The following is a 121,896-nucleotide window of genomic DNA, read 5'->3' on the forward strand; positions in this document are numbered from 1 at the left end:
AATATATCTTCAAATTCTTTAAAACCAGGGAAAAAAATCCTCTACTATTGAAATAAAAAGACTTTCAAATCTTATTTGTTCAGCTTCGTACAACTATGAATGAATGAAAATAGGTTGTAGAGTCACTTTACACATTAAGAGGGTCTCGTATTACTTTCAGCAGAACTAGAGGCTACAAAGTTAAAATCCTTAAATTGATAAAAGTGCATCATCAGATGACTCAGCTTTTGGGTCAAGCTGAGTTTTTCAGAAACAAAGTGCTCTGTAATTGATCTTCTATGCTTTAGACTACGTTCTATGTATTTGTGCATTATGCTGCACTAACCATGTACACAGTAGCATTCCACTCAAAGTAACAGTCATAAGAAGGACTCATTTCTCATTAGAGTGCACTTAGAATGAGAACAATGCTATTTCAATGTTTTAGATGAGAACTCTTTGTGGAGAAAAATCTTATACAAAGAGTAATAGGGAAGAGAAAGAAGCAGTTTCTGTGACTGAAACTTGGGTAAGGGTCATAAGCTTGCTCCCTGATACCCTCCTCCCAAGGGGTCTTCTTGGAACCACCAATGCTCCATGGAACAGAGTCTAAAGCACATTGACAGAAAATATTTTTCTCTGTGTTGAATCAAATTTGCATATGACAATGCAAGAGATAAATATCTGAAAGAACAGTGCTGATAATGCTTCCCATCTTACACAAAACCAAAAAGGAAGACAGCCCATGATCCCATCACTCATTTTGCCAGAGGTCCCTGGTGATGACTGTTTTTCCAGGAACTCAAGAAGGCAAATAAGCACGTTGCTGTTATACTGAGTGATATACCCCTGTCATGTATGGCTGGCTTCAGCTTGTCCGCACGCATCAGTGGAGGTCCCCCTTGTGCCCTTTCTATCTTGATATCACTACTTAATGCATAACTTGAAAAATAGACACTATTGCATCCTGTCCATTTAGGACAGACTGTCAGGTCCCTAGAGCTTGGAAGAATTTACTGATCTCTGATGTCAAACCTTAAGATAACCTTAGCACATAGAAATTCAGAGTCTTCCGTTTTCAGGCTATAAATTGCCTGAATACGAAACTGAATGATGATTGCTTAACTTATTAATGGGAAACCTCGAAAGACAATGGTTGCCCTCTCGATGTGGGCTATTTCTGTCACATAAGTTTTGCCAAGAATGCTTTTCAACCCTCACCTAACTATAGTAGGTGACATGGCAAGCCTAAATCATTCTCAAGACCCAAATTGAACATAACTTCTTCTGTGAAGCCTTCCTTAGCACACATCTCACAGAGGTGAGTTTGGTCTGCATTCATTAGTGCAATTATCTTGTGTCTATTTATGTGTCTATCAGACCGTAAATTCCTTGAGGCAGGATTCATGCTTTATTTATTTATGCCTCGAAGTTTACTTAAAGGACTAGCACATAATGGAATGTCAGAAATGTTTATTAGGTGGTTGATACTGACTATTGATATCAGTGAGGTGTTTCACAGAATTGTTCTGTGGGCGGGCATACTATGAAATCTGATGATCCAAGTGGTACCGGAGCCTACAGCCAGGTGGAAATATCATATTCCACCTTTGGAAGAAATATGATCACTGTGAAGCTAAGAGTATATATATTATCACATATCTTAATTTTGTTTTTGATATTTTATTCAATCATGACCTATTAAATATCTACTAGATTTGAGGCAATGTAGCAGATGTTTTAATTTTTTTTCAAAGAAACACATTTTTAAGAATTAAACTGATTTATCTCTAACAAATTTTAACTATCTTTTAACAGTTCACTGTAGTGAGAAACAGCAGTAAGGAAGTACTATACATATTGGCAAATGTAGATTCTGGAATCGGAGGCCTATACTTGCAACCCAGCATCCTCACTAACTAGCCCTGTAACCATTTTTGTGCCTCCATTTTCTCACATGTAAAACAGGGATTAATAATAGTACTTATCATGTTCAGTTATTATGAGGTGATAAAAATACTTGCAATATATTATAAGAACTCAATATATGCTATGAAGTTATTGTAGAATGTTTCTATCAACTGCCCTCTCTACAGACCTTTGCAAAGAAAAAATATTCCTTATTTGATCAATGTTTACTAACCACCTTCCTCGTACCAGACATGTTCATGACTAGTAACATAGTCATGAACAAGACAGTGCATGCCTTCAGGATGCTTACATTCTAATGAAGACACTAGGTAAGAAGGTAAACAAGTGTTCTCTGTAGTAATATTGGGAGTAGTAATAATGTGCAAGGAGATAGAGTGAAGAGGTATATGGCTCCTTTACAGTGGCCAGTGAAACTTCTCTGAGATATTTTTTAAGTCAAACCTGATTCTGGAGGAGCCTTATGAGGATCTAGGGGGAAAGTGTTAAAGAAGGTAGAGTGGGTACAAAAATATAAAGTTAGAACTTTCTTGAGATCAAACAATAGCAAAAAGGCCAGTGTGCTCAGAGCAGGGTGAGCTTGAGGAAGAGGGACAGGTGATGAGAGCCTAGAGCTAGGTAGGGTTCTATTCACACGAGGCTTTGGTGGCCTTTGGGAAATTCTGGCTTTAGTTCTGGCTGCAATGCGAGGACAGTGGAAGAGTTTGCACTGTGGAAGCATGTGACTGTTTCTGTGAAGTAGAGATATTGGGTCAAGTGTGAGAGGAGTGACTTTGATTAGGTGGAACTTGTGTAGATAGTTAGGAGGAAGCAACTTTCAGGGTATATTTTATGATAGAGTTAATATGACTTATTGCAGAATGTATATGACCCTGCAAGGAAAATAAGAACCAAAGATGACTATTAGTGTCTTTGGCCTGCACTATCATTTAAAAATGGGAAGACCAAAAGAGGAGCCAATTTGCAAAAGAAGATCCACGGTTCTGTTTGGGTCATGTCGATATCCTAATCTGGAGTTAAGGGGGTGATGTTTAAAGTGAAATTATGTATTTCAGATTGGCTAGGATCATTTAGACTGTAGATATATAAGAGGTTGCAAGATTGTACCCTGGGCACATCAAAATTCAGAAGCTGGAAAAGGAGAAGAAATTTCAGACAATGCTGTGAAGTCCAGTCAGTAAGATAAAAAGGAAATCATGAGTGTGGTGTCCTCAAGGACATACGAAGAACAACTTGAAGGACATCAACCACATCCAGTGATGCTGAGAGGCTAACTAATCTGAGATCTGGGAAATATGGAGATCACTATTGGCAAGAGCATTATGACCAAATGATGAGAACAAGAGCATAATTTCATGGGTCAAAAAAGATACAGGAGGTGAGGAAATGGAAGTGGTATATAGACATGTTTTATTAGAAACTTTACTATGCAGGAAGCAAACATGATTGTGAATGGAATGGCTAAAGAAGAAGGTTCAAAAAAATCTGTTTTCAATTGAAGGTGTAACAGTATGCTGTTCCCTCTCTAAAAGAAAACTTTTGGATTGAGCAACGGGTAAAAATTATATCTCCTTCATAAACAGATCTCCCACTAAATCGGTGGTGGGTATTCTAAAGGGTATTTATTCCAAGAAATTAGATGCTTGACCTGCATTTAAATTTTGTACACTTAGGATCCCATAAAGAAAATGCAAAAACACCTTCCTTTTCTTGAGGTAGCAATTATGTTGCCTGATGTTGTAGAATCAAGTAAAATAATTTCTCTAAATTTATTTTTTAAATGGAAACATTTTATTTCTATATTTTAGAACAGAAATACCAAATAATGAAAAGTTGGCCATTTATGATAAGCACAGTCTATGATTCTTGTTCATAGAAAAAAAAAATTGTGAGCTATTCAGAGATGTCCCAGAAATCAGATACCTTAATTCATAAAAGGTAGAAAATATTGCTTTAGAAATATTGAAAATTAAATCTTGACTAGCTTCATGTCAAAATTGTCTTTTCATAACAGTGCAATGAACTGTTTCATTTAATACCAACTAAATGTGTTTTTAATGATGTTATAATAAACCTAAAATCTTGAGAGTGATGCTGTCAAAGTATAATTGTTTCAAACTTGGAAAATAAGTCATTTATCCCCAGTGCAATGTTTATTTGCAAATAAATGACTTGTTTTCACCTTGGCATTTTCTGATAGCAGGAGGAGACATATCCTTGGAAAAAGTTCTATTATCTTTATTCCTTATTTTAATCACAAGCATCTGGATGAGGCTTAGTTCTCCCTCGATAAAGAAGAAAATGGAGCCATTTCAAGAACCAATAAAGGGGAAACTGTGTGTGACAAGCATGAGTCCCCCTCAGAATCATCTGGTTCTGGATACCAGGGGAGCCAAGGGAAGCACCTGCCACATTTGTAACATTACTTTGAAAATCTTCCGGGACCTCTAGAGAATACTCTTCCCCGAGGGAAATTTGGTGTGAAATTTTGCCTCATTGTTGTCAAGTAGATCAGTCCTGGAAATAAAAAAGCCTCTATGATGAGGACATTAGAGAACAAAATGAGAATGGAGCTCCTGGTTACTCATTTCCAGCAATGGCTCTTTGAAAATAGAGTAAAATTTATACTCGAGTCACATGTGAGAAGATGGCCTTGGGGACGGCTAGTAGGAGCACCTGCACTTCAGGTTGATGTTCGAGACTGACGGCACCACCTGCATTGTTCCCATACAGTCAGGGTGGTCCTGACGTGCCACTAACACTTAATACGCTTTCTATATTCTAGGAAATAGAATTTCCTTTACTGTCCACATCCTCACCTCCCCCCCAACATTTACCACTCGATCTTACAAACCTTATCCCCACATTGAGTTCCTTACCTCATTGTCTTTCAGAGAAGTTGATGGTATACCAAAACCATTTCACTTTTTAAAAATTGACTTAAATCATTGTCATGGGCTTGCTGAGATGCAGGGGCCACATTTTATAACACGTTGTTGTTCTTCCCTCGCTCCACACCATGGCCTGGCAATGTTGTTTGAATCTGATTCATCTCTGGGCCCTCCTTAGGCCACCATGGCTCCAGTTTATATTTTCAAGCCAGGCAGATGGTGGCCTAAGGAGGACCCAGAGATGAGTCAGACTCAAACAATGAGCCAAGATCTGAAACAGTCCAAGAAGTGCCCATCGGTAGATGAGTGGATAAAATGCTGTGGCACATTTACACAGTATAATACTACATGGCTGTTTAAAAGAATGAACTCTTACCTTTTGCGACAGTATAGATGGACTGGAGGTTATAATGCTAAGGGAATTAAGCCAGTCAGAGAAAGACAAGTACCATATGATCTAACTTACATGCAGAATCTAATGAACAAAATAAACTCACAATGAAACCCAGTCACGGATACATGGTACAGACAAACAGATGTCAGAGGAGAAGTGGTGTTGGGGGGTGGGGGCAGGAGGAAATAAGATGAAGAGAACAGTCAAAAATCATATATGCATACCCCATGGACACAGATAACAATGTGGTCATGGCAATGGGGGACATCTGTAATAATGTCAACAATAAAAATAAATTTAAAAAGAAAATATAAACTGGACCAACTCAACTTTTCTCTTGATATAGAATTTAAAAGCCAATCCAATTGACTGAAATGTTTAGTGGAGAGGGATGCTATAAGGCAGAGTGAGAGGCCTGATTAAACCGTAATAAATTAAATCATTGGCCATAGGCAGAGTGTATGAGTGAATATAAGAAGCTATTAGTCAGGGAAGAGAGAGATAACATGCCCCCCAAAAGCAGGGACCCATGGGTGTCCATACCATCCTGAGAGAGAAGTGCCTCAGGTCTAGGAATTCAAAATTCCTGTGAGGTCAACTCTTCCATAGTTCTTGTTCTTGGATTTCCATACAATTACACTTCTTACTAAAATAAACTCCTTGTATTTCATATGTTGTGTGGGTTTCTATACTTGAAGAAAAAAATATCTAACTAAAGTGAGTTACCAATACAGATGGCTGAGTCAAGTTGGATGATTGTTGCTTAGCTTTTAATGAATTGAGAAAGAGAAACTATCTTCTTCCCAAGGTTCTCTGGAGTCTGGCCTTACAACAAAGAGATGCATATTCAGTCACATAGCTTGACAACATAGAGCAATTCTGTGACATAAATCCCAGAACACTGGACTGAGATGGGGCCAAGAAATCTAGGACTCGAGGCTACAAATCTTTAACTTTTGTGGTAGATTGTTTTCTTTAATCTAAAAAAAAAAACCTTTATATAAAACATATCCAAGCATAGATGCTTTTGTTTAGCAACTTAGTCCCCTTTTATACTCTTCCCCTTAATCATGAAACCTTAAAAGTCCCCAGAACTCAATTTAAAGGCAATTGATCTCTCAGTTTATATGTGGACTATGAAGTATTTGAGCACTACTATCAATCCTATGTAATAAAGAGATAATATGCAAATTGACCGTCACATGTATGGGAACATAACCATGAGGCTTTACCTCTGAGATCATTTGTAATCTCTGGCTCTACCAAACTAATATTCAACATTCCTATAAGAAAGTATTTTATATTTGTTCTCTGTGTAATCTTGTAAAAATTTTCAACATCATCAGTTTCAAATTCCCTAGTATTTTAACATTCATTTGAGACAAATATTTCATATCGCAGTATTTTTAACAGAGCACATTGAACGCCTTTGCCAAAGCAGATTGGATTTGGACATCAGCCCAACTGAACTTTAAAGAGACGTTGAAAGTGTTTCAAGAAGTTCTAAGGTGAAAACTTGAAGCTGAATAATGATGAGGTCTCTGTTTGTGTAACTTAACTGTGTCTTTCAGACTGAAAAAGAGACATGGTTTGTATTTAGAATTGAGTGGTTTAAGTATAATAGTGTCTCTTAAATTTGACTTACTTAAATTTCAAAAGGTTGGCTTCTACCACATATTTCAAATCACATTTACTGCAAAATCTATATACTGTATTCTGAAACCAAGCAGCTGTGGATTAGAAATTATAGCATTAGAGCCTGTGACAGAGGTGTTAGTGCCTTCAGGATCCACTCTGCCCATCTTGCCTGGTCACAAAACTGTGATTTTATTCTGAGCAGCAATGTGTTCATTATATTCCCCAATTCCCTTGGATCTAGACATGGCTAAATTTGGCCAGAAAGGCTATACGCAGAAGAGTTGTGTGATACTTCCAGGAAGACTGTTTTAAAGGGAGCAACTTGGGAGTCACCTATCACCTATATTGCTCTCCTCACTTTCGTCACTCTGATGCTTCAAGCATAGATTGTGATGGCTAGAGATATAGGACCATCTTGGATGACAAGGTGACCTCGAGGATGGCAATAACATAGTAAGATGTGGTGGCCATACCAGCTCTTGAGACGCCTGCTCTCAGAACTTCTGTCCACTGCTGTTATTTTGTTGCTGGTGTTTCCAGTAATATAAATTAAGCCAAATTCTGACTCAATAGCCTAACTTCCAAGCTATTCTCCCAGAGCTAGGCCATAAGGGGTCAGAGGAGAAAGTAAATGTGATGATTACTTTGAAAAATTAAAGATGCATCTGTTCATCTCCCACTTGCACTTGTAGGTCTCATTTTTTAAGCGCAAAAGTTAAGAACTGTGCCATGTTTGAAGAAGCAAAATGATCGTTCTATAAAAATATGACGATTACCTTAGAAATGTGAAATTATATTAAACTTTACCCTAGACATCTCTTTCATATTTAACTTCTGTTGAATATATAAGGTCTAGTTAATTTTAAAATAAGGGTGAAGTACATATTCCCCCCTGGGAAATCTTTCTGAGTATTTGTATCTAGAAAATGGTGTATTTGTTTTCTGTATAACTAAGTATATTTATGGCTTCCTTCTTTCAGAAATAAGAGCAAATAGAGAGACCTTTCAGAACTATGTTCCTGTATAGTTACTGTATATTATCTGTACTTGAAAAAAACCACACAAGATAACTCCATCAATCATTTTCACTGTAAATGTAACTGTCACTTCACAGAGAACTTTAAGAATATCCACCCCTTTTCCTTAACTATGAAAGACATTTGCATTAAAAAAGGAACATCTTTATTTCCTTAGAGTTCATCTATGCATGCTGGTTATTTCCCAGCTAAAGTCATAATCTTGTTTGCAACATCATAATCATTTACCCAGCAAACAATCAGGATGTCACTAACAAAGAATTATGACTTTAGGTGGGGGATAAAATACAGGCAGAGATGAACTCTGAGGAAATAAAGATTGCTTTTATGAAAATGTGGCTAGCAATAAATAACCAGAGATGAAAATTATGCTGAAACAGAATATCCCATAAAAACAGATTTGGGGAGGTATAAATAGTATGTTTTTAAAATTTCTCCTCTCTGAAAAATACCATGCACAGAGTGTTTATAAAGCACCAGTAGAATTTTAACACTTAAAAACTCTGAATTTTTAAAACAGAAGAAATCTATAAACATAGTGAACAATGTTTCAGAAATATTTTTAATGAGATGAATTTAGATATTTAGCTGTAAACATAAGTGCCAGCTTTATATATCATTCAATCTAATCACCCTGCTCATTGAAAGCATTGTTTTCGATATTCAGTGATTTTTGTGAATCATTTATGTCAACTTGATTCTGAATTCACTAACTGACCCATCCATTAATTTGCCTCTTGATTCAACAACTCTACCCTAAATTCATAAAAAGTGATGATAAACATGGCAGAGCATGTTTCAGTGCCTAAAGTGTTTCACATCATTACTGAGTTGATTCTCACCACATTCTTCTGAGCTAAGCAATGTCAGTATCTTTTTCTCCAATGCATGAGGAAGAAACACTTTCAAATAAGTGATCTGCCAGTTAGTAAACAGTGTTAGCTGATCACCTCTTTTTCTTCCTCTACATACATCACACTGCCTTCCCCTGGGAAAAGTTAGGGACTGAGATGACTTATCAGTTAGATCCTCATCATTCATTCATTCATTTATCATTGATCACCACCCAGTCTAAATTAGGATTATGCTAAGAGGCTAAGTGTATAATAGTGAACAAAAGAGACATAACAATGAAATATGTAGTCTAATTGGGAGACATACATTCAATAAATAGACAAATTAGTAATTATAGGTACCATGAAGGGAAAATTAGGACGCAATTAAAAAATAACAGAAAAGTACAAAAGAATTTAGATAGAAAGTAGAGAAAGTCTCTAGATTTTGAAAGTTTAGAGAAATATACAGCATGTGGCCAGAAACGAGATGAGATAAACATAGCTCAAGATCTTTCCAACAATTGAATCATAGGGACAAAGAGAAGTGTGTTTGTTTTCTTGTTGTTATTGTTTTTTTATGAATCAAGGTGTTAGTCAAAGTATCAGAATCATTTTGTAACATTCATTTGTTCAAAAACACTTTTCTGTCTGCCACACAGATAAGGCAGAACATTAAGTGGTATTAAGGGTAGTGTACCCTTAGCCTGTGTTAGGTGACACACCAGATGTGAAGGACTAGATGTGAAGGACTTCAACAAATATTGAACAGATTAAAATTATATATATATAATTATATATATATATATATATATATATATATATATATATATATATATATCCCTAATATGCAAATAGACCAAACGGCAGGACAACCAAACAACTGAACAACTGGTCGCTATGATGCGCGATGACTACCAGGAGGTGTGCACGGAACATGGCGTGCATTGGCCACAGCGGGATGGTGGAGCAGGTGAGTGGGGGCACCAGACCAAAGTGGGGTGTTAGTCACTGTCATTGGGGCGAGCCTCTGGTGGTTAGTGAAAATTATTTGCTCCTATGCACCGTGGTCCAGCCCGGTGCTCGCACCTGCTGCCAGCGCCCACATCTGCTGCCAGCACCAGCCCCACTTGCACTTGTTGCCGCACTGAAGCCGCTGCTCGCACCCGGTGCTGTCAGTGGGTGGGAGTGGTGGCTGCCCACCCTGGTCGCCCCTGAGGGCCTCTCCACCTCCCCCTGCTTCTGAGGTACTGTCAGTAGGTGGGAGTGGTGGCTGCCATCCCCACTCGCACCTGCTGCTGGCACCAGCCCCAATCGTTCCACACCATCAGTGGGTGCAAGCAGGGCTAGCATGTGGGAGTGGTGGCAGTGGGAGCAGGGCTGCCTGCAGACACAGGACCAGGGGACATGGCAGGAGGGGCTGGGCAGGAGCACGGAGTATGGGCTGAGACCTGCCTCTGTGCCCACTGCAGCCTCACAACCTACAGTTCCTTTCAAGGTGCACGAATTTGTGCACAGGGCCCCCTAGTCAAATATAATTTAATGTCAATTTGTTTCCACCATGTGTATGTCCAGAACTGTAAAATTATAAAATTTAATAAGCCTATTATGCCACCAGGCAAATCTGAGCATAAACTACTAAATGCCAACATGCATGTAATATCATGTGGTTGTTTGTCTAATAGTTGTGACAGGCACACCCTACTAACTCTAGTAGCAGGAATATGGCTATGATGTACCTGGAATATCTGTAACTCAATTCCACAGTCAGAACTGGATGTATGCCTTATACAGCAATTTTAAACTTGAGCTTCAAAATTAGAGAACACATCACAGCCGCTTCAGGCACAGGCTCTAATCTTATTTAGTTTTTATTTCCTCATTAGACTAATGGCAAAGGAATTAAGGAACTTTCCTAAATGTGTGGTTATGGGAAGCAAATAAAGACAGAAGGGCATCTGATCTGCTCTACAATGAGGACCTCATGTTTCATTTCAATGCCATATTGCAAAATAAATGACAAAGTCAATGGTCCACTCTTCATCTCAAATTCTGGCCAGAAATGCACTGATGACAACTAATTATCAGCTTAATTTCTTATTTTAAAATTCTTCTGTTGTAAAAGGCAATGTCATCTTATAAAATGTCTTTCTGAGCTAGTTCATGAATGACTCAAGCTATAAGTGAAAACACAGAAAGAATACTGGTGGTCTTCTTCCCTAGTGAGAATAGAAAAACATCTTCCACTTTGTCTGAGAAAAACATGAGTTTTATAAATTGCATCCAGAGGAACAATCTTCTTCATCAGAACTATAAGGATGATGTTGTCTCAGAGCACAGGAGTGTAGGGAGAGTCAAGAAACATTAAACCTGAGCAAGCATGCTAAAAAGAAAAATAATGTATTTGAACAGGCAATCCCCATTTTAGCTACAGATAATTCAGAAAGCTAGCAGCCTCGGGACAAGATGCCAGGAGGTTTCTGAGACAAATGATGAAGATTCAAGGATGACTCACTGTTGTCTCTACAGGATTATGACAGAGGAAGTGCCCAGTAGACAGTAAAAATACTGGAGAGTCACACTCTTATTTTTAAGATATTTCTTTTGTGAAATTTTTTATTCTGATAGTATGATTAACTTTGCTGACTTCTTATTGTTCATTTATGTTAATCACTTTTAATAAAGGGCATTTTTAGATTTAAAGACATACCAATGGCTATAGGTTTCTTCATCATTTTCTATCCTTTCAGTAAATGATATGTGTGAATGTCAGTACAATTTATCGATGCTGTGGAAAGAGGATCAAAGATGAATTTACACTCAACAACCATCTGTCTTGTGTAAGGGTTTACTATCCAGAATCACAGAGAAGACAAAATGATGGCACAACCAACCTGCAGGGATATTTTTCTGATAAATCCACGGACTCCTTAAAGGGAAGTCATTCTAAAAAGTCTGTAAAAGTCTCTCTCCACATATTCTTCTGCTCTTGAGAACCTGAATTCTCAGTTCCTATAAAACGTTGAACACCCACCAAGCCAAGTAACTGCTATTTTCACTGGCTATCATAGCAGTCTTTCCAAGTAATTAGGGTTCTCCAGAGAAAAAGAATCAATTGTGGAGTCTGGCAAATCCAAAATCTACGTGGCAGCCTGGTAGTCTGGAGACTCAAGAAGAGTTGATGCTGCAACCTGAGTCTGGAGGAAGTCTGAAGGCAAAATTCCCTCTTCCTTGAAGGACCTCAGTCTTTCTTCTCTTAAGGCTTTTAAACTGATTGCATGAGACTGGACAGTCATCTGCTTTATTCAAAAATCTGCTGTTTTAATTGGTAATCTAAAAATACCTTTGCAGAAACAGCTAGAATAATATTTGACCAAATATCTGGGTACCACTGCCTAGCCAAGTTGACACATAAAATTAACCATCACACTGTCCCTGGCCCTCCTAAAATAACATGCTTTGGGAGCCTTTTGTGTGTGTGTGTTTTACTAGAACAGAGAACAAAGTATTTCTACCTTATTTAGGGTCCCTTTTTTTGGTTTTCTAGCAGCAACTTTTGAAGCTATCATAACTTATATAAATGCCAAAACACTAACATAAAGAAACAAAAAATACCTATAATTATCAAAATAAAAAAAGGATTCCAGACACACTTGATGATACTGCCAAGTATTACTTGGCCCTCAAATGTGTACTTTTACTGATGACATAACTACTTAAAATATAATTTGACAATTAAATATTACTTTAAATGTAATTATGTTGTAGTGTATGGTAGGTTCTATAAACACAGATTTAACTGTTATCTATAATAATAAAATTATAATATGCTAATTAGCCCAGACATCCTTCTAGATGACCTTCCGGATGAAGCCTGGGCTTCAAGAGAAGCCTGGTCCCGGGTGCCAGAGGGAAGCTGGTGCCAGCAGCTGGGGGAAGAAAGGACTACTCTGCATGAATTTCATGCATGGTGTCTCTAGTTTATTATATTATATATTTTACTGATTTCAGAAAGAAAGGGAGAGGGAGAGATAGAAACATCAATGATGAGAGAGAATCATTGATCAGCTGCCTCCTACATGCCCCTCACTGGGGATCAAGCCCAAAACCCAAGCATGTGCCCTGACCGGGAATCGACCACAACCTCCTGGTTCATAGGTCACGGTCAATCACTGAGTCACACCTGCAGGTAACTATTCTCTAAACTCATAGGATCTGCGATATAGATTATTGTTTGATACACAATATATTAGTTGGAAGACAAAGTTCTTAAACTTTTAATTTTACTAACTTTTATTAGTCTGAAAAACTTGAAAAACCAGAAACATTAATGAAAATCTCCAGCACTAGAGAAGTAATTTCTTGGTTACTTTTATTAGTTGTTAACTTTTTTCCAATTACTTTGGGTACAAAAAGTAAAAAGTGAAGAACAAATGACCTTTAGGTGCTCTTCGGCCATGGTAGTATGATGACATGTTGCTTGTCAAGAAAGTCCTTTTTTTCCTCGTCCTTGCTGTTTTCAGAAAGTGTCAGGAAAGACTGAATCTCAGTATCTTTTTCAGAAAAGCTGGAAATACATTAAAAGATCAATACACAATATACAGAACTAGGTTTGAACTCTTCATTTATCTTCTGATCAATACTACATACGTAGAAGTCACTGGAGGCAGGCAGATGGGAGGGGGCCGCCTCAGACTGGGGCCATAATTTTCAACATGCCCAATATACCAAGCCTCCTTTTAATGAGAAATTCTCATCACTTTCCCTCTCCCAAGAAATAAAGTCACAGTGGTACCAAGGAGAGAAGGTTTTACAGTCTCTGACTGTGTCTTTCACCGATGATTCAGAAGGCACTTTGGAAACTTGCTGAGCCTCAGGGTCAACATTAAGGACATTCATCATTACATTGGCTGTTTAATAGAATCCCAATGAATGTAGACTGCCAGATAAATCAACTCTTTTGTGTACAGTAAATTAGGACTACATGGATAGCCAGTCAAGATATGCCAAAACCAGAATGAATGACAATAATTATTGAGTTATTTTATTTTTTGTGTTTTATTGTGGAGAGGCAGCTCTGTTGGAGGCTCCAGCGTGTAAGATTCCAGAGTTGGAGAAAAGGTAGAGTGGGGAACAGTGGGGGGCCTGCACCACTCAGATGTTTTGGTTTAAATGATCTCAATTGTCAGTCCATGTATGGCACTAAATATAAAATACTTGCCTAACATTCCATGATGGATATAACTGTTCTTTGGATTTTTTTTTTTTTATGTCCAGCACTGGCTAAATAGCAGAGCCTACACTCTCGTCTGTGAACCAGTGCAGATCTAACTGTGAATAAAAATGTTCACTGGTGCCGAAACCGGTTTCGCTCAGTGGATAGAGCATCGGCCTGCGGACTGAAAGGTCCTAGGTTCGATTCCGGTCAAGGGCATGTACCTGGGTTGCGGGCACATGCCCAGTAGGAGATGTGCAGGAGGCGGCTGATCGATGTTTCTCTCTCATCGATGTTTCTAACTATCTCTCTCCCTTCCTCTCTGTAAAAAATCAATAAAATATATTTTTAAAAAAATGTTCACTGGTAATGGCATTTTCATGACATTCTTAGTTTTAAAGCACAGTTTTTTATTCTGTTAATGTGTTCCCCTTACGTTTTTGTACTAATTGTTCTTTATTTTATGAAACGGTGGTGACAGTAAGTGGTAGGTTTCTTTTATCTTTAATTACTTTGGTGGGGGGTTGGGGGAATGGCAACTTTAGATTTAGCCCTTTTAAAAATAAACTTTTAGTGTTAGAAATGCAAAAAGCCAAGAACCACAGCTAAATTATCTCCTTCTTCAAAAAACAAACAAACAAACAAAAACTCGTGCTTTCCTTTTACTGCAATATCAGACTTCAAACCAATCAAAGAAATTTACAATACAAGGGGCTTTTATTTACATTTATCACAGACATATGAGAAACCCTCCTCTTTTTACAAGGAGTTCCAGTATGTCAACAGTAGAGTGACATGGTAAACTACATTTCTTAAGCATTTATTAGTATATTAGTATGTTCCTTATAAACTGGTCACCATTCCTAAAAGCTCTTACCTTATGTGAGGAAGGAGTAAAATGGTAACAAACTGAATTATGCTATCATCAACAGCATGGAGTTGATTTCAAGAAAGAAACCTCTCAATATTGCATTCTGAAAACTTTATTCACATTGAGTAAGATTCTACTAATGCAAAGTATTAAAATTTATTTAAAATTAAAAGTATTAGGTTAATTAATGAAAGTAAGGCAACTGCTTTTCAATTTAAAAAGAAATGTCGGGTGGTTATTGAATTCCATTTTTTACATTTTTCTGACATGTTTTACAGCAGAGAATTATATACTTTCGTATTATAAGTAATTGTTATACTTTATAATAAAGCAATGCCTTCATAAGCCTTTTACTAAATCCCTACAATAGGTCAGCAAAGGACACAAAGATTTTACACGAATAGCCATATAAAGTACACACATGGGGACAATCTTTCTTCATATAGCGAAGAGAATTAGTTGGGGCTTGTCCAAATTGTTACTATGCATTATGTTTACATATAACCTACCTCAGTTCCTTAATTCCACAAGGGTCCCTGGAATGTGAGGTCTTAAAGAAATGTAGGGTAGCCTGACTGAAGCTCAGCGAATCATTGTTGAAGGCTGGTGACTCTTCTGAGGTTAGGCTGTAACTTTTTTCCGAAGGATCTGAAATATTTTATTTCATGAATTGTCAACACATAAATTCAAGAAACAAATGCACAGCATATGGCTCTGACATTGTATCCAGAGTAAACTATAACTAGTATAAAGAGGATCATAGATGTTGTATCATCTCTAAAGTTTCTAATGTTTGTAGGATGGTCACAGAATGAGGTAAATTTGTTTTGAGATTCCAGATTAGGGCATGGGTATCAAGTCACTTTTACCATATTGATTTTTTGTTTAGCAAATCCCCAATCTTACTTTTTAGCTTAATTGGGATATATTTGACATGAAACATTTTTTTAAGTTTAAGGTGTACAATGTGTTGATTTGAAACATATATTGTGAAATGATAACCACCATAGTGTCAGCTAAAACCTCAATCACATCACATAAGTGCCATTTATTTTTTTGTGGTGAGAACATTTAATATCTACTCTCTTAGCAACTTTGAAATATGTAATACAGTAATATTAATTACAATCCCCACCTGTATGTCAGAAACTCAGAACTCCTCACTTTGTACTTTTTGATCAACATCTCCCAGTTTTTCCCACCCCAAAGCCCCTGGCAACCACCATTCTAATCTGTTTCTATGAGTTTGGCTGTTTTAGACCCCCATGTAAGTGATATTATATAGCATTTGTCTTTCTCTGTCTGACTTATTTCAAACAGCCATATTAATTTTACAATATACATTATACCTAAGAAAAGTGTCCAATGCCCTGAGAATTCATAAAATACAAAGAAAACCAAGTGATCCTCTTAAAGCTAGAATATTGTCAACTCCTCAACTTATCTGAATGTTAAACACTTTATTATCCTTTTTTGTCTTCTAAGAAATAAAAGCTTTACCTCCATACAGTGGGAGGCAAATGTTAGTCTTGGCAAAGTTGCCCTTTTGTGTTTGTTTTTGCTTCCTGGCTTTGTTTGGGTAGAAAATAACCATTTGTATGTGAAAGGGGAGAAGTCTTAAATCTTCTCCTTTTCTGTAAAGCTAGCCTATGGTTCAGCCTAGGTAAGAAAAAATAGTGCAAGTTATGTCAGCAAAAATATAAGCAAACATATCCTATCTAATAAAAGAGAAACATGGTAATTAGCCATACCTCTGCTACCCTTCCCATTGGCTAATCAGGGTGATATGCAAATTAACTGCCAGCCAAGATGGCGGCCGGCAGCCAGGCAGCTTGAAGCTAACATGAGGCTTGCTTGCTTCAGTGACAGAGGAAGCCAATGTTCCCCGCCTCCCACTGCCGTCCTCTGAGCTTGCAGTTTGAAACATAGTTACAAATATAGAAGCTAAACAAAACCCCAGAAACCTGCTTTCAGCTAGCCGGGCTTCAGACAGCAGGACCACAACATTGTTTCAATTATAGAACAAATGCAGATCCCTGCTTTCAGCCAGCCAGGATCTCAGAGCTGGAGTGAGCAGGACTGCAACAGTGTTACAATTTTAGAACCCAAACAAACCAGATACCTGCTTTCAGCAGCCGAGGCCTCAGAGCTGGAGCCAAGCCTCAGAGCTAAAGCTGGCCCAGAATAAAAAAAAGAAAAAAAGGAGCAGCTGGGAGCTTCAGTCACCCGCCAGCCTGAAAACAGCCCTCAGCCCCTCACCCAGACTTGCCAGGCACCCCAGTGGGGACCCCCACCCTGAAGGGGGTGTGACCAGCTGCAAACAGCCATTATCCCCTCACCCAGGCTGGCCAGGCACCTAAGCGGGAACCCCACCCTGATCCAGGACACCCTTCAGGGCAAACCAGCCGGCCCCCATCTGTGCACCAGGCCTCTATCCAATATAGTAAAAGGGTAATATGCCTCCCAGCACCGGGATCAGCAGAGCCGCAAGGCCTCCTGGCACCGGGATCAGCGTGACAGGGGGCAGTGCCCAAACCCCCTGATTGCCCTGCAGCTCTGTGTGTGAGAGGGGGCGGGGCCCCAACCCCCTGATCAGCCCTGCTCTGTGCCTGATAGGGGGGAGCTCCCCAACCCCCTGATCACCCTGCGGCTCTGTGTGTGACAGGGTGCAGTCCCCCAACCCCCTGATTGGCCCTGCTCTGTGCGTGACAGGGGGTGGCGCCACAACCTCCCCATTGACCCTGCCTTGAGTGTGACAGGGGGCAGTGCCCCAACCCCCCAATCGGCCCTACCCTGAGTGTGACTGAGGGTGGCATTGCAACCTCCTGATCCTCCCTGCTCTGTGCATGACAGGGGGTGGCGCCCCAACTCCCCAATTGGCCTTGCTCTGAGCCTGACCAGGGGCTGCACCTAGGGATTGGGCCTGCTCTCTGCCACCCAGGAGCAGGCCTAAGCCAGCAGGTCGTTATCTCCCGAGGGGTCCCAGACTGCGAGAGGGCACAGTCCAGGCTGAGGGACCCCCCTTCACCCCTGAGTGCACAAATTTTTGTGCACTGGGCCTCTAGTTTATACTAATAAAAGGATAATATTCTAATTAGACCAGATAGACCGGACGTCTTCTGGATGTTCTTCCAGACAAAGCCATGGTGGCAGGGGCGAAGGCAGAGGCAGTTAGGGGTGATCAGACCTGCAGGGGAGAGTGCTTAGGGGCATCAGGCAGGCAGGCAAAGGTAGTTAGGGGTGATCAAGCCAGCAGGCAGAGGGTAAAGGGTGATCAGGCAGGCAGGCAGGCAGAGGTAGTTAGGGGTGATCTGGCAGACAGGCAGAGGTGGTTAGGGGCAATCAGGCAGGCAGGCAGGTGAGCCATTAGGAGCCAGTGGTCCCGGATTGTGAGTGGGATGTCTGAGAGGGGTCTCGGATTGGAGAATGTGCAGACCAGGCTGAGCCCCCCCCCCCCCCGCCCACAATGCATGAATTTTGTGCATTGGGACTCTAGTCTTTATATAAACTACTAAGAAGTCAAGTATAAAAAAAATGATTACTATATTATAAAGGTCATAATGCCTTCTCTCTGTCGTTGATACAATTCTAAGAGTCATCTAACTTGTATATAAGATTATGCTGACTTTTAAAATTGTTAAATTCCTGGGTGCTCCTCTTCCCTTTATTCTGATGACAGTGCCAAGTAAACACCCTCCTGATCAGAATGACCAGACACCAAACTGAAAGGAGTTTTAGGGATAAAATAGGGCGGTTTAGGGAGATTTAGAAATAAAGAGGATCTATGGGAGAGGAAGGCATAGGTGAGGGCTTGGAGCTGCCAAAAGGCATACATTCACAGAGAGAGAAAAAAGGTGCCACGGGATAAGGGGAGAGGAAGACATCCATTCACAGAAGATAAGGAAAAGCCACAGGGTATGGGGAGAAAAAAGAAACAAACTTTCACAGAGGATAGAGAAATGCCAACAAGTGGGAAAAAGAGGAGAACAGATTTTCACAGAGAGATAGAGAATTCTACCACTGAGTGGGGAGAGAAAGGGAGGTGGGTACCATGTAGGGTTTGGGCTCTGAAGCTGATATTCTGCAAAAGAGTGACCAATGAGAAGGGAATATCAAGAGACAAAGAACTGCAGCCTTTATAAACCTTAGAAAAAAGGAGCTTAATGGGTCACCCCCTTGGAACCTCCTCCCTATTGGGAGTCTGTACTTGCTTCCAATAAAATTCCACCCTTTTCATCTACCACCTTTTGTCCATGGTTTCATTCTTTGAATCCATCTGGACAAGGACCTGGGAAAGAAATCACCCTTGCATCCTGCTCCAGAAAAACAACCGGAATCAAAACGACAATGTATCATATACTTACTTGACTGAAGAGATTTTTTTGGGTTTTTTTGGTCATTAGTATTAATTTGAAGTTACTTAGATTATTTCTTCTAAGGTAAGATAGACCTCAATGCATGTATAACTGGAAGTGCCCTAAAAATTATTTAGCCCACTGACTTTCATATTATGATACATGGAGAAATTCAGTAGGCTTAAGGATGAAGCTACTGCTAAAGCAATCAGGAGGGCTTTTCTTGGTCTTATTTACATTTGAATAATTTGAATTAATTAAGATTAATTTGGAGGAAAAACAAAAGATTTCTCAGATAAAATTTTTGTCTCATCCCCACTTGCTGGAAATTAGGAAATTAAGGGCCCATGGAGGATTGGCAATTCGTTGAAATTCTCACAGACACAGAGTCGAAGAATTAGAACTAGACCTGAGCTCCTTTAGCTCACCTATGTCATAAAATACAGTGGGGCCTTGACTTAAGAGTTTAATTCGTTCAGAGACCAAGATCATTAAGGAGCTCATTAAGGAGCTCGTTAACTCAAATTACTCTATCAACTCAATGCAAAAAATCGGCCGAGAGACAGCTGGTATCTCAAAAAATTCGTTAGTCGGGACACTTGTAAGTCAAGGCCCCACTGTACTTTATGTCCCAGAATCTAATTCTCTAGCTTTAGGCCACTATCTTCTCTCCCAATTTTCCACTAAGTAAAAGAATATGGGTATGCCAGGCGCCTTTACATGACCCAATGATAGGCAATATTACTTGTGGGAAAATAGTCAATTCAGGATTTGGAATTGGTAGGGTTAGGGTACTAAAACTCAATAATGATGCTTAGAATTGAAGAATACCACCAGGAAGGTATTCAACCTCGGTTATGTATTTGAGTTTTAATTAAATGAACACAGAACTAATTTAAATTGTGCAAATAAAACGGGCCTGGTTTTTTGTATAAGTATTAATTCTCAGAATTCTATTTCAAAACATCTTGTCAAGGTAACAGGTGCAAAGGTGACATCACTTGACTTTTCACGACAGAAAAAATATAAAACTGCTTATAAAGTCCTGTTGCAGGTTAGTTTGTGCTAAACCTAAAAGGTCAATTGTACAAAAACCCAAGTCTCCTGACCTTTTAATAGAGAGCGAGGAAAACTGCATTGATATTTATATTGAAAATTTTACTTTATAACTGTCAGGTCAGCTGATTGTTGAAAAATGGATTTTTTATCCCTAGAGTAAGAGTATATTCTCTGATCATTGAAATATCTCTGAAATACAATAATACGGAAAAGGGAGCAGGGACTGGTAGGGTGGAGGTGGAAGAGGGGAGATAAATGGTGATGGAGAAAAAATAAATTTAATTAAAAAAAAAAGAATTAGACAAAAATATTGGTTAAATGTAAACTTCTAGGGTGCATTTCTAAAACTCATGTAATTTAAAACATATTCATATAACTTTATTCCACACAAAAATAATCAAATATGAGTATAGAAATAAAGGAAAGAATAAAGGAAGGACCAAAGAAACATTAAAAGTTTAAAAACATTAAAAAGTTAAAAACTTCAAAGAATGGAAACACAGTAGATGGTTATTTACATAAGGAACCAAAAACAATAAGCATTTCTAAAGAACTGTGCAGCATAGCTACGAATGACCAGTGTTTAGGAGGATGTGACAACCAGGACACACGCTCTGCACCGGTGAGCCCCTCCCCAGCTCTCCAGCCTCCTGCTCTCCTGTCCCTCCATTTCCCTTCTGCTCTGCCACTGGATCTCGCCTGCTTATCCCCCCAAACCTTCTTCCCTTTATCTTCATTCTGCCCCTCTAGTGGTCACAATATTGATTTGAAATAAGGATTTCGAATTATTTGAGTGGCATTCTGATATGGTGGTAAGACAAAGGCATATAGGACAGACCTACCTGGGTTTGTGCCTGGGCGCTTATGTACAAAGGGGAGACCATGGCAGTTACCATGCCCAGAGCCAGTACGCACAAAAGGGAAATAAAAAATAGCACCTGTCCAATTCCAGAGTAGCTATGAAGAGCAAATGAAACAATCTATACTAATAAAAAGGTAATATGCTAATTAGACTAGACATCTTCTGGATGTCCTTCCTGACAAAGCCAGCCTGGGCGAAGCTGCCCTCCCGCAGTCCTGGGTGCCAGCGCCTGCAGCTGTGGCCTGGGAGAAGAGAAGCCGAAGCAGGCCGCCCGCCCAATGTCCTGGGCGCCAGCACCTGTGGCTGCGGCCCGGGCGAAGCTGCCCTCCCCTGGTCCCAGGCGCCTGCGGCTGGCCAGAGGGAGGGAAGCCCAGATGACTGCAGCCAGCCAGGGGAGGGAAGTCTGGGTCCCGGGTGGGAGGCTGAGGCAGAGGTGGTTAGGAGTGATCAGGCCAGCAGGGGAGCAGTTAGGGGTGATGAGTCTGGCAGCAGAGCAGTTAGGGGTGATCAGGCAGGCAGGCAGAGGTGGTTAGGGGCGATCAGGCAGGCAGGCAGAGGTGGTTAGGGGCGATCAGGCAGGCAGGCAAAGGGGTTAGGGGTGACCAGGCAGGCAGGCAGGCGAGAGGTTAGGAGCTAGCAGTCCCAGATTGCGAGAGGCATGTCTGACTGCCATTTTAGGCTCCTGTGGGATGGGTCTAAACCCGCAGTTGCACATCCCCCTATGGGTCCCAGGTTGGAGAAGGTGGAGGATGGGTTGAGGGACTCCCTTTCCCGGGTGCACGAATTTCGTGCACTGGGCCTCTAGTATTATATATAAAAACAAATAATATTATTACTCATTGAAAGGGTTCATATTCCTTAGAACATTTTTAATATGTTGACTTTCACTTATATGGAGCATTCTATTTATTCTCTGAAATTCGAAGTGGCTCCAAAGCAAAAAGATTTCCATTCTAGCCCATCATTACCTGGCTGTCTTATCTAGTGAATTTGCTAACTGTAAACCCCAAGTAGGCCTTCTACAATTTAATATCATGTTTGATGGTCAACCAATGAACAGAGGCTCCAATTACATAGGAAACCACTGACTCACTATTTTACATCACAGACAGCTGGCCACATCTGATAATATCAGGTAGATGTTTATTCTTTCTTGTTTAAAAGAAGGTGATTTCCTCTCTTTAATTGTTTGGTTCAGTTAACTATCTATAAACTCACACAAATGATTGCATGGGAATTAAAGGACCAACAAGGATGTTAAACCACAAGTCAGAATGAGTTTGAAGCAAACAAATCATTTTTAATTATTGAAAAGCACGTGCCTTAAAGTACTTCATTACTGCTACTTTCTCATAATGCATCTTTTCTGATACTTTCCAAATTTCTTTAGGCCATAACATCTGAAACCTGTCAAGGTGCCTTAATAAGTAGGTTATACTGATATGTTGAGCTTATTAAGGAAATTACTGTAGTATTATTTACAAAAATATGTGTGGAGATAATAAGGCATGAGCTATAGCTAACTATAATCCTCAAAGCAGCCTAGAAGAAAACATAGTTGTAGAATAAAAATAGCTTTTAGATATTTTCCCCTGAAATTTAGACTTACCAAGAGTACCTTATCTTACTGTATGTAGAAAGCAGCACCCACTGATTCTTTATACAATTGAACTTTTTTTTTTTTCCAGGACTTACTATGTAGGCACTGCTGAGTTAGCTTGTGTGTGTTTATGTGTGTGTGTGTCCCTACTTCAAACCCCCAGTGGCTTGGCAGGACTCTTAGAATGACATCCAAACTCCTTATTGCAGACAGAAATAAATGTTTGTAAATATAATATTTAATACACATTTGAATTCAAATCCAATCACTGGACAATTTTATGATAGGGCCTATTACTATACCCAGCTTCCATATATAGAAACTGATGCAAAGTGAGATTAAGAAAATAATTTGCCCAGTGTCACAAAGCTAGTAAGGGAGTGTTTTATCTCGGAACCAGCTCCCCGGTCCGGTCCCCGCGCCCCCCCCCCCCCACCAGCCTGGAGGCTTTGCTGCCCCTTTTCTCCTGATTCAGCAGGAAGCTGTGTCTGCACACAGGCATACCCTGCTGTGCCCACCTCGCCTACGCCTACTTCTGAAATGGCTCTGATATCAGCTGCAGCAATCTGAATCAGAGGAGAAACACTTTACTTAATGTAGTTATTTTCTGTCTTTTCTTCCCCCCGCTCTTTGGCCAGGTTGTTTGCCACCGAACTTAGGGAAGTGGATGCATCCTAGAGCTAACAGGAAATGGGTCAAGGTTAGCTGCTCACAAACACACAGCTTTCACAGGGAGGTGAGCACATTTACATTTGTATAAGCATCAAATTGTGTAGCTGTGTCTGCATGAGACCAAATCACAGAAGTTTTACCAGATTGCATCATAAGTGGCAAAATGTGGGTGGAATTTTTCTGCCCATTGATGCTAAACAGAATACAAAACCCTTGTGCAGAATCAGTGAATTTTCTAGAATAGGGCCTGATTTCACTTCACTCCAGCATCTGTCACCTCACTGACTGTGGGGTTGATTCAGCTGATGTGCCATCTTCTTCCATCCTCAGCTCCAGGAGAGTGCCTCAAAGCTGTGAACTCATCCAAAGCTAATCTCCCGATATGAAAAGAGAGCTGTGCCGGGGTCAAGTGTGTGTAAGTGATGGCCTCCTGCTCCTGAGCCATAGGCTTGCTTTCATATGTGAAAAGTTATGTATTCCAGTGAAAATGTGGGGGTTGGTGTATGAGAAGATGAGAAACACAGGGAAAAAGGGAAGCATGTAAGAATGAGAGTGATAAAGGCAAATAAAAAGCTCAGTGGGCCCTGACTGGTTTGGCTCAGTGGATAGAGTGTCGGCCTGCGAACTGAAGGGTCCCAGGTTCGATTCCAGTCAAGGACATGTACCTTGGTTGTGGGCACATCCCCAGTAGAAAGTGTGTAGGAGGCAGCTGATCGATGTTTCTAACTCTCTATCCCTCTCCCTTCTTCTCTGTAAAAAATCAATAAAATATATTAAAAAATTTTAAAAAAAAATCTCAGTGGTTAGAAAAACACATACAATAAGACTATTATTTGTAAGTACTGGATTTCATTTGTAAATAATGGAACTTATCAATCTATCAAAAGAATAAACCCTTTATTTTCTGATTAAAAACTTGTCCCTTTAGACCCAGGTCAGACCAGACATGCTTTATATTACAATTTGCCTTCAGTGTATTACCTCCCAGAAGATTTACATTTGATTTTTAGAAATATAGAGTAAAGCAAATGAAAGGCAGATGGGTAAAGATGAATCATAAACTCTCCTCCCTCAACTTATAAGGAAATAGAAAAAGCAGAAAAATTAAAATAAAATCGGAACAGCCCAGCTGGTGTGGCTCAATGATTGAACACAGAACCATAAACCAGGAGGTTCCAGGTTCCATTCCTGGTCAGGGCACATGCCGGGATTTGGGGCTAGATCCCTAGTAAGGGACATGCAGGAGACAGCCAATCAATGTTTCTCTCTCATTCATGCTCCATCTCTTTCTCTAAAATCAATAAAAACATATTTTAAAAAAACTGTAAGAGGAACCACACAAAGAAAGGGCTACAAGTTGACATAATAAATTTTGACAAGGGGCAAGCAAAGACATAAACAGAAGATTAATTGAGACGTAGCTGAGTGTTACTGCTGTGCATCCCAACCCCCTTCCCACCCAATATGCTAATCATAGGAACATGAGAATATCAAAAGTACTGACAAGCAGAGGCAAGTAAATTGTAAACCTACAGGTATCCCCACAGGGACAGAATGCACTTGAAACCAGGTTCAATGAAAGTTGCCATTTAATACAATTTTTTAAAATGATAAGAGAACCTAGATCCTCCAACAAAGGAGGCTGAGCTCTCCAGTCCTTCATCTATCCTCTCCTGGACTTTGAGCTAGCAGGATACAGAAGACTGCAATAGTCAACCCACAAGAATATCTCCAAAGAGAAAACTGACACATCTCAGTGCAGGTATAAAGCACTTCAAGAAAAATGGATTCTCACTATATTAGAAAAGACAGAGGATATGAGAAAAGCTACCCACAATGAGTATGAGCAAGTAAGATACAAAGAAATGATAGCAACTAGCTATGCAAACAAACAAACCAGAATCCACAAATCCATGGCATGTAAAGAATCCTATCTAATAAAAGAGAAACATGGTAATTAGCGTACGACCGCTACCCTTCCCATTGGCTAATCAGGGAGATATACAAATTAACTGCCAGCCAAGATGGCGGCCGGCAACCAGGCAGCTGGAAGCGAACATGAGGCTTGCTTGCTTCAGTGATGGAAGACTCCAACGTTCCCCGCCTGCCTTGCCAGCCTCTGAGCTTGCAGTTTGAAACATTGTAACAAATATAGAAGCTAAACAAAACCCCTGAAACCAGCTTTCAGCTGGCTGGGATCTCAGAGCTGGAGTTGATACAGTGTTTCAATTATAGAACTGAAACAAATCAGATACCTGCTTTCAGCAGCAGAGGCCTCAGAGCTGGAGCCAGAGCTAAAGCTGGCCCAGAATGAAAAAAAAAAAAAAAGAAAAAGAAAGAAATAAAGGAGCGGTTGGGAGCTTCAGTCACCCGCCAGCCTGAAAACAGCCCTCAGTCCCTCACCCAGACTGGCCAGGCACCCCAGTGGGGACCCCCACCCTGATCCAGGACACCCTTCAAGGCAAACCAGCCAGCCCCCACTCATGGACCAGGCCTCTATCCTATATAGTAAAAGGGTAATATGCCTCCCAGCACCGGGATCAGCGGAGCTGAGAGGCCTCCTGGCACCAGGATCAGCATGACAGGGGGCAGCGCCCAAACCCCCTGATCGCCCTGCGGCTCTGTGTGTGACAGGGGGCGGGGCCACAACCTCCCTATCCACCCTGCTCTGTTCCTAACAGGGGAAGGCGCCCCAACCCCCTGATCAGCCCTGCTCTGTGCCTGATAGGGGGAAGCTCACCAACCCCCTGATCACCCTGCGGCTCTGTGTGTGACAGGGTGCGACGCCCCAACCCCCTGATCGGCCCTGCTCTGTGGGTGACAGGGTGCGGTGCCCCAACTCCCCCCACGGGACCTGCTCTGTGTGTGACGGGGTAGAGCCATAACCTCCCCATCGGCCCTGCCCTGAGTGTGAGAGTGGCGGCGCCCCAACCCCCTGATCGGCCCTGCTCTGTGGGTGATAGAGGGCGGCGCCCCAACCCCCTGATCCGCCCTGCTCTGTTTGTGACAGGGGGGAGCTCCCCAACCCCCTGATGGGCCCTGCTCTGTGAGTGACAGGGGGCAGCGCCCCAACCTCCTGATTGGCCCTGCTCTGTGCGTGACAGGGGGTGGTGCCGCAACCTCCCCATTGACCCTGCCTTGAGTGTGACAGGGGGCGGTGCCCCAATCCCCCAATCGGCCCTACCCTGAGTGTGACTGAGGGTGGCATTGCAACCTCCCGATCCGCCCTGCTCTGTGCATGACAGGGTCAGCACCCCAACTCCCCAATCGGCCCTGCTCTGAGCCCGACCAGGGGCTGCACCTAGGGATTGGGCCTGCCCTCTGCCACCGGGGAGCAGGCCTAAGCCAGCAGGTCATTATCTCTCTAGGGGTCCCAGACTGCGAGAGGGAACAGGCCAGGCTGAGAGGCCTCCCCTCCCCTCCAGGTGCACAAATTTTTATGCACCGGGCCTCTAGTCATTATAATAAAAGGCTACGGCACCGGGCCTCTAGTCATTATAATAAAAGGCTACGTGACTGTTACAATGGAATGACCAGAACGACTGGTCACAATGATGTGCTCTGACCACCAGGGGGCAGAAGCCCAATGCAGGAGCTGTCTCCTGGTGATCAGTGCGCTCCCACAGGGGGAGCACCGCTCAGCCAGAAGCCATGCTTACGGCTGGCGAGCACAGTGGCAGCAACAGCAGCCTCTCCTGCCTCCGGGCAGCACTAAGAAGCAGTGAGCAAGTGGGTGGTAAGGAGCGATGGGTCCGAGACTGTGAGGGGGATGTCCACCTGCTGGCTTAGGCCTGATCCCTGGGGGTCCCGGACTGCGAGAGGACGCAGGCCGGGCTGAGGGACTCCCTGCCCCGAAGTGCATGAATATTGTACACTGCGCCTCTCCTTAGTAAATAAAAGACAAATGTGGTAGAAAACAGATCAAGACCATAAGAAAATTTCCATAAGTCTTTTGGCTACAAAAAGTAATAATAACACCATTTTTTAAAAATATGGTTTTACTAGTATTGATTTTAGAGAGAGAGAAAGGGAGAGGTATAGAGAGATAGAAAGGAAACATCCATGAGAGAGAACCATCAATTGGCTGCCTCTTTCATGTCCCTACTGGGAATCGAGTCCAAAACCTGGGCATGTGCCCTGACCTGGAATCTAACCTGGGACCCCTTGGTTCATGGTTTGACATTCAATCATTGAGCAATATCAGCTTGGCAAAAACAATATTTTTAAAAAGAGTAAAACTAATATCAAAGATCAAACATGGTAGATAGCAAAAAAGGAAAAAATCAAATGTTGATCTGTTTCTGGATTAAATTTTGTACCAGGAAAAAATAAGCTATAAAGAACATCATGACAATTTTTAAAAATTAGATATGCACCATGTATTAGATACTCTTACATAAATGTTAAATTTACAAATTTTTATTATTTTACTATGGCTGTGTAAGAGAATGTCTTTGTTCATGGGAAATGCACCCCCAATTTTTTTTTTGGTAAAAGGATCATGATGTTTATAACTTCCTCTTTAATGGTTTAGGGGGAAAAAAGAGGTGTGCGTGTGTGCGTGCGTGCGTGCGTGTGTGTGTGTGTGTGTGTGTGTACCTATGTGCAATGGGGGCAAAAGAAAACAGGTGGTGACTGGATAAAGTTTATACCGAAGTTCCTTGTATGATTTTTGCATTCTTGCAAGTTTTCTGTAAGTTTGAAATTATACCAATGTAAAAAATTACTAAAGAAAGTCAAAGCAATTCCTTTAGAGAGCTAATTTATTAAGTTGATCAATAAGGAATAGCCTATAGCCCACTGAAAACTGTAACTCTGACATAGAAGCTACCCTTGAGAGAATCACAGTAAATTCAAAGAAAGTTTTAAAAAATGGATTAAATAGTTGAAGAAAACATAAGTAAATGCATTGTACAAAGAGGATCCAACATAAACAAAATAGGTTTCTCAGCAGGAGAAAACCAAATGGAACAGAAAAGCAATTTAAATATACAATAGCAGAAAATTTCTCTGAAAATAAAGAGGAACTTATTTTGCAGACAGAAAGAGAACCCTCTATTTTAAGAAAGGCTGGATTATTAAAACTGAAACAATCCTTGTTCAGTTACTGAGTTTCAAAGATGTGAATATTTTTTCAAATATCCAGTGAGAAAATAGGAGAGAGAGAGTGAAGTAAAGAATCAAGGTGACCTCAAACTACTTCAGAGGGGAATTCAGGCCCAGAAAATGATGAGTCAGATGTATAAGGTTTAAGATAAAAGTGATCCAGGGAAATTAGACTCAGCCAATTTGCCATTCAAATATAAAGGTAGCAGGCATTCTGAAGCATGAAAAACCTCAAGAAATTGAGCTACCATGAGCCCTACTTAGGGAAAAAGCTACTTGACAATCACATTCAAGCAAACAAAATTTAAAAGGAAAACTGTGCTACGGGATGAACTAGCACATATTTGGAGACAGAAGACTAGAGAAATGTCCAAGTGCAAGGGGAAAAATTGTGATCCACTAATTTCATACTTTAAACAGGCTGCAGGTTCAATTCCAGATCAGGGCACATACCTAAACTGCAGGTTCAATCCCTGGTCTGGGCATGTATAGGAGGCAGCCAATCATGTTTTTCACTTGCTCTCTCTCTCTCTCTCTCTCTCTCTCTCTCTCCCACCCTCCCTCTCCCTCTCCCTCTCTCTCTTCCTTCCTCTTTCTCCAAAATCAATAAACTTTTCCTCAGATGAGGATAAAAAAAGGCACAAAATTGGGAAGTCATAGCAAAAATGCTGGTACTGATCATTTAATCCATAAGAATTTTCATTAAGAAGAAATAAAAGGATACCTTGAAAAAATGAAAAGTTATAATATCACTATAACAGAGATGTATTCAATGCAATCTATAATTACATGTGGTTAAAAATAAGAAATAAATGAGTTCTTATACTTTATTACTGTCTAAAATAAATCATAAAGAAAAAATGGTCTCAATTGCTTACTGCTTATTTTTACCTTTTTCTTTAATTTTTAAATTTACTGGTTGGACCATAAAAATTGAAAATATTCCAAAATGTTAAGTCGAACTACATGAAATCGCCTTTTGTGATTAAACATTTTTGTGATTTAAAAAACTTATTTGAAATGTACAATATCCTTTAGTTTCAGTTCAATTATTTTTATTACATTGGGTAAATAAATGTATAACTTTTAAAACAATTATGTAGAATATAAGTTTATTTTTAAAAAATTATTACTATATTTCCTATAATCTATCCTCCTAACTATAAGTTCTTATATGTATGTTTATGATATAAGCAGAGAAGTTTAAAATGAAGCTCATAAAATATTAATAATAGTTGTTTTCAGAATAGTAAAATTTTGTGGGGATTTAGGCTTTCTTTTGTATTTCTTTGTATTGCTTGAATTTTTCAAAACCAAGATGTAGCCTTTTTTAGGAAAGCAACAAAGTCGTTATTCTAAGGAAAATATCACTAAAGGGGGGAGCCATGGGTGGAATCCACAGGCCCAGAGAAGTTTCTGGCCTGCCTCTTAGATTTGCAGCGGCTTCCATCAAACTGAGTGAACAACTTTCTGACGAATATTAAGATTTCCTCCCCTGATGTTTTGTTACTGAACCAGACCTTTGTAAATTCAAGAATGTGGTTATGATTTACTATTCTCAATCCACGGAGGTTTAGGAAGTAGAATGCACAGACATAATTTCTCTTCAAACTGGTCAGCCAACTACTAGTATCGGTCTCAACTGGGTACTTGTTAGGCGTGCAGAAATCTCGGGCCTGTCCCCAGATAATACAATGACACAACCTGCATTTTAACAAGATCCCCAGAGGCTCTCTGTATAAGGTGAAGCTTAAGAAATACTGCTTTAAAACATCTAACAGCTTAATTCTCCAACAGGGATGTTGGACAGCAGCTTTCATACAGCTTACAGAGATTGGGCAAACTACGGCCCGCGGGACGGATCCGGCCCGTTTGAAATGAATAAAACTAAAAAAAAAAAAAAAGACCGTACCCTTTAATGTAATGATGTTTACTTTGAATTTATATTAGTTCACACAAACACTCCATCCATGCTTTTGTTCCGGCCCTCTGGTCCAGTTTAAGAACCCATTGTGGCCCTCGAGTCAAAAAGTTTGCCCACCCCTGGATTAGCCACTCACTGGGTTTGCAGAAAGAAGAACAAATTTATTTTTTCTGTCCACATGAAGGTTCTTATGCAAGACAAATATAACTAGGTATCATGTGACCTAAGGGGGGACCATCTCTTGTGTGGCTGGCATCCACACACAACATTTTCAGAGTGACCTCAAGTGATATTCAAGAAAATAGACACAGAACTTGGATGGTTAAAAGAGGTAAATTTGGTTGTTAGCTTGTTTTCTTGGAGCAGGATATGAAGAACCAGGCAGAGGGCAGAGTTAACATTGTCTACAGTGAAAAAAACAACAACAACAACAACACAGCATTACCTGCAAGATTTCTCAGCCCATTCCATTCCTTTTCCAGACTGTCGAAGGCTTGTTGGTCAGCAGTGTCGTCTGAAAAAGGCTCATTGTGGTCAGTAATATCAATGTGCTCAATTTCTGAAATTTCAGAAGCAGCTCTAGATAAAGATTGAGCCGGGGCACTTCTTGGTGGAGGATGGAAGGAGGAATTACAGTTGGAACTTCTTTTAACAGAGGTGGCAAGTGGTAAATTTGCTGTTGAAGGTCTCTGTGATGTCTTGCCTAAAATGAAAAAAATATATATATATTTTAATCAACTTCTTTTTAAATTCTGAATGAGTGCTTAAAGATACAAAATACCAGCCCCCTAAACTTAGAGCAGTTCAGTTCATGCAAGAGAGAGTATGAAAAATTAAATTTTAGGTTTGAAAGGACAGAGCAGGACTGATGGCTGTGTCCTTAACCCCTCTTTCCAAGAAAAAGCCGCAGGGTGTATCGGTTACTCAGCCTGCCCTTATCTTGGCCAATGGGAAAGCGGGGGAAACTAGCCCAAAGCCAAAAGTATGCTGGCCACGCCCCCTGTCTTTGTGTAACCAGACCCTAGCTGCACCCTGCCCGAACCCCCGACCCCAAGCCCTATAAATTCTTTGTTCTCTTGGTATTCGGGGCTCTCTCTTGCACCCAGTAATGGAGGCAAGGGGGGGACCAAGCGAGCTTGTATAAGAGACTCTCTGCTTTTGCATCGGACTGGCTCCCTGACGTGGTTTTTTGGGGATCTTGAAATCTGGGCATAACAAGGTTATCATCCATACTTTGCTAATCCCAAATTACTTTTCCCATGTTATAAAAAATACTTCTCGGTAAATTTTTCATAATTTTTCTATATTCAGAAAAAGATTAAATAATTTTAATATTAACTAAAGCAAAAAATCTGCAAACTAAGTCAATTCCAGACCAGTACAGCACTCAATCTTATATCATCTATCTCCTAGACAACTGCTGTGCATGTTTCTTAAATTCTAGGACAATACCACACTGTGCCTTGTCAGAGGAAAACAACCCAAGGATAATCATGGTACCACTTCCTAGTGAACCAATTTTACTTGGTGGCATGTAATTTATTTTTATATTAGAACAAACATGGAGCCCGGCCCTAGTGGCTCATTGGTTGAGTGTCAACCTATGAACCAGGAGCTCACGGTTCAATTCCTGGTCAGGGCACATGCTTGGGTTGCGGGCTCGATCCCCAGTGGGTTACATGCAGGAGGCAGCTGATCAATGGTTCTCTCTCATCATTGATGTTTCTATTTCTCTCTCCCTCTCCCTTCCTCTCTTAAAACAATAAAGATACATTTTTAAAAAAGAACAAAGATGAAGACAAAATAGATTAGTATAAATTATTTTAAAAAATGAAAAGTATAGACTTTAAAGAAAGTGAGAACACATCTCTAATTTCCTAAACATGAGTTCACTCTCTGCTGCCTTATGGGGCACTCCGTGGAAAAGTCCAGGAAGCACAAATCTAAGTCAGGTTATCACTGTGTTCTATCAGGGCAGTCAGGGCTTGATTTATTTCAAAGGTTGGTTTCGTTGGTTTCTTCAACAAGTGTGTCTCTTTCATAGTATGAAGAAAATAATCCCTTCAAATTTTATACTAATACAACATAATTAATTTATACTTTGGCACTGTTCCAAGATTCTTTAATAAAGGGAATTTTCAAGGTACAAATTTAGAAATGCATAGTACTGGTAAAGTTTTAACCGTACTGAATCACTGTTCTGATTTAGATAAATATATTTATATTAAGTATAAATGATTTATATTAGAAGATAAGGTGGCATTCCCTTAACACAAATCGGCATTGTGTAAAATATTAAAATCTTTAGAGAAGTGCTATTGTCATTATCATAAAAATTATGATTTGACTGAACATATGCCATAAAGCATTATGCCCAATCTATTGACTCAAAGGAAAATGTAAAATTCAGAAGAGAAGCTACAGACAGTTGGCATGTATTAAATATTTAATGACTATTGAGTTACTTTTTTAAATTTACAGATCTACTCTGAATGTAGCTAGTACCCTAAGAAGAATCTTAATGCAGTGGGTAATTATTTAAGCAATTAAAACTGACTAAGGTAAGTCCCAAAGGGCATCAATTTTAATAAACACTTCAGAAATCAATTTTGAAAACACTTTTTGTTGGAATAAAATTATGAATAAATTAAAACAAGATCCTGACCTTTTGTGTCTATTTGTGTTTGGAGACTATTCTGGAAAAAAATATCTGACAAAAATTTGCCTATGTTTTAAGAAAAATAAATGTAGATATCCCTAAGAATTATTTTAATGGCAAGAATTTAAAAATGATTTACCCTTTTACCTATAATATGTAACGAATCAATATTTTATCCATAGCCATCTATAAAAGCAAATTTGCCATTCATTCCTGCATAATGAAGCAGTGATAGGAACAAAAATAGAAGCACAGGTCAATGCATGTAACAACAATTCACCTACATAAATCAAAAGTTCTGGGTCTATTGGTGCTCTTGGGGGTTAACCAATCTGGAGAAGGGGGCCGTGTATAACTTAAAGAGTCCAGAGACGAAATATAATTTTGAAAGGCATTTGGGGGTCAGAGGAGCTTAGCTAAAAGGAATTGTCTCAGGACCCCATGCTTTTTATTAACACAAATTGTCCTGAGGCAAGGCAGAGATATACACATCAAAGTGTGAGGGTTTCCTATACAGAGGCATTGTCAGATTGGGGAAAATTAGCCTACAGCTGTTCAGGTGTTTGGCAAGTAGGAGGCAATAACATGTAGATTAAGATGCCCTGAGCTGTCTGGCAGCAAGCAATCCATCCCTTTTCAGGTTTGGGGAAAAGCCATCAGCCATTCCCAACAGGTGACAACATATGTGACTCAGTCCTTATTGAGTGCCCCAATTCCATCAACCTTTCAATGAAACTCTTGGAATTATGACATGCTGGAATTGGCTTCCGGCATAGGTCTATGGAGAAAACCACACCCATCTATCTGTATTGTTCTAGGTTTCAGTCAAATAAAATTTAAAGGGGTTTATTTTATGAAAATAAAACAAACGAAAGATTTATTAGCAAGAACTGGACTTCTGCCAACACAGATAGATATGAGGTGAAAACATTTTGACATAACGTAGATGTCCTTTAGAAAATTCAGGAGAGTACAAATACTTTCCGAACTCTTACAACAACATCTGGTTGCCACAATACTTGAGGGCAATTAAACCCAATTGAGAAAAAAATAAAAGTATACCAAAAATGAATCAGACTTATGCTTAGCACACAGCAAGGAGACAGACCATCTTTCTTAATGAAAATACATTCAAAATGCAATTTAGAGTAACCAACATGCAGAGACAGAAGATGCTCTAATTTGGTCCTTGACTTTAGTCATTTATTTTATTCATGTAGGTGGGTATGTCATTCTCTTTCATGTTTATTGTATAAGCTTATTAATGTTATTGGTAGGGTTAAGATTTGAGACACAGTTAAGGCTGGCATTAATGAAAAATGCCACTATTGCAGGGATCATTCCATACTTTTTTACCATCCAGTTGGTAGATTATAAATATAAGAAATTACTTTAGGAGTAATTTGTGCCGTCACTGGCAATGTAATCTTGGGAAATTATAGATTAACACTGATCACAGTTAGACTCTAAATATAACACAAGAAATCACCCTTGGTATTAGCTGAAGAATATATGCTCTATGATTACTAATGAGACAACGCCAAATATTGGAAAGATAAAATTGAAGGATGCCTTTGGGTTATATTAATGGGCACAAGAATGCCGATAGGAATATGAAAATATGAATCACTCACTGAATAACAACAATAGTCATGGTTGCTATTCTAATTACAAATTAGAATTGATGAAGCATCATCAGGGCAACATGGTTTTTGCACAGTGTTTCAGTAACAATTTCTATTCTGGTCATAAGACCCAATATTTCATTCTTGAACAAAGGTTGCAAAACATTATTGTCTATTGATATTCTTGCTCAACTGTGTAAATTACTGAGAATTTATACATAAAACATAGAAATGTGTTTTACAGCAGTTCTTGAAACACATATGGATATTTTATTCAGCAGCATGGTTTAGTGGAAAAATGCTAAACTGGGAAGCAAGAACCTGTCTCATCTCCCAGAATTAGAAATCAGCTTCTGACCTGTGACATGAAAATTCATATCTTGCCAGTAAAATTAAGGAGTTGGGCAGAATAATGTCTTAAATCCCTTCCAACTCTGAGAACTTATAAATTCACACCCTATCCAATTCAATTACAAAATCATGTGTCAAATCCTAAAACTACTAGGCACTGTGTCAGGATCCAGGTTATTCATAAGTGAATCAGACACTGCCCCACCCTCAAGTTGCTCTCCAGACTAACACACAGTCCTATGCTCAAGCTTCCCTCAGTCAGAAGCACTGCCTGCTTACAATGACCCAAGGTCTGTTCCATCACTGAAGATGCACCAATGAACGAGACAGGCTAGGTTCTTGTTTTTTTTTGTTTGTTTGTTTTTTTCCCAACTGTGGGTAGGGTCAGCAGAAAATATACAAGTAAATGAAAATAATTTCATTTAGTGATAGGTTCTATGAGGAAGATAAAGGAAGGTAAATGTGATTAAGGGACTCAAGAGACCAGCATTAAATAGATGGGGTGGTCTGAGAAGGCCTCTCTCTAAGGAGGCAGCCTCTGGGCTGAGACTGAATAATGGAAAAGAATCAATCATATGAATGAGGATATGAAGATGGAGATGAAGGCTTCAGAGCATCCTGGGTCAGAGGGAAGAGCACTGTTTAAAGCTAAGACATAAGGTAAAAGTGTGGCTTGTCTAAGAAAAGAAAGGAAGCCAGTGGGGCTGCAATGTAGGAGAAGCTGCAGTTAGAAAAGACGGGCAGGGCCAATACAGGTGCTGCTGTGTGAGGCACAGTAAGGAATATGATTTTTCTCAATCTTCTCTAAGAGGACATGGGATGCTTTTAAGCAGAAAGATTGACATGATACAATCTATGACTTAAATTTATGGGAAATACGATCCACTCCCTATAAATTATAAATAATTTTATGACAACAAATATGAATAATTCATTCACTGACTATAAGTAGTAGAATTTGATGGAAATTAATCATAGCTTTATGAAGAGGCGAAAGTGAATTTTGGGGAGACAAGTAAGAGGTGATGAACAACTGGCTTGGGTTCATCTTGAGCAGATAGAAGTGGTTAGACTTGAGCTGAAAACAGCAGAATCTACAGATAAATAGGATGTGATGAGTAAGAGTCAAGAAGATTCTCTGGGCTCAGACTTAGCAATGTTTGGATGGTGGTACCATTTACAGAGACAGAAAGATGGGTTGGGGGAGGACTAGGAGTAGGTTTTAGGAGCAGGTGGGTAGAATCAATGGACTTGCTGGTAAACACACATATCTCTCATAACTATCGTGCTTTACATTCACAAATCTAAAAAATCTTGCAGAAATAGGAATTCCTTTATATAATGGCATCAGTTCAGAATGTAAGACTTCCACAAGTTATGGCATAGCCAAGAAAATTTTGTTTTACCTAAGGCCATTGATAAAGCCATTTTTGTCTCCATAAAGCCATTTCTCTATGCTCCTAACTGGTGAATCTTATGAATTCTTCAATCTTTGGTTGAAATTTCATTTAGTCTCCAATACCTTGCATATATACACTTTTCAGTGTCAAAACAATTATTTTACCATCACCATGCCTAAAAGACTGCACAGGTACCTACCTCTATTATAACTATTATTAATTACACTTTAATCCCCAAAAGTATGTCACTCACAGTCTTTTTATAAAACATAGAGATGATGTAATTGATGCTTACATATCTATATTGCAGTTTTCTCAATATATGATTTTGGACAACTATATTAGTATAACTTGGAGTTGTCGATAAAATAAATGCAAATTCCTGGAGCTTATTTTAGCTCAAATGAATCAGAATCACTAGGAGTGAGGTGAGGAGGGTCGTATTACAATAGGTCTCCCCCATGATTCTGCTCCCACTGACATCTGAGAACCACTATGCTAGACTCAGCTCTGGGGCCACGGTAAGGAGGGCCATTTCATATCACCTGTGTCTGGTAGTACTTGGCCTGAAGTCAGTGCTCTCACAGATGTTTGAATAGTAAATTATTGATTTCAACTGACCATTCCAAATGGATATTTAAAGGCATTTGGATAATTATGTATGAAGATTTGTCTTAGGAACAAGTTTCTCAGAGCATGCTGCATGTGAATTTGTGTTCATCAATATACCGTGACTTAGAACATTTCCTTTGACTGACTCAGAAGGAAGCAACCAGAATTTTTGAAGATGATCTAGATTCTGATATGAGTATGGGTACCTAACAATAGAGCCAAAAAACCTTTGTCATAAATGGATGATTTTTGCACTCAAAATATCTCATGTCTGACAGTTTCATAACATAAATGCATATGGAAAATATCTAATCTAGCCAAGGAGCTTTAATCATAGGATTAGGGCAAGGGAGACATATAAGTCTTACATATCTGTACAAATTATATGCAATTAAATTTCTGGTTTTAAGATGGCTTTCAGACAAAGGCAAAAAGCCCCCTTTTTCAAGTGTCCCTCCTAAATTGTTCAGGGAACCTTACTGATGCATCCTTTATCCCCTAGTCCTTCCCAGTGCTAATATAGTCAACACATCTGTGTTGAATTGCCTTAATTCATCAGTTATCTACTGCAAATTCACATAAAATTCGGCATAAATCAAACTTACTTTAGCAGGTATTATTGGATAACAAAAATGAACTAATAATACTATTGATTGGAATAATGTCAAAATTCTCTACGAAAATATTGCAACACACATTCAACATGTCAAAAGAAATCTTGCAATTATTTAGGTTAGAGAATAGAGTAAGTGAACTAAATCAATAGCCCCAGGTTAACACACCCTCAACATTAGGTTTAGAATGGAGGTATCTCAGCAATAATCTTAGCCTAAACCATTCATTATGTAAATGGCTATATTTGACCATCATATAAGCTAAGTGGAGAAGTACACAAAACCCAGTATGAATACAGTTTTCCTCAGAGCGTAATGAAACTGAGTAGGTAAGGATTGTCCAAAGTATACACCATATCCTGAGCTACATTTTTAGAACATTGCACTCCAATACATCGCTACAGCAAATAACTAAGGTTGCAACTCAGTTTGTGTGTGTATGTGTTTGACAGGAATAATGATGACTCTAGGTTTTTTAGTTTGGGGAGAAAGTATAGGACAGTTAGTTAAAATGACTAAGTTTAAATTATAACACTGCAAAAATTAATTTTCAGGTGACTAGTAAACTGCTAAAGACAAACTAATAGCGTGAATCACCAACATGTCACTGTCCAGTATGTACAGTCCATCTCACCCATCTTTTGCTGTGTTCTACTTGATGATGGGTTCTGGCCACTCTGCACAGCACCCGGAGCAACTGCACTGTTAGGACTTATGCTCTGGTCTGGGATCCAGTCTCTGTCTCCTTAAACAGAAAAATGGTACAATTATATACATTAAAAAGGAGAAAAATTCATGTTGTTGCTTTATTTCTTTTTCTTTGTTATTAGCATTGAATTTATTGGGGTGACATTGGTTAATAAAACTATATTATCTTACTGGATAATATTTAGCTAAAGAAGGAACATTTATAACAGTTTGGTATATATTATGAAAGACAAAATCTCATAATTACACAATAAAAACCATTAGGTTCACATAGCTTAATAAAGAGAAAAAAATAAACTCTAAATTGCAAAGATATTATACATGTTTGAAGAGAAACAAATATTTTAAGAAGTATTTAACAATATTACATAAAGCATAATTGTTTGTATGTGAATAAACACATTTGAATACAGAGGAATCTTAAGAACTCACATGAAACCAAAATCTAGTTTTAAAAGAAAATTATAGATATGTCTCAGAAATCTCACAGATCCTGAGATTTGGGGATTTTCCTTTAAGCTGGCATTTAAGAATCATCATATAATGCTCGCTAGTTAATAAATTGATTCAAAAGATTTATATTTCATAGTTTATTAAGGGACACATTTCTAAATTCTAAAAATAATCTCTCCCCAATCTCATAATAGTCGTGTTATCTCTCATTCTGATAGCTGTTTTCAATATAAATATGTGGCAACTCACACAGAACTAATAAATAATTTCAGCTAGAGAAGAATATAATGATTGTATTCGTTGAACAGAATTGCCCAATATTTCCTAAGATGAGGATGGACTGCTTTAAAAAATGTGTCAGAAAATTGTTAGGTTGGTCAACAGGCCAACTGATCTCATGTCTGAATTTACCTGCAATTGTTACCTTAGTACCGGAAGATCTGCATTCTAAACTATGAGAAGGCAGTGAGTTGAGTCTTTCGTTTTTATCAGAAACAAAGAATCTTTCAAGTCCTTGATATTTTTCAGTAATAGGCTTATTTCTGAGGGCTATTTCTTGTAACAACTAGGAAAAAAATATTCAACAAAATTAAGTTTATTTATCTCATCAACACAAAGCAGCACATGCATTCATTGAGTACCTACTATGTTCTTGGGATGGATTCTGCCCTCCTCAAGTTTAATTTCTAGTAAAGGAGACATAAATAATAGCATTTTATATATAATAAGTTTTGAGAAATGTATAAACCACAATTACAGTAATTATCTGAAAGTTGTCATCAAACCAAGGAGTACAGAAGTTCATGAAACAAAATTTTCCTTTCTCCTTTCTTTCATTTATTTTTTTCCCCTCAATGTCATTGCACAACATTATATGGAAAACAGGATCTCTCTCATATGCTGTGCTTTTTGAACTAGTGTCTTTTTCTAAACATAATATCATTTCAAAGATGAAATGTAAAAGGGAATAAATATGATCAGACCATGGTCATAGACAAAGTCCAAGTTAACAAAATATTCATCATGAAGCAATTAGGAAACTGAGGCAGGAACAAGCTAGGTAATTTGAGTTAATATAGCTCGAAAGTAGCAGACCTAGGTCTTGAATATAAGTCTATCTCATTTGAGGCCTAGACTTACTCTATCACTCTATGAACTAATTTTTTATATGCTTTCATCCTAAGGAAGAGTACAAGTGAGATTAAAGAGTACATGAGCCCTAACCGGTTTGGCTCAGTGGGTAGAGCGTTGGCCTGCAGACTGAAGGGTCCCAGGTTTGATTCTGGCCAAGGGCATGTACCTTGGTTGCAGGCACATCCCCAGCAGTGGGTGTGCAGGAGGCAGCTGATGGATGTTGCTCTCTCATCGATGTTTCTATCTATCTATCCCTCTCCTTTCCTCTCTGTAAAAAAATCAATAATATATATATATATATATATATATATATATATATATATATTAAAAGTACATGAGTCTAGTAGGAAACAGATTAGAGATTTGAAGGGGGAGCTACAGATGGGCTTACAATATATCAGAGTGGCTATCAGTATTTAAAAGTTCCCCAATGGATCTAATGAATGCCCTTATGTGGTCTGTTCAAGCTGGTAACCAACACAAAAGAAATTATTGTAACTTGATTCAAATTCATAAAACATACAAATGCTAAAATGTACAAAACCAAGTAGTGATCAATAAATCATCTCATTCAAAGATAAGTCCAAGTCCACTCTACTCATAGCTTCACTGGTTTCCCCAGACACTGAAACCAGTTTACAGAACCCCTTCAGCCATAGTGGAGTTCATGTTTGGATTAGACAATTACAAATCTAGAAAGTTTTTAAAAAGCCTTGGTCGGCAGAACAATGAAAGTGAGTTTGTTCTTCCCAAACTCACAAAGTTAACTTGGTTGTTTCAGAACCAAACCAAGAGCCCATGACTAGACCATGTTCTTCCTAGCACCTGACTTTATCTCACTGCTGCTGCTCTACAACTTAGTACTTAATCTCATAGGTGGTCCCATCTTTATGAGTAACTCAATTTCTGAAAACTGAAGTGCAAAATGAACTGCCATACAGTCAATTTCAAAGTCAAGTAATGCCACTACTAAAAATTGCCCCTATTGCTCACACTTGAATTTTCCACAGGAGCACAACAAATGTCCAAGTAGTTTCTGCTCAGGGAACGGCTTTTACTAGGGCAGGAGGAGCATAAAAACAGTTCCTCTAGTCATTAGTAGATTATAAAGCACTGTTCTCTATGATGTAACCATTTAACACTTTTTTCTTTTACAATCCTATATAATAAAAGGCTAATATGCAAATCAACTGAAAGGCAGAATGACCGGTTGCTATGACACGCACTGACCACCAGGGAGCAGACGCGCAGCACAGGAGCTGCCCCTTGGTGGTCAGTGCGCTCCTGCAGGGGGAGCGCCACTCAGCCAGAAGCTGGTGTCACAGCTGGCAAGCTCAGTGGCAGTGGCGGGAGCCTCCCCCACCTCTGGGGCAGCACTAAGGATGTCCGACTGACGGCTTAGCCCCACTCCCCTAAGCCGTCAGTCGGACATCCCCTGAGGGCTCCCGAACTGTGAGAGGATACAGGCTGGGCTGAGGGACCCTCCCCTCCCCCGCAATGCTCGATTTTTACACACTGGGCCTCTAGTAGTATCATAAGAGATCAAAATATAATTAGAAGCTTTTTTATGAAATGCTTTAAATATATAGATATGTAAAACACATGATTCAACTTGATCACACAATTTAATATCAGTAATTCAAAGATTTGCTTCAGATTTACCTTTTTTATTTGTCCAGCTTTATTGACATATAATGAACATATAACTGAATTACATTTTATTTTATTATTTTATTATTGACATTATTATATGTGACCCCCTGTGCCCACCTCCACCCAGTCCCTCCCCCCCTTCCCTCTGGCTGTTGTCTGTGTCTATGTGTTATGCCTATATGTTCTTTGGCTAATCCCCTTCACCTTCTTTCATCCAGTCCCTTTACTCCCCTTCCCCTCTGACAGCTGTCAGTCTGTTCCATGTATTCATGCCTCTGTTTCTATTTTGTCCATCAGTTTATTTTATTCACACTAGATTCCACCTATAAGAAATTCCTATACCACAATATATATTAATCTTTATAAATTAATTGTATTATTTCATTGAAGTTGACATTCTCTTTCCTAATTATATTTTAATATTATTAGATTTGAGTTTATCGATAAAAAGTTACATATTGTAAATGTTTCCAAAAGTGCTATCAAACTCTATGTACCCTTTTACATTTCCATTTTTCAACATATTTTTGAGATGGATCCATGTTAATAAAAATGGTTCTATTTTATTCATTTTAACAGAAGACCATGTCTCCTGCGAGGGCAAAGGTCCGCCAGGCCTATGCCCAGTGTAAAAGAACTGGGTTTCTTTGCTCAGGATTCCTCTCCTCTAACTCAGCACACTGCATGTGCAGGTGTCACCAGCCCTCTTCATGATGCCCTGTGGGAACTGGTCAGTTAGAGTTCTTGTTTGTTCTGTTTGCACAAAATCAATCTATGACCGATTGTTTTCTTCACTGGAAGAGGGGAGAGAATGTGTCTCCTGGCAAAGCCCTTCAGAGACCGAACAGACTTTTAGGGATCTAAGGCTTTGCAGAGGTCTCGGTTCCAATTTGCCACGTTAAAAAGGAACAAAGTGGGCACAGAAATCCAATCTCCAAACAGAAGTAGAAGCAACTCAATATCCAGTCCGAATTTTTGGTTACACCTTCAGTTTAGGCACCATAGAGATTCATTTCCAATGACTTTAAAGGGTTGTTAAATTGCTGGACTTGCCCATTTCCAAAGAATTTAACATTTGTCTTGCTCAATTTCCCAAGAGTTTATTATTAATAATCACTATTACCTAACATTTTTAGTATGTAGGACAGAGATTTAAAAATAGTTTTAAAATTTGGTGGTAATGCAATAATTATTGCCAATAGATACTTAACCATTTTTCCTAAGAAGAAACACAAACTTCACCCCTATTTCTTTATTAACCATGTTCCTGACAGATACCTTTAACTCCTATACTTACATTAAGCCACAAAAACTGACTTTATCTACATATATGCCTTTATTTCATTTTAGCCAGTGACTATACAGTAAAAATCTAGAAAGGATTTATTATACTAAAATATTCATAACAAAAAATTTCATTTAGAAAGGTAACAGCACTATAAATACGGTGCATGAGATAGGCCTTAAAGTTTTATCTGTTATAGAAGCCATTTATTATCATGGCATTTACCATATTAGAGATGTCCTGTAAGTCATTAACATTCTTTCCCATATAACTCAATCTTCAACTACCTCATGATAATATATGGTAGTACATTTTAACTTCAATTGGAGGAAACATTTAAGAATGTATTGTGTGAGTATAAAATTTTCTTATGATGTTTCTTATAAAAATTTTAATATAACAAACATAATAGAAATTTACCAGTGGTGACTCTGTAGTTTTTGAATCTTCCACGTTTGGCCTCTCCAGAAAGTTTCTAAATTCCAAGGATTCTTTGATGTCTTGAGACAATTTCTCCTTAATGGAAGGTGTTTCTAAATCTACAGTTGGAAAAGAATCCTTGTTCGCAAATGATATGGAGGAATTATTCAGAGTTTGATTACATTCCATATCAATTATACTTTTCTCTTTGAAATGTCTTTCAGAAAAGCTGCTTTCCCCTAATTTTTCAACAGCAGAAGAATATACATCAGGATCCACATTGTTGCCAAATTTTTTATTTGAAGTTCCTGCTGTTGAAAACACACATTTATAAAAGTTAAATAAATAAATATAAACAAATACATTGATTAATCTGTTCATAAACCAAATGTTCTGTGATGTAAACCTGTATCAATAAACCCTACTTTATCAATGTTTCTTTACTGAGTTCTCAGTGTTAAGATACTATTATGCTGTTTTTGTTCCTAAATGATAATCATGATACACTTAGGCATTCAAACCTTAATGAGCTAGAGACTAATGGAGTGAGGCAAGATTTTATTTTGTAATGAAATCTTGAAATTGATGCAAATTTTTATTCAGCCTTTGGTTCAATTCCCACTTGCCTACCTCCTCTCCCACTCAAGTTTTACAACAGCAATTTATGAGAAATAATGCGGAGGGAATCTTATTTCCACATTTCACCTCTTTTCCACAGCATGCTAGTGATGAGGAGAAGGCAAAAAGAAATCTGCCAGATGAATGAGCAGCAGTTAGAGGCATAGAAAATGTTTAAGCTGGGACACCTGCTTCTGGAAAGCTACAAAATGAGCAAGATTTTATGAGTCACCACCTCATCATATCTACTTTTACCGTATCACTTGGTTTAGATCATTGGTTTCAACCTGGTTGCACAATGGATTCATCTGAAGGTGCTCTTTAAAATTGTCAGTGTGGGGGCCTGCCCCCAAACCAACTGAATCAAACACTGGGAGTGGGACTCGAGCACTGCACTGTCTTTGTTTGTTGGGTTTTTTTCCTCTACAAGTTCTCCAGGTGATTATAATGTGCAGCTCGGGTTGTGAACATTGGTCTAGATTTTCTGAGGAATTAAAATCATTTAACAATTTTTGCACCACATTGCTTTCATTTTACATATATTTTCCAGAATGAATACAGCTTCATCTGATTATCCCTTATTAGCTTTCTAATGTAAATAGCTTATCTCTATAAATATACTGTGTAAAACAGTAGAGGCTATGACTAAAATAATCTCCAGTGATGTAAATTCTGTCTTGCAGCCCAAAGGACTTGTTGCAATCAAATGTTGATATAGCTCAGCTATTACATGTAGTATTTACTTAGAACTTTCACATCCAACAACTATCACCTCAAATTGCACAAATACTATCAGAAATGCAATAATGTGTATGTCATAGAAATGCTTTAATAAGAAAAACTTTTTAAAGGCTATTCAATTTAATGAAACTTCCACAATAATGCTGTATTTTCCTTCTACACTTAAATAGAAATTATCTGATTTTTTTCCTGTAGAAACACATGAAATTTGTTATATGAAAATGTCTGCAATTAATCTCTATGATATTCACCTAAGGTGACAAAATTTCATTATTAGGATCTTTTGTTGTTGAAAATGAGACAAAACATCCATTTATTAATGTTTGAAACATGATACAGAATGTACTGGTATGGTTTAATTTACCCTATTCATTGGAAGCCATGTTAAGTCATAAAAATTAAATATCTTGGTTCAATATTCATAAATCAATTTAATTTATCACATCAATAGGTTAAAGAAGAAAAATCAAAGGATCATGTCAATAGATGCAGAAAACATGACAAAATCCAACACCCACTTATGATAAAAACTCTCAGCAAACTAGGAATAAAGGGAAATTCTCAATCTGATAAAGGCTACAGAAAAAAACTACAAATGCACACACACACACACACATACACATACACACACACAAAAAAAAACATAGTTCACATCATACTTAATGATGAGAAACTAAAAGCTTTACTCATAAGATGAGAAATAAGGCTAGGTTTTACCCTCTTACCACTCCTTTTTCAACATTGAGCTGCAAAACCTAGCTACCCAGTAAAACAAGAAAAGGGAATAAAAGAAATGCAGATTCAGAAGAAGTGAATTTGATATTGTTCACAGATAATATGACTGTCTACGTACAACGTCCAAAAGAATTAAAAAAAACCCTCCTATAACTAGTTATTGAAAGATTGCAGTACACAAACTAAACATACAAGTCAATCACTTTCCTATATACCAATATAAACAAGTAAAATTTGAAATTAACATAATAGCATTTACATTAGCAAACAAAAATGAAATACTTAGGTATAAATCTAACAAACTATGCACAGATCTATAGGAGTAATACTAGAAATATCTGATTAAAGAACTCAAAGACTAAATAAATATATAGTCCATGTTCATGGATAGGAAGCTTCAATATCATCAAGATGTCAGGTTTTCCCAACTTGATCCATAGACACCATGAAATCTCAATCAAAATGTCAGCAAATTATTTTGTGGCTATAGATAAATTGATTCTAAAATTTATATTAAGAGGCTAAAGACCCAGAATAAGCAACACAATATTGATGGAGTAGAAAAAGTCAGAAAACTGATGCTATCCAACTTCAATAATTATGATACAACTATACAATAAAGACAATGTGGTATTAGCAAAAGTATAAAAAATTTGATCAATGGAGCAGAATAGAGAATCTATAAATAGACCCACATAAATACAGTCAGCTGATATTTGACAAAAGAGCAAAGACAATACAATGGAGAAAAGACTGTCTTTTCAACAAACAGGGCTGGAACAACTAAACCTCTGCATGCTCCAAAGGTCAATCTGAACACAGACCTTCTACCCTTCACAAAAATTTACTCAGAATGAGTGATAGACCTAAATGTAAAATGCAAAATTATAAAACTCCTAGAACACTGGAGAAAATGTAAGTTATATTGGGTATCATGATGACTTCTTCAAACACAATACCAAGCAGATTCCCTGAAAGAAATACTTGATAAGCTGGACTTTATTAAAATTAAAAATGTCTGTTGTGTGAAAGACACTGCCAGGAGAGTAAGAAGACAAGCCACAGACTTGGAGAAAATATTTGTAAAATATGTATCTAGTAAAGTACTGTTATCCAAAATAACAAAAGAAATCTTAAGAAAATGTGAAACCCAACTGAAAAAATGGGCTAACACCTTAGCAGACACTTCATCAAAGAAGATATATTGATGGAAAATAAGTATTGATGAAAAGATGTTCAACATCATAAGCCATTAGAAAATTGAAAATACAAACAATAATGAAATACCACTGCACAATTATTAGAATGGCAAAAATTTGAAACACTGGCAACACCAAATGCTGATGAAGATGTGGAGAACAGGAACCATCATTCATTGCAGGTGGGAATGCAAAGTGGTACAGCCACTTTGGAAGACAGTTTGGTGATTTCTTACAAAACAAAATATACACTTAACATGTGATCCAACAATCAAATCCCTTGAGTATTACCCAAATGAGCTGAAAATGTAGGTCCAAACAAAAACCCACACATAGATATATATAACAACTTTACTCATAATTGCCAAAACATGGAACTGATCAAGCTATTTTTCAATAAGTGAATGTATCAATAAATTGTGGTACATTCAGACAATGGAACTTCAGCACTAAAAAGAAATGAGCTATCAAGCCATGTAAAAAAATAGAGGCATCTTTAAATGCATAATACTAAGTGAAAGAAGCCAATTTGAAAAGACTGCATACTATATGATTCCAGCTCTATGACTTTTTAGAAAAGGCAAAACTATGGAGACAGTAAAAAGATTAGTGGTACCCAGGGGTTAGGAAGAAGGGAGACATAAGAAATCAGAGCGCAGAGGATTTTCAGAGCAGTAGAACTATTTTGTATAAAATATAATACTGGACACATGTCATTATACATTTGTCCAAACCCACAGAATGTACAGCCAAGAGTGAACCCTAACATAAACTATGAATTTGGGGTGGCAACAATGTGTCCATCTATGGTTGTTGACTGACAACGTACTATTCTGGTTTGAGATGTTAATAGTGGGAGAAGTAATGAGTTTGTGGTGACAGAGGGTATATGGAAACTCTGTACTTCCTTTGCAGTTTTGCTGCAAACCTAGAACTGCTCTAAAAAGTAAAGCCTAGCCCTGGCCGGTTTGGCTCAGTGGATAGAGTGTTGGCCTGCAGGCTGAGGGGTCCCAGTTTCAATGCCAGCCAAGGGTACATGCCTGGGTTGTGGTTTGATCCCCAGTAGGGGGCGTGCAGGAGGCAGCCAATCAATGATTTTCTCTGATGATTGATGTTTCTCTCTCTCTCTCTCTCTCTCTCTCTCTCTCTCTCTCTCTCTCTCTCTCCCTCTCTCCCTCTCTCCCTCTCTCCCTCTCTCCCTCTCCCTCTCCCTTCCTCTCTGAAATCAATAAAGAAATCTATTTTTTTAAAAAATAAATAAAGCCTATTTAAATAAATTAAGTATCTTTAAAGTAACACTTAATGAACATTTATATTCAGCATTTTCATGCAGGTAACTGGAACACTATGCTACAGTTAAGTTAAAAAATATCCTCTAGACTAGATCTGGAGCTGTGGAAAAGTCCTAAACGCCCATGTGAATATACTTTCAACCAATTTTCTTCTGAGAACTAAAATTTCTGGGGTTAAAATAAACAGCAAAATAGTCAAAGCTTGTGTATACTGTACTACCAATTGGTTCTATTAAATTACCAACATTTATCTACACTAATAAAAGAGAAAAATGGTAATTGGCGTACAACGCTACCCTTTTCATTGGCTAATCAGGGCTATATGCAAATTAACTGCCAACTAAGATTGGCAGTTAACTGCCAACAAGATGGCGGTTAATTTGCATATGTAGGCACAATGCAGGGAGGCGAAAGGGAAAGCAGGAAGAAGCCCCCTGCCACTGACAGTGATCGGAAACCCAGGGGGGAGATAAGAGCTGGGGGGCAGGGCAAAGGCGACCCTGGGGCCCCCTTTGCCCTGCCCCCCAGCCATGATCGGAGAATCAGGTGCCTTTGCCGCCCTAGCCAGTGATAGCAGGAAGTAGGGGTGGAGCCAGTGATGGTAGCTGGGCACGGTCGAAGCTGGAAGTCCCGGGAGCTAGGGGTCCCTTGCCTGGGCCTAAAGCAAAGCCCACGATCGCGGGGCCACTGCAGCTGCGGGTCCCGCTGCCCGGGCCGGACGCCTAGGCCAGAGGCGTTAGGCCTGGGCAGGGGCGGAGCCTGCAACTGCGGGGAGCTGGGGGTCCCCTGCCCAGGCCTGACACCTCTGCCGGAGGCCTCAGGCCTGGTCAAGGGGCCGATCCGGTGATTGGTGATCGGAGGGTGATGAGGATCAACTCCTCTGGCCGAGGCATCAGGCCTGGGTGGGGGGCGGAGCCGGGGATTGGGGGGATATGATGGCTCCCTTGCCCAGGCCTGAAGCCTGGGTCAGAGGCGTCACGTTTGGGCGGGGGGTGGAGCAAGCGATCAGAGGGAGATGGGGGTCCCCTGCCCAGGCATGACTCCTGGGCCAGAGGCCTCAGGCCTGGGCGGGGGTCAGAGCCAGTGATCGGGGGGAGGTGGGGGTCAACACCTGAGGGCTCCCAGTATGTGAGAGGGGGCAGGCTGGGCTGAGGGACACTCCCCCCACACACACACACACACACACCCAGTGCACGAATTTCGTGCACCGGGCCCCTAGTTGTTAATAATAGTAATCAACAAGGAAAAACATTACCTTTCGAGTTATCTTCACAATACGAAGGGCTGTTGCTTAGATGAAGATGTAAGAGGTCTGTTTTTCCCTTGGTGAAAGCATGATGCTGATAGACATCATTTTTATACGGAAAAGTATTCTGATAATCATAAAATGAGCAACTTCCATGTTTATGGAAAAGCAAAAGAATACCATTGAAAGAAATGATATTAAAAAGTCCCAACTTATTAAAAGAAATATAATAAAACCTTAAAGAAATAGGGGTATTCACATTGATTTAATGTTTGTTTCAGCCTTGCTGTGGACACATTCTAAGCTACAAGTAACTAAGTAGTATTATGGAATTAAAAGAAATAGGCAACTGGGCCAACACTGGTTTTACTACAAAATTTTAATTGAAAGTTGTTTTTCTTTTTAAATTCTCAAATAAATGTGGTTCCTTATATTCTTTCTTCAAAAGATGAAGCGTTAATCTTTTAAGTTCATTAAAATGAAATCAAAGGTGTTTTTTTTAATTAATTGAATTTATTAAGATGGCATCGGTTAATAAAATTATATAGGTTTCAGATATACAATTATATAATACGTCATCTGTATAGTATATGATGTGTTTACCACCCCAGGTCAATTCTCCTCCCATCAAATCAAGGTTTTATACTTAAATAAACTTTTAGTTGTTCATAAATGAACTATTTTAGTTAAAATACCATATGTGGTATTTGTTTCATTTTTAATTATGCTTACCATATATATAAGCATAGTTACAATTTAAATAACATTTTCAATGTATTGAATAATATATTTAACACCTTAAATTTACGTAAACTCTATAGTACCATTGTAAAAAACATATGCATTATGCTTAATCAAAAAGATCCTCTTGAATCACCTATGATTCTTTATGATTTTTCTAAGAAAATAGGAAGCTCTATGGGCACTTCAAAACCCAAGATGCTAAACTGTTGCTAAACAATGATCAGTAACTTTTTCTGCCTTCTCTAATACCATACAGGGAGGTCAAAGCAAAGATTTGTGATAACATATATAAAATAATCAAATTAAAGGGCAGAGATAGCATTCATTTCCCTGGGGCTATATTAGTGGATATAAACCTCTTATTTACTGACCAGAGGTTGTGCACTGCCTTCTGTCAAAATGTCAAATGGCAAAAGCACATTTGCTACTAGACATCTGGGTCTCTGTGTCAAAACATGGGGCTTTTCACATCTGAGTGCGTCACATAGGAGCATTGCTATTTCTAAATGCTGACAAGGGCCCAAGTTTATCTGAACATATAAACAAAGAATTGGCCGAAGGATTACTAGATAGAAACTTCATTCTGCTGTTTAACCAATTTAATACTTTGTAGGTAAAACACCTTGAAATCCTTGCTAAAGTGAAGGGGACTTGGAGTAAAATTTATTAACAAATAGAGCTAGAGCCCTAGCCAATTTGGCTCAGTGGATAGAGCGTCAGCCTGCAGACTGAAGAGTCCTGGGTTCAATTCCAGTGAAGGGCATGTATCTGGGTTTCAGGCTTAAACCCTGGCCCTGGTTGGGCAACCCATCAGCAACCAATCAATGCGTCTCTCTCACATTAATGTTTCTCTCTCTCTTTGTATCTCTTCCTCCCTTCCACTCTTTCTAAAAATCAATGGAAAAATATCCTAGGGTAAGGATTAACAATAACAAAAAATACAGCTAAATATTATTTTTCATTTGAAATGACAAAATTCTACCAAAAGCAAGTTGCAAAGTGAACCATTATACTTAATTTATCACACAATAAAATCTATCTAGGATGTAATCCATAGTTTGGGAGTTCTTTTTTTCTCTCAAGCTAATTATTCATATACCTGTTTTTATTTATGGTTCATAGCAAACTAAAGTGAGAAAAATCCAGAGTTATCTTTGCAGAAAAGAACAAGGCTCATATAAAATATATTGGCCTTGGTCAGTCACTTTAAATAATAGTAATTCTTAAATTCAGAAGCATCTATTAAGTAATCCAGATATTAGATAAGAGTATAAATATATCATTATGGATACTTTTCTAATTATTGAATGTTGACTAATATTAGCAATATTGTACACAAATTTAAACACGGCTTTACCTGTTTTTTTTTATATTATGTATGTCTCATTTAAATAAAGAGTTGATTTTTGGTGGGTTTTTTAATAGCATCAAAAGTGAATTAGAAAGACCTTACCTTTGTTGACTAACTGCATCAGCTAATTCAACTTTGTAAGGCACGATCTTTCCTTGTTCTTCAAATTCTTCTTCATAAGTCTTATTAAATGCATGTTGTATAATATTAGTATATTCAATAAATGGGTCATTATATGTTAACCAGCTAACTTGTAGGTGATATTTAGAGAATTTTCTTTCACTAATAATGTCATGAATTCTCTGACTATATGTCATAGAACATGAGTTTCTAGAAGAATCCAACAAATTCAAAATAAATTTGCTGAGGGCACTTGCTTTGTCAGTTATTTTATCATTACTGTCACACCAGAAACAATAATACCAACTCATGTTTTATACTGTAACTACTAAGTGCCAAGTAGGTTAGTTCTCTGGCATAAGCTTACTGTATACATCAAGAATTTAGTAACATGTGTGTGTATGTGTGTTTGTGTATTTATTTGTTCAATAGCTTAAATTTATCCAGAGGGGAAATAAAAATGTTGCTAGGTGCATGTGCGTGCGTGTGCACACACACACACATACACACACACACATACACACACACACACCAGGGGCTATTAACCTAAAGAAAAAAGTAGTATTTAAAGAAGTACTTCCTACATTCTAGTATTTTTCTTTCATAATCACAGTAATATAAATATCAAGTATATGTGCTATATTCAACTACTTGATTAGAAAGTCAGAAATATGCAGTTTGTCACAATTTAGACTCTCAGCCCGGATCTCTAGCTCTGACTAGCTCTAGCTTTAGCTGGTTCTACGTGTTGTCTTCTAGAGGTCTGTATTCAAGTTATTATACACTAAACCCCTTAAATCTTCACAATATTTTCCCTTAAATAGAAAAAATATTAAATGACATTAATAAAAACTAACTATATACAGATTTTATTAATGAAATACCACACTAATCTTTGTTTAAAAGCCTGATAATATAAAGAACTAAATAAAGCCCTAACCGGTTTAGCTCAGTGGATAGAGCATTGGCCTTCAGACTAAAGGGTCCCAGGTTCGATTCCAGTCAAGGGCATGTACCTTGGTTGCGGGCACATCCCCAGTAGGAGGTGTGCAGGAGGCAGCTGATTGATGTTTCTCTCTCATCAATGTTTCTTATTCTCTATCTTTCTCCCTTCCTCTCTGTAAAAAAATCAATAAAATATATTTTTTTAAAAAAGAAGAGTGAACTACATGTCTATAAGTTAAAAAATAAAATGTCTTTTCATCTTTCATACCATATGCTTCCAAAAAAATGACACTTTATCAATTCAGAAATTTACTGTCAACAGTAAAATAATAGTTTTATTACTAACAGCATGTTTAAATTCAAACACTTATAAATTTCATATTAAACTATGCTGAATTATAAAAGATTCTTGTTGAAAATAATATGTAGTTGTAACTATATGTTATGAATTTCCTGTTTGTTAAATAAACTGGTCATTAAGCACTCACATCATCCAGTTCAACTATTTCTACAGATGTTTCAGGTCTCTCTGTTCTTAATTCTTCCACTGGCAGGAAAAGAGCTGGGCATTGTACTTCAGTCTCCTCAACTAGGGAATAAAATTGGAAAATAATATCATCAAAGCATATACTTTACCTGATAATTTCCTATCTTTAAATAACATAGCCAAAAATAAAAGGATAATGTTCTCCTGTATGTCCACACAAATATATAAATGCTGTCAATTTTCCTAGTTCAAGTAAAATATACGTTTTCTTAATATTCAATTTTTAAATGAAAGTGAATCTAAAAAATGGAAGAAAGTATGCATTTTGATCAGGAGATAAAGGGTACATGGTCCAGTTGAGAATCATACAGTAAAGAAAAACAAAAGCAAATGCTGATTAATGCTTAGGGTATATAATTTGAAATAATAAATTTGAAAATGTCTAATCAAGACTAAACTAACCATCATTATCTTCATCACTTTCACTTTGAGAACATTGTGACTCATTAATGGTTGTACACTGAGGTATGAATACATCTGGTGGCATATTTTGAAGTTGCTCCCGTGGAGTTCTACAAAACAAGAAGGAAGCAATTAAAAGACTAAAATACATTATCTAAAATTTCCCTGACAAGATCTTGATTTATTTCACAGAGGAGTGAGTCTACAAAATTAATAATGAAATCATAGCTGTACCTCTAATTCATGGAAGAAAAATATGATTGCATAACAGAACCTTAATTCACTAAAATAATTTTGTAAATCAAATTAACAGCACATAAGATTTTTAAATTGCATATCCCACTGTTTTTTGTTTAGAGTGAAAAGTAAAGTTATGATAGAAGTCAGTGTTCTTGCAGAAGCCACATGAAGCCCATTAAACATACCACCCTATTTAAAAAGCTAATTTATGAATGTGTGTTGTTTCCCACAGCTTTGTGCATTATGTTGATACATTCTAAGAGAACCTGAAGAAATTATTCTAAGCTTCCACCAAGCCAGGAGGGTGAGAACATAGGGCCCCACTATATGAATATGAAGTGTTCTGGCAATGCATATGTCACCCAATTAACAATGAGGTTTGGTGTGGCCAACCCCATGTCATAAGGAAGGCAATGAAGCACAGGGTTTCTCAGAGGTCAAGAATGTCCCAGAGGTCATTCCCAACTTATTGGGGAGCTGGTCACTTTTTAACAAAGAATAAAAGTAACTATAGCCCTTGAAAACCATACAGGCTCATGAAGTCTACATATAAAAAGTCAAAGCATGTTTAGTGATATTAATAGGTAAGATTAATGCATAACTTAAAATGTACCAGGCTCTTTTTCAACTATTTTGGGGGTATTAAATCTTAATAGATGCATTAAATTGGCACTAGTATTATTTTAATTTTACAGATGAAAATATTGAGGCACAAAGAAATAAACAAACTTGTTCAAAGTCATTCAGGTAATAAATGCAGAAAAGGAATTTAAACCCAAGGCTGCTGCTTCCCCAAGCCCATGTTCATAACAATTACACTATATTGCCTTTCTTTCAATTTTCAAAGGCAATAAAAATTTTATAATTTCATGGAAATCTATAGCTATGTGTATTTTCTGAATACAGGTAATCTATATATAAGAATATTTCAAAATATATATATTATTCAGCTTTTTGTCAAAAAATTAATGAACATGTCGTTTTATATCCATAATTGAACTAAGCGATAGAAATACTAAAGAGTAAATGTCAAAGACAAATTGGGATTTGGCAATCAGAAATCTCTTTCCAGTTTGACATGGATATGCTATATTAAAATTCAATCACAGATACACATAAATGTACTAAATTTTCCAGATACTTCTTCATGAAGTAAAAACATCTAATTTTATGAATAAAGCCCTGAACCAAAGACTGACAGAGTCTATATAGTAAAGCGATGGAGGTAAGGAGCCCTACGAATGTTTATTATAAACTCAATATTTTCCAGATGGAAAAGTGTGGGCCAAGAGAATTTGAGATTTGCCCATAAACAAGCAACCATTTAGTCAATAAACAAGTCTGCATTCTGGATATTGAAACCCTGGCACCCATGCCTTATTAAAGATCATGCTATATAAATAAAGGATAAAATATATTTTAGAATAGAATTACCTCAAAATTTAAATAAATATGTATTGAACATTGACCAATTCATTTGAGGAAACTTTTGATGAGCAGTTCTAAATGTATTCTGTCAATCTGTTAGGCTTTTTGTATCAGAATCACCAAGGAAGATATTTTTAAAATGTAGTCTCATATTCATCTTTTAAAACATTGATTTTTAGATTTGCCTGAGGTTAGGTAGATAAATCAATATTCTAAAATTTGCCCCGGTACTTCTGATGATTAGCTAAACTTGACACTTACATGTAATGAAAAGAGTAGGGGAATTTGAGTGGGAAAACCAGCTAATTGCTAATATCCACCTTTAAAATACTCTAAATCCAAATCTCATGCTCTATTTCATGAAACTTTCTTAGCATTTAATAGATCTACTAGAGATATTAAAGTAGCTCTTAAAACACATGTATTGGTTGCACATAAAATACAAATGTTATTACCCAATTTAAAAAAGAAAAACAAAACAAAATGCAATGGAACCTCTATATATATAAAAAGCCAGCGACTGGAACGCCATAATGACCAGAATTACAGGTCGCTATGACGCCCACTGTGGCCAGCGAATAGGCCTGATGGTGGTGTGTCGGCTGTGGCCCCTCCCTCTGGCTGTCCCTGCCTCCGATCGGCCCACCCCACCCCAATCAGTCCACAGCCCCTCTTCCCAGCCAGTCTTGCCTCTGATCGCACCCCCTACCCAAATAGGGAGTGGGGCCAGCCAGCCAACCTCCTGCAGCCCCTCCCCCCAGCCAGCCCCACCCCTGATGGGCCCCCATCACCCTATTGGCCCACAGCCCCTTCCCCTGGCCGGCCCTGCCCCTAATTGACTCCCTACCCCAATAGAGGGTGGGGACAGCTGGCCAACCTTCTGCAGTCCCTCCCCCCACCCAGTACCACCCTGGATTTGCCCCCCACCCTGATCAGGGGCAGGGCTGGCCAGCCAACCACCCAAAGCCCCTCCCCAAGGTCTGCTCCACCCCGATCATCCCCTACCACCCCTATCAGCCCACATACCCTCCCCCCAGCCAGCTCTGCCCCTGATTGGCCCGCCACTCCGATCAGGGGCAAGGCCGGTGATTGGCCCCCCAACACCACCCACAGCTTCGCCTCCAATTGGCCCCCCAACACCAATCAGGGGCAGGGCTGGCCAACCCACCACCCACAGACTCTCCCCACTGCTGGCCCTGCCCCCAATTAGCCACTCCAGCCCAACCAGGATCAGGGCCCACTGGCCAATCTCCCACAGCCTCTCCCCCTAGCCAGCCTGGCCCTGATCACCTCAATCGGGGTGGGCCGGCTGGCCAAACTCCCACTGGCTCCTCCTCCCCACAGGTCCGGCCCTGATCTGCCCTGATCGGGGCCAAGCTGGCCAGACCCCACCCATGCGCAAATTTGTGCACTCAACCTCTAGTATATTTATAAAAACCTATTATAAAACATGACAAAGATAGGCAAAGATAAAGTCTTAACCATGATCATCATTATCAACAAGGGAAACTTTTCAGAAGTACAGCATCAGAAATGTTATAATCAATTTACAATCACAAACTTGTAAATTGCAAATAGATTGCCCCACACTAGCATCTATAATTAAAACATAAATCAATAACTAAAAAAAAAAATGACTGTTAAAAAAAATAACTGTAAATAAGACCCTAGTGAATATATTCACTAATCATTATTTTCTAACAAGGAAATTTGCCAACATTTAGTAGTCAGCATAGCTCAGGATTTCATGTGCCCATGATTAAAGATTTTTGTATGTATCCAAGCAAATGATGGCACTCATTTAATAATGAAATTGTACTTTTATTGGATAACAAACTGAATGTGAAAGGCATCAAAAGGCAACCACAATAAAAGATAAGTGAATTTGATATTATTATTATATATTAATTCTTAAATTAGAATTTTTGAGTTTCACAGGTGAAGAATTGTTAAGGCATCACACTTTAAAGGAGACATAGAAAACTTAAACAATAGTTACATAGGAATAACCAGAATGTGATATGAAGAACTTAAAACCCTGCCACATAAATCACAATGGGATACACTACACAGCTATTGAAGTGACCACCAAAAGAAAAGAACCTGAAAATACCAGGCACTGTCAAGAATGGAGAGCAATTAGAACTCCCATAGATTGAAGGAAAGAATGCAAAACTATTCAGTCTTATGGAAAACAGTTTGTAATCCTATATAATAAAAGCCTAATATGCTAAGTGTCTGGTCATCTGGTCAATGATTCAACCAATCAAAGCATAATATGCTAATAATATGCTAAGGCAGCTCAACTGTTCACTATGACATGCACTGGCCACCAGTGTTCAGACAGTCAACTGGCTGGCCAGTCACTATGACGTGCACTGACCACCAGGGGGCAGATGCTCCAACCAGTAGGTAAGCTTGCTGCTGGGGTCCAGCTGAATGGGACTGAGCGAGATGGGCTAGACACACCCAGGAGCCCTCCTGTGGCACCAGTCATGCACCAGTGGTGTCTCTTGGCCTGACCTGTGCCCTCTCATAATCCAAGACTCCTCAGGGGATGTTGGAAAGCCAGTTTCGACCTGATCCTGCAGGCCACTCCCCTCAGGAAGCTCCCAGATGCAGGGCTCATGGCTGGCAAGCACTGCTGCTGCAGCGCGAGCCTCTCCAGATAGGGACTGATTGGTCACATGCCCACAGCTGGCGCAGTGGGGCCGGGATGATTGGGAACTGCAGGTAGGAGCTGCAGGTGGTGTTGGACTGCGGGTTTCAGCCAGATCCCCACAGGCCACCCTGAGAGACCCCTTCCATGCACCAGGCTTCTAGTTTTCTCATAAAGATAAACATACACTTAAACCATACAATTCAGCCATCCCAGTCCCAGGTATTTACCCAGAAAATTTTAAAACCTATATTCAAACAAAAACCTATATATAAATATTTATAACAGCTTTAACCATAATTACAAAAATACTAGAAATCAGCACCCTATTTTTCAACAGTTGAATAGGTGAACTGTACACCACAATGATGAACTAATACTCCACAACAAAAACAAATGGATTTTGATTCACTCAAGAATATGGATGAATCTCAAATGTATTATGCTAAATGAAGGACACAAGGTCTACATATTATATGACTTCATTTACATGACATTCAGAAAAAGTAAATGTATAAAGAGGGAAATAGACCAGTGGTTGCCACAGGTCAGGGGAGAAGACCTGACTATAGAGGGGAAGCATGAAGGAATGTTTGAGTGAACAAAATGTGCTATTTGGTACAATGGCAAACACATGATTTGAGGTATTAATAAAAATTCATAGACCTGTACGGGAGTTTATGCTAGTCAGTTTTAAAAAGTAATCAATGAATGGTAAAGCCATTCCAAAGAAGGTGGGGAAGAAATGGGTGTCATGTCCTGAGCAACTTTGGAAAACAAGGTTTAGACTGGACACTGTGGGCTAACCATAAAAACACTATACACATGTGCTTCAGTTGAGGAGTCTGTTTCTCACAGTGATATTAGTCATGTGAAACTACTTTATACATATACTGAAGTTGATAAATTAATAAATATATCACAGACCATGAGAGCCAGTATTCTCACTGTAGGCAAAAGAAACTACAAATAAGCTACATTGCTATGAATGGACCTTTAAAGACAATTCTGGTGATCTATATCAGTAGAAATAAGGGTGGTAAATGCCATTCTGATGAGGTATTGAAACAGGAATTTTTGGGGTTGAAAAAGACAGGTTTAAATTTTAGAAATTAAGGGGACCATGGAGGAAGCACAGGGCTGCAGAGCAGCATAAGATATATTTCCATAGAATAGGGGAGCTGAAAAGCTGCAACAGGTACATTTCCATAGAATGAGGGAGCTGGGAACAGCAAAAGGTCTATATTTACAAAATAAAGAGAAGGAAGCCCTTCATCCAGAAGGAGAGGAAGAAAACCCAAAGGGAATAAGAAAACAATAAGGAAGGTGGGGGGGGGGGGGGGGCGACCTTACATGTCCCATGTGAGGTTGGACCTTTGAGCTCAGGAGTTACTAAAGTAACCAGTCTAAGGGATTAGTGACCAATCAGAGGGGATATCAAGGCACCAGGTTCTGTAGCCTTTATAAGCCATAGGGAAAAAGAACTCAGTGGGACCCTTTCCCCCTCCTGACATGGGAATCCATTCTGTGGGACTCTTCCCCCTCCCTACTTGGGGCTCTGTACTTGTTCTTCAATAAATTTCCACCTTTGCTATACCATCTTCTGTCTGTGGATTCATTCTTCAACTCTGGTGGACAAAGAATCCGGGTTGAGTCCAGGAGAACACCACATGTTCCAGTCCAAAAATTCTGTTTCAGTATCAGATGGAAGTAAGAAACATGCTACTACACAATGGAGAAAAGGCAATCTATATTCATAAACCAGCACAGAACTTTCCTGACTTTTGTTTCTGTCATAGGGTTTTATGAAAGGTAGAACTTGCGAGTTTTGAAATTATATATATGGCTGAGGCAATTTCTAAGCAGTGTTGAAGGAGAGACCTGGTTCTCATGGCTGCTCATAGTAAAATGCAAGAAGAGAGAAATGACTTAAAGACAGAATTATTAATCAAAAGAGAAGCAAAACTCAATAATTTGGAACATTCTCAGACTATCCACACTGAAAATAATGAGAGCCTATTCAGGAGGAAACAGGAAGTAAATGGCCAAAGGATCATCCGATGGGGAGATTAGCCAGGGCCTATTATCCAAGACAAAGAAACGATGACCCTGAAGGCAATTCAGAAATCTATCCCTCCCATCACAGAACAAGAAAGGCCCAGGCTACTGCAAAGAGCAATGCCCAGAGAAGCTGTAGGGATAAGGCCACCTGTGTGAGCCTAGACTATAAGTGCCACCGGATTCCATGCTGGAGAGTCATTGGGATGCAATACAGCATTCAGCCACCATAGAAAAGAGACAGCCCAAAGCCATGGGGGCAGAGCCAACCAGAAACTTGGGAGCCCAACTCTGCCCAGCAAAGCTATAGGGAAGGTCTGCTGCCTCAGTGTGTCCAGGTTGGAGCCCTACTCTAGTGTATCTAGAAGGTGGGACCTCCATCCCAGTGGGCCTGGTGGGAAGAGCATATCTACTGCATGCCTGTCACACCTTTGTATTTGGAAGCATATATCATGTTTGATTTCACAGGTTCACAGTTAGAAAGCAATCTGCCTCCAAATGAATCATACACTGAGTCTCACCCATATCTAAATTAGATGATATTTATATAATAATGTGAACTTTAGACTACTGAATTGGTGTTGGAATGAGTTAAGAATTTTAAAGCTATTGAAATGGAATGAATATATTTTGCATGAAAGTAGGACATGACCTTGGAGGGATCAGGAGCAGAAAGCTCTGTTCTGAATGTGTTCCCACAAAATTCATATGTTGAAATCCTAGCTCCCGAGGTGATAGTATTAGGAGACTAGGCCTTTGGGAGGAGACTAGATCATGAGGGTAGAGACTTCATAAATGGAATTAGCGCCCTTATAAAAGAGACCAGACAAAGACCCCTCCCATCTGATGTGAGGAGGACCCAATGAGAAGATGGGCATCTCTGAACCAGGAAGCAGGCTCTATCCAGACACTGAATCTGTTGGCACCTTTATCTTGGACTTCCCAGCCTTAAGAACTGTGAAAAATAAATGTTGTTTATTAATATTTAATGTTAAATTTTAAACAATGTATGAAATGGTGAATCTACTGTAATAGTCTTTGTATAAAATATATTTGAATACTCTTGATAAAATTATAAAATTAAAAGTCTAAGTAAACTTAAAAGTAAATTCTGAAAAATATAGCCTCAAAAGTTTATGCTAATTTCAAATGTCTGAGAGCAATACCTTCTCAAAGTAGTCTTTCATTAATCACATTATTTTGCTATTATTCTAAAAATTGTATATTGTTTTATGCCTTTTCCCCACCTTTACATTTATATTTCTCAAGGGAAACCCTAAATTAATGATGTATCATATATATAAATAGGATTAAAATTCTTATTAGAACAGTAGAAGCTTCATGTGGATTTAATATTGCTTTAAAATTATTTATGCAAATATAAAGCAGACATATAAAACTGCTACAGAAAAGCATGTCACACAAGCAAAAATATAAATAGCATTTTATATTACTTATTAATAATACAAAAATTCAGAAAATACCTTCTGTGTTTTTTAAGCCATAATTTTTCCATATAGGATATACTGTCTTCTTTAAATTCAATATGAAGTGGTTCTCTCCAAATTTTCAGATTGGTTTGTACCTCACATTCTTCCAATGAGTCTATAACAATAAATATAACATACATAGTTAATATAACCTAGTCTATAAATTGTAATTTCTCCCAAGATACAGAACTTGTCAAATATGCTTTGATATTCATCTATAATCAATAGTTCTGGGCTTAAATAATGCAAAAGTTTTAAATATTGATGATTTATCAAATAACTGTGTAGACAGTTTTCTTCCATAATCCCTTGAAATGAAAGAATCTTATGATTGCCCAGCCAGAGTGCCTCAGTGGTTGAACATCAACCTATGAACCAGGAGGTCACAGTTCGATTCCCGGTCAGGGCACATGCCTACCCAGGTTGCAGGCTTGATCCCCAGTGTGGGGCATGCAGGAGGCAGCCTATCAATGATTCTATCTCATCTTTGATGTTTCTATCTCTCTCTTCTCTCCCTTCCTCTCTAAAATAAATAAAATTATTTTTTTAAAATCTTATGATTCACAAGGATTTTAAAAGCAACTAATTCTTTTAAATGCGAACAGATAAAAACAAATAGATTCATTATATATTCCATAAGTACACACAAGCATAAAGGTATGTATTATAGTCACTGACAATAATATTTACAGAAGATGGGAAACAGAAAGGAAATAACTCAGAAGGTAGCACCTGGAGGAGACAACTTTCTTCAGGAATTGATGTCGACATGGCAGTTTACTTCCAGATGCTTCAGATGTTTCTGAAGTACTATTAAATTAAAACCACTATTCAGAGATATTTAAAACTGATGGAGATTTCTGGGAAATAAAAAACTAGAAAACTTGGAAATTCAAAGCACATTACTAAACGAAATGGGGCCAAAAAAAATTTGGAAAGATACTCATGTCATTTGAAATGAGATGCAAAATTAGTTATACCATTTTATCTCTATCAGTCCAGCATAACTTTAAAAATCTGGTTATTTAAGTGTTGGTCAAGGGAAGCAACCCAACCTTTCATACTCTGCAGGTGAGAATGTAAACTGATACAAACACTTAGGTAAATAATTCAGCTTTATCTAGTGTAGTTGAGTACATGCACACCCAATGACCCAGCTCTTCCACTCCCAGGAATAGACACCCTAGAAATGTGTGCACATGTGTTCCAGGAGACCTGTACAAGAATATTGTACAACAGCATCATCCATTTGTATAGCAAAAATGAGAATCAATAACCATCTACATTCAAATAGGCAGATAGTACTATCCTATATAATAAAGAGGTAATATGCAAATTAACCCTCACACCCTCACAAGATGGTTGCCTATGACCAGGCCGGCAGGGGGGCTAGTGAGGGACAACCAAACAACTGAACAAGCAGGCTGTGTGGGGCAACCAGGCCAGCAGGGGGGGTTAGTAAGGGACAACCAAACGACTGAACACCAGTCCAGCGGGGGGTGGGGGGGCCGTGAGGGGTGTCCAGGCTGGCAGGGGAGCGGGAGTTGGGGGCAACAAGGCCAGTGGGGGGGGGGAGTTTGGGGCAACCAGGCTGGCAGAGGGGGACAGTGAGGGGCAACTAGGCCAGCAGGGGGGCAGTCAGGGGTGACCAGGCCAGCAGAGGGGGGCAGTTGGGGGCAACCAGGCTGGCAGAGGGGGGCAGTGAGGGGTGACTAAGCCAGCAGGAGGGGCAGTTGGGGGTGACCAGGCCAGCAGAGGGGGGCAACAAGGGGTGACCAGGCCGCCGGGTGGGGGCAGTTAGGAGCAACCAGGATAGCAGGGATGGAAGGGTTGGGGGAGACCTGGGTGACAGCAGGGGGTAGTTAGGGGCAATCAGGCAGGCAGGGGGGGCAGTTAGGGGTGACCAGGCAGGCAGGCAGGTGAGTGATTAGGAGCCAGCAGTCCAGGATTGTGACAGGGATGTCCGACTGCCGGTTTAGGCCCAATCCTCAGAAACCGGCAGTTGGATATCCCCCAAGGGGTCCCAGATTGGAGAGGGTGCAGGCTGGGCTGAGGGGACCCCCCCCCCCCCGACCATGCACAAATTTTGTGCATCGGGCCTCTAGTATTCATATAACAGAAGACTCTTAAGCAGTGAAAATGAATGAAATACAGCTATGCACATCTTCACGGATAAATATCATGGGTTCTCTAAATATTAAACCACTAACCTTTGGTCATACAGTGAATATTTTTTTGAGGAGTTATATGAAACTGCTATCCCAATGTTAATAGTTTTGAATATTGCATTTATATTCACAGATAAAAAAGTTAAGTTCAGCTTTATTTACAGCATTCATTTTATAAAAATAGCTATACCTGGCTTTGCTGCAGGCAAGTTCTGCTCCCCATTGTCATTATGATGTCCAGTTCTCCATTCATTTAAAACTTCCTGAAAGGACTGGGCAGAAGCTTCTTCATCAAATGACCCTTCACACAAGAGCCTATCTCTCGGGTTTATACACTCTCCTTTTTGTGTTGTTGAAACTTCCATCTAAACCAATTAAAAAATGTATCTAAGTATTCTTTTCTAAATTTTCCGGATCATAAAATGAAGATAGCATTAATTGTTAGGCATTAAAAGTCACATGTTTCTTAAACTTACAAGTAGAACATTTTAAAGTTTTACTTATGTCTATGCTCTACTGGTTTCTTTCAAACTGTGTCCGCAATTATAAATGGTCTCTTCAGAAATTATTAAAACTGGAGCCCACAAGACTGACGATTTATCATTATTATACACCAGTGTTCTCCCTGGAAAGTGACAACAGTCTTGTATGTGATCCTCCTACTTTTCCAATCTCCTGCTCCTGCCATCTCCCCACAGCAGAAAGAGCAGTTTCATAACTTGCAAATTTGATCAGGGCAAGCCGCTGCTCAAAACCCTGCAATGACTCTGTATGAAGCCCCCAAGCCCTACTAGGACTTACAAGGGCCTACACAACCTTGTAGCCCCTGCCTTTCAGTTCAATTCCTTCAATTTTCCCCTTCTCTTACCCTGCTCCAGACAAACTTATATTCTTACAGTTCTGGGAACCCACCCAGCACCTTCCCACTTAAGGGCTTTGCACTATCTTTACCCAATGCCTGGAATGAGCCTTCTCCACACTCCACACATTCATTGTACTCATTTCAATCAATCCTCTGCTCAAATGTCACCTACTCAGAGAGTAGGTGATGACCTTGCTGATGATCTAAAAATATAGACCCCTCCCCACACACATTCTAATCTCTTATCTGCTTTATTTTTCTAAAAATAACATCTCTGTGTGAATTTACCCTACATGTGTATTTGTTTATTGTCTCTCAAACCATTAGAATGCAGTGAAATCAGGGGATATTTTCCTCCCTCAGTGCCAAGATCCAGGCTCAAAGTGATGCTAATTAAAAGGTGGTTGAATGAATGAATAAATAAATGCATGTGAAACATTGCATGCTGCTTAGCGTAAAGATGGGAGAAACGATGAATTCAGTATAAAATATAAATCCACTGTGAACACACTGAAAAAATAAAGGCTGGCATTGGCAGTTATCCATAGAATCAGAGAAATCCAAATGATGAAGCCAGAGCAAAATAAATTCCAAACTAATGTTAAATCACCAAGTGTGGATTACCTATACTAATATCAAATTGCTAAATCGGCATTGTGTATCTTCTAGATACACAAGTAGGATCTTTTATGTTCAGTCCTTAATTGCAAAGTAAACAGGCAGATTGTTAGAGTACAATTGAGAGAAGATGATTAAATAGTGCATAAAAAATTTAAATATAAAGAAAAACCACCTGGGAACCTGCCAGACACTGTGCTAGCTGCTGGCCACAGAACACAGGTTAATAAGTCCACAACAGAGACAGGCGCAAGAGCAGGTATTTAACTCACATAAACAAGAATTCCGTGGGCAAAAAGTGGCGCAGGCAGGATTCCAGAGAGAGGGGGTGATACATAGACACAGACATGGCGCCAAACAGCAACATGGCATGAAACTGGAAGTAGTTTATATTGTTCTAGCACAGAGCGGGATATGAAAAAATATAAAGAGTGGGAAGACAAAGAGGGGGCAGATCATGAAGAATCCTGCCTGCCACACAGAAAATTAGACAAACTTATTGAAAACACAAAGCCACTGAAGAGTCACACACAGAAAGAGAGAAATGGGGGGAAGGAGGGGAGATAGTGAATTTGGATGCCAGGAAAATGTTATGGCCATTTGGCAATATCAACATTACAAATGCATAACCCTCTTCAGTTAGGAATGTCAGGAATTTATTATGTAAATATACATATGTATGCAAAACATTTTTCAAAACATTCTTTTTACTATAGTTTGTGTTGGCAAAAGACTGAAACAGGTTAAATGTTGATCAGTGGAAAATAAATCTTAAAAAGTCTAATAAATGGAGTATTTTTTACCCATTATATAGAATGAGAAGTACTGAGAAGTATTTTTTACCCATTATATAGAATGTGTGTAGAATGCATTTAAATTGATATGAAAATATTTTGTTAAGTGTAAAAAGCATGTTTTAAGAGCAGTTTGCAAAGTATATTAATATTGGTTTCAATAAATACCTACATACAAAATTGGAAATATTATTGATCCCTAGAAGGAGAAAGAATGAAATGAAATTTACAGCCTATAAACATTTTTCACTTTAAGAAAGAGCTAATTTCAGGATTAAGAATAACAATAAGAATAGAAATGACCAAACAGTAAAGAGAGGCTTTAGATGGTCGACTGCATGGAACATGGTAACTGATTGGATGTGCAGAGGCAGGAGAGACAGGACTATTAAAAATAACTGTTCTTGCCAACTTGGGAAGCTGAGAAGCTGGGAGATGGGCTGACACCAATAGTAACATCTATTGGAGGAGAAATAAAGAATTTGATTGGAAAATATTGAGTTCCAGAAATATGTGGGAAGGAAATTACAGGCATCCAGTAAGCAGTGTGTGTGTGTGTGTGTGTGTGTGTGTGTGTTTTGCACTAATGAAGAAGCATTGAAAACTCAGTGCAATGGTTTCAGTGTGCAGTGATTGCAGCAGCTCCCCAGGGAGGCTCCTTTCCAAGCAACAAATCAGAATCAGAGCTATAAGACATTTGCATTTTATAGCTGTGCCTTTGGAATACTTGACTGCCACATAGTAGTGACAGAATAGGAAAAAGCCAGCAGATTGTACATTGGTTCTTAAATGTTTCAGCCTAGACTGTCATATGTCACTTCCACTCAGAGCCCATGACCCTGCCCAATTCTAAAAGGGCTAGAAAATTTGATGAACCGGTGCTGTACATTCATTACCCCCCTGGGCCGCGTGATATCCCTTCAAGACATGTTTATGCCCGTTTTCATATATACGTGCCACTTTCCAGAAGAAGAAACAGAATCAAAAAGGCTAGGTAAAATGCTGGACGTTATAAAAGCTCTAAGAAAATCAGGGTCAGTATTTCAAATTCAGGTTCCGGTCTCTAAAATGAAAGCTCGTCCATGAACGGCACCCCTTTCCCAGGATATTCAGTGGCCTGAATCCATAAGAAAAGCCCAAAGACAGACATTAGGCATTAGCACCATTTTGACTCTTCCAGGCTTTGGAATTGCTTGGTAGGCTAACTAAAAATCAGATTCCTGTACTCTAACCCAGATGTGAAAAAAATATATTAAAATTTGAGTGACAGACCAGGAATGCACATCCCATACTTCTGATGCTTATCACAGTTGGAGAACCACTGACTACCAAGCACCCGACAGGGACATCTCTTCAGTGCATGCACTACAGACCAGTGCACACCTGAGGGTCCATAGCAGTGACTCCCAACCAGGAATACTCACCAGAATCACTGAGCAGTTGCTAAGACCTCACATGTCTGGGCCCCACCCATAGAGATGCTGAACTCAGTGCTGAGTGTTTCTTTAAGGTTTCTCCAGATGAGGAAATGTATATATACCCGGATGAAACCACTGAATTAAAAGTTCTTACGTTAAGACAAGAGGTGAGGGTCTATATAGCAGTTACCTATGTGGATAAGAGGTAGCACTTATTCTAGGGATTAGAAGCACAGGCAAAGAAATAAGCTCTATAGCTTTTTCTTAGGTTACTTACTTAGGCCCCCACTGTCCTCATCTGTTAAATGGGGTAACAATAATGCAAAACTCATATGGTTATTATGATTCTTGAATAAGGTAAGGCAGGTAAGTAACTAAGCACAATGCCCAGCATCAAGTGTTTAATAAAAGTTAATTGTTGACTTATCATTTTTATTGATAGGGTAAATTAGATAAAATGGCAGGCATGAAGGAAAAACCTTAAAATCATAGTCTCTGGGTAGTGGTTAAAAGCAAGTAATTTGGAATCAAAATATCTGGGTTCATATATAAGTTCCACTATCAATACTACCTCGGGCAATATATATAAAAACTGTTTTTTGCCACTATTTTCTCATCTGGAAAGAAAAAAAAATGTAATTAAGAAAGGATAAAAATGGATGTTACAGGTAAAATGTTTAAGACATTATCTGGCACACAGATTATATCAAAATTTGAGGAAGTTTGTCTTTTGCTAAAAAAGTCAATACAGCAATTCTGTTATAAAAATATGGACATGAGCTGATGAAACTTATCTAGCACATCATGGGATCAGTAATCAATCTCAATAACTACCAGTATTTGGTATAAATCTGATTGTACAAAGCTGTGAGATTCACTGTCACTTAAAACACGTGGCAAGGTTTTGTACTTTTAGCCTCTGAAGTCCTGATTAATATAAAGTCATTATATTGTGTTGTGTTATCTATTTTTATGTTCCTCCCAAATACTCATTCATTTCCTGAAATGGTGGAAATGCCCAGAAAGCCACAGAGTCAAAAGATAATTCATTAAGAAATCAGCATCCAGTGCAATCAAAGCAATCTCCTTAAAGGGATTGTTATAGTCAAGATGTTTTTGATTAATAAAAAAAATTATATTAAATAACAATGTGATAAAATAATCTGCAAAACCCTACAGCTCTCACTAAGTATACGCATGACCGTCTCCACGACCGTATATGACAGAAATGTCTCCTACATTTCCCATAGCTTACCTGGGAGCTGCTCTCCTGCAGCGGAGGAGGTTTGGATAGATGCTGACTCTTACTAATCTCTTTTGGAGAGTGATTCTCCCCTTTGGGTTTATCTGGATTAACTTCCTTTATAAACCCATGGGCAACATCCAAAACATTGGATAATATTTGAGATTTTGCCTGTTAATAAATGAACAAAACATGATTAAAAAGCCAAATACATAAGCCTCAGTAATTTAGATACATCAAATTATATTTTCATTATTCCATTCCTACTAAATTCAATGCATTTTACTTAATATTTAAAAATACAAATTGACATATTTTTTTATTATTATTAGTTAAGGTATTACAAATGTGTCCTCATCCCCCCCATTAACCCCCAACCTCCCCCACACACAAAAACTCATGCTCCCATCCCCCTGTTGTCCATGTCCACAAATTGACATTTATATCAACCAATATAATAGTGACAGCTACCAATGTTTAGAGGGGCTAGTTTGGGCTCATATTAGCCTAAGTATCTTACAAACATGTTATTTAATCCTAAAGTCAACTCTGAAGCATACCTATTTTTATCTGTTTCAGGGATAAAGAAACAAAAGCTCTGAGTGTTTAACTAACTTGTCCTTGGTCACATGATGAGTGGGTGGCAGAGCTGGGAAGTGACCCAGGTGTATATAATTCTAATGACTCATAGCCTTTCCAACCCCAAATAAGTAGATGGGTAATTTTATGCACATGATGGCTAAAGAACTAAATATAGTTTATCTGGTAGGAGCCCGGATAAGCAGTAATAAGTATTCCTCAGTGATAAAACATCTTTAGAAACTATTAACTATTTAAAAGTGGAAACACAGGAAGTGCATCTACCTGTAGTTCCTGAATGCACTTCAAGTTTCTCCGCATGTTGCACCTTCGCTCATGAGTTTCAGTTACCAGGAAGGCCCTCCATCCTCTACTATTTTCTTTGCCTGTCAGACTTCTCCTTTTCCTGGATTTGTCCCCAGTTACTCCCACATCAGGAACCTTTCCTGGCCTTCCTTCTCCAGCTGTGTGCAGTGCCCATTCTCTGTACCCTCTTCCTACCAGCCCCTACAATAGTAATTTTACATCATCTTTTGGTGTCTATCTATCCCATGATACCATGTAAGCTCCATGAAGTCCAAGAGTTTGGCAACCGCTAATCTGGAGAGTATTATGCTAAGCAAAATAAGCCAGTCAGAGAAAGACAAGTACCACATGATCTCACTCACATATGGAATCTAATGAACAAAATAAACTGTTGAACAAAATGGATCCAGAGACACAGAAGCATGGAACAGACTGTTAATCTCAGAGGGAAGATGGGGGTGGGTGGGAAGAGATCAACCAAAGAACTTGTATGCATACATGCATAACCCATGGACACAGACAATAGGGTGGTGGAAGCCTGGGGTGGGGGAATGGGGTGGGCCTGAAGGGGCCAATGGGAGAAAAATGGGACATATGTAATACTTTCAACAATAAAGATTAATAAAAGTAAATGATTGAGAAAAATAATTCAAAAAAAGCTTTCCAAGAGCCTTCTTCAGAGTGAAAAGGAACAGGCAAATCTCGGGAAGGCCCTATTCTGAGGAGTCTCCTATCAGAACTCCCTGGGTTTGCCCAGGACACTGCAGGATGCTGAATGCCATCTGAGCTTAAACCCAACAAACTCCAGGGGGAGGCTCAGGCCTTTCCAAGGCTCTCTGACAGTCTGGCATTGGGAGAAAAGCAACAGGTCTTAACTTCTTAGCAAATCTCCTCAAGTCACGAGAAAACTCTGGCAGGGATCAGAAATAATTCATTCGGGCTCTCCCATGGAAATATTCCTATTTTTAAATTTTCAACTACTTACCTATTTAAATATCTAAAATTACATGGAAACTTTCCAGTATGACCTTTTGAAAATTTGTTAAGATTCAATGTGATTCTTGAGTAAATCATTGAACATCAAATTAACTGGTGTTATTTCACACTGAATTAATAAGTTATATATGAAAAAATGACTGAGACCTATGCACGTAATTGCTGTGCTTATACAGGTCTATAGTATCTAGTCCAAATTTCACAACGATCATTTAAAAGCCCATTTACACCCATGCAGCCCTTTAAAAAAAAATACATTCATAAATATAGTACAATATTATTGTGCATATTCATTATACTGTGCACCAGATCTCTATGGCTTATTTACTACTCATTGCACTTAACACTGCTGAACTGTACACTTAAAAATGTTTAAGATGAAAACATTTATGTTATTTATTTTTTACCACAAATTTTAAACAATGAGTGCATGTTATTGTTTATATGAGAAATGTTGAGTGCATGTTATTGTTTATAAATTGAAGCTGAATAGAGTTGATTTAACAAGGAAAAACATGAAAGAAAGACAAAAGAAAATATTCAAGCCAATGATAATACTTTATTCTTCCAGAAATAACTGCATTTTAGCAAATATTTTCTAAACATAATCCTATCTAAGCCTGATTTTATATTTCCTAGAATAAAGGTCTGTTGATTTCAAAAGTGGTTAAAATATCTAGTTTTCATCTTATCAAATATCAAAATAAAAAACAATGGTATTAATTTTATATAAAAGTTTCACAATAGAATCATCATTCAAGTATATATGTTTATTTAAATAGCACAAAAGAAAGATTATTCTTGTCCTAAAATGAATCTTGCTATCAATGTTACAATAATTTTTGTAACATTTAAGGGAGCATTTTAAAAGACTATGAAATAGCCAAAAAATGATTTTATTCCTATATTAAATATACTATTAAAAATATGATAAACATCGTGGATAACTGATCAAATGGAATGCTGTTTATCTGGATATCTTAAAGTTCTGTTAATTCGGGATAAATAAAATGCCAATAAACTGGAATTTTCTTTCTCAGAAAATTGAACATTTAAATACTATTTTCCTCAGTTTTAAAAGTGTACATGTACACTCTATTTTTCTTATTCTTAAAGTAATCATTCCAATACAGGAACAGATATTTTGAGCCCCATTACTTGGACAAGGAAACCCTAGCTCATAAAGCTTAGGTCAAAGCCAATGGGTACAAAATGATTTAGGGCCAAGGTTTTTCTTCTTCTAGCCTAATCCTGTTCCCTACTGAATTAACACAGAAAATGTGCTTTACTTATGTTTTCTTGAAAATAAGATTACTTTTTGTTTGTTTTTAATTTATTTGCTTGTTTATTTCAGGTTTGAGCAAGCACTAGCAAATTGGAGGGATGACCCAAGATTCTCCTTTTACTCATCTTCTCTGGTATCCACATATATGGGGAGGGTTGGGGGCAACATAAACTTTGAAAAGAGTAGGATTATAGGACAAACTTAAACCATCTATCTCTTAACTAAGAGGTATACATTTAACAGGATCAGTAAGCCTAGAAATTCACCATAGTAAAGTAACATACTATTTTACAATATTTAAAGGTTCCCAGATATGTGAAAAATATATCACACATATTAATAACTTACGGCTTCCCGGTCTCCAGACCCAATCACCATACTCACTCCAGAGAAGAATTGACAACTAATTGCTAGATACTTTCACCTGCCCACTTAGGGAAGTTCTCCCCTTGAATCTGATGGCCAATGGAGCTCTGTGATAGTTACTGAAAGTGAGAAACAGTAATACGTTTCCAATGGCAAGGTGATAAGAAACGAATGTGCCTTCTCTATCCTTTTCACTGTATGGTGTATAGTGACTTTGGAAGTAACATATTGAATACAGTGCATGTTACAGGTAAAAGTCACCAAATCATTGCTTAAGAGGGAAGATGTCTTAGGAACATGCATGTTAAACTCTTAGGTGAGTAAAAAATAACTTTTACTATAGCAAGCATATTTGGAAACTACCCCTAACTGGGTATTGCTTGAGCTAACAAAAAGAAAATGTTTTAAAAAGGTGTTTCCCTTTAATAATGTACATAAATATGCTACTTCCATGCCTTGCCAACGTTTTCCTCCCTACTTGGAAACGTGAGTGTTCCCATTATAATTCTCTTTATCACTTTAGGCCCAGGTCAAGTGTTATCCAGTTCCAGTGTATATCCGAAGGCATTATTCAAAGTCGCTTAAAAGGGCAAACTGTTTAATCTCTTTGAGACAAAGTTTTCTTCCTCAACTAATTGGAGCAAAATGGACATATCTTCTGTGTGCTCTTATACACCTTGCTTACATCCACAGAGCTTTGCTGCTCAATGTATGACCCATAAACCAGCAGCATCTCCATCCCTGGAAACTTTCTAAAAACACAAACTGTCAGGTCCCATTCAGACTCACTGACTCAGAATCTGCAGTTTCACAGGTAACTTGAATGCACATTCAGTTTTGAGCATCTCTGTGTCAAAACACTTATCAGTCAGTAGTGTTACCATTGGTTGAATACAGCTGTCTTCCCTTTTGTGAATTCTTGAGAGGGGGAACCATGTCTCATTCTGCCTGATATACAATGTTTTACATCGCCTTCTTTCAATTCTCCTCCCGGAAGCCCTGTCCTTCACACTTTGCAACTAGAACATTGCTGGTTGAATCGAATTTAACTAATATACTGAGATAAAAACGACTGAAAATTCCATTTGAATATTTGTCGCTATGCCCAAGCTAAGTCAATGTCAGCACAGATAAAATAAATAGCACTATCAATAAGAGTACAAAAGGGGAAATTATGTACCTCACTAAGCCTAAGTGTTTGTACCCGTAAAATGAAGACAATAGTTACCTTGCAGAGCTACTGTGAAGAATATACATTCTGAATGAAAAACACCTTGCAGAGTGATATAGTGCATTCGAACGACTGCTACCATTTTATTTAGATCGCTATATACTACTTCTCTGTAAAATAAATTGTTAAAATACCCAGAAAATAGAATTTCTCCCTAATTATTAGACAGAAGTGGGATTTCAGACTAGGGTATAATAGAGAGGTCAGTAAATAATTGTACCTTCATAAAACAAATATTATATTGGGTACATTTGTTAAAAGCTATTTCAGGAAATCAACCAAAAGTAAACAACAAGAAGTAGTCAGTCAAGAAAAACACTGTGCCATTAGTGAAGAGTGTCCAGCTGCCTTGCATGGGGCTGCTCCTATTTTATATTTCCCTTCCCAACTCTATCAGTGTAACTAGGGCAAGACTGGCCTTGCTCAATAGGGAGTGTGCTTGATTCTCAGCAGAAAGCAGAATCTTGAAGTTTCTGTGGCATTATCAACAATCTAGTGAATTTGGTTACAAGTGAATGGGGAAAACCTATAGCTCTGAAAGCCTGAGGTTTTGGTCCCAGTTGGGGTAAGCAGTAGGCCAGCCAAACATTTAATGGGATGATCCTGAAAATGAGAGTGCTATAGAAAGGCTGATTAAGAAATGAAAATCATCAAGGAGAACAAAATGAAAGTTATTGAGTATGACCTACATAGGTTAAGAAGAGATATAAAATGGAAGAAGGATTGCCAGGACTGACCAGCAGACCCTGAGAGACAGATGAGTGGATTACTCTGACACACATTTCTGTGAAAGAGAGGGCTAAGGGGCTGCTTGGTAGGAGGCACCAAAACAGCCCCAATTGCCTGCCTCCTTAGGCTTTTATTGTAACAACAGCTTGAACTAAAATTAACCTCCAGATACAATCAGAAGGGTAAGTATCCTTAAGACATTACATGCTTCTACAAGGTCAGGTAAAAAGGCTAAACAGAGATTCCAGCAAAACACACAGGGGCTCAGACTTGTTTGAAAAAAACAAGGCAGGGGTTGCTGCCTTTGGCAAGGTTCCCATAGAGGTCCTGACCTTTTGGAAATTCCTCCTTACAGACTTTCCAACCAAGTCCCGTGCTTCCCCACAAAGGATGACTTAGTGAACTTGATGATACATCAAGATACATTATCCAATTTGAAACCCAGAGAGGAAAAGATTGAAGAAAATGAATATAGTCTTAGAGACCTAGAGAACAGCATCAAGCATCCAACATACATTTAATGGGAGTATCAGAGGAGAGAAAAGAACAAAAATATATGAAGAAATGAAGGTCCCCAAATTCTCATATTTGATGAAAAGTATTACTTTAAAAATCTAAATAAACTCACCAAACCTGAAGATAAACATAAGGAGATTCAAACCAAGACATATTATAAACAAACTACTGAAAGCCAAAGACAACCAGAAAAACTTGAAAGCAACAAAAGAAAAATGACACATTAGATATAAGCATGAATTAATATGAGTAACAGCTGATTTTGCATCTGAAAAAAAATGAAGACCATGCAGCAGTGGAATGATACCAAGTGCTGAGAGAAAAAAAATGCCAAAAAATAATTGTATATTCAGCAAACCATCCTTTTAAAATAAAGGCAAAATTGAGACATTCCCAAGTAGACAAGTAAGATATAATTCATTATTAGCATTATTATTTCTGCCTTAAAAGAAATACTAAAAAAAGATTTTAAGGCTAAAAGGTATTAAATTTACCAGAAGAAAAGTAGAACTCCAGGAACATTAATATATGGATAAATGTAAAACATGCTTAAATATTTAGTTTATCTTTTCTTCTCTTAATTTCTTTTAAGGGCACAAAATTATATATAGCAATAACATTAACACTGCTGTGGGTTTACAACATTAATATAAATTAGTATTGTGTATAACAATATCACAAAGAACTGGAGAAAAATAGAACTAAGTTATGCCATTTACACAGTATTTTACCACAATAAGTCAGTGTTAATGTGAAGTAAATTGTTACAAGATGTATATTATAATACTAGTACAACCACTGAATAAATATATGTATATCCATTCATGCACACACTCATACACACATCAAAAAGGTAATTTTAATAGTACAATAAAAAATTTGTTTAATACAAAATAAAACATTAAGGAGGAATAAAATAACAAAACAACATAGACAAATGAAAAACAAATAGCATCGCAGAAGATGTAAACCCAAATACATCAATAATTACATTAAGTGTAAATGAACTAAATACTACCATTAAGAGTCAGACTTGCCCTGACTGGTTTGGCTCAGTGGATAGAGTGTCGGCCTGTGGACTGAAGGGTGCCAGGTTCGATTCCAGTCAAGGGCATGTACCTTGGTTGCGGGCACATCCCCAGTGTGGGGTGTGCAGGAGGCAGCTGATCGATGTTTCTCTCTCATCGATGTTTCTAACTCTCTATCCCTCTCCCTTCCTCTGTGTAAAAATCAATAAAATATATTTTTTTAAAAAAAAGAGTCAGACTTGATTTTTTTTAAAAAAGCAATACCCAACTATGTGCCATTTATGAACTAACTTTAAATTCAAAGACAAATAGGTTAAAGCAAAAGGATGGAAATCTATATACATTGAAAGTAATACCAATAAAAAAACTGGAGTGGTTATATTAGTAAGAAATATAGCCAGACCGGTTTGGCTCAGTGGATAGAGCGTCGGCCTGTGGACTGAAGGGTGCCGGGTTCGATTCCGGTCAAGGGCATGTGCCTTGGTTGCGGGCACATCCCCAGTGGGAGGTGTGCGGGAGGCAGCTGGTTGATGTTTCTCTTTCATCGATGTTTCTGGCTCTCTGTCTCTCTCCCTTCCTCTCTGTAGAAAATCAATAAAATATATTTTTAAAAAAAAGAAATATAACAAGACAAGGAGGGATATTTTATAGTAATAACAGTCAATGAAACAGGAAGTTCTAACAATTACATATGCAATTAACAACAGAGCCCTAAAGTACATAAAGCAACAACAGACATGCTAGTAACTAAAAAGATAGTAAGTCCATTAAAAAATTACAGTTAGAAATTTTAATACCCCCTATCAGAAATTAATAAAATAGCTAGGCAGAAAATCAGTAAGGATATAGAAAACTTGAACACCACCATTAAGTAAATTAACCTAAATCACATTTAAAGAACCCTCAACCTCACAACATCAGAATATAAATTATTTACAAGCGCACATGACACATTCTTCAAGACAGACCATATGTTCCACGTAAAATAAGTGGCAATAAATTCATAAGAATTGAAATCATAGAAAGCATGATCTCTGACCTCCATAAAAAATTAAAATTAAAAATCAGCAACAAATTATTTTGTGAAACAAAATATTTAGAAGTTGAACAAACTACTTCTACATAACCTTTGGATAAAAAAAAAAATAAACCACATAAAATATTAGAAAATACCTTCAATTGACTGATTATGAAAACATAATATATTGTGATGTCAATGAATAGAAAAAAAATGAATAAATCAATGAAATCAAAAGTGGGTTTGTTAAGTACACTTGAAAAATTATAAAGCTGTGGCTAGCTAGACTGACTGAGAAAAATAAAGAGTAAAATACAAGTTAACAAAATAAATAATGAAATAAGGAACATCACTATTCTGTAGAAATTAAAAGGATTATAGAAGAATAAAAAAATGATGCCAACATTTGGACAACATCCAGTGAAAGACACAAGTTACCAAAACTGACTCTAGAAAATTAGAATAGAATAAGGAAACTTTTTGAATTAGTAATTCAAAATCTTCCTATGAGAAAAAAAATCCCAGACTCATACTGTTTCACTAATAAATTATAACCAATATTTAAGAAAAAAAATTATACCAATCCAACACAAACACATTCAGAAAACAGAAGAAAAATACTTCTAAACTCATTTTATGAGGCTAATACAACCCTGATAGCAAGGTAGATAACCACATTACAAAAAAATAAAACTACATAAAAATAAACTCAAAATGGATAAAGGACTTAAACATAAGAAGAAAAATCATAAAAATCTTAGAAGAAGCTATAGGCAGCAAAATAGCAGACATTTGTCGTAGCAAAATCTTTACCGTCGCAGCTCCTGGGGCAATGGAAACTGAGGAGAAAATAAACAAATGGGACTTCATCAAAATAAAAAGCTCTGCACAGCAAAAGAAACCATCAACAAAACAAGAAAGCCACTGCATGGGAGAACATACTTGCCAATGTGATCTCTGATAAGGATTTATTTAATCTCCAAAATTTATAGGGCACTCACACAACTTAACAAAAGGAAGATAAAGAATCCAATCAAAAAAAATGAGCAAATGTCCTAACCAGTTTGGCTCAGTGGATAGAGTGTCAGACTGCAGACTCAAGGGTCCCAGGTTCGATTCCAGTCAAGGGCATGTACCTTGGTTGCAGGCACATCCCCGATAGGGGGTATGCAGGAGGCAGCTGATTGATGTTTCTCTTTCATCAATGTTTCTGACTCTCTATCCTCCCCCTTCCTCTCTGTAAAAAATCAATAAAAATATATTTTTTAAAAAATGAGCAAAGGACATAAATAGACATTTTTTGAAAGAGGACATACAGAAGTCCAAGAGACATATGAAAACATGCTCAAACTCACTAATATCTGAGAAATGCAAGTCAACACAACAATGAGGTACCATCTCACACCTGTCAGAATGGCTATCATCAACAAATCAACAAAAGACAAGTGCTGGAGAGGATGTGGAGAAAAAGGAATCCTTGTGCATTGCTGGTGGGAATGCAGACTGGTGCAGCCACTGTGGAAAACAGTATGGCATTTCCTCAAAAAATTAAAAATGGAACTTCCATTTGACCCAGTGATCCCACTTCTAAGACTATACCCCAAGAAACCAGAAACACCAATCAGAAAGGATATATGCACCCCTATGTTCATAGCAGCACAATTTACAATAGCTAAGATTTGGAAACAGCCTAAGTGCCCATCAGCATATGAGTGGATTAGAAAACTGTGGTACATCTACACAGTGGAATACTACGCTGCTGTAAAAAAGAAGAAATTCTTACCATTTGCGGCAGCGTGGATGGAACTGAAGAGCATTATGCTAAACAAAATAAGTCAGTCAGAGAAAGATAGATACCACATGATCTCACTCATTTGTAAAGTATAATGAGCAACATAAACTGACAAACAAAAATAGAACCAGAGTCATAGAAGCATTGAACAGACTGTCCAACCTATGAAGGAAGTGGGGTGGGGGGGCGTGGAAGGGGATAAGAGATCAGCCAAAGGACCTGTATGCATGCATATGAGCATAACCAATGGACACAGGTGGGGGTGGGGTGGGGGATAAGGGCATGTGCTGAGGGGTGGGGGCGATCAGGGAGAGGTCAATGGGGGGAAAAGGAAGACGTATGTAATATTTTAAACAATAAAGAATTTAAATTAAAAATAAATAAATAAATAAAACTACAGTCCAATATGCCATATGAAAATAAATGCAAAGTTACTTCACCAAATATCAGCAAATCAAGCATCAACATGTCAAGTATGCATCGTGAGCAAGTACAATTGTATCACAGTAATGCAATGTTAACTGAACATCTCAACATCAAATATTGTAATAAGTCATTTTAATAAAAGACAAAACAACATAATCATCCCAATAAGAGCAGGCAAAAAATCACAATAGGGAATCCGAAGGGACTTCCTCCCTTGGTATTCTGATAAGAGCTTCCACCAAAAGACTATGACTAATATCACAATTAATGATGAAAGACTACGCGGTTAGCAATGAACAACCAAAAAATAAAATTAAGAAAATAATTATATCCACAGTCACATTAGAAGGAATAAAATACTTAGGAAAACATTTAACTAAAACTTGTAAGAGCTTACCACTAAAAACTAAAAATGATAAGAGTAATTAAATAAGTACTAAATAAATGGAATCAAAATCATGTTTATAGAATGAAATACTCAATATTTTTATGATGAACTCCACAAAATTTTTAGATAGCTATTACCAAGGAAACAGAAGCTAACAAGTGTTGGTGAGGATGTGGAGTAATTGGAACCCTTGCACACCATCAATGGGAATTTAAAATGGTTCAACTGCTGTAAAAAAATTTTGAAGGCTCCTCAAAAAAAAGGTTAAATTACCAGTCTGGTAATTCTACTTCTGACTGTATGGTAAAAACAATAGAGATATTTGCACACTCATGTTCATAGTGGCATTATTATAATAGCTAAGAGGAAAAAGCAACCCAAGTGTCATCAATGGGTGAATAGATAAACAAAATGGGCTATACAGATACAATGAAATATTATTCAACCTTAAAAAAACTGACATATGCCACAATATAAATGAACCATGAGGAAATTATGCCAAATACAATAAGCCAGTTACCAAAGACAAAGACTGTATAATTCCACTTGTATTAGGCATATACTCAATTCGTAGAAACAAAGTAGAATGCTATTTATTAGGTATAGACAGTTTCAGTTTTGCAAGATAAAATTCTGGAGATCAATTATAAAGAATGTGAACATACTGAACTACACACTTTAAAATTCTTGTTGCAAACATTTGTAAATTTACTTTTAAAAATGTCTGCCTTCTCAGACATGGTCATTGGACAGGAAGTGAGCATCTAGTCCAGGTTGATTTTATGAAAATTTAGATGTGGAATCAAGGAGGTCACATTTGGTCTGTCTGTTAGGTAAATTCATAATCTGTTAATTATAATAAAAGAATAAAGTAGATACACACACACATACAAAGTTCAAGAGAAGGAGCCTCCCCGGGCTCTCAACAGCTTTCCAATTCCCAGCCCTGGTTCTTACCGTGACTCGGCCACCTCATCCATACTCCCTCACAAGACATCTGTGAGGCCATCAGCAACAAGAAAAAAATTATTCTTTTTGATCAAGCTAGTGTAAGAGATCTGATTAATACAAAGACTGCTACTTCCCAGCTAGAGCAACAAGATTTGAAAATGTGGGGAGGTGTGTTTGGTTTTCACAATCATTGGAGAGCACTACTGACATTTAATGGGTGATAACCAGCAAGTTTAATAAATATTTAGAAATGTGAGGGATGGAGAGTTTAAGAATAAAAGTTCCTGCCCAAAATACTCAAGAGCATTCCCACAGAGAAATACATAGATGTAGCCTTATATTAGCAACATCTTTAAAATTAGAGAAACACAGTGAAAATAAATCATAACACCACCATATTAAAAAGTAAGAAATAGAGGTCTCTTCTAATTCACAAGTGGAACTTTCCAAAGGTAACCATTATTAACAATTTGGTTTATATCTCTGCAGCCTTTTCTCTCTGCTTAGAAGGACCCATCTGGATTGGTAACACAAAACAAATTATCTTTTACTTGATAATACAAAAACTATCATTTTAAGTAATAAGTAGTCTTTGAACAAGAATGTGAAGGTTATTGTTATGAAATATTTAAAATAGATAACTATGCATATTAACTACCATAACACTGTAGCATATCTATTAAAAAGATATTTTCCAATTTTAAAACTCAAAGATATTCATATTTCCATCTTCTAAACATGAAAGTTTATATATAGCAATACTAAAAGGTATCAACAGGAGGCAGAGGGGACTGCAAAGGATTGAAATTACCTGTGCAACTTCTCCACGTGCTAAAAATGTTTAAAAACAAAAACAAAACAGTCTCCGGGGCACACCGTACATGGTGCTGTAGAACAGAAGCTCAAACTAAAGCCCCAGAATGGGATTTACTGCCAGCATCCCCAGGTCCCCCCACACCCTTCACTACACTGAGTGCTGGTAGGATTTCATCTGGTCACTGTTCTAAATCCTCACCTGAACTTTCTTTTTTTTTCTCCCTGGAATGATATTATCTCTCAAATTACACTCTAGAAGAATTCATCACTCTGACAATGTATCATTAATCAAAGTAAAGAGAGTTGATATTTTATAACATTTTGGAATGGATGGCACCTTGCAGAAGTTAAGGTCCAAGAGCAAAAGTTTTAGTTTAGTCAGAAATAGGATAGACTTTATGATGGTGTCAGTGCTTCAGAACACAACTACCATCATCACCCCACACCATGGCTGCCCGGACATGAACATTAATGCCCACGTTGACAGAGCCGTACCTCCTCACGTGATCCAGAAATTCCAGCTCACAGAGTTCCCCACATAATTTAGACCTATGTTACTTCCTAATTGTGAACAAAGAAAATGCTGCAATGTCTCTTTTCATGGTGTTAACTTTCATTGATTTTCCAATTACAGAGTTTTAGAAGAGATTTATTGCAACCATAGCCTTGCATTAGAAACTAAAAACTAATTTCTGTGGGAGAGTTCTGCTATCTCATTTGTATATGCTAAGCAAAAAGGTAGAGAGGGAGGAAAAGAGATGCATATACACACAGAGAAAGAAATTGTGTTACAGCAGAAGAAACGTTATGAATTCATCAGTTGCAGTGAGTGGTAGGGTTGAATATGGGCAGACTTGGATAACTTTAATAGATAAAGTCATTTCAGGAATAGCAAATGCACTAATGGAATTTTTTAATTATATATATATATATATATATATATATATATATATTCATTATTTATTTATTTTGGCCTTCTTTTTGAGAAAAACGCTTCTCCTCACATATCATTTGGGAACATTTTCCCAAAAACAGTTTGTTCTGTTTTCTTTGCTATGAATTACCTCATAAGCAATTGGTAAACAGAAGTGTGATAACAGAAAAACTGTGGAGTTTTATTGATTCTTAGGTTGTTGTTTTTTTTTTCTCTCTCTCTCCAGCACATTACTGTAAGAAGGCAATTAAGGGCAGGCTGTCTCACAATTAAAGACAAAACCTTAGCAATGAAGGAAGGTTTTATATGAAGACCTTTAAAAAAAAGTTGAGTACTAGCAGTTTTGCTCAGTGGTTAGAGTGTCGGCCTGCAGACTGAAGGGTCTGGTATTCAATTCCAGTCAAGGATACATATCTCAGTTGCAGGTTCTTGATCCCTGGGCCAGAGACATTGATGTTTGTCTCTCCCCCTCCCCCTCCATTCTCTCTAAAAAAATGAATGGGAAAAATATCCTTGGATGGGGAGAAGAAAGGAAGGAAGGAAGGAAGGAAGGAAGGAAGGAAGGAAGGAAGGAAGGGAGGAAGGGAGGTTGGTTGGAAGGGAGGAAGGAAAGAAAGGAACGAAAGGAGGAAGGGAGGGAAGGGAAAGGAAGGGAAGGGAAGGGAAGGGAAGGGAAGGGAAGGGAAGGGAAGGGAGGAAGGAAGGAAGGAAGGAAGGAAGGAAGGAAGGAAGGAAGGAAGGAAGGAAGGAAGGAGAAAAAGTTGAAGAAATGGTGATTTTCCAGAATGGGAAATTTATTCAGAAACTAGAGGCCTGATGCACGAAATCTGTGCAAAAGTAGGCCTTCCTTCCCCAGCTGCCAGCACTGGCTTCCCCCTGGCACCCAGGACCTGGGCTTCCCTCCCTCTCACCTCTAGCAGCACCCGGGACCTGGGCTTCCCTCGCGGCCCCAGCTTCATCCAGAAGGACAGAAGGACGTCTGGTCTAATTAGCATATTATGCTTTTATTACCATAGATCATATCTTTAGTTATATGTATTTCTGCCATAACATAATATGCAAATTTATATCACAAGCACATGTACACTAAAGAATTATGCTTTAACTTATAGCAAAGTAAAGTTTACTAAAAGTTATCAAACATTTGCTCAAGATTTCTTTATTCAAAGAAACCTCTACAAATTATTTTACTAGTATATTTCAATTCATACATTGCATTGAACACATTGCACGTGGAGGGTATAAGGATTCCATTATCTGTAATCAACACTAACAATCAGAATAAATCTCTTAGTTTAAAACTACATAGAAAAGAAGAAATACTAACTCACCAATCAGATAAATTCCTTAAGTTATCACGGATCTATGGCAAGATGCAACAATCCCATTAAATTTCTACTTAGTAAAAATATCTTTCCAAAGTAAATGTAATCCTATATAATAAAAGAGAAACATGCAAATTAACCGTCCCTCTGCTATGCTCAAGCCACACCTAGCAGCCAATCAGGCGCGAGTATGCAAATTAACCCAACAAAGACAGCGGCAGCCATGGAGCTGGAACGAGCAGGAGGCTTGGGTTGCCCCTGCGATGGAGGAAGCCAAGCTTCCACCTGCTCGGGCTGGCCCTGGGCTACACTCAAGGCTACAAAGTTTCAATTATAGAAGATAAACAAATCTCAGATACCTGCTTCCAGCCCACCAAAAAAAAAAAAGAAAAAAAGGAGAGGCTGCGAGCTTGCGTCGCCGGGGGGCATGGCCAGCCTGAAAACGGCCATCAGCCTCTCACCCAGGCTGGCCAGGTTCCCCAGCGCGACCCCCACATTGATCTGGGACACCCTTCAGGGCAAATCAGACAGCCCCCACCCGTTCACCAGGCCACTATCCCATATAATAAAAGGGTAATATGCAAATTGACCCTAACAGCAGAACGACTGGGAATGACTGGTCACTATGACACACAATGACCACCAGGGGGCAGACACTCAATGCAGGAGCTGCCCCCTGGTGGTCAGTGTGCTCCCACAGAGGGAGCTCTGCTCAGCCACAAGCCAGGCTGATGGCTGCCAGCACAGCGGTGGTGGTGGGAGCCTCTCCCACCTCCTCAGCAGCGCTAAGGATGTCCAACTGCAGCTTAGGCCTGCCCCCCACTGGCAAGTGGACATCCCCCGAGGGCTCCCGGTTGCAAGAGGGATGTTTGACTGCCAGCTTAGGTCTGATCCCCTGAGGAGCAGGCCTAAGCCAGCAGGTGGACATCCCCCGAGGGGTCCCAGACGGCGAGAGGGCACAGGCAGGGCTGAGGTACTCCCCCTCTCCCAAGTGCACAAATTTTTGTGCACTGGGCCTCTAGTTTAAATATAAAATACATAATTTTAAACATCTTAATTCATTAAACAAGAATGAAAATGAGCTGTATCTTTTAATTATTCTATAGTATTAAACTATATCTTCTATTCTTAGACCATATTATTATTTGCTTTTCTGATGAATCCATCTTTAAAGATAATCTTAGTATAAATTTGTTCCCTATGATTTACCACAGAGTCAAATCTGCACTTTCCATGAAAGTTAAAGAAAAAGATATTTATAAATTATTTGACCAAAGGCTGCATCTACTGTTAGGATCAAAAGAAAATAAGAAAGAAAAAGTTAAGTTCAGGCCAGCTGGAAAGGTAGAGAAAAAGAGGACAGGAATTTCCACATAGCAGAAACTAAAAAAGAAAAACAGAATTTGAGTAAATTCCTCATACAAATAAATGAATAACAGAAGCAAACAATATTTATGGGATGAAAGAAAATTGCAACAAGTGCTAACTGAAGCTTTATAGATATCACAGACCGTAAGGTAATTTGGGAAACAGAACACTCTGTCCCCAATGGCAGAGCAACAAAATATAAAGAGCCTGCAACCTGAACCCCTTGAAGCTCCATGCTCACCCTAGACTGGCTGCTCCCAGGCTTTGATTTGAGAAATACATGTGTGTCACTGCTATTGAGCACTGAGTTCACATGTACTAACCTTAAATCTAATTATTACACACTGAGCTATTCTGAAGCCATATATACATAAAAGTCTACGCAACCGGCCAACCAGCCAACCAGCTGACCGGCCTACCAGCAACCGGCTGACCAGTCGGTAGCTATGATGTGCACTGATCACCAGGGGGCAGACGCTCAACACAGGAGCTGCCGAGCGACAGCAACTTTGCAAAGTGCCCTCTTGCACTCTGGGACCCCTCAGGGGATGTTGGACTGCTGGTTTTGGCCCGATCCCCACAGGCAAGGCCGAGGGACCCCACCTGGTGGAGGGACCCTGCTCACACTGCAGGAGCCCTTCAAGCCCCAGCCCTTCCCCAGGTGAGGCTGGCCAGGGAGGGACCACTGGAGGTTGGCTCCAGGGAGTGTCCGGCCCATCTCACCCAGTCCTGCCCTGCTGGCCACCTTCTAATTGATTTACTTTCAGTGTGCACGAATCCAAGCACTGGGCCTCTAATATATATATATATATATATATATATATATATATATATATTAAACTTTATATATAATGTATAAAAAATAAAATTACAACAGGAGAACTCACAACAAAACTGTATTTTACATCTACTTCTGCTCATCAAAGTTCTAAAAAAAGATATGGAATGTGTATGAGTAGTTCAAAAATATCAATGGCATAAGAAACTTCTTATTGCAAGCCAGACAGGAATGTGTGAATTCATGTGACTGGTTTACTGCTTACTCCAGTATCATTTAAGTATAACTTTAAGTAGAACTTAAAGGACCCTCAGATTTACCTTTCTTATAAAGGTCTAATGGAAACCACAGGATTTATGTATTATTATTCCCCCTTGACACATAAAGAGATAATAAAAATAAACAGGGACCTGGACACATCCCCCTGATATAAATGCAGCTTGCTATTCAACAGATAGTAAATGCCAAGTGAAACTAACCTGGACTCGATATTTAGTATTATCTTAAAGTAACATGTAAAAATAATGAAATAAAACACTGCAGTTAAAATATTTTATATGAGGCAATATAGCATAAAATGTAATATCTCAAAAGGTAATATTTGTCAAAAAAAAATTTAAATCTCTTGGTATCAAGAAAAAACAGAATGTAATCTCAGTATAAATAATTGTGTCTTCAACTTTTATTACAACATTAAAAATTTCTATTTAGAGAGCAATCATAAAAGTGAGCCAGAATAGCAACAAGAAAATAATGCAGGAAACTCACACCTGCAACCTGCTTTCTGTTTGCACTTTTGATGCCATGTAATTATGCACAATATTTTTGCAAGTATTCACTATTGTTTTAAACTAATATAACATGTAAAATGCATCCAGATAAGTTAGCTACTGTCAATAATTACTCATAGTTGAGCTACATGAGGAACAAGAGATTTTATATGCAATTCTTTGAATGATAGATTTTTAGGCAGAGCAGAATAAACTAACAATAAATTTGTCATATTTGATTTTTATATTTAGTAATGCTGTTACATCATAATTAGATGGTTTTTATCACATAGAGTCCAATGAACATAACATAGAGTCAATAAAACTACTCTAAAAGTTGTCAGATTCCATGATAAATCTGTAAGAAAATGTAAGTATCACCTGACAATTATAAAGTTTCCATCGGTGATGGATATTTGCAATGTTATTGATTAAAGGTTCAGACATGTGATTAATCTAATGATCTGAATGGTCCCCTCCAAAATTGAGATTCTATTTTTCTCAATTTGGACAAGGAGAAAATCTGTATTTTTAAGTATACTCTCACAGACTGAGCTCTAATATCTTACTTTACTGTTGTTTTTTTCACAAAGCGTTTATATATATATAATTTGGAAAAGCAGCCCTAAAACCAAAAGTAACCATTGCATTAATATTTTAGACTCATTATCATTAATATTATGCTATTTTCTAATTTCTAAATTTAGATGGTGTAAGACTTGACTGAATTTCTGCTAGCAATGCATCCTAATAAAACCTAATGTACAGAGCACCTGCTATGAGTAAAATACTTTTATACTTGCTGTCATTGAATCTGACCCACACAACCACCCTGGGAGTTTCTGAGCTTGCATATATGAGCTTTATCTTAAAGATGCCCTCAGTATAAATTTCACAGAAGCACCTTCTTTTCCCTTTGACATTGATTCGGGCCCTCTCTGCACTAAACCCTTGCACTGCCTCTACCCTCTCCACTGTACCTGTCACTTGCTTCTGTAATATGCTCCCTAAACCATTATGTTCTTCCAACTATCCACTGATGGTAACAGACACCTACTCTCCCTTTCCCATACCCCTGTCAAAGGCGGTCTTTTCCCTTCCCCTAGCTTTTCTTAGTACTCACATCTAAAAGATCATCACACACATGGAGTTTCACTGAAGTGCAGGCTAGTAAACAGCCCCATACTTAAGTCTTCAAAAATTCTTGCCACCATTTCTCCAAGAAAACATACAAATGGCCAATAAACAATGAAAAGATGTGTGGCAATATTAGTCATTGGAGAAAGGCAAATCAAAACTACCAGGAGATACTACTTTTTGCCCACAAAGATGCCAGAATCAAAAAGACAGAGAACACGTGTTCACTAGGACACAGAGAAAGCAGAAATCTCGCACACTGCTGGTGGAAGTGCAAAATGGAGCAGTCATTTTGGAAAACAGTGGGCAGTTCCTCCAACAAGTAAAGACAGTCACCATAGGACCCACTGCTAGAGATACAACTAAGAGAGAAAAGACATATGTTCCCACAAAACCCTGTACACAGATGTTCATAGCAACATTATCATAATAGTCAAAAGGTGGGAATGCAAATGTCCATCAAACAATGAGTGCATAAACAAAATGTGATATAACCATACAATGAAATAAAGTACTGATACATGCTACAATATAGATGAACCTTGAAAATATTATACTTAGTAAAAAAAAAAAAAAAAAGCCAGACATGAAAGGCCACATGTTATATGATCCAATTTACATTAAATGTCCAGATAAGCTCACCTACAATGGCAAAAATAGATTAGTGGTTGCCAGGGAATTAGGAAAGAGGGATATAGGAGATGGAAGTAGTAGCAAAAGGTTTCTTTTTGAGGGGTCGAAATGTTCTAAACAATTAATTGTGCTGGGAGTTGCACATATCTGTGAATATACTAAAATCCATTGAATTGTGCAACTTGAATGAACGAATTGCAAGGTATGTAAATTACATATCAAGAAAGTTGTTTTTTTAAAAAATTCTTGTCAGTGATGCCTATACAAGTGTTCTTCACTTACCTTTCGGGTATCCTATCATTCTGGTTTTTGACATCCTGGTTAATGAAAGACTTAACTGCAATGTCCACCAATGAGTCCTCCCGGATTAACTAAACTTTCAGACTACCAGGGCTGCCAGCAAAGCAGTCTTGGCATCAGTGTACTCGGAATGATAAGAAGAGGAATTTGGCCCTAACTGGCTTGGCTCAGTGGATAGAGCGTCGGCCTGCAGACTGAAGGGTCCCAGGTTCGATTCCGGCCAAGGGCATGTACCTGGGTTGTGGGCACATCTCCAGTGGGGAGTGTGCAGGAGGCAGCTGATTGATGTTTCTCTCTCACTGACGTTTCTAACTCTCTATCCCTCTCCCTTCCTCTCTGTAAAAAATCAATAAAATATATTAAAAAAAAAAAAGAAGAGGAATTCGATTGCCACCAAGACAGTATCTTTTGGGGTTTGATTCTGGCAGCAGTTCACGCAGAAGCATAGCTCTGATAGCTGAGGGATACACCTCGCTTAGAAACCCCATTCTCCATGGAGTTAACCTTCTGCACATCTTCCAGAGCCTCACAGCAGACAGGCCAGTTGTACAGCTCACCACACTCAGGTGTCTCACTCCAAGTGTTTATGGTTCTCCCAGTTAGAGGCAACTGACCAATGAGGAGTCATATTTACCCTAAGTCTAGAAAAACAGTAGACACCACTACCTTTATCTGTATCCTGGGGAAAGAGCTAGAAAGTTAAAGGTCAAATTCTCATACTAAAGAGCAAAGGCTTTTGCTAACCCTCCTTTAACACAGCACCTTAACATATAATAATTCTTTTAATTATCCAGTCTTTGGTTTTCAAAATTCAGAGAAAAATATACATCGCTACTTAAAATATAGTTTTAAATGATTTCGGGAGTTTGAACATTTCACTAGGGATTCATTCACGTTTTCGTTTGTTCAAAAATTGATTTGTATGTGCCAGGTACAATATTAAGCACTGAAAATACTGTAATGAACAAGACAGAAATAGTACCTATCCTCACAGAATTTAAAATTTATCAGAAAAGCCTGGTCATACTGGCTCAGTGGTTGAGCGTTAACCTATGAGCCAGGAGGTCATGGTTTGATTCCCAGTCAGGGCACTTGCCCAGGTTTTGGGCTTGATCCCCAGTAGGGGGCATGCAGGAGGCAGCCGGTCAATGATTCTCTCTCATCATTGATGTTTCTCTCTCTCTCTCCCTCTCCCTTCTTCTCTGGAAAAAAAAAATTATCAGAAGATATAAAAGAGGGACTAGTTAATAACTATATAGTTTAAGAAAAAACTGATAAAGTGCAAAGTAATAATCATATTGAAGGACAATGAACACAGGCTTGTGGCATAAGAAATAAGCATTATTCCCATTGAAAAAATAGGTAAAGCATGCTGGTACTCAGTGGTTTATATGTATTTTAAATGCTTTATTTTTTCTCTTAAGTGTAATATTAACTAATAGTTATAAATAGCAAATGTATGCATTTTGGTATATTTACATCACCTGGATTCTAAAATCATGTGAATTATAATAATTCCTTTTTGAAGGAACATTTACTTCCCATCCTTCTATTTATAGAGTGAGACTTTGGGAAAAGAAAGTGAGCCTTCTGCCCTTCTAGGTTCTCTCAGAGCTGCCTGCCCATAGAGGGATGCGTTCCGATCTAGACCCCCATTAAGGAGTTTTACCAGTTAGGCTCTGCTCTGCCAAAGGTACATAAATGTCTACAGTTTGGTGGGGCAGATGGAAAAAAAAAAAGAAGCAGAAGAAGATTCAATTTAAGGAAGCACCAGGAAGTTGATTTGTCTGCACATTCATGCTACAACCACCAATTTTGATTATATCAATAATAAAATTGATATTTTGATTTCTACCTTCTGGATCTAATATCTATTTCTCAATTCAGAATTTGGAAAGTAAAGAAAAAGATGTTACATATTAACCTTCAAAATAGCAGCACTAAATTACTCTAAATTTAGGGCAACAATTATCTGTAATTTCACTCTGAATAGCATAATGTCATGTTTGTTCCCCAGAAAACAAATGCTGAGCTTTGCCTGCATGGCTTTTCCCGCTCTGAGAACAACACCTGGACAAGTGAAGGGAGGAGAATTGGGTAGAGAGAACAGCTGACTTCAATGCAACTGCCAATCCCAAGGCAGGGAGCTTTGAAAGCCCATCAGAGTTGACAATGGAGGTAAGTGGGCTGCTGGCAATGTACCCTCACATAGACCAGAAATTGGACCAGAAAACAGGCTGCCTCCAGAGATGGAGTTTAAGCTTGGAAGTAGCCATTCCCTTTGAGCAAAAATAATTTGTGAGAGAGGCTCACCTATGGCTCATCCACAGGGAACACTCTAGTAAGTTAGGGAATGAGTGCCTCAGTCCTAAAGAGGAGGATCTGGGGGTACACCATAGCATCAACAATATGTGTACGCACAACATTTACAATGGGCCACCAGCCCTGGCCAGAGTGGCTCAGTTGGTTGGAGCATTGTTTCCTACACTAAAAGGTTACAGGTTTGATCCTGGTCAGGGTGCATACCCAGGTTGCAGGTTCGTGCATGAGGCAACCAATCAATGTTTCTCCCTCTCCCTCTCCCTCTCCCTCTCCCTCTCCCTCTCCCTCTCCCTTTCTCTATAATGAATTTTCAAAAATTAAAAATCTATATATATAAAGAGCCAGGGACCATCGCAACTGAACGGAAGACCAAACAGGCTGAGTGGGGCGACCATGCCGGCAGGGGGGTTAGTGAGGGACGAACAAATGACTGAGCAGCAGGCTGGGTGGGGAGACCAAGCCGGGAGGGGGGTTAGTGAGGGACAACCAAACTACTGAACAGCAGGCTGTGTGGGGCAACCAGGCTGGCAGGGGGGTTAGTGAGGGATGACCAAACGACTGAACAGCTGGCTGTGTGGGGTGACCAGACCAGCAGGGGGGGTTGCGGGGGGCAGTGAGGGGCAACCAAACGACTGACCAGCAGGCTGCGTGAGGGGACCAGGCCAGCAGGGGCGTTAGTGAGGGATGACCAAACGACTGAACAGCAGGCTGTGAGGGGTAACCAGGCCAGCTGAGGGGGCAGTTGGAGGTGACCAGGTCAGCAGGGGGTTGCAGGTAAGGGCAACCAGGCCCACAGAGGGGGGCAGTGAGGGGTGACCAGGCTGGCAGAGGGGAAGTTAGAGGCAACCAGGCTGGCAGAGGGGGAGGCTGTTGGGGGCAACCAGGCCAGCAGGGGGGGCAGTTCGGGGTGACCAGGCTGGCAGGCAGAGGCGGTTAGGGGTGATCAGGCTGGCAGGGGGGCCAGTAGGGGCGATCAGGAGGCAGGCAGGTGAACAATTAGGAGCCAGCAGTCCCAAATTGTGAGAGGGATGTCTGACTGCTGGTTCAGGCCCGATCCTCAGTCAGACATCCCCCGAGGGGTCTTGGATTGGAGAGGGTGCAGGCTGGGCTGAGGGCCCCCAGCCCCATGCATGAATTTCGTGCACCGGGCCTCTTGTAAATAAATAATAAAATGGGCTACTATAAGATCATCCAATTAAGGAACCATATTATCCAAAATGACTAGCTATGATTCGAAAATATAACAAATAAGTCATGCCAATATAATGCACAGCATGGTGACTATAGTTAATAGTTACTGTATTGTCTATTTGAAAGTTGCTAAGAGAGTAGATCTTAAAAGTCCTCATCGCAACAGAAATATTTTTTGGAATTGTATAATGACGAATGTTAACTAGATAGTCATTGTGCAATGGATACAAATATTAAATTATTATGCTGTACTGCTCAAACTAATATATTATGTAAATTATACCTAAATAAAAATAAAATGAATATATAGTATTATTCTAAACGATAACAGAATAATGATAATAATGTAAGTCCATAAGCTAATATTGGTTATTGTCAACTAAAAGAAAAAAACTCTACCATAAAGTCAGTAAGGATAAATTATACTGTGATAACTGAGGCTCTTCCTGATAATTACTTTCCTGTAGGTATGTTCAAGCAAGCAGATATTCCCACTGAGAGCCATATTTACATAGGCATACCTTTATTTGAAAATAAAAATGTAAAGAGGCTGAATATAAATGTTTCACAGCAGGAAACATAGAAGTTCTACCTCAATTATTTATTCTTATTCACCTCTCCACTTCCCAATATCGCTCCTTTCCATTTAAGGAAATCTCCATTCCAATTAAGAAAATATAAATACCAGAATATATTAATGATTTGTTTAATCCAACCTCCCTTTGTGTATGTCATAGTTCACATCAAAATGCCTTTTGTTTTTCTCCTATCTTCCATTATCTCTGATTAACCTTGTCTCTTCTGTTTGATTATATGTTGTTTAAAGAAAATAGAAATTCCTGCTATAGTAAGAACTACTTTCTATCAATGTGAGGCTCACCCACTACAATCATCTTTTTTAAACATTAGTGTTGAAAATCATTCTAAATATAGAAGTAGAATTTTCATCCTTAGTAATTCCCATTGCACATTTACACTTTATTTTTCAGATAAGTAATTATTTAACAGTCTGAGAGGTAAAAATAAACTTGTGTCAAGCTCACTGCCAAGTCTAAATCAATCGTAAGTCAAAAGAAAGGCCCTGTGAAATTATCATGTTAGTCAATATGGAAATGGTAATAGTTTGCTTTCAGTTTTTCAGATATTTTTCTTACAAGTAAAACAAGATATGACAGAACAAAATGGTACTTATTGACGGTGAACTTCATACAGACTCACTGGGCTAGAAGATGGAGGTCAAATGATTTACAATACTCAAATTTGGCTATGCTTTATAATAACAGGTTAAAAAGATAAAGTATAGCAGCCATTAGACTAGAATGCTTGCTTTTTATATAGTAATGCTTTTTTCCCCCTCATATAGTAATTTTATTTTTATTTTTTTAGGAACTGCCATATTGTTTTCCATAATGGCTACACCGTGTTTTTTTTTATTTTATTTTAATTTTCAATGCCAGTTTACATTCTATTTTGTATTAGTTTCAGGTGTGCAGCATAGTTGTTAGGCAATTAAATACTTTCCCACCAAATTTCTTCACATCCTCACCAGCACTTGTTACTTTGTTTTTGTTTCTACTCTTTAAAAAAAATTGAATTTATTGGGGTGACATTGGTTAATAAAATTATACAGGTTTCAGGTATGCAGTTTTACAATACACCATCAGTATCCTGTAATGTGGGTTTACCACTGCAATTCAAGTATTCTTCCATCACCATTTTCCCCCCTTTACCTTTTTGTACTTTCCCTCATCCCCCTTCCCCTCTGGCATTCACCATACTGTTGTCTGTGTCTATGAGTCTTTCTTTTTTTTTTCTTTGCTTAATCCCTTAAAATGTCCACCCTAACGTCTCAGATTAGGTATGAATTCAGCACTCAATAAAAAATCTCTTATGGCTTTGATGGTACCAAAAGGGCGAAAAAACAAAAACACTATGACTGGTTAATAATAACTGATAGGAAGAGATATCCACTCATCGCTGAGCCATGGTCATCAGGCCAAGGCACAAGAGCATCCGGACCCTGAACGCATAGAGAAAGACAGGGGAGAGGATGGAAACAAGGAGAGAAAGCAGGATAATTTAGTAATTTCCCTCGTGCATTTTACTTTACTTGACAGAAAATTATTTGACAAAGGTTAAAATTTATTGAAATGTATATTCCCTCTCCTTCCTCCTCCTTCTCCCCATGTGTGTATGTGTGTGTGTGTGTGTGCATGGGGGTGGGGGGGAGAAAAAAAGAGGGAGGGAGGGAGAGAGAGAGAGAGAGAGAGAGAGAGAGAGAGAGAAGAAAGAGAAGAGAGAGAGAAGGGAAGGGAAGGGAAGGGAAGGGAAGGGAAGGGGAGGGGAGGGGAGGGGAGGGGAGGGGAGGGGAGGGGAGGGGAGGGGAGGGAAGGGAAGGGAAGGGAAGGGAAGGGAAGGGAAGGGAAGGGAAGGGAAGGGAAGGGAAGGGAAGGGAAGGGAAGGGGAGAAAGAGAGAAGAGAATCAGACTTACATTGGGAGGGTCAGTTCCTGAAGTTGAGGGGGAAACCATGTCTCATTTCTCTCTGTATCTTCCATACCGAGTACTGAATAAATCATTGAATGGAAAGTTCCTAACATAAACGCCTAGTGGGGTAATTATACTTTTTCCCCTTAAGGTGGAGTGTCTTTAGTTAAACTCTATGCTAGTTCCATGTTAGCGATTACACTCACTTTTATATATGTCAACCTTTATTTCCTATGACAGTTCAATTGCTCCAACCTGAGGGGTGAGAACAACAGGGAGTTGGGTGGGTTTGTTCTTTTGTTTCTTTGTCCTGTTCCCTCCATCATTTCTGCATTTCTACCAGGATGACCCAAACATGGAGTAGCCATTTGAAAGTAATTGACATTGACAAATATTAATATGAGTAATATGAGTAAGATCAATTTTAGGTTTGGCAGTTATCATGACTTGGGTTTTTAGAGCTACCGATACTTATATTCAAGAAACATGTAAAGCCCAGCTGGCGTGGCTCAGTGGTTGGGCATCAACCTATAAACCAGGAGTCCACGGTTTGAGTTCCAATCAGGGCTCATACCCGGGTTGTGGGCTCCATTCCCAGTAGGGGTCATGCAGGAGGCATCTGATCAATGATTCCCATCATTGATGTTTCTATCTCTCTCTCCCTCTCTCTTCCTCTATGAAATCAATAAAAATATATATTTCTTAAATGTAAAGATTTAAATCTACCCGTGATCTTTTAAAATATGAATCCAATCATTCCCATCCCTTTGCCTCTAAGAAATAATAAAATCCTTAACCCAGTGGTTCTCAACCTTTCTAATGCCGCAACCCTTTAATACAGTTCCTCATGTTGTGGTGACCCCCAACCATAAAATTATTTTCATTGCTACTTCATAACTGTAATTTTGCTACAGTTATGAATTATAATGTAAACATCTGATATGCAGGATGTATTTAGGCGACCCTGTGAAAGGGTCGTTCGACCCCCAAAGGGGTCGAGACCCACAGGTTGAGAACCACTGCAAGTTCCTTCATTCTCAGTTTTATCCTCAGGTCCAAGAGCAGGATCCTAGTGATATTCATCTGTGCAAGGTCACTGCCTACCACAGACACTGCTTCCTAAAGGTACTCAATGAATATTTGTTGTCAAAGGAGTGAAATTTATGACAAATCAAGGCATCATTAAATATCTATAATAATAAAAGCATAATATGCCAATTAGACCAGACAGCCAAACAAACTTCAGGACATCCTTCCAGACGACCTTCTGGACGAAGCCAGGGCTGCAAGGGCCGAGCTCCTTGCATGAATTTCATGCATTGGGACTCTAGTAAATCATATAATGTCATATCTACATTTAACCATATGTGTTGCTTAATTATGAGAATTTTAAGACCAGCTCACATGGTTTGAATTTAGGCATTTCAAAAACCAATGACTATATGAAAATAAATAAAAGCTTCTAATATATAGGGGGAAACCTGAGAGATAAGCTTAATTACATAATAATGAGGAAAATAAAAGAATAATTTTTAAACTAAACATAAAAAGTTAAACATAAATTAGATAGAAATAATACTTAGATCATGTGTTCAATTAAAACAATAGTTAAAAATATGGTCTAATTTTTAAATGTCAAATTCACAGATAGAATGCATAATATAAAAATTCTAATCAAGGTAAGTGTTTTAGGAACTATATTAAAACACAGTTTAAATAGCAAAATAGAATTCAGATTAGTGTTCAGTAAAATAATTTCAAGTATGTAAAGACTGTCTGTACATAATATAATTTTAGAAATTAGTGTAAATCTTCCTAAATTCTCAATAATTAAGCATGTTTTAAATGTCTTTGTGTTGAAATGTTCTATAAATACACTACCAGTAAAGCATTTTAAAGTCATACCTGCAAAAGAGTTGTTCTATGGAACCTCAGTGCCCCCTTCTGGTGAATTTTAGCGAAGCATCCTGAACAATAATCTTCTCCACACTCAAGACATACCTTAAAGATATTTAATTAAAAACAAACAAACAAAAAAAAAAAAACACACACAATTTTATAATATGACTTTGATAAAATGTTTGTGTAAAGATGTTATTGCTATTATATTTATTTCTTCCATTACATACTTATAGTGAAGTCCAAGGAAACTGGGACAACCATTTGTCCCAGTTAAGATTTAACTCAGAAAAACTAATTTGTAAACAAATTACTCTCATATCAAAATAACTATACTAGCTAGAATGTTTTATATGTGTGTTAGATGAATGTATGTATGTAAACTTTTTTAATAAATCATACAACAGTAGGCAGCATCAGGTCAAACTTCTTGACCTGGTAAAAACTACACAGCACCATCTCTGGGTGAAGACCATTCCAATGTTAGTTCTTTTATCTTTCTGTATGGATTAACAGGGTACACTTAGTACCTGTTTCAGACGGTATGCATACAATTTGCCTCTAAAAGGCCCCATGCACTTCCTTAAATGTACTCTTTCACTGATGCTTCTCCAAATATGGTTTTTAAAGTATTTTTAGAAGATTCCTCAAACAAAATTATTTTTTAAAATATGGATAGAACTGCCTCAAAATGTCAGCAACGTTTATGACTGGTGAAATGATTATGGACAAGGATACATTTATCTTTCAAATTCTTTACATGTTGAAATGTAATTTTTAAGTTTAGGGATAAATTGAAAAATGCAAGGTACTTGTATCTATAATGGTACCAAGCAAGACTGAAAGTGAAAAGAAGATGGAATTTTTACTGCAATTGAAAGTACTACCATGCAGTTGTACAATCATTTCAACACTCTTACCACTATGACAAAAAGCAGTGAAAATGGCTAGAATCCCTCATTTCCTTGAGTCGGCCCAGGTAAAGAACTACTGGTAGTGCAAATAAGAAATTATGACAAGATGGTTCCAGAAATTATGTCAAGGAGCTCACTTTCTGTTTGACTCTCTTTCATTCCCTCCCTTTATGGTGCCCTCCACCATTCTCCCCCTCCTTGCTCTTTCCCTTATCAGGGAACTGTAAGCCTAAAGCATTTGGGGCAGATTGGGGAGAGGTTGACCAAGCTCTTCCGCCTTGTACTGGCCAATGGTGGGCTGAAATGTGCAATATAGTGATGCTTCTCAAACTGTAACGAGCCCATGGATCACCTGGGATTTTGTTGCAATGCAGACTCTGGTTCAGGAATTCTGAAATGCCACCTGAGATGCTGTATCCTAACAGGCTCCCAGGTGATACCAAGCTCTCAGCTGCATGCACTGAGTAATAAGGCACTAGAATGTATAAAACATAGGAAAGTAGACTAAGCTCTTATTAAAAATTCAATAGATACTTTATGTCCATTTTTTAAAAATTGTATTATAAGTCCCCATAGGATGACATAGTTACCTACAATAATGTAGACAGATTTATCAGATATAAAATGACTAGGCCAACACTACAAAAAGGTTAAAAGAGTAAGAAATATGTAACTATAATGAAACTAAAAAGAAAGGCTAGAATCAAAGAACAATATTCACAATGTTTAGTGAGCATTTACTCACTGTTCTAAGGGCTTTACATGTTTCATCTCATTTAATCCTCACAACAACTCTCTAAAGTGACAATGACCATTGTATCTCCAATGTGAAGGTGATTAAGAACACAATGATTAAGAATTTGTCAAGTAGCATAATTAATAGAGCCAGAATTTCAACCCCCACATTCTGGCTCAAAGCTTAAGCTTTTAAGCACAGCCCACCTTACTAATCAGTAAGTCAATTATTATCATTAATTGCAATACTAATCATTTATTTAAAAAATGATAAAACCTGCAATCAAATAAAAGCCAATATTTTTAAATGTCTGCATGTTCAGACAATATGAATACTTAATGCCACAGATCTGAGCATTTAAAATAGCTAAGATGAGAACTTTTAAATTATGATAATTTTTTTAAAGTTCATGAAATTGACACCAATGAAAAGTTAGAGAGCTGTCAGAAAGCATTATGTTGGGGGCTTTTTTTAAGTTTGCTTTAGAACTTTTAAGGAAAGAAAGAATAAATGTCATTGTGGGGAGGAAGGAAGACTTGCACATAAATGTACACAGCAGCCATAGACATAATGGGGGGAAAAAACAGAAACAACCTAAATGTCATTCACATGGGAACAAACAAATAAATCTTGGTATATCTATACCATGGAATACTAGTCAGTAATACAAATGAACAAACTACTGATAAATGTAACATGAATGAATCTCCACATGGAGCAAAACTTACACACACACACAAATATTTATATACACAGGGGTGAGCAAGAGTAGGTTAATAATAATAAATAAATATATAATAATACAAGAATAAACTCTGTGTTTTGTTTACTCACACCTGTAAACCTCCTTAGCCCACCCCTGTGTATATACCTTATAATTCCATTTACATGAAGTTCAAGAACAGGCACTACTAAGGTGCTAAAAGTGTAAGGTGCTAAAAGTCACAGCAGTGGTTGCCTTTGCGGTGGGGATGAACTGGAAAAGGCAAAGGAAACCTGCGAGGGTATTCTGTTATCTTGCTGGGATTGCAGGCATTTATAGGAAGGCATCTAGGTACACATTTAAGATCTTTCCACTTCACAGTAAGTAAAATATACCTCAATTAAGAGAGGCAGAGAGAGAGAGAGAGAGAGGAGAGAATATGATGACAGCAAGTTAACAAACTCTTCAAGTGTTAACCAGAAGGGGCACAGAGGGAAATGTGGGGGTCAAAGGAGGGTGTCTGCTGCAGTTTGGTTTGGGTTGTAGGTGGGAGATACCGTAGTGTGTGTGTGTGTGTGTGTGTGTCTGAGAGTGTGTGTGTGTGTGTGTGTGTGTGTGTGTGTGTGTGTGTGTTCGCACGAGCGCGCGCTGAACCAAGGCAGAGAGAGCAAGTTCAAGTAGTGCCTCACCCGGGAGTGAGAGGCGTCCTCTCAGTGCCGCCGTGTGGGCCTTCCCCAGCAGCAGGCACACGCATCCTAAGGGGCACAGCGTGCACACTTCACAGTAAGAGTCACGGAGGGAAAGTATGTCGCTACCACAGCAGGGCAAGTATCTGAGACCACGTATAAGTTCTATTCCCGTATCTCAGTAGAGTGTGCGTACCAGCAGAGCAGCTTTGTTCTCACACTGTCCACAAACCTTCCCTCTTATCTTGGGCTTCTCTCTTTCAGAAAAATTTGCCATTTGATAATTAAGAGCTTGTCTCACTGGCTCTGGATGAAAAAAAAGTCAGATTAATCACTTTCCAATATGATGTTTAGATTTCCGAATGACCAAGTAATTAATGAAACTGTGCATATTTCTAAGTTATCAAATACTGTTTAAATACTAGTTGGCCAATAAGCATGGCATGTAGCCAAGCCTAATCCTCCCAATAGGCTGAGGAGCCCATAGTCCCCTACCTGTGACCGTAGGGCCACACATATTCACCCATATCCACTCTGCTTAAAATTCCCTTAAACTGGGCATGTACAATTATAGAATGTAGTGAGTGTGAAAAACTACATTCTTGCCTGACCGGTGTGGCTCAGTGGTTGAGCGTAGACCTATGAAACAGGAAGACACGGTTCAATTCCAGGTCAGGGCACATGCCTGGGTTGCAGGCTTGATCCCAGTGTGGGGTGTGCAGGAGGCAGCCAATCAATTATTTTCTCTTATCATTGATTATTTCTCTCTCTCTCTCCCTCTCCTTTCCTCTCTGAAATCAATATATATATATATTAAAAACACACACTAAAAAACTATGCTCTTGATAGAATAGCTGTGGCATTCTGTCACAGCTCCAGATCAAACTGAAGCCCACACAGAAATTGTATACTAAACGTTATACATTTCTAGAACTTGTTCTGCCAAATCATCTTAGCCATTCAAATCAAATGTGTTTGTCCTCCATTAAAAAGTCTTATTTTATTTGGAATTATTATATATTCAATATTGATTTAGGTTTTGTTGTCAAAATATATTAAAATATAAATGAATTTTTCAATATTACCTTAATTTCCTAGAGTAAATTTTAATTTATAATTTATACTGCCAAATTATTACCCTAGTTAAAAGATTACATTAATAAACTTTAAGGACCAGTGCTTTGAAAGTCCTCACTATGAAAAATGCTATATTATAATCATATTCTAAGTTGATATTCTTTGTAAATAAACTAATCCCCCCTCCACTACAAACAAGCATATGTAAAATGTATTTTGAGTATCAAAGATAGTCATCATTTGAGGGTTTGGACTCTTTATATTGCATAAACAATTCCAGCACTTTAATTTTCTATGTAATTCAAATGTAAAAGAAATTATATCTGTAGCAACTAATAATACAATGGTAAACTGTTTACCTTGAAGCTTCTCCTTCAGTAATTTTAATCTCACTTTTCCAGGAGAATGCTATATCAAAGAAATAGATACTATATGTTAGGTATGCATTCTCTTATTCAAAGAAAGTTTAAGTCATTACCAAAAATAAAGTTATAAAATTTTGGTGCATCTTGAACAAAATAAATGTTTTGAAAGAATAATATAAAATTAATAGATCCTCATTAAAGCATAAGTAGACATTGTAATTAAGTTGATACAAATGTATAAAAAAGAAAATAAATTTTGGAAATACATAAAAACAGTCTTTTAAAACACCATAAATTATTAATGAGACTAAATTATCTTATGTTAAACAAATATCATTATATATCATCAAATGATTTTACGAAAGCACTGCTATTCAAATATTATAAAAGCTTTTCTAGCTCTGATCTTTCTAAAAGACACAAAGTCTAATATTTGCATAGACTGGATCTAAACTGAATTATGACTGAGCTACTCTGCTTTTATACTGTAGGAGCCAATATTATTATCTTATTTGACCAATTTAGAGAACCACATATTTAAGCATCATAGACTTAACCTCCAAATGTATTATTTGTGATCCTTGACTTCCCCAATTGTAGAAAAAAAAAGGGAAAATAAGACTAACTGCTAGGTATTTCAGATGAATATTCACTTAAAATCCTGGGATCTTAAGACTTAAATATATAACACAGACTGGCCAATTGCACATACTTGCCTTGGTCATTAAAACAAACATTGGGAGTACACAGGTAAACATGGAGGAGCGTGCACAGCTACACAGACAGTGTCAGTTCATGCCTACTCTTCAATTTGCAATTTGCAAACTCAATTGCCCAATTTGTACATGAGAATATGGGAACAATGGTTGCCTCTATGTCGATGGCTGTACCAACCAACCACAGTCATGTGAAAATTTAGGCCTAATTATTCTCAGTGAAGCTAGTGGTTTTGCTTCAAAAGGGCATTTGTTATTTACGTTCTTTAAGTAGCTACTCAGATGCTATGTACCAACACAGCAAAAAAGAAAATGGGATTGAAATAATCAATTCTTAGTGAATACAACTTTTATTTTTAAACTTGTAATATTATAAAAGTTACAGATAAATTAATCTCAGGTTTATAACCAAAGTATCCAATATTTCTACCTTAATGATATGTCTGAATTGTAACATGATCAATGTGGTTACAGGCTACCCGGGCAGAGGATTTGATAAAGCAAACCGAAGCTACTATTAGGGATATTTTATCCTTTGTTTTTAGTATGGTAAACAATATTTTTCTGCTCTATAATATGGTCATACTAATTTCAAATGACTCAAACTGAATAAAAAACATTTCAATGAAATATTTTTCTAGCTGCTATTTTTAGGCAAATAGAATTTCCTCCTAAGATGGATTTTTTTAAAATATATTTTTATTGATTTTAGAGAGAGAGGGAGAGAAACATTAATGTGGGAGAAAATGTCAATCGTTTGCCTCCTGTATGCACCCCAACTGGGGATGGAACCCACAACCTGGGCATTTCCTTGGGAATCAAATTGGCGACCTTTTTGTGCATGGGGTGATGCTCCACCAACTGAGCCACATTGGCCAGGGCTTCCTAAGTCTGGTTTTTATCTGTTTGAGGAAGCATTGAAGGTGGAGTAGGGCTGGACTAGCGATACCCGCCACACACACACACACACACACACACATGCATATATGCACACACATGCACATATATAACTATATGTATATGCATATATATGTATATCTAAATAACTGAAATTCAATACACTAAAGCCTATGCCTTATTAACCCACTTACCTTCCACTAGCAGATGTTGAAGGGGTGCCATCAGGGACCAGGGCAGTTTAGTGGCTCTACCACACAGACATGCCAGTTGGGCAATTGGGGTCAGACTGTGCTGTCATCAATGGCCTCCCTGGCATTCGCAGATGCCTCCAAACTCCCTTCAATGCCCTCATCTGCCATGCTGGGCCCACAATCCTCCAAGAGCCACCTTTACAAATATTCTTAATCCAATTAGCTAATTGACCTTTGCCATTCTCTACTGTTTGTCCTTCTAGGCTCCTCTGCTATTCCATGGAGCCCTTATGAGAGAGTCATTTAACTATCTTATGCTTAAATCTTTCAAAAAATCTCTCTTCCAAAAGTTCACATTACCTGGACCCACCTTTCCTCTGACACAACCTCCCCCACAGAACTTTCCGGGGGAACTAGGTCCATTTCTCCTCCCTTTCACTCACCAGAAGAAAAGTGTTTTTTTCCCCGTTTGCTCCTTAGTGCTAGCATCATTCTGCCTCTACTGAAAGTTCTCCCCACCCACTTACTGCCTTTATTAATATCTAGGATCTACGTCCACCAGAACATCAGCACTCTGCCCAGTATTTCTCTCCATCATATTCCTGGGTGATGATCGAGGAGACTACAATATCCATGTTCAACTGACATCCTAAAGCTGAACCTCCAACATACAAGTATGAGCATCTAAATATCTCTTTGACCATTATGACCAAACCTTGAATGTAACTGGCAATCCGTATGGCTGATCCTTCAAACTCACGAGTTCCGCAGTGCTAACCATGATCACCTTACCTCCTTCCTCTTAACCCCCATACCTGCCTACCGCAGTGATGACAAAATACTAATTGGGTCCCTTATAAATCCATGCTGAACAACCCCAGTGAGCTCTTATGGCTCTTCAGCAATCCATGTATTCATTTGCTGCTAATCCTCAATCAAGATTCCTACAGTGGACACTCCAAACCTTCTCCATTCCAAAAAATTAAATTCACCCCATTTCCCTTCCTTAATCTGAGCAGATGGTCTTACCTTCAAAGTTACTAAGAATGCTGAGGTCTTTCCAGGTAGAGTGTTCCACAGCTTCCTCTGCCTCACCCCTTTGTCAAACAGAACCTCTAAAATGTTACCTTTACCGCCCCCTGTTGGCCCTTCCATCTTTCTGGTCTCAGAAAAAAATGCATTCTTCTTCGCTTGGTTGAGTTCTCCTTACTGAGCTGCCTCTTCAAAGATGACACCCCCCAGAAACTGGCACTTCTCTCCTTTGCATCTTTAATCTTTACTCCATTTTGCGAATCCATCTTCTCAACTACAAACTAACTCATCTCTACATCGAATAATGACCCAATCATCAAACCAAACGCAGTGTTTCTAGAAATTCTCATTCCCCATAGACATTTTAATGTGATTTTCAGTTGATGTTACAATTGGTTTCACACCTAGTATCTCACACATTGCTAAAGACTCTGCGAAGTAATTAACAAGTATCATTATGCATGTTTACAAACATAGTGACAAAAACTCAGAAAGGTCAAACGACTTGCCTGAAAATCACAAAGCTAAATGAAATGAGTGAGGAATTTAGTCTAAGCGGGGTTTCTTGATGTTGGCCAAAATAATTCTTTGCTAAGAGAGCTGTCCTATACTGTAGGATGTATAGCAGCACTCCTGGCCTGTAGCCATTACATACCATTAGCAAAACAAACAAACAAACAAACAAACAAACAAATAAAACTCTCATTAGTGAAATCAAATGTCTCCAAACATTGTCAGTGTCTCCTGGGTGAGGGGGAGAAACTCTGGCCTAAAACTAGACTCAAAACTTTTCCACTACACAATGTATCAGACAAGGTTGACTTCTCCATATTTTCTAAAAACACCCTTCTTCACTTTCCCCGTCTATGAAATTACATTATTTTGATTCTACTCCCACCATTCTTTCTCTTCTCAGGCTCCCTACACTGCAGCGCTGGCGAATTATCTTAGAGCCAGCCTGCAAGCCTGCCTTTCAAATCCTGGCCCTGATGCTTGACCTTGAGCAAGTTACTCATTTGATGTTAAATTACTTCATCTGTGGAACTAGAAAACTAACCGGTGCCTTTTAAGAGTGATATAAGCACTTAATGAGATAAAACAGACAAAGCAGCTAAACTGTTGACTGGTGTAAAACAGATAGCGAGTAAATATTCAAGTTCCCTTTGCCTCCATTTACCTGGAGCTTTACCCTTCACACCTGCCCCTCCTGAGCTTTATCCTTTATACCTTTGTTCTGCTTTTTATAGATTTTTAGGAACCACATTTACTCTCACAGCTCAGCTTCTACGAACACATGAGAATTCAAATAAAAACTCTAAATCTTGTCCTAGCCGGTTTTGTTCAGTATTTAGCAGTGGTTCTCACCCTTCCTAATGCCATGACCCTTTAATAAATACAGTTCCTCATGTTGTGGTGACCCCCAACCATAAAATTATTTTTGTTGCTACTTCATAACTGTAATTTTGCTACTGTTATGAATCGTAATGTAAATATCTGATATGCAGGATGTATTTAGGCGACCGCTGTGAAAGGGTCGTTCGACCCCCAAAGGGGTCACGACCCATTGGTTGAGAACCTCTGGGAGCATCAGCCCGTGGACTGAAGGGTCAAGGGTTTGATTCTGGTCAAGCCCCAGTTGGGGCGGGAAGGAACCAATTAGTGTGTCTCTCTCACATCAATGTTTCCCTCTCTCTCTGTCTTTCCCCCTCCTTTCCACTCTCTCTAAAAATCAATGGAAAAAATATCCTAAATCAAATAAAAACTCTAAATCTCTGAAATTTGTTAAAAGGGTTGAACTTAAATGTTCTCACCAAAAAGAAAAAGAGAGAGAGAGAAATACGTGAGGTGATAGATTATTAATTAATTCAGCATGGCGGGGGAGTACTTTTACAACATATATGTATATTGAATAATCATATTGTACACTTTAAATATGTTACAATTTTGTCATTATACTTCAATAAAGCTGGGGGAAAGGAAGGAAGGAGGAGAGAGAGGGAGAGAAGAAGTTCTAAATCAATATCCCAGAACTCTTTTTCTAACTTTTTTCTTTATTCTATCTCCTAAGGCTGCAATATCAATTATATATTTGATTTCTTCCTTTCCTTTCTCACGGCTTTTTTAGTTCCATATATCCTTTGTAATTCTTCTGCTACATTTTAAGTTAGACTCTTCTCATCAGAATCTCTAGATTCTTTTAAAGATCTCTCTGCCTCTATAACCATTGGCCTCCAAAGTAGCATGGATGCACATCTGAGGGAGCTCAGGAATAGAGCAGAGAAAACCAAAGAAAGATCTATTTATGTTCATATTATCCTTGATTAATATCCATATTGTACTTTATAATACACATGATATATTAATATACAAGTATATATATGTGTATATATACATATATGAACATATATACATATATGTAATTGAATTCTATTTATAAATAAAGAGTTCATGGGCACAAAGCTGTGCTCAAAATATATTCTTTATTAATGTAATGCATGATCAAAACAGTTTGGATATCATTTGCTCTATATTTATAAACTTAAAATGCACTGGATATCTGAATAAAATGAACCATCATAAAGCATCACCTTAATCTTGCTATCCTCCTGCTCCAAAGCTGTAAGGGAATTCCATTCATCCAATGAAAAAAATCAAGAAGCCTGAGTCTGTTATTTAAGGCTTTCCCTCCTGTCCTAGCTCACCTGATAGACTCACCTTCTACAGCACCCAACCCCCCAAGCTTTCATCCTTCAACTCAATTATGAAGATTATGGGGACTAGCATTATGATTTATTCATCACTGTTTTCTTACAAACACATCTAGTAGACTTTCAAATATTTGCAGAACTAAACTATTATTTCTCAAGCACAGATGGCTATACACTAAATAGTTACGGCAAAAATTACATACTGATGTTTTCTATAAATATTTGATATGTCATTGTCTTCCACATTAGATGAGGATCTCCTGGAGAACAAGGATAATTCACGACATGACAAAGAAGGCACTTAATAAATACTAAAGAATAGCCTGGCTAGTGTGACTCAGTGGTTGAGCATTGACCTATGAACCAGGAGGTAACAGTTCGATTCCTGGTCAGGGCACATGCCTGGTTTTAGGCTCGATTCCAGTAGGGGGCATGCAGGAGGCAACCAATCAATGAATCTCTCTCATCGTTGATGTTTCTATCTCTTTCCTCCTCTCCCTTCCTCTCTGAAATCAATAAAATATATTTTAAGAATAAAAATAAATACTAAAGAATGAATTAGATAAGAATCACAGAGTCAGCATTTTTAATACATTATATTTGCAATAGCATCCAAAACATGGAATACTATATCTCAGAAAGATAATAAAAAATGGAAGGTGGGTTATCAACTTTTAATCCAAAAATTAAAGAAACATATTTCAGAAATATAAAATGCTTTTTCAAAGCCAAAAAGTTTAGAAGCACCAAGCAACATGTTTGTAGATGCCAACAGCCCAATGAAAGTTTAATAACAAGTATATCAAAATAAAAGCTATATAAGTTAAAACTCACAAAGTCGTGGATCTTATACTAAAGAATACAGAAGCAAAACAGTTTTCTTTATAGAAAGGCACTCATCTGGCTTTAATCATACATATAATACAATGTTATTTTATAATACACTAGAGGCCTGGTGCATGAAATCCATGAGCAGGTACGGTCCCTAGCCCTGGCCTGCGATCAAGGCCATCTTCCCTGGCTGCTGGCAGCCAGCCTGCCACCCGCCACCACCCACCTCTGGTTCCACATTCATCATCTTGTACCTGAGGTGGGCCCGGCCCAGGATATACTTCGAGCCTGTGTAGGAGGCTGTGATCCCCCCAGGGGAGACCTGTTCACAGGAGGTGCTTTACTGTGGAATTTCTTTCATGGTAAGGGATGGGGTGTGGGCCCAATGCCCGAGAGAGTTCCAGGGGGCCAGTGGCGCTATTATGGTCATTCTGGTCACACCTGAACATTCACTGTGTTTAATCGCTGGAGGATTCTACTTGCAGGGTCCTGGGGCACGACAACCCATCTCACAAAAAGGTGTCATTAGCCCTGACTGGTTTGGCTCAGTGGATAGAGCGTCAGCCTGCGGACTGAATGGTCCCAGGTTCGATTCCGGCCAAGGGCATGTACCTTGGTTGTGGGCACATCCCCAGTGGGAGGTGTGCAGGAGGCAGCTGATGGATGTTTCTCTCTCATCAATGTTTCTAACTCTCTATCCCTCTCCCTTCCTCTCTGTAAAAAATCAATAAAATGTATTTTAAAAAGAAAAAGGTGTCATTAGATTTCAGGTTGCATCACCACTGAGGAGGGTAAGATCAGGTGCTTTAAGCAGAGAACACGGAATTCTGAACAGGGTTAGAATTCAGCAGCATCAGGAGACAGGTTCCTCAACAACCCACCTAACCAACGCCTGCTACCTTGCTAAAGGCTTCTCCCTCCGCTTCAGAGAGCATGTGGGGAGGAGTGAGGAGCAACTGTCTGCAGCTGTGGGCAAACCTGTGTCTCGACTGCAGGAAAGAATACCAGCTGGCCAGAGAAAGAATGCCAGCTGGCCGTGGGGAGGGACCAAGAGGTTGGCCATTCCCGACAGCTTGCTGGTCCCGCCCCCATGCCGCCACCCTCTCCCGGGCGATTGGAGCCTGCCAGCCAGGGGAAGGGACTGAGGTTGGCCAGCAGGCCCAGATAGGACAATTAGGGCCTGCAGGCTGGGGGGCAGCTCCTGCGTTGAGCGTCTGCCCCCTGGGGGTCAGTGTGCATCATAGCGACTGGTCATTCCACTGTTCAGTAGATTTGCATATTACCTTTTTATCATATAGGATAGTAAAGATCAAGTAATTCTATAGCTGGGAAACCTGTAAGTAGTTTTCCCTTGGGTATCTTCACATATACAATCAACAGGATATGGGTAATAATTATTATTTAAGCAGAACATCAACATATTAAGCAAATGTGATATAATGAAAAGGCAGAAAAAAATCTGTCCCTTTGTTACATCAAATAACCTGCATATAGGACCACATAGTTCTATTTCACATACTTGAAACCAGAACTGAACTGAATGAGAAAAATTAATTTAAAAAAATTCAACTTAAAGTGACTTTCTAAAAATCAACTTGCAGATGGAAAACAAAAACATATCTGAATATGAAAGTTCTATATAACCTATAAAAAATTAATCAAAATCCAATAACATGCAGTTGTTAAAACAAGAACAGTAAGTTCTCAAGTATGGAGAGGAATGCAAGACCCGAAAACATAATTTATATATATTATTGCTTAGCAAACTGCTGAGAATCAAATAGTATTTTCTTACCTTAATAACATTTCTTTTATTTTGTGACAGTATATGTGACTGATTACCCAATTTTCCCACTTTTCCAGATTTCCAGTGATAGTCACTTGACCTTCAATACATATAAACAGAAAATAAAATGTAATAACTAAACACATTTCTCCTTTTAACGAAAACAAATATATTTTTCCTATTTCAGGAAATGGAAATTCAGTTTTTAGCATGTAACAGACCACCACAAAATGAAAATGAAATATCAATAATGCCACAGCATCCTCGGTAATTCTGAAATATAGCTCTACCAGATTTGGAACTTTTGAGATAAAATGAATAAAAGTGAAATGTCCAGAGAGGTGAAGTATTCCATTTTTTGGGGACATTATAATGACTATAGATAGCTTGACTGATTTATAGGAAATTTTACAGATTGTCACGCAATTTTAAAAGCTAAGGGTTCACACATGTAAAGAGGAAAAGGAAGTAAAACAATAATAAAAAATATTCAGCAGATCTACTAAGTGATTAATTCCTTATTAAAACTTAAAATGAGCTCCCACAGTGAAAGGTAACAGAGAGTACAAAGAAGGCAAACTGTTTGCTCTACAGTTTAGTTTTCAAAGTACCTTTGAGACTCACATTTTTTTTTAAGTCAACAGAGCAGGGAGTTCAATTCCCACTTAAAAGCTAATGAGACAAAATCTTGCGCAAGGTCACAGACAATGAATAAGAAAGCCAAGATGAGAACACGGGGCTTCTAACTTCCTAACCGGTAAGTGGCACATTCTCATTCTGGTGACAACATTTACTATCCATGTAACCTCAGTAAAGCATTCAATTCTTCTGAAAACTCAGTCAAGCTTCAGAACAATTTTAAAAATATCTAGAAAAGGTTCCTCGGCTAAATAAAACAGACTCTTGGGGGCTGATTACAGAAGCTTTCATTCACAGACACATCTGTGAACCACTGAGAAGTCCAAAGCAGTGAAGTTTCAAAAAATAAGACTGGTAATTGGATCATTAAGAGAAGAGCAGCAAGATACACAATAAGCTTTGTCAGCTGGGGTGACATACACTATTGAGATGCCTTGTTTAAACCGATGTTCTGTCATTAGAAAGGGTGTGTGCAGGTGTCATCAATATTTTTCAAAGAGATAGACATAAAGATAAATTCTACTGAAACTATAATAAACATTTGAATTTTCTTTTAATAAAATTTCAGCTAAAGCATACTGGTTTAAAATATTTCAGACATACTCGTGGTCTTGAATAATTCTTATATATGTATGTACATGTAAACACCTGCCCCCCAAAGTTTTTTAATAAGTAATAATGACTCTAAACATAAACTAGCAATCTCCTATTGATGGCAATTTTAGGGGAGCAAAGGGAAAGTTCTGTATTAATGTCCTGAAAATTCCAGACTATAAATGATTCAGAAGAAAAATAGAAGAGAAATAAGAACATGTGAGAGTAAATAAGGTCCGGAAGATACAAAAGTAATGGTGATTTCAAAAAGCAACATGTCTTATATAAGAAACACAAATAGAAAAAAAAAAAAAAAAAAAAAAAAAACAGGGGAAATTCAATATTGCAAACAAGGGAAATTCAATATTGCTTGATCATCAGAAAAAGCCAGAAATTATTCATTCAGGACAGATCTTTATTGGAATGACAAGAGTACATAAAATAGTTCTTCACATAATTCAGTTTATTCCTCTGAAATTATCTAAAAACGTCACCTACTCTCTTTCTTCTTTGTCTTTGCTCCTTGTTGATTGGAACTCTTGTAGTTTCTTTTCCATCTCATGGTTCTCCAGCTCTAACTGCACTTTCTCCATCTTCAGTTCTCGGACATTTCTGAATAAGATTTAAAGGCAGAATGTTCATTTGGGATAAAACAACAAAATCAAAGCTACGTAATTTTATATCAACTTTTTCTTTTAAGCAAAATTGTGAGTAATAAATAGTGACAAAGCATGTTAACTACTTTCTTTGTTCTTTAAAATATGGTTTCTAAAGTTAGCATTTACTTTCTATTTAAGCAGGTATTTCTGCAAATCTTAGACTTTTATGTTTCCCATTGCATTGCTAGAGGTTTTAAATCATAATTCACTTTATATATGAGCTATGCCTTTATATATGAACAAATATCTATGGTACACAATAGAAAACAAAGGAAAATTATTTTTAAATTTTATACTGTCTTTTCTCTAAGGATTCAAGTGTTTTTGAAGCACAGTGTTTAAAATAAGCACTTTTTCTATGTAAGCAGAATACATACTTTTGCTAAATCTTCAGTAAATTTCTATCTTTACGTCATATATATATATATATATATATATATATATATATATAAAATAAAAAAATTAAATATGAAAAAAAAAAAGAACAGAGCCTGCTTGGAGAAAGCACCTATTCGGGTTTTGGTAGAGGACCCATCGAAAGGTTAAATGGGAACTGAGACAAGCACCACCAATTGTTTCCTCTGAAGAAAAACAATAAGAAGATAAATTTCTAAACAAGAGCCCCCTTATAGATTTGATAATAATATCTGAAGCCCACCAAGCTTTTGACATAGCCATTTCCTTCATTTTACATTCTATTCTCTAGTCAGCATGTCATTGACTCTTCCATGGGTCTAAGAGCTCACCTCGTTGTCTATCTTTTATTACCTATGATGAGTTTAAATCTCTATTTTCTGTATTACATGAGTGGCTTACTATAATCATGTAGCATGGGCACCCACACATGTTATCACAAGAAACCAAAATAAGAATAATGAAAATCAGAAAAGAGAACTAATTTATAGAGATGGTGAGGAGTCCCAAGGAACAAGGGAGCCAAAGGTATGTCCCCAAATGAACACAATCCAGGGAGACATATAAAAAGTGACAAGAGGAAAAGGCTGTCCAGAGGGTTTAGGGAAGGTGGCAAAGATACTGAGGGAAAGGCTTGTTTTCATTATATCTGCTCTACAAGGCACAATTCAGCCCCTACTACATACCATACACTCACTAAATTAGGAATAGAATATGAGACCCAATGGAGCTTCTAGTATAGAGAGGAACACAGACAAGCATGAGTGTAATTGAGATATACTATGATGGTGAGCTCACTGGAGGTGTACAGGGAGGTGCCTGAGCATACCGAAAGGGCACATATCCAGCCCCTGGAACTGTAGATACAATTTTGTTTACTAACATCCTCTACAAGGTACCTGAGAACAGATTATGGCTTCCTACTTTTGTTTCCACCATTCCTAGAACTCTGAATAAATGTTTGTTGGATGAATGTTTATAAGTATGTACACACAGACTTGGAACATATCAATAAAATCAAATGCACATCCCCTTCTCTTTCAGCAGAATAAAGGGAAATTGGTAATACCAGCAATCGCATACCTCCCCTCCCCACCAAAAAAAAATAAAAAATGTGAATCCTTATCATGATAACGCCATAAATTTGTATCGCATTTTCTAGTTACACAATACTTTTACAGTAAAGGGAGAATTAGGAAAGCTCTGAAGACATTGAATACCATAGGACCACTGATCTGGATTAGGGAACTCAGAAACTAAAATTAAAAACCCACAGTCTGTTCCCAACCTATGCTAGCTGGCTCTTAGTGATATTGGAGAGGAAGATCTTGGTTATTTTCAGGGACTCTAGATGATCTCAAAGGCAAACAGGATACTGAACTTCTGGCATCCCTGCCATGTCATGAAATTCCCAGGATACCCAGAGCTGCTTGGCTGTGGCTGAATGCATCTACCAGGCAATCTAGGACAGAAGGTATTCTTCCTGAGAAACGTGAATTCAACATAGCATCTTTTAACCATGCAAAGTGTTCAATTAGTGAGGACTTCCTTTTTCCTGTTTAAAGGTCAATCACCCTAATAGTCTCCTTAATTTTTAGTTTCTTTCAGTTTTTCTCAGAGAAATATCTTTTTATTTTATTTTATATAAGTGTCACAAAAATAATTGTAACTTTCTGCTATAGTTTTAATAGTTAGTAAGCACAACCTTCATTTATAATGTTTCCCTTCTATTCCTGGGGCATAAATATTTTATTCCTTACTTTTTAAACTAATATCAGGCCAACTCTCTTATAGATGAACATAAAAGCTGTGAAAAAATAGAGATAAGAATTCACAAATTTAGAGTTCAACTCTAAACAGCCTTATGTAAAAATGCTTTCAGTTAAAATATACAAAAACTTTAGAATTATTTCTCCCTAAGTAAATATGTACGCACTTACTTATATTTTAGCTTCACAGAATGTCCAGGTTTTCCCCATGGAAGAACTACAAAGTCTTTGCTGTTCATGATAACTGTCTTAATATTTTCTAGAAATTATTGTTATTTGTGGAAACTTCTGAAAAGGCAACAAAGACAAAAGCATTATGTCAGCGGTAAAGAGGTTAACTTACAAATTTGAAACTACATATAACTCAGAAACTGTTAGGAGGGAAAAGCCTAAATCAAAGGTTAAACAACAAAAAAAATATTATATGTGGTAAATTATTATAATTTACATACATTTACATACCAATAAAGTTATAAATACAACATTTCTGATGGAAATAAAATTTTACCAATAATTATGTAGCAAAAGACTATGGCAATATTCAACTGAAAGTGACGAAAGCATTCATAAACACAAGTAGAGTACATATTCTGGCTCTTTCTATGTTAAGATTATAAAAATATATATCATGCATTTGTTCTCATCCAAAAATAACATCCAAGGCTAAATATAGTGAAAAGAGATACAATCCAAACTTAAAACTTCTTTTTTTTTTCATATATGGTCATGTAAGATGAGAATTAAGGTATATAATGATTACCCCAAGGCATTTTAATATTTTCATTTATCAAAGAAAATTTTAATGATGCTCTTAGCCTAAGGTCATAAATTAGCATATTTAGAAAGAATTTTCAACAAGAAATGAAACAAAATAGATTTTCTGCCTAACTCTAAGTTAACCAGAAAATTAAATTATTCAGAACACCCTATTTCCTGAGTATCCCAATTATTCATGGTCTTATAATAATTTACTCTGCAATGCTGAATTACTGAATCACATGCAAAACTATTAGATTTTTATATGAGTGAAAATTTCCAAATACTCTTTAGAAATATAAGAGGCAATGTCATAGAGTCCTTACTCTTAAGTGCTCAAACCATTTGATACTATCAGTTTATATATGTGTTCTTATATGCTCATACCCCTATAAATATTTGTTAAGGCTGTGCTATATGCAAAGTACTGGGCTGAAAGGCATTAAGGAGTCAAGGCCCAAGAATATTTATTGTTTGGGCTCAAATGGCAGAGAGTCAAATACGGTATTTAATATGTAAAAGCTATAAAACAAGGTGGAAATGATAAGGGCCATAGAACTTATATATATAATAATGGAAGTGAGAGAAAAGAGAGAATTCTAGCTGGCTAGTATTTAAAGTATAGCTATAAGTAGAAACAGGGCTTATATGTGATGATATGGATTGAATGATCATTCTACACTGTAAGAAAGTACAGCTCTTAAATGGGAACTGACTGCTTCCATGTGATTGATGTATAGGTTACATGAAGGGGGAAAAGTAGGCATAAGTTTGGAAATGTAGGCTGAGGCCCAATAATGGGTGGCTTTATATGCCAACATAAAGCTTTTGGAATTTATTCAGTAGCTTAGGAGAGTCACTGAAAGTTTTAGAGAAAAGAATAGAAAATAACACTAGAAGCTTTGCACAGACTTAAGAGTAGGCATCAGAATATGAATAACCAAATGGGAGGTTATTGTGACTTCAAAGTCTACAGAACCAATTTTAAGCAATAAAACAAAATCTTTTTTAAAAAAAGTCTACACAACCAAATGACTATTCATTGTTGTTCTTTCGGGAAACATAATTTCAATGATGCAACCATTGATCAAAACATTTTTGGAATGTCTCTTATGAAACCGTTTTCAGAATCCATCATACCCTCAAAAATACACACAAATCTATTTTGTTGTGCTTCATTTAAAATAAAAATGCCCAGCAGAAGCAACTACTTTGTTCACTCAAATCTAGTTTCAAATAACCCTACCTCCAAAAATCAAATCTACCATGAAAGGGTAGACTTCTACAACCTTGGAGGAAAGTCTGAAGGAATTTATTCTTTGAAGATAATTACAAAATGGAATTTCACAAAATAATTTTAAATTGTAAGCAGTGTAGTGAGTGGTTGCATCATAGGAGTATGTATATTTCTGCCTTTGATCAACATTTATGTAGCTGCTCCTTTGTGATCCCAGTTACTGGTACTGAAGTCACAATGGTAAATAACATGGTATCTTCCCTCAAAGAACTCATAATCAAAGAGAAAGCCACAAAAGCAATAGCAATACCATGGGACTTTCCAACAGAAGGACTTAGGAGGAACACCCAACTCAGATTCGTTTCTCAACCACCACCTCCTGTCTCTCAAAGCTAAAATCGGTGTCAAAAAGAACTAAAGCTACCACAGGAACAGAAACCTAGGATTTTGTTTGCTTTTGGGGAGGATGCATCTTTTTTGTAGGTAAAATCTCTCCTTTTTATCAAACAGAGGCTACAAAAACTACCTTTAATAAAACCTCCAGGAATAATCCTGCTTCCATATCCCTTTTTTATTATAATCAAGAAATCCAACTATTGGACCCTAGTCTACTGTTGGTAAGTTTTGCAGGAAAAGTAATACTTCATCATTATCATTATCATTAAAAAAGTAAAAGAATCCACAGTTAATGTGTCTAATTAATTAAAATAATCTACAGTGCCCTGACTTTATTTATGCATTGAGATATACAATTTTTTGTGTATGTACATATGCATAAAGCGGATCTGATACGGAAAGACTGAAATGAATGGAAGAAAAGTCAGTGAATTTCATTAACACGAGATGATTCAGATTTATATCTCTGCTGATAATGTGATTTAACCAATAAATGGCCTTATTCAGAGGGCATTTCACTTCACTGAATGCAATTAGTAAGGTTTCTTCTCAATTGAATGTTTTATCGAGTCACACACATAAGCCAATTTTCTTGTCTGAAAAAAAAAAGAAAGACTGTAATTGTGAGTCATTCTGTTCTGCATGTTTCCTTTCGTAAAACCAACAGAGAATCAGTCACCTTCGTTGGGACAGCAAGGATATAACAATGTCATCAAGAAGAATAGCAAAGCACAAAACTTCAGTTGCCTAATCAGGGGAATACAGATAAAATCCCTGTGATGCAAACCTCCGCCTGTCCTCTGGTCACTCATTTTTTGTCTTATCATTTCTCCCAAAAAGTTTAGTAGTTATTTGGAACATTTTCTAGTAACCTGATTCATTAGTCTGCATCATTTTTCTGTCCCCAACCTTGTTCTTGCCCACACATTTACAAACAATATGACCCCAAATTGTCCATGATGGTTTGATGATCCTTCTACCTAGTTCTCATTCTGAATGCAACCCAAGCACCAAGGTGTGCTGCCACCAGATGGAAACAAGGAAATTAGGATGAGCTATACATCTAAAAACTCAGAGCATTCATCAAGAGTTGCCCAAGTGGTCCAACAGGCATGCCTCAGTGGTTGAGAACAAGACCTATGAACCAGGTCATGATTTGATTCCGGTCAGGGCACACGCCCAGGTTGTGGACTGGATTCCCAGTGTGGGGCGTGCAGGAGGCAGCCAAAGATTATCTCATTGCTGCTGTTTCTATCTCTCTCCCTCCTTCTCTGAAATCAACAAAAATACATTTCACTAGGGGGGTGAGGGCATGTGCTGGGGGGTGGGAGTGGCCAGGGAGAGGTCAATAGGGGAAAAAGGAGACATATGTAATACTTTAATCAATAAAGAATAATAATAATAATAGAGTTGCCCTAGTCTCCAAGAATTTACCATCAGGACACTGGTAGAATGGGAGGTTTAGGAAAACAATGTTTTCAAGGTGGGCCATTTTGCATAACTGAAAACTTACATCAGGTTAGTTGCTTTTTCTAAAGATTCAGATAATCTTAAACCTGACAGGTTAAAAGCCAATAAATCAGGATTTTTTAACATTAGCACATATTCTAAAAGGGTCTAATAAGCAAGCTCTTTTGGATGGATTACCATGTTTAGCATGTACTTAGAAATCAGAGACCTAAGCAAGAAATGTTAAATGAAAATACATATTAAAAATAGTAGCTTTAAAACTCTTAATATTTTCTCTGATACCATTATTATATATATATATATATATATATATATATATATATATATATAAAATATTTTCTTAAAAATCTAAAGAAAAAGCTGATAATATGTCATCCCTAGCATAATAACTTGTGCTTGCTTGGACTGCTAAATGAATGCATGGCACTTCCTTCTAGCACAGGCGCTGAAAGCAAATCAGGCCTTGACTTTCACGCTGCACTCACTCCTTCCACCAACCCACCCAGCTGAATTGTGCCCCTCAATTCATTAACTGATGACGGTTTTGTGCTGTAAACTTTACCTTTTATGTTTCCCCTTAAAAAAAGTGTAGTGGATAAATTTCCTTTGTTCAAAGCCTAGTATGGCTTCACTCATTATGAAGCCATTATAAAGCTGAGCATTAAGCTTGGCTCAGGGCTTCATGTTACCCAGGTCACCCATGGTTCACATTCTATGTGCAGGCTCCCTTGAGAACAACTGAGAAAGTTTCTTTAGATAGCAAGGGGCAAGATATCATTTTAAAAATACTTTCCAACTAAAAATGAAAATATTAAAAGATACTGTATTTAAGTTCAGAAGACTTTGTGTCAGAGTGATCTCTGAGCTTTGCTTTATCCACATGATGAAAATGGTGAGGATCCCACCCCTCAGCCCCCAATTTCCAGGATATCTGTGGCCTGTAAAACAGTGAGTTCCTAAAGAATCTCCAGGGAGCTTGGGGTACAGAGGGGGGGTAACCTTAGAAAATACCTTGCAAAGGGAATGGGGGGATCACTAAAGGCTCTGCTTTACCCACAACTTCTCTGATTATATCTTTTTTACATAATGAACCTCTGGGTCAGATTTAATATAAAGAAACTCTTTTATAGCTTAAAAACATTTTGAAAGGCATGACAGTAAAGTAATATACAATTATTATTAATCCTGTATTAACTAGAAATATCTGATTATAAATAGCAATAAAAATATTAAATTTATAAACCATAACTTTCAGAAAAGAAAGCTTTCATATATAGGGTATCCCAGAAATATATATACACACGTTGAATGATTATAAAGTCAGTGTACATTAACATATAGTTCATCTTCAAAATTTAAAAGAATCTACCGAAATGATTTTTTTTTTTTTTTTGCCAACGCCTTTTTTTAAACTGATGACCGCTCTGGTCAGGCATTGCTGATAACATGAAGCAACAGAATCACAAACATCAAGAATCATTTCATTAGGTATTTGTGCCCCTCAATTCATTAACTGATGACGGTTTTGTGCTGTAAACTTTACCTTTTATGTTTCCCCTTAAAAAAAGTGTAGTGGATAAATTTCCTTTGTTCAAAGCCTAGTATGGCTTCACTCATTATTTCAAATCAGTTAAACCTGAAAAGAGTGAAAATTAAATGAGTTATCAGCTGTTAAAGTGTGTGTACTTTTTTTTTTTTTTTTTGGCGGGGACACTGTAAGTAATTATAAAGGCAGTGTTTGTACTTCGGCTGCATTTTCAAACTTCCAGTAGCATTTTAGGATCCATTTCCTTTGTTCAAAGCTTAGTCTGGCTGAAGAGAAAGAAACATCAGCTGTTAAAGTGTGTATACATGTTTGGGGGACACCCTGTATTTATATTTTATATCTCCTACTCATACTCTTACAATCCACTAATATCCTAGGTGCTCTCTGGCAAATATTTTAGGAATGGGCAAATTATGGCATCTATCCAAGATTGGTAATAAAGCCAGGAATTACAATTTTATTCCCAGTCCTACTGGCTCCTCTTACAACTCAAAATCTAAATATGGTTCTATTTACTTAAAATGATTCATTCATATCATTCAGAGTCTTGCCTTTTTCATACTCTTAATCTGCCATAAAAAGAACATTTAGAAAAAGAACTGTTTGACATCAAATATTTTACAGCAATATATTCAAACACCATTGAAAATGTATTGAGTGTCAGGTTGTTCCCATGTAATCTGGGGTCCCAAATGTTTGCCTCTAAACAGTTCCCAGTAGCCCTAGGAAAACAACAAATACCCATTTTCTCCGCTTGGAACCTACTAGTAAGATCCTCCATTACGCATCCCAATCTTCCTAACCTTTATGCTTAATTTTCCACTACTCTGCTCACCAAGTTTTATTCTATTCAATGCCCAGTTCGGAGGCCACCTCTACCATGAAGATTTCTTCCATCAAAAATGAGATTCTCACACTGTGAGGATGTCGTGTGTATTACATTCATTTGCTATTATACACTGTCTGTCATTTGTTTGCTGCTTCCCTTATATAGGTGTTGTTTCCCAAGTATCTCAGATATTTGGTCTTTGAGTCCCCAGCAATTAGTAGAAGGCTTGCATACAGTGCACTGCCAATCATAATGTGCTACATTTTAGTTTTTCTCTACTGCTTTGAATTTATTGCACAATCAACCTGATGGGAAAAAAAAATTAAATGAACACACCACCCTCTTTCCCACTTCAACAAATATTTGGGTTTTCTCCCCCAAGTATCCTACCAGACTGTGATAAGCGTTCAACAAATACACATTAAACACCTCTTCTGTGCCAGGTATCAGGTTCAACACTGTCGAACAAGGTGGACCAGACAGGTATAGAACCCAATCCTCATTAGACTTACACTCTGCTGAAGGAATTAAGAAAAATTTAAAAACAAATAAAATAATTGTGGAAAGTATTGGGTTTTGAAGGAAATAAACCAAGGACCGGGGTACTTTCAAATAATTAATTTGTGATACAACTGGCATATTTTATGGTAGATCAGGGCGGACCTCTATGTAACCTCTAAGATAAGATGCCAGAGGGAGCTGGAGTCTTCCATTTTGTTTTTGTTGTGTGTGGGGTTTTTGTTTTGTTTTGTTTTAATTTCCCATTAGCATACAGTTTGCATAATTTTATCCTGTGAAGTTTCAACTGTATATGACTTTCCTTTTTGAGACTTGCTCTCTCTGGATTTTAAATATCAGGGTATAAAGCAATACATAACTAGACCGATATATTGAGCCCCTCAAATGCTGATTTGGGGAAGGAGGGGAAAAGTTCCACAGCTTCAGATTCATCAGGAATCTGGCATCCCTCTCTGTGACCTCTACCTGGGAGGAATGAAGTGGGCGCAGGAGGCCGCCCAGGCAGAAAGAAGGCTAGGAGAGGGAAGGTGATCAGGATTTCTCAGGCACCAGGTTTTTCCTAAGGCGCCAACAACTTCAAAGAGTAAAAGAGGCTGGCACTTCAAAAGGTCCGGCCGTAGAAGGGGTACCATAGCTGAAGGCCCGGTTTCCTGCCTGGGGCTCTCCAGGGTTCAGGTCTCCATTAACATCCTGAGCTGAGAAGTCGTTTGCCTGCAGAAAAGAGGACTTTCCACTCCTGAGGGCAAGGCCTCCTCGCGCAGCCTGCGGGGCTGACACAGGGTCGGGCCCTCGGCAGGGGCCCAGCAAATACGTTCTGGCCCAGCACCACTCTCCTTCCCCGCCGTCCCACCCCGCTCCCCTCACCGCCCAGACCCGCCGCGCTCCCTCGCTCCGCAGACCCCCAGCCCCCGGCCGCCGCCTGCCCACCCACCTGCAGACCCCAGCCTTACGCGTCACAGCCGCCGGCCCAAGCTAGCCGCCCACAGCTTCCGCCTTGGTCTCCTTGGTTACCGCGTTGCCTCCGTACCCATAGCAACCGGAATGCTGGGTCCTGCCGCTGTCGGCCGGCAGAGGGAGCTAAGGAGCCATGCCGGCTGGGGACAGGGGAGGGGATCTGTGGAGAGGAAAAGGGAGAAGAGGAAGGAAAGGAGAGGGAGGGGATAAAGGGCTGGGAAACTGCAGGTCAGGAGACTTTCTGCTGGAGTGGGTAACCCTTGGCTAACCCTGAGCCTCCACCGTATTCCAAGCACTATTTTAAGAGTTTTATTTGTGATATTTAATTTACCCTCACAGCAGCCTAAGGTATAGCTAAGAAAATTAAGGCACAGAGAGTTTGAATAACAACCCACAAAGCCAGCAAAGGGCAGACCCTAGAAGAATTAATCCAAACAAGTTCAGAACTCCCACATATATGCCCTGTTCAGTTGCTTATCCACAGTCACAATAGACAGAGTCAAGACTAGAACCCAGGTCTCTTGGCAGACTCAGAACTCTCTTTTCTTTACACCAAATATATGGGAGGGGGGGATAGGTATAATGAGAGAGAGAAAGAGAGAATATAAACCCACACTTCCCAGAATCACCTGAGGTGAACTTAATTTTTGGCTTCCGAAATATGCTGTAGTTTTTCATCACTGTTTTTATATTCTGCAAGTAGGATGCATGGCTGATTCTGCAGGCAGTTGTCAAAAAATCTTTTATGCTTATCCACACCGAATCCTCCTTTATTTCTGGACTAATAATGTCTGTGGTTATGATGCTACCCTCTGCACCACTGCTTTCCACACTAATGCGCCTGCCAATACTCATTTAAGAACACAATGCTTTGCCTTGGCAGATTCAATTGTATAAGATTACAACCAGAATAGATCAGAAAGAACAATAATAGCCTGTGGTCATGACTCTGGGCTTTGAAATTAAGGCAGACCTGAGTTTGACTTCTAGTGCTGCCACAATTCACCTGCTGTGTGACCTTGAACGTGGTATAAAACCCAGTTTAATCCATAACGTTACACTTAGTCCATACATGATCTGCATGGAAGAGTAAATGGAATAATCTCCATTAAGTCTTTAAGCACTAAGCCAGGCCCATAGTGGGTACTTAATAAATGCTTAAATGTGATGTTGGTGGTATGGCTGTGGCTTTTGTTATCTTAGTGCTCAAAGTATAAATTCACCGAGTCTTTCCTTTAAATCTTATACAGTGACAAGTTTTAAATGGATATGACACTCGTAGAAGTTTCTTGTTCGGGACTGCATTTCCCTGATAGCTGTGCCCTTCAAATTACCAGGAAAGGTTTTCATCATGCTCCATCCATTCATTCATTCAACAAATTTTTATTAAGGGTCCACCATTCTAGGTTCTAAAACAGTGATGGCAAACCTTCTGAGCTCGGCGTGTCAACATTTTGAAAAACCCTAACTTAACTCTGGTGCCGTGTCACATATAGAAATTTTTTGATATTTGCAACCATAGTAAAACAAAGACTTATATTTTTGATAGTTGTTTTATATATTTAAATGCCATTTAACAAAGAAAAATCAACCAAAAAATGAGTTCACGTGTCACCTCTGACACGCATGTCATAGGTTCGCCATCACTGATCTAAAATATGGCAGTGGGGAAAAAACATAGCCCCTCCTGTTGTCAAATTTA

At 38.2% G+C, this 121,896-nt stretch overlaps 1 protein-coding gene across 1 annotated transcript; it reads right to left on the minus strand.

Annotated features, from left to right (window-relative positions):
• Positions 1-12,973: 12,973 nt before the first annotated feature.
• Positions 12,974-120,243, minus strand: ZBBX (zinc finger B-box domain containing). Its single transcript, XM_081087655.1, has 20 exons — positions 120,191-120,243; positions 112,659-112,775; positions 110,144-110,257; positions 108,422-108,512; positions 100,243-100,291; positions 99,003-99,112; positions 95,774-95,869; positions 68,210-68,368; positions 63,453-63,627; positions 61,089-61,209; positions 53,220-53,329; positions 52,759-52,859; positions 51,308-51,387; positions 49,120-49,259; positions 43,280-43,590; positions 39,199-39,352; positions 38,261-38,371; positions 30,811-31,068; positions 15,297-15,435; positions 12,974-13,268 (listed from the first exon to the last, which is right to left on the minus strand). Exons 2-20 carry the CDS (start codon positions 112,724-112,726, stop codon positions 13,142-13,144), a joined length of 2,514 nt encoding a protein of 837 aa, XP_080943781.1. The 5' UTR covers positions 112,727-112,775; positions 120,191-120,243; the 3' UTR covers positions 12,974-13,141.
• Positions 120,244-121,896: the final 1,653 nt, after the last annotated feature.

The sequence above is a fragment of the Myotis nattereri genome, assembly GCF_964212035.1.
Source record: "Myotis nattereri genome assembly, chromosome: 3".
Lineage (NCBI taxonomy): Eukaryota > Metazoa > Chordata > Mammalia > Chiroptera > Vespertilionidae > Myotis > Myotis nattereri.

Coding starts and splice junctions, on each gene's coding strand:
- ZBBX (XM_081087655.1), bottom strand. CDS start 112,726: ATGAACAGCAAAGACTTTGTAGTTCTTCCATGGGGAAAACCTGGACAT. Junction 99,113..100,242: donor ACTGAAGGAGAAGCTTCAAG/GTAAACAGTTTA, acceptor TTTTTCATCCAG/AGCCAGTGAGACAAGCTCTT. Junction 49,260..51,307: donor GATGCAGTTAGTCAACAAAG/GTAAGGTCTTTC, acceptor TAAACATGGAAG/TTGCTCATTTTATGATTATC.